This window comes from Gymnoscopelus microlampas (genome assembly GCF_963454915.1).
Source record: "Gymnoscopelus microlampas genome assembly, chromosome: 11".
NCBI lineage: Eukaryota > Metazoa > Chordata > Actinopteri > Myctophiformes > Myctophidae > Gymnoscopelus > Gymnoscopelus microlampas.
The window spans coordinates 12,695,961-12,840,139 of record NC_139948.1 but is presented as its reverse complement, the minus strand read 5'-3'; the positions used below and the strand labels follow the sequence as shown (position 1 = coordinate 12,840,139).

Below are 144,179 nucleotides of genomic sequence, written 5' to 3'. Positions count from 1 at the left end.
CAGTCTATCAAGGCTAAAGTGCAGTGTAGGCTTAATTGTGAAACACTATAACACTGTAGCGGTGGACAAAGCAGGGTACACAACCCCAAATAGCTAGGCCTCGTCAATTATTACTCCACCTGCTCAGTCATGTAAAAAAATAAACTTGAATTAAAGGAGTAGTTGTCTCCAAAACACTTTTATATTTCAAATTGATGCATGAGTGTTAGTTATTTCCAGCCTCCATTTACAGTATGTTTTCAGTCATCATTTCAGCATAAAAACAGCACAATTCTACCCAATCAACTTCATTTAAATGAATTAAGTGCCAATCAGAACTGAGTGAAAACAGCTTTGTATTAAAGGAGGCATAAAAGACTGGGTCTCGCTGTATTGCTCAGGCTGCCCTGCAGTGTCTATTCACAGGCGCGAACCCACTGAGCAGCACGGGGGATTTGACCTGCTCCGTTTCCGACCTGGGCCGGTTCACCCCTCCTTAGGCGACCTGGTGGTCCCGGACTCCCCCAGAAGCTCCATATCGATACCGAACTTAGTGCGGACACCCGATCGACATAGTCCACTGCAGCTCAGAACTCCCGAGCTCAAACGATCCGCCAGCCTCAGCCTCCCAGTAGCTTGGATTACAGGCGCACGCCACTGCACCCGGCGAGAAACACAGACACTTCTAGGGCTTTTAACTTTGAGAGAAATGATGTCATTGGTAATACTCATTTCTTCACCACCATCTAGCGGTGAAAAACAGAATTGCCAGTATTGAATAGGAATGGTTTCTGACAGATGCGAGAAAATGTACATTTCTCATTGGAATGGAAAATCAGTCGACATGTTACTCTTGACAATTCCAGTTTAAAGTGCAGTGTAACTTGGATCAAGACGGTGGTCAGTCTATCAAGGCTAAAGTGCAGTGTAGGCTTAATTGTGAAACACTATAACACTGTAGCGGTGGACAAAGCAGGGTACACAACCCCAAATAGCTAGGCCTCGTCAACTATTACTCCACCTAGTGAGTTGCTCAGTCATGTAAAAAAAATAAACTTGAATTAAAGGAGTAGTTGTCTCCAAAACACTTTTATATTTCAAATTGATGCATGAGTGTTAGTTGTTTCCAGCCTCCATTTACAGTATGTTTTCAGTCATCATTTCAGCAGAAAAACAGCACAATTCTACCCAATCAACTTAATTTAAATTAAATTAATTAAGTGCCAATCAGAACTGAGTGAAAACAGCTTTGTATTAAAGGAGGCATAAAAGACTGGGTCTCGCTGTATTGCTCAGGCTGCCCTGCAGTGTCTATTCACAGGCGCGAACCCACTACTGAGCAGCACGGGGGCTTTGACCTGCTCCGTTTCCGACCTGGGCCCCCAGGAGCTCCATATCGATACCGAACTTAGTGCGGACACCCGATCGACATAGTCCACTGCAGCTCAGAACTCCTGAGCTCAAACGATCCGCCAGCCTCAGCCTCCCAGTAGCTTGGATTACAGGCGCATGCCACTGCACCCGGCGAGAAACACAGGCACTTCTAGGGCTTTTAACTTTGAGAGAAATTATGTCATTGGTAATACTAATCTCTTCACCACCATCTAGCGGTGAAAAACAGAATTGACAGTATTGAATAGGAATGGTTTCTGACAGATGCGAGAAAATGTACATTTCTCATTGGAATGGAAAATCAGTCGACATGTTACTCTTGACAATTCCAGTTTAAAGTGCAGTGTAACTTGGATCAAGACGGTGGTCAGTCTATCAAGGCTAAAGTGCAGTGTAGGCTTAATTGTGAAACACTATAACACTGTAGCGGTGGACAAAGCAGGGTACACAACCCCAAATAGCTAGGCCTCGTCAACTATTACTCCACCTAGTGAGTTGCTCAGTCATGTAAAAAAAATAAACTTGAATTAAAGGAGTAGTTGTCTCCAAAACACTTTTATATTTCAAATTGATGCATGAGTGTTAGTTGTTTCCAGCCTCCATTTACAGTATGTTTTCAGTCATCATTTCAGCAGAAAAACAGCACAATTCTACCCAATCAACTTAATTTAAATTCAATTAATTAAGTGCCAATCAGAACTGAGTGAAAACAGCTTTGTATTAAAGGAGGCATAAAAGACTGGGTCTCGCTGTATTGCTCAGGCTGCCCTGCAGTGTCTATTCACAGGCGCGAACCCACTACTGAGCAGCACGGGGGCTTTGACCTGCTCCGTTTCCGACCTGGGCCGGTTCACCCCTCCTTAGGCGACCTGGTGGTCCCGGGCTCCCCCAGGAGCTCCATATCGATACCGAACTTAGTGCGGACACCCGATCGACATAGTCCACTGCAGCTCAGAACTCCTGAGCTCAAACGATCCGCGAGCCTCAGCCTCCCAGTAGCTTGGATTACAGGCGCATACCACTGCACCCGGCGAGAAACACAGGCACTTCTAGGGCTTTTAACTTTGAGAGAAATGATGTCATTGGTAATACTAATCTCTTCACCACCATCTAGCGGTGAAAAACAGAATTGACAGTATTGAATAGGAATGGTTTCTGACAGATGCGAGAAAATGTACATTTCTCATTGGAATGGAAAATCAGTCGACATGTTACTCTTGACAATTCCAGTTTAAAGTGCAGTGTAACTTGGATCAAGACGGTGGTCAGTCTATCAAGGCTAAAGTGCAGTGTAGGCTTAATTGTGAAACACTATAACACTGTAGCGGTGGACAAAGCAGGGTACACAACCCCAAATAGCTAGTTCTCGTCAATTATTACACCACCTGCTCAGTCATGTAAAAAAATAAACTTGAATTAAAGGATTAGTTGTCTCCAAAACACTTTTATATTTCAAATTGATGCATGAGTGTTAGTTGTTTCCAGCCTCCATTTACAGTATGTTTTCAGTGATCATTTCAGCATAAAAACAGCACAATTCTACCCAATCAACTTAATTTAAATGAATTAAGTGCCAATCAGAACTGAGTGAAAACAGCTTTGTATTAAAGGAGGCATAAAAGACTGGGTCTCGCTGTATTGCTCAGGCTGCACTGCAGTGTCTATTCACAGGCACGAACCCACTACTGAGCGGCACGGGGGCTTTGACCTGCTCCGTTTCCGACCTGGGCCGGTTCACCCCTCCTTAGGCGACCTGGTGGTCCCGGGCTCCCCCAGGAGCTCCATATCGATACCAAACTTAGTGCGGACACCCGATCGACATAGTCCACTGACGCTCAGAACTCCTGAGCTCAAACGATCCGCCAGCCTCAGCCTCCCAGTAGCTTGGATTACAGGCGCATGCCACTGCACCCGGTGAGAAACACAGGCACTTCTAGGGCTTTTAACTTTGAGAGAAATGATGTCATTGGTAATACTCATCTCTTCACCACCATCTAGCGGTGAAAAACAGAATTGACAGTATTGAATAGGAATGGTTTCTGACAGATGCGAGAAAATGTACATTTCTCATTGGAATGGAAAATCAGTCGACATGTTCCTCTTGACAATTCCAGTTTAAAGTGCAGTGTAACTTGGATCAAGACGGTGGTCAGTCTATCAAGGCTAAAGTGTAGTGTAGGCTTAATTGTGAAACACTATAACACTGTAGCGGTGGACAAAGCAGGGTACACAACCCCAAATAGCTAGGCATCGTCAACTATTACTCCACCTAGTGAGTTGCTCAGTCATGTAAAAAAATAAACTTGAATTAAAGGAGTAGTTGTCTCCAAAACACTTTTATATTTCAAATTGATGCATGAGTGTTAGTTGTTTCCAGCCTCCATTTACAGTATGTTTTCAGTCATCATTTCAGCAGAAAAACAGCACAATTCTACCCAATCAACTTAATTTCAATTAAATGAATTAAGTGCCAATCAGAACTGAGTGAAAACAGCTTTGTATTAAAGGAGGCATAAAAGACTGGGTCTCGCTGTATTGCTCAGGCTGCCCTGCAGTGTCTATTCACAGGCGCGAACCCACTACTGAGCAGCACGGGGGCTTTGACCTGCTCCGTTTCCGACCTGGGCCGGTTCACCCCTCCTTAGGCGACCTGGTGGTCCCGGGCTCCCCCAGGAGCTCCATATCGATACCGAACTTAGTGCGGACACCCGATCGACATAGTCCACTGCAGCTCAGAACTCCTGAGCTCAAACGATCCGCCAGCCTCAGCCTCCCAGTAGCTTGGATTACAGGCGCATGCCACTGCACCCGGCGAGAAACACAGGCACTTCTAGGGCTTTTAACTTTGAGAGAAATTATGTCATTGGTAATACTCATCTCTTCACCACCATCTAGCGGTGAAAAACAGAATTGACAGTATTGAATAGGAATGGTTTCTAACAGATGCGAGAAAATGTACATTTCTCATTGGAATGGAAAATCAGTCGACATGTTCCTCTTGACAATTTCAGTTTAAAGTGCAGTGTAACTTGGATCAAGACGGTGGTCAGTCTATCAAGGCTAAAGTGTAGTGTAGGCTTAATTGTGAAACACTATAACACTGTAGCGGTGGACAAAGCAGGGTACACAACCCCAAATAGCTAGGCATCGTCAACTATTACTCCACCCAGTGAGTTGCTCAGTCATGTAAAAAAATAAACTTGAATTAAAGGAGTAGTTGTCTCCAAAACACTTTTATATTTCAAATTGATGCATGAGTGTTAGTTGTTTCCAGCCTCCATTTACAGTATGTTTTCAGTCATCATTTCAGCAGAAAAACAGCACAATTCTACCCAATCAACTTAATTTCAATTAAATGAATTAAGTGCCAATCAGAACTGAGTGAAAACAGCTTTGTATTAAAGGAGGCATAAAAGACTGGGTCTCGCTGTATTGCTCAGGCTGCCCTGCAGTGTCTATTCACAGGCGCGAACCCACTACTGAGCAGCACGGGGGCTTTGACCTGCTCCGTTTCCGACCTGGGCCGGTTCACCCCTCCTTAGGCGACCTGGTGGTCCCGGGCTCCCCCAGGAGCTCCATATCGATACCGAACTTAGTGCGGACACCCGATCGACATAGTCCACTGCAGCTCAGAACTCCTGAGCTCAAACGATCCGCCAGCCTCAGCCTCCCAGTAGCTTGGATTACAGGCGCACGCCACTGCACCCGGCGAGAAACACAGGCACTTCTAGGGCTTTTAACTTTGAGAGAAATGATGTCATTGGTAATACTCATCTCTTCACCACCATCTAGCGGTGAAAAACAGATTTGCCAGTATTGAATAGGAATGGTTTTCTAACAGATGCGAGAAAATGTACATTTCTCATTGGAATGGAAAATCAGTCGACATGTTACTCTTGACAATTCCAGTTTAAAGTGCAGTGTAACTTGGATCAAGACGGTGGTCAGTCTATCAAGGCTAAAGTGCAGTGTAGGCTTAATTGTGAAACACTATAACACTGTAGCGGTGGACAAAGCAGGGTACACAACCCCAAATAGCTAGGCCTCGTCAACTATTACTCCACCTAGTGAGTTGCTCAGTCATGTAAAAAAATAAACTTGAATTAAAGGAGTAGTTGTCTCCAAAACACTTTTATATTTCAAATTGATGCATGAGTGTTAGTTGTTTCCAGCCTCCATTTACAGTATGTTTTCAGTCATCATTTCAGCAGAAAAACAGCACAATTCTACCCAATCAACTTAATTTCAATTAAATGAATTAAGTGCCAATCAGAACTGAGTGAAAACAGCTTTGTATTAAAGGAGGCATAAAAGACTGGGTCTCGCTGTATTGCTCAGGCTGCCCTGCAGTGTCTATTCACAGGCGCGAACCCACTACTGAGCAGCACGGGGGCTTTGACCTGCTCCGTTTCCGACCTGGGCCGGTTCACCCCTGCTTAGGCGACCTGGTGGTCCCGGGCTCCCCCAGGAGCTCCATATCGATACCGAACTTAGTGCGGACACCCGATCGACATAGTCCACTGCAGCTCAGAACTCCTGAGCTCAAACGATCCGCCAGCCTCAGCCTCCCAGTAGCTTGGATTACAGGCGCACGCCACTGCACCCGGCGAGAAACACAGGCACTTCTAGGGCTTTTAACTTTGAGAGAAATTATGTCATTGGTAATACTAATCTCTTCACCACCATCTAGCGGTGAAAAACAGAATTGACAGTATTGAATAGAGATGCGAGAAAATGTACATTTCACATTGAAATGGAAAATCAGTCGACATGTTCCTCTTGACAATTCCAGTTTAAAGTGCAGCGTAACTTGGATCAAGACGGTGGTCAGTCTATCAAGGCTAAAGTGCAGTGTAGGCTTAATTGTGAAACACTATAACACTGTAGCGGTGGACAAAGCAGGGTACACAACCCCAAATAGCTAGGCCTCGTCAATTATTACTCCACCTGCTCAGTCATGTAAAAAAAATAAACTTGAATTAAAGGAGTAGTTGTCTCCAAAACACTTTTATATTTCAAATGGATGCATGAGTGTTAGTTGTTTCCAGCCTCCATTTACAGTATGTTTTCAGTGATCATTTCAGCATAAAAACAGCACAATTCTACCCAATCAACTTCTTTTAAATGAATTAAGTGCCAATCAGAACTGAGTGAAAACAGCTTTGTATTAAAGGAGGCATAAAAGACTAGGTCTCGCTGTATTGCTCAGGCTGCCCTGCAGTGTCTATTCACAGGCGCGAACCCACTACTGAGCAGCACGGGGGCTTTGACCTGCTCCGTTTCCGACCTGGGCCGGTTCACCCCTCCTTAGGCGACCTGGTGGTCCCGGGCTCCCCCAGAAGCTCCATATCGATACCGAACTTAGTGCGGACACCCGATCGACATAGTCCACTGCAGCTCAGAACTCCTGAGCTCAAACGATCCGCCAGCCTCAGCCTCCCAGTAGCTTGGATTACAGGCGCACGCCACTGCTCCGGCGAGAAACACAGGCACTTCTAGGGCTTTTAACTTTGAGAGAAATGATGTCATTGGTAATACTCATCTCTTCACCACCATCTAGCGGTGAAAAACAGAATTGCCAGTATTGAATAGGAATGGTTTCTAACAGATGCGAGAAAATTTACATTTCTCATTGGAATGGAAAATCAGTCGACATGTTCCTCTTGACAATTCCAGTTTAAAGTGCAGTGTAACTTGGATCAAGACGGTGGTCAGTCTATCAAGGCTAAAGTGCAGTGTAGGCTTAATTGTGAAACACTATAACACTGTAGCGGTGGACAAAGCAGGGTACACAACCCCAAATAGCTAGGCCTCGTCAATTATTACTCCACCTGCTCAGTCATGTAAAAAAATAAACTTGAATTAAAGGAGTAGTTGTCTCCAAAACACTTTTATATTTCAAATTGATGCATGAGTGTTAGTTGTTTCCAGCCTCCATTTACAGTATGTTTTCAGTGATCATTTCAGCATAAAAACAGCACAATTCTACCCAATCAACTTAATTTCAATTAAATGAATTAAGTGCCAATCAGAACTGAGTGAAAACAGCTTTGTATTAAAGGAGGCATAAAAGACTGGGTCTCGCTGTATTGCTCAGGCTGCCCTGCAGTGTCTATTCACAGGCGCGAACCCACTACTGAGCAGCACGGGGGCTTTGACCTGCTCCGTTTCCGACCTGGGCCGGTTCACCCCTCCTTAGGCGACCTGGTGGTCCCGGGCTCCCCCAGAAGCTCCATATCGATACCGAACTTAGTGCGGACACCCGATCGACATAGTCCACTGCAGCTCAGAACTCCTGAGCTCAAACGATCCGCCAGCCTCAGCCTCCCAGTAGCTTGGATTACAGGCGCACGCCACTGCACCCGGCGAGAAACACAGGCACTTCTAGGGCTTTTAACTTTGAGAGAAATGATGTCATTGGTAATACTCATCTCTTCACCACCATCTAGCGGTGAAAAACAGAATTGCCAGTATTGAATAGGAATGGTTTCTAACAGATGCGAGAAAATGTACATTTCTCATTGGAATGGAAAATCAGTCGACATGTTCCTCTTGACAATTCCAGTTTAAAGTGCAGTGTAACTTGGATCAAGACGGTGGTCAGTCTATCAAGGCTAAAGTGCAGTGTAGGCTTAATTGTGAAACACTATAACACTGTAGCGGTGGACAAAGCAGGGTACACAACCCCAAATAGCTAGGCCTCGTCAACTATTACTCCACCTAGTGAGTTGCTCAGTCATGTAAAAAAATAAACTTGAATTAAAGGAGTAGTTGTCTCCAAAACACCTTTATATTTCAAATTGATGCATGAGTGTTAGTTGTTTCCAGCCTCCATTTACAGTATGTTTTCAGTGATCATTTCAGCATAAAAACAGCACAATTCTACCCAATCAACTTAATTTCAATTAAATGAATTAAGTGCCAATCAGAACTGAGTGAAAACAGCTTTGTATTAAAGGAGGCATAAAAGACTGGGTCTCGCTGTATTGCTCAGGCTGCCCTGCAGTGTCTATTCACAGGCGCGAACCCACTACTGAGCAGCACGGGGGCTTTGACCTGCTCCGTTTCCGACCTGGGCCGGTTCACCCCTCCTTAGGCGACCTGGTGGTCCCGGGCTCCCCCAGGAGCTCCATATCGATACCGAACTTAGTGCGGACACCCGATCGACATAGTCCACTGCAGCTCAGAACTCCTGAGCTCAAACGATCTGCCAGCCGCAGCCTCCCAGTAGCTTGGATTACAGGCGCATGCCACTGCACCCGGCGAGAAACACAGGCACTTCTAGGGCTTTTAACTTTGAGAGAAATTATGTCATTGGTAATACTCATCTCTTCACCACCATCTAGCGGTGAAAAACAGAATTGACAGTATTGAATAGGAATGGTTTCTAACAGATGCGAGAAAATGTACATTTCTCATTGGAATGGAAAATCAGTCGACATGTTCCTCTTGACAATTTCAGTTTAAAGTGCAGTGTAACTTGGATCAAGACGGTGGTCAGTCTATCAAGGCTAAAGTGTAGTGTAGGCTTAATTGTGAAACACTATAACACTGTAGCGGTGGACAAAGCAGGGTACACAACCCCAAATAGCTAGGCATCGTCAACTATTACTCCACCCAGTGAGTTGCTCAGTCATGTAAAAAAATAAACTTGAATTAAAGGAGTAGTTGTCTCCAAAACACTTTTATATTTCAAATTGATGCATGAGTGTTAGTTGTTTCCAGCCTCCATTTACAGTATGTTTTCAGTCATCATTTCAGCAGAAAAACAGCACAATTCTACCCAATCAACTTAATTTCAATTAAATGAATTAAGTGCCAATCAGAACTGAGTGAAAACAGCTTTGTATTAAAGGAGGCATAAAAGACTGGGTCTCGCTGTATTGCTCAGGCTGCCCTGCAGTGTCTATTCACAGGCGCGAACCCACTACTGAGCAGCACGGGGGCTTTGACCTGCTCCGTTTCCGACCTGGGCCGGTTCACCCCTCCTTAGGCGACCTGGTGGTCCCGGGCTCCCCCAGGAGCTCCATATCGATACCGAACTTAGTGCGGACACCCGATCGACATAGTCCACTGCAGCTCAGAACTCCTGAGCTCAAACGATCCGCCAGCCTCAGCCTCCCAGTAGCTTGGATTACAGGCGCACGCCACTGCACCCGGCAAGAAACACAGGCACTTCTAGGGCTTTTAACTTTGAGAGAAATGATGTCATTGGTAATACTCATCTCTTCACCACCATCTAGCGGTGAAAAACAGAATTGCCAGTATTGAATAGGAATGGTTTTCTAACAGATGCGAGAAAATGTACATTTCTCATTGGAATGGAAAATCAGTCGACATGTTACTCTTGACAATTCCAGTTTAAAGTGCAGTGTAACTTGGATCAAGACGGTGGTCAGTCTATCAAGGCTAAAGTGCAGTGTAGGCTTAATTGTGAAACACTATAACACTGTAGCGGTGGACAAAGCAGGGTACACAACCCCAAATAGCTAGGCCTCGTCAACTATTACTCCACCTAGTGAGTTGCTCAGTCATGTAAAAAAATAAACTTGAATTAAAGGAGTAGTTGTCTCCAAAACACTTTTATATTTCAAATTGATGCATGAGTGTTAGTTGTTTCCAGCCTCCATTTACAGTATGTTTTCAGTCATCATTTCAGCAGAAAAACAGCACAATTCTACCCAATCAACTTAATTTCAATTAAATGAATTAAGTGCCAATCAGAACTGAGTGAAAACAGCTTTGTATTAAAGGAGGCATAAAAGACTGGGTCTCGCTGTATTGCTCAGGCTGCCCTGCAGTGTCTATTCACAGGCGCGAACCCACTACTGAGCAGCACGGGGGCTTTGACCTGCTCCGTTTCCGACCTGGGCCGGTTCACCCCTCCTTAGGCGACCTGGTGGTCCCGGGCTCCCCCAGGAGCTCCATATCGATACCGAACTTAGTGCGGACACCCGATCGACATAGTCCACTGCAGCTCAGAACTCCTGAGCTCAAACGATCCGCCAGCCTCAGCCTCCCAGTAGCTTGGATTACAGGCGCACGCCACTGCACCCGGCGAGAAACACAGGCACTTCTAGGGCTTTTAACTTTGAGAGAAATTATGTCATTGGTAATACTAATCTCTTCACGCTACAGAAATTGGGCTGCAACAACAAAATTCAAACCAAAACTACAAACATCTGCATTATTTCAAGTGGCGTGCTCATTACCGACAAGCAAGCGGTTGCGAACTGTTTTAACAGCTTTTTTACCACCATTGCAACCCAGTTGGTAAGCAAACTTCCTCAGCATTCAGGTTTGTACGGCTCTGACCACATCCATGCTTACTATGACAAACTAGAGGCTAAAAAAGACTCTTTCTCATTCAAACCAGTAAATGCTGATGATGTGCAGAGAAAACTTTTAGCCCTCCAGCCGAACAAGGCCACCGGCCTTGACAATATCCCCACCAGATTCCTCAGAGACGCAGCTACTGCTATTGCCCCCATAGTAGCCCAAATCACAAACCTATCCATCAGCCAGTGTCACGTCCCACAGGATTTCAAATTGGCAAGAGTAATCCCTCTACATAAAAAAGGAAGCAAATTAGAACCTGGCAACTATAGGCCTGTTTCCATCCTTTGTTCCATCTCAAACGTTGTAGAGCGATTAATTCAAGAACAAATCAACAGCTACCTCAGCGAGCATAAACTGTTGTTTGAATTCCAATCGGGCTTCAGAACCTCCCATTCCACTGACACATGCCTGATGTATTTGACCGACTACATCAAACGTGAGGTAGACGCGGGCAAATACTGCGGCATGGTCATGTTGGACCTCCAAAAAGCGTTCGACACTGTAAACCATTCAATTTTACTTGATAAGCTGAGGGCGATTGGTTTTGACTGCACATCATTAAACTGGATGAGATCCTACTTGGAGGGTAGAGAGCAAGTGGTTGACATCAACGGAACCATGTCCTCTTCCCTCCCGGTGAGCTGTGGGGTTCCTCAGGGCAGCATTCTTGGGCCGTTACTGTTCCTTTTATACATTAACGACATGAATGCTGCCTGTAACTGCAAATTGTTCCTGTTCGCTGATGACTCGGCACTCCTGATCTCGGGAGAGGACAAGTTGCAAGTTGAGGAGGCGCTCAGCTCTGAACTCTCAAAAATCCGTACTTGGCTTACCGATAACAAACTGTCACTACACCTTGGGAAAACTGAATCCATTCTCTTTGGGACCAAACATTCCCTCAGACAGATGGAGGTAAATGATTTCAAGGTCAAAGTCGATGACACAATTATCGCTAGCAAAGAAGAGATTACCTATTTGGGTTGTATTCTCGACAAATACCTGTCGGGTGAAAGCATGGGGACAAAGGTGGTCAAAATAGTAAACCAGAGAACCAAATTTATGGGCAGAGTTTCCTCTTTTGTCAACCCACAGGCCCTCAGGACCCTCTCAGGGGCCCTGATTCAACCACATTTTGACTATGCTAGCACCTCCTGGTACTCCAACACCTCAGTGTCACTGAAGACTAAGCTTCAAACCTCCCAAAACAAACTGATTCGGCTACTCCTCGGATTGGGGCCCATGACCCACCTTTCTCCCGCCCATTTTGCCAGCCTAGGCTGGCTCAGGGTGGAAGACAGGGTTAAACAACTAAAAATGGGACTGGCCTTCAAAATTGTAAACGAAAATTTGCCCGATATGCCCCCTATTCCCGCATATCTGAGTAAATACCTCCAAAAGGTTAGTGACACCCACAGTCACAATACCAGAGGGAGCGTTAACAACAATTTGGTACCACCCACCCATAAAACAAACATGGGCAAATTCTCCTTCTACAGCACTGCCACCCAGGATTGGAATGGGCTAACCCCATCCCTCAAAAAATGCAGTTCGCTGGGCTCATTTAAAAGAGCCTTAAAAAATCACCTTTCAGGAGGCCAAAAGAGGAGGTAGTACCATTTTCCTATTAGATAGCCGACCCCCCCCCCCTGTTCTTGTACATATCTCCCCCCCCCCTTTTTTATTTTTTTATTTTCTTTTGTTGTACATAGTATTATATGTATGTATATATGTATGTATATATATATATATATATATATATGTGTATAGATATATATATAGATATATAGATATATATATATTCTTGCTGTTTTTTTTTATTTTCTTTGTGTAATGATATTCGAACTGTGATGCCACTATATATGTCTATGAATTGAATACCAAGGCCCTCATTGGAAACAAGTCCGCAAGGACTTTTATGAACGGACCTGTTAGACAAAGTATTTTAAATGTAAATTTGTTGTTTTACATTTTTTGCCTAATAAAATATTCAATCAATCAATCAATCACCACCATCTAGCGGTGAAAAACAGAATTGACAGTATTGAATAGAGATGCGAGAAAATGTACATTTCTCATTGAAATGGAAAATCAGTCGACATGTTCCTCTTGACAATTCCAGTTTAAAGTGCAGCGTAACTTGGATCAAGACGGTGGTCAGTCTATCAAGGCTAAAGTGCAGTGTAGGCTTAATTGTGAAACACTATAACACTGTAGCGGTGGACAAAGCAGGGTACACAACCCCAAATAGCTAGGCCTCGTCAATTATTACTCCACCTGCTCAGTCATGTAAAAAAAATAAACTTGAATTAAAGGAGTAGTTGTCTCCAAAACACTTTTATATTTCAAATGGATGCATGAGTGTTAGTTGTTTCCAGCCTCCATTTACAGTATGTTTTCAGTGATCATTTCAGCATAAAAACAGCACAATTCTACCCAATCAACTTCTTTTAAATGAATTAAGTGCCAATCAGAACTGAGTGAAAACAGCTTTGTATTAAAGGAGGCATAAAAGACTAGGGCTCGCTGTATTGCTCAGGCTGCCCTGCAGTGTCTATTCACAGGCGCGAACCCACTACTGAGCAGCACGGGGGCTTTGACCTGCTCCGTTTCCGACCTGGGCCGGTTCACCCCTCCTTAGGCGACCTGGTGGTCCCGGGCTCCCCCAGAAGCTCCATATCGATACCGAACTTAGTGCGGACACCCGATCGACATAGTCCACTGCAGCTCAGAACTCCTGAGCTCAAACGATCCGCCAGCCTCAGCCTCCCAGTAGCTTGGATTACAGGCGCACGCCACTGCTCCGGCGAGAAACACAGGCACTTCTAGGGCTTTTAACTTTGAGAGAAATGATGTCATTGGTAATACTCATCTCTTCACCACCATCTAGCGGTGAAAAACAGAATTGCCAGTATTGAATAGGAATGGTTTCTAACAGATGCGAGAAAATTTACATTTCTCATTGGAATGGAAAATCAGTCGACATGTTCCTCTTGACAATTCCAGTTTAAAGTGCAGTGTAACTTGGATCAAGACGGTGGTCAGTCTATCAAGGCTAAAGTGCAGTGTAGGCTTAATTGTGAAACACTATAACACTGTAGCGGTGGACAAAGCAGGGTACACAACCCCAAATAGCTAGGCCTCGTCAATTATTACTCCACCTGCTCAGTCATGTAAAAAAATAAACTTGAATTAAAGGAGTACTTGTCTCCAAAACACTTTTATATTTCAAATTGATGCATGAGTGTTAGTTGTTTCCAGCCTCCATTTACAGTATGTTTTCAGTCATCATTTCAGCAGAAAAACAGCACAATTCTACCCAATCAACTTAATTTAAATTAAATGAATTAAGTGCCAATCAGAACTGAGTGAAAACAGCTTTGTATTAAAGGAGGCATAAAAGACTGGGTCTCGCTGTATTGCTCAGGCTGCCCTGCAGTGTCTATTCACAGGCGCGAACCCACTACTGAGCAGCACGGGGGCTTTGACCTGCTCCGTTTCCGACCTGGGCCGGTTCACCCCTCCTTAGGCGACCTGGTGGTCCCGGGCTCCATATCGATACCGAACTTAGTGCGGACACCCGATCGACATAGTCCACTGCAGCTCAGAACTCCTGAGCTCAAACGATCCGCCAGCCTCAGCCTCCCAGTAGCTTGGATTACAGGCGCATGCCACTGCAAACGGCGAGAAACACAGGCACTTCTAGGGCTTTTAACTTTGAGAGAAATGATGTCATTGGTAATACTAATCTCTTCACCACCATCTAGCGGTGAAAAACAGAATTGACAGTATTGAATAGGAATGGTTTCTGACAGATGCGAGAAAATGTACATTTCTCATTGGAATGGAAAATCAGTCGACATGTTACTCTTGACAATTCCAGTTTAAAGTGCAGTGTAACTTGGATCAAGACGGTGGTCAGTCTATCAAGGCTAAAGTGCAGTCTAGGCTTAATTGTGAAACACTATAACACTGTAGCGGTGGACAAAGCAGGGTACACAACCCCAAATAGCTAGGCCTCGTCAACTATTACTCCACCTGCTCAGTCATGTAAAAAAATAAACTTGAATTAAAGGAGTAGTTGTCTCCAAAACACTTTTATATTTCAAATTGATGCATGAGTGTTAGTTGTTTCCAGCCTCCATTTACAGTATGTTTTCAGTCATCATTTCAGCATAAAAACAGCACAATTCTACCCAATCAACTTCATTTAAATGAATTAAGTGCCAATCAGAACTGAGTGAAAACAGCTTTGTATTAAAGGAGGCATAAAAGACTGGGTCTCGCTGTATTGCTCAGGCTGCCCTGCAGTGTCTATTCACAGGCGCGAACCCACTACTGAGCAGCACGGGGGCTTTGACCTGCTCCGTTTCCGACCTGGGCCGGTTCACCCCTCCTTAGGCGACCTGGTGGTCCCGGGCTCCATATCGATACCGAACTTAGTGCGGACACCCGATCGACATAGTCCACTGCAGCTCAGAACTCCTGAGCTCAAACGATCCGCCAGCCTCAGCCTCCCATTAGCTTGGATTACAGGCGCACGCCACTGCACCCGACGAGAAACACAGGCACTTCTAGGGCTTTTAACTTTGAGAGAAATGATGTCATTGGTAATACTCATCTCTTCACCACCATCTAGCGGTGAAAAACAGAATTGCCAGTATTGAATAGGAATGGTTTCTGACAGATGCGAGAAAATGTACATTTCTCATTGGAATGGAAAATCAGTCGACATGTTACTCTTGACAATTCCAGTTTAAAGTGCAGTGTAACTTGGATCAAGACGGTGGTCAGTCTATCAAGGCTAAAGTGCAGTGTAGGCTTAATTGTGAAACACTATTACACTGTAGCGGTGGACAAAGCAGGGTACACAACCCCAAATAGCTAGGCCTCGTCAATTATTACTCCACCTGCTCAGTCATGTAAAAAAAATAAACTTGAATTAAAGGAGTAGTTGTCTCCAAAACACTTTTATATTTCAAATTGATGCATGAGTGTTAGTTGTTTCCAGCCTCCATTTACAGTATGTTTTCAGTGATCATTTCAGCATAAAAACAGCACAATTCTACCCAATCAACTTCATTTAAATGAATTAAGTGCCAATCAGAACTGAGTGAAAACAGCTTTGTATTAAAGGAGGCATAAAAGACTGGGTCTCGCTGTATTGCTCAGGCTGCCCTGCAGTGTCTATTGACATGCGCGAACCCACTACTGAGCAGCACGGGGGCTTTGACCTGCTCCGTTTCCGACCTGGGCCGGTTCACCCCTCCTTAGGCGACCTGGTGGTCCCGGGCTCCCCCAGGAGCTCCATATCGATACCGAACTTAGTGCGGACACCCGATCGACATAGTCCACTGCAGCTCAGAACTCCTGAGCTCAAACGATCCGCCAGCCTCAGCCTCCCAGTAGCTTGGATTACAGGCGCATGCCACTGCACCCGGCGAGAAACACAGGCACTTCTAGGGCTTTTAACTTTGAGAGAAATGATGTCATTGGTAATACTAATCTCTTCACCACCATCTAGCGGTGAAAAACAGAATTGACAGTATTGAATAGGAATGGTTTCTGACAGATGCGAGAAAATGTACATTTCTCATTGGAATGGAAAATCAGTCGACATGTTACTCTTGACAATTCCAGTTTAAAGTGCAGTGTAACTTGGATCAAGACGGTGGTCAGTCTATCAAGGCTAAAGTGCAGTGTAGGCTTAATTGTGAAACACTATAACACTGTAGCGGTGGACAAAGCAGGGTACACAACCCCAAATAGCTAGGCCTCGTCAATTATTACTCCACCTGCTCAGTCATGTAAAAAAATAAACTTGAATTAAAGGAGTAGTTGTCTCCAAAACACTTTTATATTTCAAATTGATGCATGAGTGTTAGTTGTTTCCAGCCTCCATTTACAGTATGTTTTCAGTGATCATTTCAGCATAAAAACAGCACAATTCTACCCAATCAACTTCATTTAAATGAATTAAGTGCCAATCAGAACTGAGTGAAAACAGCTTTGTATTAAAGGAGGCATAAAAGACTGGGTCTCGCTGTATTGCTAAGGCTGCCCTGCAGTGTCTATTCACAGGCGCGAACCCACTACTGAGCAGCACGGGGGCTTTGACCTGCTCCGTTTCCGACCTGGGCCGGTTCACCCCTCCTTAGGCGACCTGGTGGTCCCGGGCTCCATATCGATACCGAACTTAGTGCTGACACCCGATCGACATAGTCCACTACAGCTCAGAACTCCTGAGCTCAAACGATCCGCCAGCCTCAGCCTCCCATTAGCTTGGATTACAGGCGCACGCCACTGCACCCGGCGAGAAACACAGGCACTTCTAGGGCTTTTAACTTTGAGAGAAATGATGTCATTGGTAATACTCATCTCTTCACCACCATCTAGCGGTGAAAAACAGAATTGCCAGTATTGAATAGGAATGGTTTCTGACAGATGCGAGAAAATGTACATTTCTCATTGGAATGGAAAATCAGTCGACATGTTACTCTTGACAATTCCAGTTTAAAGTGCAGTGTAACTTGGATCAAGACGGTGGTCAGTCTATCAAGGCTAAAGTGCAGTGTAGGCTTAATTGTGAAACACTATTACACTGTAGCGGTGGACAAAGCAGGGTACACAACCCCAAATAGCTAGGCCTCGTCAATTATTACTCCACCTGCTCAGTCATGTAAAAAAATAAACTTGAATTAAAGGAGTAGTTGTCTCCAAAACACTTTTATATTTCAAATTGATGCATGAGTGTTAGTTGTTTCCAGCCTCCATTTACAGTATGTTTTCAGTCATCATTTCAGCAGAAAAACAGCACAATTCTACCCAATCAACTTCATTTAAATTAAATTAATTAAGTGCCAATCAGAACTGAGTGAAAACAGCTTTGTATTAAAAGGAGATATAAAAGACTGGGTCTCGCTGTATTGCTCAGGCTGCCCTGCAGTGTCTATTCACAGGCGCGAACCCACTACTGAGCAGCACGGGGGCTTTGACCTGCTCCGTTTCCGACCTGGGCCGGTTCACCCCTCCTTAGGCGACCTGGTGGTCCCGGGCTCCCCCAGAAGCTCCATATCGATACCGAACTTAGTGCGGACACCCGATCGACATAGTCCACTGCAGCTCAGAACTCCTGAGCTCAAACGATCCGCCAGCCTCAGCCTCCCAGTAGCTTGGATTACAGGCGCATGCCACTGCACCCGGCGAGAAACACAGGCACTTCTAGGGCTTTTAACTTTGAGAGAAATGATGTCATTGGTAATACTAATCTCTTCACCACCATCTAGCGGTGAAAAACAGAATTGACAGTATTGAATAGGAATGGTTTCTGACAGATGCGAGAAAATGTACATTTCTCATTGGAATGGAAAATCAGTCGACATGTTACTCTTGACAATTCCAGTTTAAAGTGCAGTGTAACTTGGATCAAGACGGTGGTCAGTCTATCAAGGCTAAAGTGCAGTGTAGGCTTAATTGTGAAACACTATAACACTGTAGCGGTGGACAAAGCAGGGTACACAACCCCAAATAGCTAGGCCTCGTCAATTATTACTCCACCTGCTCAGTCATGTAAAAAAAAAAACTTGAATTAAAGGAGTAGTTGTCTCCAAAACACTTTTATATTTCAAATTGATGCATGAGTGTTAGTTGTTTCCAGCCTCCATTTACAGTATGTTTTCAGTCATCATTTCAGCAGAAAAACAGCACAATTCTACCCAATCAACTTAATTTAAATTAAATTAATTAAGTGCCAATCAGAACTGAGTGAAAACAGCTTTGTATTAAAGGAGGCATAAAAGACTGGGTCTTGCTGTATTGCTCAGGCTGCCCTGCAGTGTCTATTCACAGGCGCGAACCCACTACTGAGCAGCACGGGGGCTTTGACCTGCTCCGTTTCCGACCTGGGCCGGTTCACCCCTCCTTAGGCGACCTGGTGGTCCCGGGCTCCCCCAGGTGCTCCATATCGATACCGAACTTAGTACGGACACCCGATCGACATAGTCCACTGCAGCTCAGAACTCCTGAGCTCAAACGATCCGCCAACCTCAGCCTCCCAGTAGCTTGGATTACAGGCGCATGCCACTGCACCCGGCGAGAAACACAGGCACTTCTAGGGCTTTTAACTTTGAGAGAAATGATGTCATTGGTAATACTAATCTCTTCACCACCATCTAGCGGTGAAAAACAGAATTGACAGTATTGAATAGGAATGGTTTCTGACAGATGTGAGAAAATGTACATTTCTCATTGGAATGGAAAATCAGTCGACATGTTCCTCTTGACAATTCCAGTTTAAAGTGCAGTGTAACTTGGATCAAGACGGTGGTCAGTCTATCAAGGCTAAAGTGCAGTGTAGGCTTAATTGTGAAACACTATAACACTGTAGCGGTGGACAAAGCAGTGTACACAACCCCAAATAGCTAGGCCTCGTCAATTATTACTCCACCTGCTCAGTCATGTAAAAAAATAAACTTGAATTAAAGGAGTAGTTGTCTCCAAAACACTTTTATATTTCAAATTGATGCATGACTGTTAGTTGTTTCCAGCCTCCATTTACAGTATGTTTTCAGTGATCATTTCAGCATAAAAACAGCTCAATTCTACCCAATCAACTTCATTTAAATGAATTAAGTGCCAATCAGAACTGAGTGAAAACAGCTTTGTATTAAAGGAGGCATAAAAGACTGGGTCTCGCTGTATTGCTCAGGCTGCCCTGCAGTGTCTATTCACAGGCGCGAACCCACTACTGAGCAGCACGGGGGCTTTGACCTGCTCCGTTTCCGACCTGGGCCGGTTCACCCCTCCTTAGGCGACCTGGTGGTCCCGGGCTCCCCCAGGAGCTCCATATCGATACCGAACTTAGTGCGGACACCCGATCGACATAGTCCACTGCAGCTCAGAACTCCTGAGCTCAAACGATCCGCCAGCTTCAGCCTCCCAGTAGCTTGGATTACAGGCACACGCCACTGCACCCGGCGAGAAACACAGGCACTTCTAGGGGTTTTAACTTTGAGAGAAATTATGTCATTGGTAATACTAATCTCTTCACCACCATCTAGCGGTAAAAAGCAGAATTGCCAGTATTGAATAGGAATGGTTTCTGACAGATGCGAGAAAATGTACATTTCTCATTGGAATGGAAAATCAGTCTACATGTTCCTCTTGACAATTCCAGTTTAAAGTGCAGTGAAACTTCGATCAAGACGGTGGTCAGTCTATCAAGGCTAAAGTGCAGTGTAAGCTTAATTGTGAAATGGTGGACAAAGCAGGGTACACAACCCCAAATAGCTAAGCCTCGTCAACTATTACTCCACCTAGTGAGTTGCTCAGTCAAGTAAAAAAAATAAACTTGAATTAAAGGAGTAGCTGTCTCCAAAACACTTTTATATTTCAAATTGATGCATGAGTGTTAGTTGTTTCCAGCCTCCATTTACAGTATGTTTTCAGTGATAATTTCAGCAGAAAAACAGCACAATTCTACCCAATCAACTTAATTTAAATGAATTAAGTGCCAATCAGAACTGAGTGAAAACAGCTTTGTATTAAAGGAGGCATAAAAGACTGGGTCTCACTGTATTGCTCAGGCTGCACTCCAGTGTCTATTCACAGGCGCGAACCCACTACTGAGCGGCACGGGGGCTTTGACCTGCTCCGTTTCCGACCTGGGCCGGTTCACCCCTCCTTAGGCGACCTGGTGGTCCCGGGCTCCCCCAGGAGCTCCATATCGATACCGAACTTAGTGCGGACACCCGATCGACATAGTCCACTGCAGCTCAGAACTCCTGAGCTCAAACGATCCGCCAGCCTCAGCCTCCCAGTAGCTTGGATTACAGGCGCACGCCACTGCACCCGGCGAGAAACACAGGCACTTCTAGGGCTTTTAACTTTGAGAGAAATTATGTCATTGGTAATACTAATCTCTTCACCACCATCTAGCGGTGAAAAGCAGAATTGCCAGTATTGAATAGGAATGGTTTCTGACAGATAGGGGAAAATGTACATTTCTCATTGGAATGGAAAATCAGTCGACATGTTACTCTTGACAATTCCAGTTTAAAGTGCAGTGTAACTTGGATCAAGACGGTGGTCAGTCTATCAAGGCTAAAGTGCAGTGTAGGCTTAATTGTGAAACACTATAACACTGTAGCGGTGGACAAAGCAGGGTACACAACCCCAAATAGCTAGGCCTCGTCAACTATTACTCCACCTAGTGAGTTGCTCAGTCATGTAAAAAAAATAAACTTGAATTAAAGGAGTAGTTGTCTCCAAAACACTTTTATATTTCAAATTGATGCATAAGTGTTAGTTGTTTCCAGCCTCCATTTACAGTATGTTTTCAGTCATCATTTCAGCAGAAAAACAGCACAATTCTACCCAATCAACTTAATTTAAATTAAATTAATTAAGTGCCAATCAGAACTGAGTGAAAAAAAGCTTTGTATTAAAGGAGGCATAAAAGACTGGGTCTCGCTGTATTGCTCAGGCTGCACTGCAGTGTCTATTCACAGGCGCGAACCCACTACTGAGCGGCACGGGGGATTTGACCTGCTTCGTTTCCGACCTGGGCCGGTTCACCCCTCCTTAGGCGACCTGGTGGTCCCGGGCTCCCCCAGGAGCTCCATATCGATACCGAACTTAGTGCGGACACCCGATCGACATAGTCCACTGCAGCTCAGAACTCCTGAGCTCAAACGATCCGCCAGCCTCAGCCTCCCAGTAGCTTGGATTACAGGCGCACGCCACTGCACCCGGCGAGAAACACAGGCACTGCTAGGGCTTTTAACTTTGAGAGAAATTATGTCATTGGTAATACTAATCTCTTCACCACCATCTAGCGGTGAAAAACAGAATTGCCAGTATTGAATAGGAATGGTTTCTGACAGATGCGAGAAAATGTACATTTCTCATTGGAATGGAAAATCAGTCTACATGTTCCTCTTGACAATTCCAGTTTAAAGTGCAGTGAAACTTCGATCAAGACGGTGGTCAGTCTATCACGGCTAAAGTGCAGTGTAAGCTTAATTGTGAAATGGTGGACAAAGCAGGGTACACAACCCCAAATAGCTAGGCCTCGTCAACTATTACTCCACCTAGTGAGTTGCTCAGTCATGTAAAAAAAATAAACTTGAATTAAAGGAGTAGTTGTCTCCAAAACACTTTTATATTTCAAATTGATGCAGGAGTGTTAGTTGTTTCCAGCCTCCATTTACAGTATGTTTTCAGTGATAATTTCAGCAGAAAAACAGCACAATTCTACCCAATCAACTTCATTTAAATGAATTAAGTGCCAATCAGAACTGAGTGAAAACAGCTTTGTATTAAAGGAGGCATAAAAGACTGGGTCTCGCTGTATTGCTCAGGCTGCCCTGCAGTGTCTATTCACAGGCGCGAACCCACTACTGAGCAGCACGGGGGCTTTGACCTGCTCCGTTTCCGACCTGGGCCGGTTCACCCCTCCTTAGGCGACCTGGTGGTCCCGGGCTCCCCCAGAAGCTCCATATCGATACCGAACTTAGTGCGGACACCCGATCGACATAGTCCACTGCAGTTCAGAACTCCTGAGCTCAAACGATCCGCCAGCCTCAGCCTCCCAGTAGCTTGGATTACAGGCGCACGCCACTGCACCCGGCGAGAAACACAGACACTTCTAGGGCTTTTAACTTTGAGAGAAATGATGTCATTGGTAATACTCATCTCTTCACCACCATCTAGCGGTGAAAAACAGAATTGCCAGTATTGAATAGGAATTGTTTCTAACAGATGCGAGAAAATGTACATTTCTCATTGAAATGGAAAATCAGTCGACATGTTACTCACGACAATTCCAGTTTAAAGTGCAGTGTAACTTGGATCAAGACGGTGGTCAGTCTATCAAGGCTAAAGTGTAGTGTAGGCTTAATTGTGAAACACTATAACACTGTAGCGGTGGACAAAGCAGGGTACACAACCCCAAATAGCTCGCTGTATTGCTCAGGCTGCCCTGCAGTGTCTATTCACAGGCGCGAACCCACTACTGAGCAGCACGGGGGCTTTGACCTGCTCCGTTTCCGACCTGGGCCGGTTCACCCCTCCTTAGGCGACCTGGTGGTCCCGGGCTCCCCCAGAAGCTCCATATCGATACCGAACTTAGTGCGGACACCCGATCGACATAGTCCACTGCAGCTCAGAACTCCTGAGCTCAAACGATCCGCCAGCCTCAGCCTCCCAGTAGCTTGGATTACAGGCGCACGCCACTGCACCCGGCAAGAAACACAGGCACTTCTAGGGCTTTTAACTTTGAGAGAAATGACGTCATTGGTAATACTCATCTCTTCACCACCATCTAGCGGTGAAAAACAGAATTGCCAGTATTGAATAGGAATGGTTTCTAACAGATGTGAGAAAATGTACATTTCTCATTGGAATGGAAAATCAGTCGACATGTTCCTCTTGACAATTCCAGTTTAAAGTGCAGTGTAACTTGGATCAAGACGGTGGTCAGTCTATCAAGGCTAAAGTGTAGTGTAGGCTTAATTGTGAAACACTATAACACTGTAGCGGTGGACAAAGCAGGGTACACAACCCCAAATAGCTAGGCCTCGTCAATTATTACTCCACCTGCTCAGTCATGTAAAAAAATAAACTTGAATTAAAGGAGTAGTTGTCTCCAAAACACTTTTATATTTCAAATTGATGCATGAGTGTTAGTTGTTTCCAGCCTCCATTTACAGTATGTTTTCAGTGATCATTTCAGCATAAAAACAGCACAATTCTACCCAATCAACTTCATTTAAATTAAATTAATTAAGTGCCAATCAGAACTGAGTGAAAACAGCTTTGTATTAAAGGAGGCATAAAAGACTGGGTCTCGCTGTATTGCTCAGGCTGCCCTGCAGTGTCTATTCACAGGCGCGAACCCACTACTGAGCAGCACGGGGGCTTTGACCTGCTCCGTTTCCGACCTGGGCCGGTTCACCCCTCCTTAGGCGACCTGGTGGTCCCGGGCTCCCCCAGAAGCTCCATATCGATACCGAACTTAGTGCGGACACCCGATCGACATAGTCCACTGCAGTTCAGAACTCCTGAGCTCAAACGATCCGCCAGCCTCAGCCTCCCAGTAGCTTGGATTACAGGCGCACGCCACTGCACCCGGCGAGAAACACAGACACTTCTAGGGCTTTTAACTTTGAGAGAAATGATGTCATTGGTAATACTAATCTCTTCACCACCATCTAGCGGTGAAAAACAGAATTGCCAGTATTGAATAGGAATGGTTTCTAACAGATGCGAGAAAATGTACATTTCTCATTGGAATAGAAAATCAGTCGACATGTTACTCACGACAATTCCAGTTTAAAGTGCAGTGTAACTTGGATCAAGACGGTGGTCAGTCTATCAAGGCTAAAGTGTAGTGTAGGCTTAATTGTGAAACACTATAACACTGTAGCGGTGGACAAAGCAGGGTACACAACCCCAAATAGCTAGGCCTCGTCAACTATTACTCCACCTAGTGAGTTGCTCAGTCATGTAAAAAAAGAAACTTGAATTAAAGGAGTAGTTGTCTCCAAAACACTTTTATATTTCAAATTGATGCAAAGCAGGGTACACAACCCCAAATAGCTAGGCCTCGTCAATTATTACTCCACCTGCTCAGTCATGTAAAAAAATAAACTTGAATTAAAGGAGTAGTTGTCTCCAAAACACTTTTATATTTCAAATTGATGCATGAGTGTTAGTTGTTTCCAGCCTCCATTTACAGTATGTTTTCAGTGATCATTTCAGCATAAAAACAGCACAATTCTACCCAATCAACTTCATTTAAATGAATTAAGTGCCAATCAGAACTGAGTGAAAACATCTTTGTATTAAAGGAGGCATAAAAGACTGGGTCTCGCTGTATTGCTCAGGCTGCCCTGCAGTGTCTATTCACAGGCGCGAACCCACTACTGAGCAGCACGGGGGCTTTGACCTGCTCCGTTTCCGACCTGGGCCGGTTCACCCCTCCTTAGGCGACCTGGTGGTCCCGGGCTCCCCCAGAAGCTCCATATCGATACCGAACTTAGTGCGGACACCCGATCGACATAGTCCACTGCAGCTCAGAACTCCTGAGCTCAAACGATCCGCCAGCCTCAGCCTCCCAGTAGCTTGGATTACAGGCGCACGCCACTGCACCCGGCAAGAAACACAGGCACTTCTAGGGCTTTTAACTTTGAGAGAAATGATGTCATTGGTAATACTCATCTCTTCACCACCATCTAGCGGTGAAAAACAGAATTGCCAGTATTGAATAGGAATGGTTTCTAACAGATGTGAGAAAATGTACATTTCTCATTGGAATGGAAAATCAGTCGACATGTTCCTCTTGACAATTCCAGTTTAAAGTGCAGTGTAACTTGGATCAAGACGGTGGTCAGTCTATCAAGGCTAAAGTGTAGTGTAGGCTTAATTGTGAAACACTATAACACTGTAGCGGTGGACAAAGCAGGGTACACAACCCCAAATAGCTAGGCCTCGTCAACTATTACTCCACCTAGTGAGTTGGTCAGTCATGTAAAAAAATAAACTTGAATTAAAGGAGTAGTTGTCTCCAAAACACTTTTATATTTCAAATTGATGCATGAGTGTTAGTTGTTTCCAGCCTCCATTTACAGTAAGTTTTCAGTCATCATTTCAGCAGAAAAACAGCACAATTCTACCCAATCAACTTAATTTAAATTAAATGAATTAAGTGCCAATCAGAACTGAGTGAAAACAGCTTTGTATTAAAGGAGACATAAAAGACTGGGTCTCGCTGTATTGCTCAGGCTGCCCTGCAGTGTCTATTCACAGGCGCGAACCCACTACTGAGCAGCACGGGGGCTTTGACCTGCTCCGTTTCCGACCTGGGCCGGTTCACCCCTCCTTAGGCGACCTGGTGGTCCCGGGCTCCCCCAGAAGCTCCATATCGATACCGAACTTAGTGCGGACACCCGATCGACATAGTCCACTGCAGCTCAGAACTCCTGAGCTCAAACGATCCGCCAGCCTCAGCCTCCCAGTAGCTTGGATTACAGGCGCATGCCACTGCACCCGGCGAGAAACACAGGCACTTCTAGGGCTTTTAACTTTGAGAGAAATGATGTCATTGGTAATACTCATCTCTTCACCACCATCTAGCGGTGAAAAACAGAATTGACAGTATTGAATAGGAATGGTTTCTGACAGATGCGAGAAAATGTACATTTCTCATTGGAATGGAAAATCAGTCGACATGTTACTCTTGACAATTCCAGTTTAAAGTGCAGTGTAACTTGGATCAAGACGGTGGTCAGTCTATCAAGGCTAAAGTGCAGTGTAGGCTTAATTGTGAAACACTATAACACTGTAGCGGTGGACAAAGCAGGGTACACAACCCCAAATAGCTAGGCCTCGTCAATTATTACTCCACCTGCTCAGTCATGTAAAAAAATAAACTTGAATTAAAGGAGTAGTTGTCTCCAAAACACTTTTATATTTCAAATTGATGCATGAGTGTTAGTTGTTTCCAGCCTCCATTTACAGTATGTTTTCAGTGATCATTTCAGCATAAAAACAGCACAATTCTACCCAATCAACTTCATTTAAATGAATTAAGTGCCAATCAGAACTGAGTGAAAACAGCTTTGTATTAAAGGAGGCATAAAAGACTGGGTCTCGCTGTATTGCTCAGGCTGCCCTGCAGTGTCTATTCACAGGCGCGAACCCACTACTGAGCAGCACGGGGGCTTTGACCTGCTCCGTTTCCGACCTGGGCCGGTTCACCCCTCCTTAGGCGACCTGGTGGTCCCGGGCTCCCCCAGAAGCTCCATATCGATACCGAACTTAGTGCGGACACCCGATCGACATAGTCCACTGCAGCTCAGAACTCCTGAGCTCAAACGATCCGCCAGCCTCAGCCTCCCAGTAGCTTGGATTACAGGCGCACGCCACTGCACCCGGCGAGAAACACAGGCACTTCTAGGGCTTTTAACTTTGAGAGAAATGATGTCATTGGTAATACTCATCTCTTCACCACCATCTAGCGGTGAAAAACAGAATTGCCAGTATTGAATAGGAATGGTTTCTAACAGATGTGAGAAAATGTACATTTCTCATTGGAATGGAAAATCAGTCGACATGTTCCTCTTGACAATTCCAGTTTAAAGTGCAGTGTAACTTGGATCAAGACGGTGATCAGTCTATCAAGGCTAAAGTGTAGTGTAGGCTTAATTGTGAAACACTATAACACTGTAGCGGTGGACAAAGCAGGGTACACAACCCCAAATAGCTAGGCCTCGTCAACTATTACTCCACCTAGTGAGTTGCTCAGTCATGTAAAAAAATAAACTTGAATTAAAGGAGTAGTTGTCTCCAAAACACTTTTATATTTCAAATTGATGCATGAGTGTTAGTTGTTTCCTAGCCTCGGAAACCCAGCCATTTTTTTTGTTACAAAAGAAAAAAGTCTGGGGGAACGATGCAGGAACGATGGTTTTTGAAGCTTGTTATCTCCTAACCATTCAGAGTGCAGAGGGGCGTCGCTCTAAATTTGGTGACGTCAGCCTGCTCCGTGCACAGACCGGGGGGGGGGGGGGGAGGGGGGAGGGGGGAGGGGGGGGGAGGCGGGGACATAGATTGGTGAAGCAATCGGAGGACGCGCCTGCTCCGGGCGCCCTGGTTTGGATCCGCCCTTCGAGACCATGGATTGCTCTCGTTCTCTCAGTCTAGTTGTTTCCAGCCTCCATTTACAGTAAGTTTTCAGTCATCATTTCAGCAGAAAAACAGCACAATTCTACCCAATCAACTTAATTTAAATTAAATGAATTAAGTGCCAATCAGAACTGAGTGAAAACAGCTTTGTATTAAAGGAGGCATAAAAGACTGGGTCTCGCTGTATTGCTCAGGCTGCCCTGCAGTGTCTATTCACAGGCGCGAACCCACTACTGAGCAGCACGGGGGCTTTGACCTGCTCCGTTTCCGACCTGGGCCGGTTCACCCCTCCTTAGGCGACCTGGTGGTCCCGGGCTCCCCCAGGAGCTCCATATCGATACCGAACTTAGTGCGGACACCCGATCGACATAGTCCACTGCAGCTCAGAACTCCTGAGCTCAAACGATCCGCCAGCCTCAGCCTCCCAGTAGCTTGGATTACAGGCGCATGCCACTGCACCCGGCGAGAAACACAGGCACTTCTAGGGCTTTTAACTTTGAGAGAAATGATGTCATTGGTAATACTCATCTCTTCACCACCATCTAGCGGTGAAAAACAGAATTGACAGTATTGAATAGGAATGGTTTCTGACAGATGCGAGAAAATGTACATTTCTCATTGGAATGGAAAATCAGTCGACATGTTACTCTTGACAATTCCAGTTTAAAGTGCAGTGTAACTTGGATCAAGACGGTGGTCAGTCTATCAAGGCTAAAGTGCAGTGTAGGCTTAATTGTGAAACACTATAACACTGTAGCGGTGGACAAAGCAGGGTACACAACCCCAAATAGCTAGGCCTCGTCAATTATTACTCCACCTGCTCAGTCATGTAAAAAAATAAACTTGAATTAAAGGAGTAGTTGTCTCCAAAACACTTTTATATTTCAAATTGATGCATGAGTGTTAGTTGTTTCCAGCCTCCATTTACAGTATGTTTTCAGTCATCATTTCAGCAGAAAAACAGCACAATTCTACCCAATCAACTTAATTTAAATTAAATTAATTAAGTGCCAATCAGAACTGCGTGAAAACAGCTTTGTATTAAAGGAGGCATAAAAGACTGGGTCTCGCTGTATTGCTCAGGCTGCCCTGCAGTGTCTATTCACAGGCGCGAACCCACTACTGAGCGGCACGGGGGCTTTGACCTGCTCCGTTTCCGACCTGGGCCGGTTCACCCCTCCTTAGGCGACCTGGTGGTCCCGGGCTCCCCCAGAAGCTCCATATCGATACCGAACTTAGTGCTGACACCCGATCGACATAGTCCACTGCAGCTCAGAACTCCTGAGCTCAAACGATCCGCCAGCCTCAGCCTCCCAGTAGCTTGGATTACAGGCGCACGCCACTGCACCCGGCGAGAAACACAGGCACTTCTAGGGCTTTTAACTTTGAGAGAAATGATGTCATTGGTAATACTCATCTCTTCACCACCATCTAGCGGTGAAAAACAGAATTGCCAGTATTGAATAGGAATGGTTTCTAACAGATGTGAGAAAATGTACATTTCTCATTGGAATGGAAAATCAGTCGACATGTTCCTCTTGACAATTCCAGTTTAAAGTGCAGTGTAACTTGGATCAAGACGGTGATCAGTCTATCAAGGCTAAAGTGTAGTGTAGGCTTAATTGTGAAACACTATAACACTGTAGCGGTGGACAAAGCAGGGTACACAACCCCAAATAGCCAGGCCTCGTCAACTATTACTCCACCTAGTGAGTTGCTCAGTCATGTAAAAAAATAAACTTGAATTAAAGGAGTAGTTGTCTCCAAAACACTTTTATATTTCAAATTGATGCATGAGTGTTAGTTGTTTCCAGCCTCCATTTACAGTATGTTTTCAGTCATCATTTCAGCAGAAAAACAGCACAATTCTACCCAATCAACTTAATTTAAATTAAATTAATTAAGTGCCAAACAGAACTGAGTGAAAACAGCTTTGTATTAAAGGAGGCATAAAAGACTGGGTCTCGCTGTATTGCTCAGGCTGCCCTGCAGTGTCTATTCACAGGCGCGAACCCACTACTGAGCGGCACGGGGGCTTTGACCTGCTCCGTTTCCGACCTGGGCCGGTTCACCCCTCCTTAGGCGACCTGGTGGTCCCGGGCTCCCCCAGAAGCTCCATATCGATACCGAACTTAGTGCGGACACCCGATCGACATAGTCCACTGCAGCTCAGAACTCCTGAGCTCAAACGATCCGCCAGCCTCAGCCTCCCAGTAGCTTGGATTACAGGCGCACGCCACTGCACCCGGTGAGAAACACAGGCACTTCTAGGGCTTTTAACTTTGAGAGAAATTATGTCATTGGTAATACTCATCTCTTCACCACCATCTAGCGGTGAAAAACAGAATTGCCAGTATTGAATAGGAATGGTTTCTAACAGATGCGAGAAAATGTACATTTCTCATTGGAATGGAAAATCAGTCGACATGTTCCTCTTGACAATTCCAGTTTAAAGTGCAGTGTAACTTGGATCAAGACGGTGGTCAGTCTATCAAGGCTAAAGTGCAGTGTAGGCTTCATTGTGAAACACTATAACACTGTAGCGGTGGACAAAGCAGGGTACACAACCCCAAATAGCTAGGCCTCGTCAATTATTACTCCACCTGCTCAGTCATGTAAAAAAATAAACTTGAATTAAAGGAGTAGTTGTCTCCAAAACACTTTTATATTTCAAATTGATGCATGAGTGTTAGTTGTTTCCAGCCTCCATTTACAGTATGTTTTCAGTCATCATTTCAGCAGAAAAACAGCACAATTCTACCCAATCAACTTAATTTAAATTAAATTAATTAAGTGCCAATCAGAACTGAGTGAAAACAGCTTTGTATTAAAGGAGGCATAAAAGACTGGGTCTCGCTGTATTGCTCAGGCTGCCCTGCAGTGTCTATTCACAGGCGCGAACCCACTACTGAGCAGCATGGGGGCTTTGACCTGCTCCGTTTCCGACCTGGGCCGGTTCACCCCTCCTTAGGCGACCTGGTGGTCCCGGGCTCCCCCAGGAGCTCCATATCGATACCGAACTTAGTGCGGACACCTGATCGACATAGTCCACTGCAGGTCAGAACTCCTGAGCTCAAACGATCCGCCAGCCTCAGCCTCCCAGTAGCTTGGATTACAGGCGCACGCCACTGCACCCGGCGAGAAACACAGGCACTTCTAGGGCTTTTAACTTTGAGAGAAATGATGTCATTGGTAATACTAATCTCTTCACCACCATCTAGCGGTGAAAAACAGAATTGCCAGTATTGAATAGGAATGGTTTCTGACAGATGCGAGAAAATGTACATTTCTCATTGGAATGGAAAATCAGTCGACATGTTACTCTTGACAATTCCAGTTTAAAGTGCAGTGTAACTTGGATCAAGACGGTGGTCAGTCTATCAAGGCTAAAGTGCAGTGTAGGCTTAATTGTGAAACACTATAACACTGTAGCGGTGGACAAAGCAGGGTACACAACCCCAAATAGCTAGGCCTCGTCAACTATTACTCCACCTAGTGAGTTGCTCAGTCATGTAAAAAAATAAACTTGAATTGAAGGAGTAGTTGTCTCCAAAACACTTTTATATTTCAAATTGATGCATGAGTGTTAGTTGTTTCCAGCCTCCATTTACAGTATGTTTTCAGTGATCATTTCAGCATAAAAACAGCACAATTCTACCCAATCAACTTCATTTAAATTAATTAAGTGCCAATCAGAACTGAGTGAAAACAGCTTTGTATTAAAGGAGGCATAAAAGACTGGGTCTCGCTGTATTGCTCAGGCTGCCCTGCAGTGTCTATTCACAGGCGCGAACCCACTACTGAGCAGCACGGGGGCTTTGACCTGCTCCGTTTCCGACCTGGGCCGGTTCACCCCCCCTTAGGCGACCTGGTGGTCCCGGGCTCCCCCAGGAGCTCCATATCGATACCGAACTTAGCGCGGACACCCGATCGACATAGTCCACTGCAGCTCAGAACTCCTGAGCTCAAACGATCCGCCAGCCTCAGTCTCCCAGTAGCTTGGATTACAGGCGCACGCCACTGCACCCGGCGAGAAACACAGGCACTTCTAGGGCTTTTAACTTTGAGAGAAATTATGTCATTGGTAATACTAATCTCTTCACCACCATCTAGCGGTGAAAAACAGAATTGCCAGTATTGCATAGGAATGGTTTCTGACAGATGCGAGAAAATGTACATTTCTCATTGGAATGGAAAATCAGTCGACATGTTCCTCTTGACAATTCCAGTTTAAAGTGCAGTGAAACTTCGATCAAGACGTGGTCAGTCTATCAAGGCTAAAGTGCAGTGTAGGCTTAATTGTGAAACACTATAACACTGTAGCGGTGGACAAAGCAGGGTACACAACCCCAAATAGCTAGGCCTCGTCAATTATTACTCCACCTGCTCAGTCATGTAAAAAAATAAACTTGAATTAAAGGAGTAGTTGTCTCCAAAACACTTTTATATTTCAAATTGATGCATGAGTGTTAGTTGTTTCCAGCCTCCATTTACAGTATGTTTTCAGTGATCATTTCAGCATAAAAACAGCACAATTCTACCCAATCAACTTCCTTTAAATGAATTAAGTGCCAATCAGAACTGAGTGAAAACAGCTTTGTATTAAAGGAGGCATAAAAGACTGGGTCTCGCTGTATTGCTCAGGCTGCCCTGCAGTGTCTATTCACAGGCGCGAACCCACTACTGAGCGGCACGGGGGCTTTGACCTGCTCCGTTTCCGACCTGGGCCGGTTCACCCCTCCTTAGGCGACCTGGTGGTCCTGGGCTCCCCCAGGAGTTCCATATCGATACCGAACTTAGTGCGGACACCCGATCGACATAGTCCACTGCAGCTCAGAACTCCTGAGCTCAAACGATCCGCCAGCCTCAGCCTCCCAGTAGCTTGGATTACAGGCACACGCCACTGCACCCGGCGAGAAACACAGGCAGTTCTAGGGCTTTTAACTTTGAGAGAAATTATGTCATTGGTAATACTAATCTCTTCACCACCATCTAGCGGTGAAAAACAGAATTGCCAGTATTGCATAGGAATGGTTTCTGACAGATGCGAGAAAATGTACATTTCTCATTGGAATGGAAATTCAGTCGACATGTTCCTCTTGACAATTCCAGTTTAAAGTGCAGTGAAACTTCGATCAAGACGTGGTCAGTCTATCAAGGCTAAAGTGCAGTGTAGGCTTAATTGTGAAACACTATAACACTGTAGCGGTGGACAAAGCAGGGTACACAACCCCAAATAGCTAGGCCTCGTCAACTATTACTCCACCTAGTGAGTTGCTCAGTCATGTAAAAAAATAAACTTGAATTAAAGGAGTAGTTGTCTCCAAAACACTTTTATATTTCAAATTGATGCATGAGTGTTAGTTGTTTCCAGCCTCCATTTACAGTATGTTTTCAGTGATCATTTCAGCATAAAAACAGAACAATTCTACCCAATCAACTTCATTTAAATGAATTAAGTGCCAATCAGAACTGAGTGAAAACAGCTTTGTATTAAAGGAGGCATAAAAGACTGGGTCTCACTATATTGCTCAGCTCGCACTGCAGTGTCTATTCACAGGCGCGAACCCACTAATGAGCGGCACGGGGGCTTTGACCTGCTCCGTTTCCGACCTGGGCCGGTTCACCCCTCCTTAGGCGACCTGGTGGTCCCGGGCTCCCCCAGGAGCTCCATATCGATACCGAACTTAGTACGGACATGGGACACCCGATCGACATAGTCCACTGCAGCTCAGAACTCCTGAGCTCAAACGATCCGCCAGCCTCAGCCTCCCAGTAGCTTGGATTACAGGCGCACGCCACTGCACCCGGCGAGAAACACAGGCACTTCTAGGGCTTTTAACTTTGAGAGAAATGATGTCATTGGTAATACTAATCTCTTCACCACCATCTAGCGGGGAAAAACAGAATTGCCAGTATTGAATAGGAATGGTTTCTGACAGATGCGAGAAAATGTACATTTCTCATCGTAATGGAAAATCAGTCTACATGTTCCTCTTGACAATTCCAGTTTAAAGTGCAGTGAAACTTCGATCAAGACGGTGGTCAGTCTATCAAGGCTAAAGTGCAGTGTAAGCTTAATTGTGAAATGGTGGACAAAGCAGGGTACAAAACCCCAAATAGCTAGGCCTCGTCAACTATTACTCCACCTAGTGAGTTGCTCAGTCATGTAAAAAAATAAACTTGAATTAAAGGAGTAGTTGTCTCCAAAACACTTTTATATTTCAAATTGATGCATGAGTGTTAGTTGTTTCCAGCCTCCATTTACAGTATGTTTTCAGTCATCATTTCAGCATAAAAACAGCACAATTCTACCCAATCAAATTCATTTAAATGAATTAAGTGCCAATCAGAACTGAGTGAAAACAGCTTTGTATTAAAGGAGGCATAAAAGACTGGGTCTCGCTGTATTGCTCAGGCCGCACTGCAGTGTCTATTCACAGGCGCGAACCCACTACTGAGCGGCACGGGGGCTTTGACCTGCTCCGTTTCCGACCTGGGCCGGTTCACCCCTCCTTAGGCGACCTGGTGGTCCCGGGCTCCCCCAGGAGCTCCATATCGATACCGAACTTAGTGCGGACACCCGATCGACATAGTCCACTGCAGCTCAGAACTCCTGAGCTCAAACGATCCGCCAGCCTCAGCCTCCCAGTAGCTTGGATTACAGGCGCACGCCACTGCACCCGGCGAGAAACACAGGCACTTCTAGGACTTTTAACTTTGAGAGAAATTATGTCATTGGTAATACTAATCTCTTCACCACCATCTAGCGGTGAAAACAGAATTCCCAGTATTGAATAGGAATGGTTTCTGACAGATGCGAGAACATGTACATTTCTCATTGGAATGGAAAATCAGTCGACATGTTACTCTTGAAAATTCCAGTTTAAAGTGCAGTGTAACTTGGATCAAGACGGTGGTCAGTCTATCAAGGCTAAAGTGCAGTGTAGGCTTAATTGTGAAACACTATAACACTGTAGCGGTGGACAAAGCAGGGTACACAACCCCAAATAGCTAGGCCTCGTCAACTATTACTCCACCTAGTGAGTTGCTCAGTCATGTAAAAAAATAAACTTGAATTAAAGGAGTAGTTGTCTCCAAAACACTTTTATATTCAAATTGATGCATAATTGTTAGTTGTTTCCAGCCTCCATTTACAGTATGTTTTCAGTCATCATTTCAGCAGAAAAACAGCACAATTCTACCCAATCAACTTAATTTAAATTAAATTAATTAAGTGCCAATCAGAACTGAGTGAAAACAGCTTTGTATTAAAGGAGGCATAAAAGACTGGGTCTCGCTGTATTGCTCAGGCTGCCCTGCAGTGTCTATTCACAGGCGCGAACCCACTACTGAGCAGCACGGGGGCTTTGACCTGCTCCGTTTCCGACCTGGGCCGGTTCACCCCTCCTTAGGCGACCTGGTGGTCCCGGGCTCCCCCAGGAGCTCCATATCGATACCGAACTTAGTGCGGACACCTGATCGACATAGTCCACTGCAGGTCAGAACTCCTGAGCTCAAACGATCCGCCAGCCTCAGCCTCCCAGTAGCTTGGATTACAGGCGCACGCCACTGCACCCGGCGAGAAACACAGGCACTTCTAGGGCTTTTAACTTTGAGAGAAATGATGTCATTGGTAATACTAATCTCTTCACCACCATCTAGCGGTGAAAAACAGAATTGCCAGTATTGAATAGGAATGGTTTCTGACAGATGCGAGAAAATGTACATTTCTCATTGGAATGGAAAATCAGTCGACATGTTACTCTTGACAATTCCAGTTTAAAGTGCAGTGTAACTTGGATCAAGACGGTGGTCAGTCTATCAAGGCTAAAGTGCAGTGTAGGCTTAATTGTGAAACACTATAACACTGTAGCGGTGGACAAAGCAGGGTACACAACCCCAAATAGCTAGGCCTCGTCAACTATTACTCCACCTAGTGAGTTGCTCAGTCATGTAAAAAAATAAACTTGAATTGAAGGAGTAGTTGTCTCCAAAACACTTTTATATTTCAAATTGATGCATGAGTGTTAGTTGTTTCCAGCCTCCATTTACAGTATGTTTTCAGTGATCATTTCAGCATAAAAACAGCACAATTCTACCCAATCAACTTCATTTAAATTAATTAAGTGCCAATCAGAACTGAGTGAAAACAGCTTTGTATTAAAGGAGGCATAAAAGACTGGGTCTCGCTGTATTGCTCAGGCTGCCCTGCAGTGTCTATTCACAGGCGCGAACCCACTACTGAGCAGCACGGGGGCTTTGACCTGCTCCGTTTCCGACCTGGGCCGGTTCACCCCCCCTTAGGCGACCTGGTGGTCCCGGGCTCCCCCAGGAGCTCCATATCGATACCGAACTTAGTGCGGACACCCGATCGACATAGTCCACTGCAGCTCAGAACTCCTGAGCTCAAACGATCCGCCAGCCTCAGTCTCCCAGTAGCTTGGATTACAGGCGCACGCCACTGCACCCGGCGAGAAACACAGGCACTTCTAGGGCTTTTAACTTTGAGAGAAATTATGTCATTGGTAATACTAATCTCTTCACCACCATCTAGCGGTGAAAAACAGAATTGCCAGTATTGCATAGGAATGGTTTCTGACAGATGCGAGAAAATGTACATTTCTCATTGGAATGGAAAATCAGTCGACATGTTCCTCTTGACAATTCCAGTTTAAAGTGCAGTGAAACTTCGATCAAGACGTGGTCAGTCTATCAAGGCTAAAGTGCAGTGTAGGCTTAATTGTGAAACACTATAACACTGTAGCGGTGGACAAAGCAGGGTACACAACCCCAAATAGCTAGGCCTCGTCAATTATTACTCCACCTGCTCAGTCATGTAAAAAAATAAACTTGAATTAAAGGAGTAGTTGTCTCCAAAACACTTTTATATTTCAAATTGATGCATGAGTGTTAGTTGTTTCCAGCCTCCATTTACAGTATGTTTTCAGTGATCATTTCAGCATAAAAACAGCACAATTCTACCCAATCAACTTCCTTTAAATGAATTAAGTGCCAATCAGAACTGAGTGAAAACAGCTTTGTATTAAAGGAGGCATAAAAGACTGGGTCTCGCTGTATTGCTCAGGCTGCCCTGCAGTGTCTATTCACAGGCGCGAACCCACTACTGAGCGGCACGGGGGCTTTGACCTGCTCCGTTTCCGACCTGGGCCGGTTCACCCCTCCTTAGGCGACCTGGTGGTCCTGGGCTCCCCCAGGAGTTCCATATCGATACCGAACTTAGTGCGGACACCCGATCGACATAGTCCACTGCAGCTCAGAACTCCTGAGCTCAAACGATCCGCCAGCCTCAGCCTCCCAGTAGCTTGGATTACAGGCGCACGCCACTGCACCCGGCGAGAAACACAGGCAGTTCTAGGGCTTTTAACTTTGAGAGAAATTATGTCATTGGTAATACTAATCTCTTCACCACCATCTAGCGGTGAAAAACAGAATTGCCAGTATTGCATAGGAATGGTTTCTGACAGATGCGAGAAAATGTACATTTCTCATTGGAATGGAAATTCAGTCGACATGTTCCTCTTGACAATTCCAGTTTAAAGTGCAGTGAAACTTCGATCAAGACGTGGTCAGTCTATCAAGGCTAAAGTGCAGTGTAGGCTTAATTGTGAAACACTATAACACTGTAGCGGTGGACAAAGCAGGGTACACAACCCCAAATAGCTAGGCCTCGTCAACTATTACTCCACCTAGTGAGTTGCTCAGTCATGTAAAAAAATGAACTTGAATTAAAGGAGTAGTTGTCTCCAAAACACTTTTATATTTCAAATTGATGCATGAGTGTTAGTTGTTTCCAGCCTCCATTTACAGTATGTTTTCAGTGATCATTTCAGCATAAAAACAGCACAATTCTACCCAATCAACTTCATTTAAATGAATTAAGTGCCAATCAGAACTGAGTGAAAACAGCTTTGTATTAAAGGAGGCATAAAAGACTGGGTCTCACTATATTGCTCAGCTCGCACTGCAGTGTCTATTCACAGGCGCGAACCCACTAATGAGCGGCACGGGGGCTTTGACCTGCTCCGTTTCCGACCTGGGCCGGTTCACCCCTCCTTAGGCGACCTGGTGGTCCCGGGCTCCCCCAGGAGCTCCATATCGATACCGAACTTAGTACGGACATGGGACACCCGATCGACATAGTCCACTGCAGCTCAGAACTCCTGAGCTCAAACGATCCGCCAGCCTCAGCCTCCCAGTAGCTTGGATTACAGGCGCACGCCACTGCACCCGGCGAGAAACACAGGCACTTCTAGGGCTTTTAACTTTGAGAGAAATGATGTCATTGGTAATACTAATCTCTTCACCACCATCTAGCGGTGAAAAACAGAATTGCCAGTATTGAATAGGAATGGTTTCTGACAGATGCGAGAAAATGTACATTTCTCATCGTAATGGAAAATCAGTCTACATGTTCCTCTTGACAATTCCAGTTTAAAGTGCAGTGAAACTTCGATCAAGACGTGGTCAGTCTATCAAGGCTAAAGTGCAGTGTAGGCTTAATTGTGAAACACTATAACACTGTAGCGGTGGACAAAGCAGGGTACACAACCCCAAATAGCTAGGCCTCGTCAACTATTACTCCACCTAGTGAGTTGCTCAGTCATGTAAAAAAATGAACTTGAATTAAAGGAGTAGTTGTCTCCAAAACACTTTTATATTTCAAATTGATGCATGAGTGTTAGTTGTTTCCAGCCTCCATTTACAGTATGTTTTCAGTGATCATTTCAGCATAAAAACAGCACAATTCTACCCAATCAACTTCATTTAAATGAATTAAGTGCCAATCAGAACTGAGTGAAAACAGCTTTGTATTAAAGGAGGCATAAAAGACTGGGTCTCACTATATTGCTCAGCTCGCACTGCAGTGTCTATTCACAGGCGCGAACCCACTAATGAGCGGCACGGGGGCTTTGACCTGCTCCGTTTCCGACCTGGGCCGGTTCACCCCTCCTTAGGCGACCTGGTGGTCCCGGGCTCCCCCAGGAGCTCCATATCGATACCGAACTTAGTACGGACATGGGACACCCGATCGACATAGTCCACTGCAGCTCAGAACTCCTGAGCTCAAACGATCCGCCAGCCTCAGCCTCCCAGTAGCTTGGATTACAGGCGCACGCCACTGCACCCGGCGAGAAACACAGGCACTTCTAGGGCTTTTAACTTTGAGAGAAATGATGTCATTGGTAATACTAATCTCTTCACCACCATCTAGCGGGGAAAAACAGAATTGCCAGTATTGAATAGGAATGGTTTCTGACAGATGCGAGAAAATGTACATTTCTCATCGTAATGGAAAATCAGTCTACATGTTCCTCTTGACAATTCCAGTTTAAAGTGCAGTGAAACTTCGATCAAGACGGTGGTCAGTCTATCAAGGCTAAAGTGCAGTGTAAGCTTAATTGTGAAATGGTGGACAAAGCAGGGTACAAAACCCCAAATAGCTAGGCCTCGTCAACTATTACTCCACCTAGTGAGTTGCTCAGTCATGTAAAAAAATAAACTTGAATTAAAGGAGTAGTTGTCTCCAAAACACTTTTATATTTCAAATTGATGCATGAGTGTTAGTTGTTTCCAGCCTCCATTTACAGTATGTTTTCAGTCATCATTTCAGCATAAAAACAGCACAATTCTACCCAATCAAATTCATTTAAATGAATTAAGTGCCAATCAGAACTGAGTGAAAACAGCTTTGTATTAAAGGAGGCATAAAAGACTGGGTCTCGCTGTATTGCTCAGGCCGCACTGCAGTGTCTATTCACAGGCGCGAACCCACTACTGAGCGGCACGGGGGCTTTGACCTGCTCCGTTTCCGACCTGGGCCGGTTCACCCCTCCTTAGGCGACCTGGTGGTCCCGGGCTCCCCCAGGAGCTCCATATCGATACCGAACTTAGTGCGGACACCCGATCGACATAGTCCACTGCAGCTCAGAACTCCTGAGCTCAAACGATCCGCCAGCCTCAGCCTCCCAGTAGCTTGGATTACAGGCGCACGCCACTGCACCCGGCGAGAAACACAGGCACTTCTAGGACTTTTAACTTTGAGAGAAATTATGTCATTGGTAATACTAATCTCTTCACCACCATCTAGCGGTGAAAACAGAATTCCCAGTATTGAATAGGAATGGTTTCTGACAGATGCGAGAACATGTACATTTCTCATTGGAATGGAAAATCAGTCGACATGTTACTCTTGAAAATTCCAGTTTAAAGTGCAGTGTAACTTGGATCAAGACGGTGGTCAGTCTATCAAGGCTAAAGTGCAGTGTAGGCTTAATTGTGAAACACTATAACACTGTAGCGGTGGACAAAGCAGGGTACACAACCCCAAATAGCTAGGCCTCGTCAACTATTACTCCACCTAGTGAGTTGCTCAGTCATGTAAAAAAATAAACTTGAATTAAAGGAGTAGTTGTCTCCAAAACACTTTTATATTCAAATTGATGCATAATTGTTAGTTGTTTCCAGCCTCCATTTACAGTATGTTTTCAGTCATCATTTCAGCAGAAAAACAGCACAATTCTACCCAATCAACTTAATTTAAATGAAATGAATTAAGTGCCAATCAGAACTGAGTGAAAACAGCTTTGTATTAAAGGAGGCATAAAAGACTGGGTCTCGCTGTATTGCTCAGGCTGCCCTGCAGTGTCTATTCACAGGCGCGAACCCACTACTGAGCAGCACGGGGGCTTTGACCTGCTCCGTTTCCGACATGGGCCGGTTCACCCCTCCTTAGGCGACCTGGTGGTCCCGGGCTCCCCCAGGAGCTCCATATCGATACCGAACTTAGTGCGGACACCCGATCGACATAGTCCACTGCAGCTCAGAACACCTGTGCTCAAATGATCCGCCAGTCTCAGCCTCCCAGTAGCTTGGATTACAGGCGCACGCCACTGCACCCGGCGAGAAACACAGGCACTTCTAGGGGTTTTAACTTTTAGAGAAATGATGTCATTGGTAATATTAATCTCTTCACCACCATCTAGCGGTGAAAAACAGAATTGCCAGTATTGAATAGGAATGGTTTCTGACAGATGCGAGAAAATGTACATTTCTCATTGAAATGGAAAATCAGTCGACATGTTCCTCTTGACAATTCCAGTTTAAAGTGCAGTGTAACTTGGATCAAGACGGTGGTCAGTCTATCAAGGCTAAAGTGCAGTGTAGGCTTAATTGTGAAACACTATAACACTGTAGTGGTGGACAAAGCAGGGTACACAACCCCAAATAGCTAGGCCTCGTCAATTATTACTCCACCTGCTCAGTCATGTAAAAAAATAAACTTGAAATTAAGGAGTAGTTGTCTCCAAAACACTTTTATATTTCAAATTGATGCATGAGTGTTAGTTGTTTCCAGCCTCCATTTACAGTATGTTTTCAGTGATCATTTCAGCATGAAAACAGCACAATTCTACCCAATCAACTTAATTTAAATGAATTAAGTGCCAATCAGAACTGAGTGAAAACAGCTTTGTATTAAAGGAGGCATAAAAGACTGGGTCTCTCTGTATTGCTCAGGCTGCACTGCAGTGTCTATTCACAGGCGCGAACCCACTACTGAGCAGCACGGGGGATTTGACCTGCTCCGGTTCCGACCTGGGCCGGTTCACCCCTCCTTAGGCGACCTGGTGGTCCCGGGCTCCCCCAGGAGCTCCATATCGATACCGAACTTAGTGCGGACACCCGATCGACATAGTCCACTGCAGCTCAGAACTGCTGAGCTCAAACGATCCGCCAGCCTCAGCCTCCCAGTAGCTTGGATTACAGGCGCACGCCACTGCACCCGGCGAGAAACACAGGCACTTCTAGGGGTTTTAACTTTGAGAGAAATTATGTCATTGGTAATACTAATCTCTTCACCACCATCTAGCGGTGAAAAACAGAATTGCCAGTATTGAATAGGAATGGTTTCTGACAGATGCGAGAAAATGTACATTTCTCAATGGAATGGAAAATCAGTCTACATGTTCCTCTTGACAATTCCAGTTTAAAGTGCAGTGAAACTTCGATCAAGACGGTGGTCAGTCTATCAAGGCTAAAGTGCAGTGTAAGCTTAATTGTGAAATGGTGGACAAAGCAGGGTACACAACCCCAAATAGCTAGGCCTCGTCAACTATTACTCCACCTAGTGAGTTGCTCAGTCATGTAAAAAAATAAACTTGAATTAAAGGAGTAGTTGTCTCCAAAACACTTTTATATTTCAAATTGATGCATGAGTGTTAGTTGTTTCCAGCCTCCATTTACAGTATGTTTTCAGTCATCATTTCAGCATAAAAACTGCACAATTCTACCCAATCAACTTAATTTAAATGAATTAAGTGCCAATCAGAACTGAGTGAAAACAGCTTTGTATTAAAGGAGGCATAAAAGACTGGGTCTCGCTGTATTGCTCAGGCTGCACTCCAGTGTCTATTCACAGGCGCTAACCCACTACTGAGCGGCACGGGGGCTTTGACCTGCTCCGTTTCCGACCTGGGCCGGTTCACCCCTCCTTAGGCGACCTGGAGGTCCCGGGCTCCCCCAGGAGCTCCATATCGATACCGAACTTAGTGCGGACACCCGATCGGCATAGTCCACTGCAGCTCAGAACTCCTGAGCTCAAACGATCCGCCAGCGTCAGCCTCCCAGTAGCTTGGATTACAGGCGCACGCCACTGCACCCGGCGAGAAACACAGGCACTTCTAGGGCTTTTAACTTTGAGAGAAATTATGTCATTGGTAATACTAATCTCTTCACCACCATCTAGCGGTGAAAAACAGAATTGCCAGTATTGAATGGGAATGGTTTCTGACAGATGCGAGAACATATGTATACATTTCTCATTGGAATGGAAAATCAGTCGACATTTTCCTCTTATACATTCCAGTTTAAAGTGCAGTGTTGGCCTAATTTTGAAACACTATAACAATACAGTAGTGGACAAAGCTGACTATACAAACCAAAAAAAATATTCATTACTCCACTAGACCTACCAGCTCAGTCAAAGTTTTTTTTTTCTTGAGGTAAGTAGAACACTCGCTTAAAATAAAACAAAAACAAAGAACATATGGGGGAAGACATCTAATCTCCGAACTTAAAATAAGAACGGTGTCTAAAATAGGCTTACTAATCACTTCTTACAATAATATGTGATCTTTATTCACGGGTGATATGTTCTTACTCAGTCCTCTCATGCTTTATTTACTGATCATATTACCAGTTGTAAACTTGTGAATGAAATTGGCCTCAGATCAATGCAGTCATGGGTGATGTCAGTTTGTGGAGCAATCACGTTAGAATGATGTGGATTAAACATTAAACATAGCCTTCATTGTGATGAATAAATCATTTATAATGGAAAATCAGTCGACATGTTCCTCTTGACAATTCCAGTTTAAAGTGCAGTGTAACTTGGATCAAGACGGTGGTCAGTCTATCAAGGCTAAAGTGCAGTGTAGGCTTAATTGTGAAACACTATAACACTGTAGTGGTTGACAAAGCAGGGTACACAACCCCAAATAGCTAGGCCTCGTCAACTATTACTCCACCTAGTGGAGTAAAGTTAATAATCATGATAAATAAATCACGATTATTAACTTTTTTGAATTAGATAATATACTGAATTATGGGGAAACAAACAGAAAACACTTTAATATACAGTATACAGGGCCCACTTCCCAAAAGTCCCCACGGTCAAGTTCTATTAATGTTATTATAAATGTAATCATAATATTTAGCAGCTTTTTAACACAAACACATTACTAATTACTAAACTTACATATTAGGCAATTGTTGTAATTTTTTTATCTCCACTACATTCATTTGACTTGTTGCACCATGATACATGAGCTTGCAGATTTTGACTATATTGTAGTATAAAATTGGCTTTAGGCCGGTAAGTAGTTAATGATCAATAATTATAGCCCAATAACATGATATATATCATTTTGAAATGCCAATTCTGCTTCTTTTTCTTTTACTTTTTACAGGGGCCAGTTCATAAGTACTTTGTTTTGCTACTTTACTTGATGTTAGTCAAGTAAAGTAGACTTAAGAAAGATTTTGAGTACATGGGACCAGGGACTTTGTAACAGAATATTTCTACATTGCGGCATTGCTATACTTTTACAGTACTTCTTCTACCACTGTTTGTCCACCAGATGGAGTCATTGAGCTAATAGATTACTGGACAGCTACCATTGCTGTGAATGAGGGCAGTCAGTGCAGTCAACTGCATATTCATTCAAACCCATCATGCCTCATGTCAACACTCCCTTCTTAAACAGATTTAAATGAACACTCCAGATGTTACAGTGTGGCTGAGCCACCAAGGCATGACTCTGACAACACAACACAGTCGTAGAATGGGGGCAATCTTTCTTCTTTTTTATACTAAAATGTATTTATTTTGAAATGAATTTGCTGTCTTCAATCACAATAGTATAGTATTGGACCTTACATTTGGAAAGTGCAAACAATAATATGTTCCTTTGCATTTACAGGTGTAATCACATTAAATATCTAATTTTATATATTACTATGTCATCACTGCCAGTGACACCTTGAACAAATCAAGCCATTAGATCATTGTGGATTGTGGAATAAAAAATATATTTACTTATAAACATGCAAATTATGTAAAGTATATACACAAACAAAAGAGTAAAACAATGTAATAAAATCTCACCTTTTGAGCATGAACAGATAGGTACAGTTAAACTAGGCTACATAACAGTAGCAATAAGTAGTAATAAGATTATTACAGATTGTGTTATTATTAGAAAAAGAAAGAACATGCACTGGGGTTAGAGCAAAGAGTTTTAAAAGCTTTTGCATGTGAGATAATTATAATAATGTGATACACTGCATCAGCAACTACAAATCAACCCTTGTTTTAATGATAAATAACACTGTTAGAATATAGGCTAACTGATAACTTGGTTAGAGTTGACCGATCCAGTTTACATTTATTTCTTATTTTGTACAGTGTTAAAGAGGTAAGTGTCTGTCTGTCTGTCTGTCTGTCTGTCTGTCTGTCTGTCTGTCTGTCTGTCTGTCTGTCTGTCTGTCTGTCTGTCTCGTGTGTCCGGAGCTAACCTTGCAAAATTCTAGGCCAATCAATGCCACATTTCTTTCTACGCCGCCACTAGGCTGGCGTAGAATTATTGATTTATTTTATTTTATTTGTATTTACTTATCAATATCTGAAAAGCATGAAATTGTCTGGGCACAGAGTAAGCCAAGCCATCTGTCGAATCAGGCTGAAACCTTGCCCAAGTATGGAGTCATATCATACGTCATAGATATGTCATAGACGACTGGCATCATAGACTGGTTTCTTTTTCATGAGGATTTAACAAAAAAAGTGTTTTCATTTACCTCAGACCACTACCCCTGTACCTGTTCAAAACTGAGAACATACTTCATTGACAAAGAAGTAGATATGGTAGATATGGTGTAGAGCAGCGGTCTGCTCTACACCATATCTCTTCACTGACAATAGCCCATCTACAAGCTCACAGCGCACCCTGTTGTGAGCTTGTAGATATACCATATTCACCGAATGTTCACCTGTTATGACATACCCAGAATACGGACACTAGGGTTCATGTGGTGAGCACTTGGAAGGTGGTTTGGGTTATTCGTCAATAAGGCTGTTTTGTTGTGGTGCCAGTAAGAGTTGAATAAGCTGTTTCTGTGCCAGTAAGTCCAGTTGCGCCTAATGGGAGAAATAGCAGTGTAACTTGTTGAAGGTTAGACCAGTGGTCCCTATCCTGGGGTCCGTGCTCCAAAGATCACAGAGGCCATGTAGTGAACAGTGAGGAGAGGTGAAGTATTATTCATCTTTATTGTCTGGTATGGAAGCGCTCCAGCAGCGCTCGCAGGATGTTTCCGGGAATCTGTTGATGCTGGTCAATGAGGGCCTGAACGGCCTGCTTAACTTTCTCTGCCAGCTCATCAGCATTTACGTCCGGGTCGTACGGGATGGGGTCACCCAGGTAAGTGCACAACTTTACAGGAAAGCCCCCATACATTGGAACTATCGGAAGCCGGAATCTGTCGTACACCCAACGGAAACATCTCAGTGTTCCCAGTGATCGGAAGCTTTCCCGTACGTTCTGAGTAAACATCGGAATTATCTGCACTTTTGCGGCGATTGCGACCTCTGCAAAGCCCTTGCGTTTGCCCCAGAGCAGTTGGTAGTTCTTATCACTGAACAATGCCTCCCGGACTCCGCCCGGAGCGATGGCCAAGAGATGACCACTCTGCAGGGCCCGCACGCACTCCTCCTGGGGTCCATGAAACACACTAAACACCTCTAACAGCAGCTTGAAGCCTGGGACCTTGAAGAGGAAGTGGTCGGCTACAGAGTGACAGGTGCGCCCTTTCTGGATCAGAACATTGGCCAGGAAGTAGTAGTAGTCGATGGGGATAGCTCCATGGTAGAACACGATCAACGCTGCACCGTCATTTGGGATCTTCTCCATCCCACGGACTTCATAGCCATGCCATATGGCTCCGTGTCCCTCCCACAGTATCGCCAGTGTCTTCCTGGCCCCGTCCCAGAGGTTGTCGGAAAGTAGAGCCTCTCTCAGCTTGTTCTTTCTCTTGTGGACATGGAGGAAGAGTATAGACAGATAGATCAGTATGATGATGAGGATAGGCAGTATGAAGACGATGGCCAGAGGGGTGAAGACCCACCTCAAGTACCCCCGAAAGAAACCAAAGACTGACCACTCAGCCCACCATGCATGGAGCAGCGTCGGGAAGGAGACAGAGTCCTCTGCTACCAACAGGCACGATTGATTGCCACCGTCTGACATCCTGCAAATGACAATTAGGTCAGTCAGTCAACTAACCAGCCAGCATTGGGAGGAGAGATCCACACATCTGTTTAGTCGCACATCTTCTTCGATCTGTTACTTGATTCTCCTTTTGGGGGTGAGCTGGACGCTAGACCTGATCTAGAGACATCCTTGAAGAGCCCAACGACTCGTGTCAAAACAAGACGGTCTAACAAGCCCCGCTCACAGGATTGGGTAGTAAGTGAACTGCTTGTAATCGGGATTACATTGACCTCTCTAGTTAGATTATATAACATGATGAAAGGAAATCATGACATGCATAACGGACCAGAGATCTGAATTGTGATCTGGGTGAAACTGACTGACAAGACAGATGGAAAGGTATAAGCAGTGAGCCAACCAACATCACACTGACATCACTGTCAGCCAATCAAGCAGGATATAAAGTTGAACTTGTGTGTCTGTGTGTTTGGAGACAGATTATGCCCATGTATGGAAATGCCTGACATCACAACACATTTATAGGTTATAGGCCTCAAAATACTTTGTGCCTATTCCACCTGCAAAATAATGCCCGGTCCCATATATAGTATAAATAAACACACAGTGCTGATGTCGCAGTCTTTGACATAATTACCCATCAATCCCAGTTTAGGGTGCATTCGGATATAAGGCACTGAACGCACTGTTACAATATACGAACCAATACGTGAGTGGGTTCCAGGGGGTCCTCAGCCAAATTAATAGTTAGAAACCAAATTGACCCTTATGTGTCTGTAACTCTGAGAGTGTACACAATGGAACCAAATGGACCTGTTAGGGTCCATTTGGTTCCATTTGTACACTCTCAGAGTTAAATGAACACTAATGATGATGATTACAGTGTATATTAAGACCCCCAAGAAATCAAAATGGTTGAGTCCCTGGCATATCTTTTCAAATGGGAGTCCGTGGGCTAATACGTGTCAATGTGGGGGTCCTCGTGAGAAAAAAGTTGAAAACCACTGCTCTAGGTCACAGAACTGACATCATAGACTGATATATATATATTTCTTTAATGGTGCAATTACAAAGAAAACTGACAACAGTTATAAAAGGTATCCCAATGGGCATTGTACCCAACAGGCATTACCCTAAGTTGTTTTAAATGTATTTTAAGATTTTTAAATGTTTTTAGCCACATTAAGTACTGGGAAAACAAGAGAACATCACCAAAAAAATCCTCACGTGCTCTTGGAGGACATGGTGGAGAAGCTTTTTACAAAGTCACCTCTCCTATGAGACTTGTCTACTTGATCTCAGTCTATACCTGACTCTATAACATACTGCTCACATGAGTCTAACATAATGCACATACCGTACATTACTGTACATACAGTTTAACATACGAACATACATGAGTCTAACATACTACATGAGTCTAACATACTAACATACATGAGTCTATCATACTAACATAATGGCCAGCTTGTTTAAAATGGACAGCCACAGCCACGGGGCATGCTTTTCAGATAACCGTATGTTATCTCATGGCATGTTCATCCCTGGTCTTATGCTACTCCTGTGTTCACTTAAACCTTGTTCATAGTGCTGTTTTTCCCACAGAAGTCAAGCCACACAGACAACAGATAAGATAGCCTACAACATGCGTGGTGCTGCATATAATGGCACCACGTATGGATTCTGGATGGCCGAATCTCTTGCACTTGTGCGTGTAAGTGCACTGGGTGCAGTTAACAACTATAATTACCGTCTGGCACAATAGGGAAGGTTCATGTGCAATGAGGGCACATATCCGATTCAGCCAAACAATTCCGTAGATTGGTGGGGCATTTAAAAACCTTATTGTTCTAAGAAAGGGCAACAAGATCACCTCCTCATAGGGGAGATGATCTTTACCTCCAACTTATTAGATGTACACCCAATAACGCTCCCGGGCCGGAAGGAATCCCAGGCCGGGTCCTGAAAAACAGTGCCCAGGAACTACAGTAACACCCATCCTTCACTCTCTCTTCCTCAGATCTTTATGCACCAATCCCAGTTATGGAAGACATCAATTGTCATTCCTGTTCCTAAACAAAAATGTGCCCATCAGAAATAGCCACGTGAATACAACCCTAGCACCCTTCTGGGCATATCATAATAGGCAAGCATGTGGCAAAAATAGCTGATCTACAAGCTCACAATGCAGATGGGCTATTTTCGGTGCAGAGTGTCGAGGTAAGTGGAGCCAAGAACAGACCCCTGAGGAACCCCGGTGAACAAGGTTTAGGGTTTAATTGGTTAAACTATGACAGCCTGTAACTCTAACCTCTATCTAATGAAATGCTTGGAGAAACTGGTCCAAAACACATGTCTTATCACTCGTGGATCACCTTCAATTTGGATGAAAAAAAGGAGATACAGGCGAAGCAGTGGCTCTCCTGCATCCTGGACACACATGGAAACTATGGCATTATTTCTTTAACAAAAAAGCTCAGCCTTTAAGTGGTTCTCAAACGTTTCTATTTCCCCCAGTTTGGTATGCATTAGGCCACGGACCCCCAACACTGTTGAGTTACAGATCTGTAAGGGTTCATTTGGTTCCTAACTATCAACCCGCTGGAACCCCCCCCCCACCCCTCAAGGACCCCTGGGGTCCCTGGACCACACTTTGAGAGCCACTGCTTTATAACACAATCCAGACCAGCACTATCCAGTCAATAAAGAACCTACAGCACCTCCGAGTCCCATCACGGCACTGATCCACTGGAACCATACTGTAATTTCCTCTCCAACATGCAGACCATGAGCAGTAAAGGTTGACAATTCACTGTCACCCACCATTATTCTCAATGCTGACGCTCCCCAGGGTCTATGTACTCAGTCCATTTATCTACACCAGTGGTTCTCAACCAGTGGTCTGGGGACCACCAGTGGTCCTCGAGGGGGTTCCAGGTGGTCCCCAGCTAAATGATTGAGAGTTGGTAACCAAATGGACCCTTATATAGATATTTAACCCTTGAGAGTGTAAAATGAAACCAAATGGAGGTTAAAAGCAAAGGGCTAGATTGGACAATAGTGTAAAATTATGTTAAAACTGCATGGATTTGGTAGACTTTACAGATTACTTAGGCTATTTGGCCTGCCTGAAGCCCTAACACTAGAATATTGTGCTACCATGTCCGCCCCCCCAACAGTTTTCTCTTCTTTTCTTTTTTAGCTGCATGTACCCTATAAACCACTTCAATGCAGTATTCAATGCAGTCACTAATGAAAGACATTGTATTATGTTATAAATGTGGACTCAAGGCAGACTGTTTCACCGTATTCATTATAAACATTTAATATCAAATGATTTATACATACCTGCGTCAATGATCAGAATCAGAATAATCTTCATTCTCATGGCATTAAACTGGACAATAACCTCAGCTTCAATCAGCATACTGTGGACCTTTAAAATATTGTCAGCAGAGACTTTCAGCTATATCTGTAAACTAAAACACCCCTGTCCAACCACATTTTCTTCTGTATCAAAGCATGATTGAGCCTGTTCATATGTATGTATTTGCCAGACCCAGAGGGTCGGCCTACATGAGGCTTTGTCGGTCGGTCTGTCCCTATTTTCCTCGGTCTGTCCCTCTTTTCCTCTGCACTCACGTCATGCGAAGTCCGGCCATTCAGACAGTCCACAATAAGTATCATTTCATCATATCGTATGATTTTCATGCTATTTAGCCAGAAAAACTCATTGGTATTTCCACCCACAATTTATACAATTGTGTCACCTCATCTCTGACCCGCAAGGCACTCAGAACCATACTCTACCTGCACTTTGCCTCCCTTCCTGTACAGTAAGTATAGACTGGGTGCATTTCTCCTTTCCGACATGTCGCCTTTCCGACGTTGACGAACCCTATACCTAACCCTAACCCTAACCCTAACCGCACGCGGAAGCCACTAGTCGGAGTGGTGAGATGTCGGAATGGAGAGTGAACACCGTATAGACTATAGGTATAGTTTGTGCAGAAAGGCCTGTTTAACAAGAGCTTTGTTCCCATAGCCATATGAGCTTTAAATTAAAAAAACTCCTAAGTTACAAGAAATCCAGACCGTGGTTGTGTAAAGCACGTCTTTGTCTTATGTGACCCCTGTAATTAAGTGTTCCTGAAGGCTACGTCATCCTGTATTTTGGTATATAATTCTGTACAATTATGTATATATGTCTTACTCGTTTGTGTTATGTATGCACCCTACCGTGGAAAATAATTTCTCTTATGATGACAAATGCTTATTTGTCATCAACAATAACAAACATTAAACTTCCAGCCTATTTGTGTATCTATCTATCTATCTATCTATCTATCTATCTATCTATCTATCTATCTATCTATCTATCTATCTATCTATCTATCTATCTATCTATCTATCTATCTATCTACCTATCTACCTATCTATCTATCTATCTATCTATCTATCTATCTATCTATATATCTATCCATATATCTATCCATATATCTACTTATCTTTATGCTGTTGCATTTTATTGAGTCTGCATTTTTTTTTGCAATATATCATAACCTTTTGTAAACTTTGTTAGACAAGTCTATTCAAACCAAATGTAGTATCACATTTCTGTACTGACGGCAGCACACATGTAACGTATGGCCTACTTCAATTGTCCTCTCTGGCACGGATAACACGTCTTTTGTGGTTCACCGCGTAATCGTGGCATCTGGTTTACCTTTCTTTTTCTATTTGCGTCACGAGGCCACACCTCTCCCAGTGGATTCCACATCCTTCACACGTTCACAATTCATTTGAATAGAAAAAATTGTGGGCTTTTAATTTCAAGGACCCTTCCCCATAACTCGGACAGTCAACAAATGGAACCAAATAGGTCCATTTGGTTCTGGGAACCCCCTAGAACCCCCTCAAGGACCCCACTTTGAGAACCACATATATTGTGAATGTTTCCACTTAGCATGAACTCCATTTGTTTGGGCCCTGCGATAGCGGAGGGACTGAACGACAGAGGATGCTGTTCGCCTGGACGTGCCCTTGCATCAGCGATTCCCCCGAGGGTTGGTCTTGTGAGTGGAAGGGAATGTTTTCACTCCGGCCTCCAGGAAGCAGAGCAGTGGTGGAAAAAGTACTCAAATGTTTTACTTAAGTAAAAGTACTCTGTTACAAGTTAAAGTCCGGAATTCGAATTTGACTTGAGTAAAAGTACAAAAGTATTTGCATCAAAATGTACTTAAAGTACCAAAAGTAAAATTAATAAAATGTTTGAAAATAGCAGATCTACAAGCTCACAACGCGCCGCGACGCGTTGTGAGCTTGTAGATCGGCTATTTTCAAACAGCCTAGTTATAAAATAAGGCTAAAGTGGTTAATGTATGTTTTATAATGTAAAAATGTATATCTGCAAAGTAGCCTAACTACTAAAGTTTTCAAATCATTGTAGTGGAGTAAAAGTACAATGTTTGCCTCCGAGATGTAATGGAGTAGAAGTAAAAGTACTGAAAATTGGAAATACTCCATTAAAGTAAAAACACCTCAAAATTGTACTTAAGTACAGTACTCGAGTAAATGTACTTAGTTACTTCACACCACTGTTGACTGGAGCAGAGCACACATAGCGTAAACCTATCTGAGTGGTTGAGTCAGGAGAGTGGGTGCGGCCGCCCTTGAAGCTGTCTGGAATGCACTTGATATGTGCAACCATTACCCTGATGCGATTAGACAAAATGTCCAATAGCTTTATGAGGAGACCTGTTAGGGGTATTTAATATTCCTGGTCCCGTAAGCATCCATATGGTTTTGTTCACAGTAAATGGCTTTGGTGTAGCACTGAGCAAGTCGCGTTTGTGCATCATAAAAGTTATAGGAAATAGGTCTCAGATCTGAGTTGTTATTGGGGTATTAGTCACTAGAACTCTGCATATAAAACATCTGCAACCCATCGAAACTATTAGGAGCAGTGGACGCTATTAATACAGCTCTTTTTGTTCTTTTTGGCATAGGCCTACAACCCAATTAAGATAAGCTAAGATAAGATGTTTGTTGTCACTGTATGGAACATACAACAACATTTTGTTTAGTGCTATCCAACAAATAGCAGCATCAACAAAGAAGAAAATTATCTTTCAGTGTGTTTTTGTATTCTTCATGCCGTCTTACAGTGTGTGATTCATTGTGTGACAAATTGCTCTTTCTTTCATGCATGTCTCCTTAATGAGAATTCATCGGAACAAGTGGAGCAGGCAAAGATTCTATTATGTAATATCAATGCACGCTAGCCTGAGATGATCAGAATACATCTAACACATGTCATCGTAATGACATGACCTGTATTTTTGAAACAATGACACAGGAATGTTAGATATCAAAACTGTCTGTATACCTGCATTAAAAAAAATCTAGAAATGCTTCAAACTCAGACTGCTGGTAAATTTCACATTATGGAGTGAAATATCCTCCTCTCGTCTAGTCAAGTAACAGTATGTTCTCTTTGTCGTACATGTCAGAGCCCCTCTTTCGTCATATGCCTCATGATTCTGAGTATGTGTTTCTTGCACAAGTAAATAACTATCAGCAATGCATTCCATGGGACACCTGTGGCCTTCATGGTATGGCCTTGTGCGGCAGCCTCCGGGCCTGCATTATCACAACACTTTGGTGGTTCTCAAACATTTTCATGTCAAGGACCCCAACATCTATGTAATGTATTTGCCCGCTGTATTTGCCCGCTCATAGCTTTGAGCTTGTATATGTGCTATTTTTGAATAGCCAAAAGTGTAAAATAATGCATTTTAGCTCAAATTAAAAAATGGCGCTCCCGGTCTGAAAGGGTTAAAGGATTTCTAGATAGTATACGAGTCACGACTGCCTTTCTGCAGAGATCTGTGGCAAGTGTTTATTGTTAGCCATGGGTGATTATGTGTTGTTATTTTGAAGAAGGCCTGTATAGGCCGAAATGTCAGTCATTAAAGTCACTGCATATAGAGCCAGCGCGTGCAACACTTCTTGTCCTCTTTTAAGTTAATTCCCAGTGATCGGCACTTCGCCACAACATTTGGTGTGCGTTACCTTTCCTGCTATACTAGTGTGGGTCATTGACATAAATAAACATTCATCCTATAGTCAGTGTTAGGAAAAAAATGCACACAAAAATGAATCAACTTCCCAATACCCAATACCATGCGTGAAACCAAATGCCTATTATGTGAGCTGGAGTTTTGGTGAGCACCAGTCAGACTGTCTTGTGTGTGAGTCACAAAGGCCGGATGAGAGGCAGCCGCCGACGCTCCTCCTTCTTGTTGGCGTTAATCATGGCGTGCATCAGAAGTGGACGGAGTAGTCCTCAGTCAGCATTCCAGCAGCTGCACAACGTAGACATGGTGCAAACAAGTGGCTTGGGGACACTGTTGCTGATAGCAGCGGCTTGAGAGTCTTAAGACTAGGTTGCGCGTGGATGTCACGCACCAGTGCGTGACATATAAATCAGGCATTACGCAATGTGGAGAGCTTTGGCGACACACGTACAAGGAATGTGGGTGTGTTCAAAACACCTTGTTACAAGTGTAAATAGTGTACAGGTGGGTAATATGTAAATTACAATGGAGAAATATGTAACTGTGAATGAAACTAGAAAAAGTGGTCTCCGTCAGGTAGGTATAGGTTATTGTGGGCCAGCAGTGTTCGGAATTCAGTCATGACTAATAGACGTGTACCGATCTGCGTGATATTTGGACAAATGTGTACCGTAATATATATTTTTTTTAATCAGCGGTGGTGGTACTATAATAGGCTAATGTGAAAAGGGTGTCTTCTTCCTCTGCCTTTCACAGCAATCGGAAGCTGCGTTCATGAATTGAGGTATTTTCTTCAAAACAAGCCACTCCTGCAAACTTTGGAAGGCAATCTCAGCCAATCAGGATGGAATATGAAAAATTCGACAGATCCGTATTGATCACATGACTATAGAGATACTGTGTACTGATTTGTGTGATGTTTGGACAAAATCTGTTTAATCCGGCCGGCTGGTGGCGCTATAACAGGCCGATGTGAAAAAATGTGGGCAACTGGTTCTGCTCTGGCATCCAGGGAGTGTTTCACGCCAATCGGTCCAACAGCGCCGGAGATTAGCTGTTAACAGACGGACGGGCGGGCAGACGGAGGGACGGACGGAGGGACGGAAAGAGGCGGAGAAAATCATATTAAGCGGGCGAAAAACCATGTATACTGAGCGGCCCGAACTCAGGTCTGAGGAGGAGGCACCAATTCTATAGACCTCAACTTGACTTATTGGCAGGGCTTCCTAATAGGCCAATCAGAACCTCAGCTTGACTGATCGGCAGGGCTTCCTGATAGGCCAATCAGAACCTCCGCTTGACTGATTGGCAGGGCTTCGCATTGGCGTTTATGCCGGGCTTCGCATAACGTTTGTGCAGAGCAACTCCGGCCTAGTTAATTAAGAGAACCAAGGTTCTTATTATTATTGAAATGTTTTTTTTATTGGAAGATTCCAAGGTTCTTATTGATACATTTGATACATTTGAATCAACCTTCTCAAACACACACACTGGATTTGACCCTCTTTTATTACATACACACTATATTAAACAGATCTTTATGGCCTCCGGCTAATTTACTGTATGACGCAGTCTCTGTCAACAATAAAACACATTGAAGGGGAAGCACCACGCCTCTGGGCGTCAGTGCGTTCAAAGCACTGGCGATACAAAAGGGAAAAGGATAATTTACACAGCCATACTGTAGCTGTTGTTCTCTCACATTGTGATGCATTATGGGTCACTGGGGTCACAGGGGTTGCCTTCACAGAGGGACTGTAGCCTATAGCTGGTGTAGGATAAGAATAAGGTTTACATTATACAAAGTAAAATCTTTGGTGTTAAAGGTGCTGTAAGTGCTATGTTTTGTTAAAACAAAGTTTATTGTTAAAAAGTTAAAGAACAATATTACAATAGTAATCATTGCTATAGAGTATTTGCTCAGTAACAGGGTCTCCCAATCTCTCAAGCTCTTTAGTAAAGAGAAAATACATCAGGTGGGTTACAAATGTCATCCAATCAGGAAAGAGAATCCCACAAAGATAATTTATCCCCCTTTTTTTTTTACTCCTCATTTATTTGTTTCATCACTTCCAATTTCAATTCTTTAACCTGTGTGTCTTGTATGAGATCTATCTCGGATTGGATGAAATTGGCATCCTGACCAGAACATGTATTTTCTGTTTACTTAAGAGCTGGAGAGACAGGGAGACCCCAGTTACTTAACACTTTACAGCAATGATATGGGAATATACAGCTATTTAACGCTTATTTTAACAGAAATATATCACTTATTTAACACTGAGGATTTGTCTGTGTATTTTTATTAGTTTTATGGATTCACTATAAAGACAAGTGTTGTGACAGCTCTGAGAGAAAAATAGTTCATAATTATGTAGCCGTTCCTCTGCGTATATCTAGCGTAAATCTAGCGTCATGTTGAGCTGCTTGTATACAAGTCTGTGTGACTAAAGAGCGTGTGGCTGTATATTCATGATGTTGTGACGATGACGCATATCACAGACTCTATTGTTTGCTCTTTGTAAAGACGGTGACATGCAGGTCAGCTCATCAAGATGTTGACGGGAACAAGTGGGATCTGGAAAGGCACGTACATAGTCATACAGTCAGTCAGACAGTCAGACAGACAGACAGACAGACAGACAGACAGACAGACAGACAGACAGACAGACAGACAGACAGTCAGTCAGACAGACAGACAGACAGACAGACAGACAGACAGACAGACAGACAGACAGACAGACAGACAGACAGACAGGCACGCACACACGAGTGAATCACATTTAAACACTCTGAGAGTATAATTAACAATAATAATGTATTGTTTTAATATAATGGATTCAAAGGCAAAGAGGGCTATCACTTGAATACACAATTTGAAAATATGTGTGCTGACCTGTACATATACTACTGATGACCAGGGGTCCTTGAGGGGGTTCCAGGTTGATAGTCAGGAACCAAATGTGCCCTCGCTCTGTAACTCTGACGTAACTGAAGACAGAAAGCCAGAAATACACAGGACAAGTAGATATACTGTAGCCAGGTCAGGATATGTATGAGTGATCCTGCTTTATGTTAATGTATTTTTACTATTTTTATTTACACATAAGTAAAACAGGAGAAAGAAACAAAATAAGTCAACATGACCATGTCATGTGTACTCATGCTGGGCTTATATACAAAAACATAGCCTACTCATGAGATAACCCAGGGTGAGTGGGGGTATGTATGGTATGTTTTACCCTTCTTTTGCTGAGCTGTGTGTGTGTTTGTCCAGGTGTACACAGGACTTCAGTAGGCGTCAACATCATGCATCCTGGTTTGGGTGGTTTGAATGAGCTTGGTTTAGGTCAAATAGCACAGTGTTATAACAAATAATACTGATTGATTTGTCCAGCCATCCGTTCAGTTGATCAATGACAGAATGAGAGGACATGCCAAAGGATCAAACATCATTAAAACTCTACTCAAGTAGTCTAACAGGGATTCCCAAAACTTTCCATGTCAAGAACCCCTAAATACTAAATAGTCATAGCCTCTGGATGCAGCCCCCCTAGTGAAGGGGGAAAAGCGGAACATAGCCAATTTACAAGCTCACGACATGTTGCATTGCACAATGCAAGGTATAGAAATAGGCACAATAGAAAGTGGCACAATAAAATGGCACAATAATCTGAAAAAACAAACAAACATAAAAAAATATAATCTCTCTCTCTCTGTCTCTGTCTCTGTCTCTGTCTCTGTCTTTCTCTCTCTCTTTCTCTCTCTCTCTCTCTCTCTCTCTCTCTCTCTCTCTCTCTCTCTCTCTCTCTCTCTCTCTCTCTCTCTCTCTCTCTCTCTCTCTCTCTCTCTCTCTCTGTTTATATATATATATATATATTCATTTATTTTCCTTTCCAATTGGTCCCCCTGACGCCCGCTGGTGGCTGCCACATAACATTGAAAACCTGTGGTCTAACTCAACTATCATGATCATATGACCATGTCCCCTGCAGTGAACCATAACCCATGATGATGATAACTTGACTAACTGGAGATTCTTATCTTTGCCCTCAAGTGAAGCGCCAGACAGAGATTACACAAGCATCGTGCAGCCTTGCGGACTATACAGTCTAGCCCAGTGGTTCTCAACCTTTTCAGGCCGTGACCCCCCCCCCCCCCCAAAAAAAATAAAATATCATATTTGAACTGGGGACCCCTGCACCCTAATAGGCACTTGGAATTGTAGGAGTTGAGGCACTACATTTTGTTTGACTCGGTTCTACAGATCATTGTGAAAATAGCCGATCTACAAGCTCACAACGCCTCGCAATGCGAGGCGTTGTGAGCTTGTAGATCGGTTATTTTCACAATTTGTGTCTTTTTTATATTATTTGACAATTTGGCCAATGTTTGACTAGTTTTTATAGTATAGTTTGTTGATTACTTTTGATACAGCAATGGTCTTTTTATTTTCTTTGTTTCTTTTTTTTTAAAAAGCCCTTAAATTGTCACTTCACTGTCATCCATGGGGACCCCCCTCAAAATCATGTGGGGACCCCTCTGGGGGTCCCGACCCATAGGTTGAGAACCACTGGTCTAGGCTATTCTACAGCAAATCAAAAGCACAAATTACTCTCATACAGTTTTAAATGTATGAAACATGTCTCATGCAGGAGATAGACAAAATAAATAGAGACATTCTAATCCTCACTTGTTGTGCAGGGACATGTGATTATGAGCTTCAGGCAGTTACTTGTCAACCACTAGGTGTCCTCTCTCTCTCTAGTCTACACCACGCAGGGTCTAAATGTCTCAATGGAAGAGTATACATGGAGACCACCTCCAACCACTGAAGTTGTGCTATATTGTATTAATATACTTAGAGTAAGTTACAGATGGGTTAAAATAACGTTTTATTCATTAAAACAAGGATTGTGCACCTTTCATAAAGCAGAGGATGTTCATTGTGAAGCAGCCACGCCTCCTGTGTTTGGTCTCCACCTAGCCCTGAAACATGACATGTCATGGATGGACTTCAACCTGGTGTTTGCACTTTCTCTATTTACAGCCCATACATCTACATAAACGTTAAAATTTCAAATATAAAGTACTCACCACATGTTAGTAAATGTTAAAATTATGTACGATTCTTCAAAAGTATCCGTATTTTCCGTATTGTTCAATAAAATTCATTTTAATACGATTGGTGGCCATTTTCTTGACATGCTTTACACGTCGTGACCCTATCGGTTTGGAGGTGTATTACACAATGATAGATGATAACTCTCTGAGAAATAGCCACCAGTCGGATCAAAATGCTTTTTATTGAACAATACGGAAGATACGGGTACTTTTAAGGACCCGTACATCATTTTAACATCCGTGGCCATAGTATAAGCACTTTATATTTGACATATGAACGTTCATGTAGATGTACGGGCTACAAAGAGAAAAAAATGCAAACACCAGGTTGAAGTTCATCCATGACGGTCGTGATAGACGACCGTCGTGTGATCCATGGCTAGGTCTCCGCCCACAGTATAAATTGCAGTGAGTTTCAGGTGAGGCTGCTGTCAGTATCATTAGTCAGTCAGTCAGACAGGCAGTCAGACGTGTCTGTGTGGGAACATCTGAAGACGCTTTGATTCACCTTTAATCCACCCATTATTACTATACGGGACGGGACAGGACAACCTGAAGCAATATGTTCATTTCTGTACGGACTTGAAAAGTGTAACACAGGGAATATGTTTTTATACATGTAAAGCATGTAGTTCAAAGGAAGATATTTTATTATTATTTTATATTATATCAACATGCATCCCTAAAGTGCACCTCGTGAAGTGGATTCTTTATTTTCATATAAACCCGACGAGCTATGGGAAAATGGGAGTTAACAATGGTAAGTCAAACTGTTTACAGAAATGTGGATTTTAAATTGATACATTTTGAATTATCTAGTGTGGCCACTTATAGGCTAGTTTTTCTTTTTTAAGTCAAAGGCTGGGTATTTTATACAACTGTTTTGTGATCACATCTTTAGGCAGGTTTTTCAATCAACCAAAACAGCTATAATATTGTGATTTTTCTCCCTGATCTCATCTTATATGTGTTAGCCTGCTATATTATGATTTACCTGTGTTGTAGCCTACTCTAATTTGTCATAAATTCTCTGTAATAAGCAAACTGGCTAGACTTCTAGGTCCACTCAGTCTTATGCTATAGAAAGAATATATGCTCCTCCTTACAGCTGTTGATGGTCAATCATATGTATGTAGGTCATGCTGGCAGCTGAACATTATACCATACTGTAGCTATAGTGTGGATCCACCTTTCTGTAAGCTACAGCCTACATGTGTGGCTTTGTGACTGTGACTTAGACCTGTGATTCTCAACCCTTTTCTTTTCAATAACCCTCATATTAATATACTGTAGGCCATTTTATACCTTCTTTTTTAATCTCTGGGACCCTGGGATCTCCACAATAAAATCCTTAGTGATCATTTAACTCTGCGAGTATACAGTCTTGTAAAGGGTCAATTTGGTTCCTATTGACTATCTTGTTTAACATTAAGAATCAGTGGCCTACATTGCTCCTACTGTATATGTGGTGTTGTGACTGTGATTTTAGGTTACTTTAGTGTGCCTATACTTTAATGATCTGCCATTGAATTATTGTTCCATCATGATTCATGATGATCCAGTGGGCTGTGAGGACATGATATCATGAGTTAACTATGAGAGTGTACAAATGAATGAAATGAACGCTGAGGATTTTGCAGCGTGGGTTCTTGTACAACAGCCCTCATGTGTGTAATGCAACTGGTCTGGTGACATGGTTATTGTATATAAGGAGCTGTCTCTTTGTCTTAAGAATTGAATTCACTTTGTTTTAGTTGATATCATCCTCGAAGTCCCTGTTGTAATGTTACCACACAGCAAAATCCTGTGCGTGTTTTGTTTAACCCTGAGCTGAGGGTGTAAAAATTAACCTCTGGGACCCTCAAAGTTAAACAGGATTCTGCTCTGTTGACAATATGTAAAACACTGGAGGCAGTGCTCAAATGTGTCATTAAAGATTGGGCAAACAGATAAGGGACAACTTCAGATATTTACGTACAGTAGTCCATACCTAGAAATTTGCATTTTTATATAATTAAATGGAAATGACTTAAAATGAGAACTTCTGAAAGGTGACAACAGGTAGCAGAATGGTATTGCACAGTGATGACATTATGAGTGGAGGAGGTTGCTAGTTGTTGTACATACTGTATTGTTAGTGCTTGGGACAATATTGGCCTATAATTTATCTATGTCTCACAAGCCTTCTATTGTCAATAGTGAAATTAAACATATTATGTTGATACTATACAGTTCTAATGGACAATGGTGTGTCTGCATGTTTGTGTAATGTCACCAAAACTCCTCAGTGTTAATTCACCCACTTGTAACTCTGAGACAGTACCAATGTAACCAAATGGACCCTGCAGGTTACATTTGTACAAACGCAGAGTTGCCAATGTGCTCTGTCAAGTGTAACCAACTGGCAACCCCCCTCATTAACTGTGATAATTTAAGAGATGAGTAATGTTGTCATGTCCTTGGCGTAATGATGAGCTTGGAATAGAAGACATTATATTGTAAGCTGCCCACAAAACCTCCCCACACACGAGACACAAATCTGGAATCTGCATCTGCACCAGTTTGATAAAGGTGGTCCGTGACATGATAACCTGCTGTCCCCTGTGGCCTCCAGCCCAAGATAACACTATGTTCTAGCTAGTTTTGAACGTAGAAAGAAACCTTGGAAATCTGTAGGATTTAGAGCTGTCTGAATGTTGAGCTTTTTGCTCTATGAATATGTGGCAGTGAAATGAAAGAAAATAAGGAAAAGTGCAGTAGTAGTTGCAGTTGTAGCCCTGCTAATAGGATTCAGAGTAGTCTGAAATGTGAGCTTTTTCCTCTATGTTATGACTGATGAAAATATAGACACTTGGCTAGACACTTGACCCTTGCGTCTCTATTTTGGGCATGTCATTATAGTTTGTTTGTTTTTTCTTTAAAAAAATTGTAGGTCGTTTTTATTTTATTAGAAAATAACAGACTTATCATGCACAGACGGTAAAAATCAGTGGTGTTAATTTAACTACAACTATCAGAGTTAAAAAAGGAAAACTCTGTACTGTGTCACTGTAGTTGCCACAGTCCAGAGGAGAGCAATTGTTTATTTATCTCGGCGTTTCCAGTGGTTTCTTTGTCTGCGTTTTTTGATTTATGCGACGCGGCCTGTCTCATTATACGACGGACAATCCCGCTTTCATTCAACACACAGCGGAACTTTTCAAAACGGCTGCATTCATAAACCCTTGTTCCTTTACATAATAATTGCGTCGAGTGCTCTTGTAGCATTCTGAAGGAGGCGTTCTTGTGAATGCACTGAGGGCTCTCACTGAAACCAAACGAGGTCTCCATGGCTGATATTATCATAATGGAAAACTACTGTGTGTTTTATCTAAATCAATTTGCGTAAAGTGAGAGTGTACAAATGGGACCAAATGGACCCTTACCAAATGGACCCTTACGGGTCCATTTGGTTCCATTTGTACACTCTCACAGTTAAATAAAACTGAAAACATTCCGGTGTGGGTTGGGGTCTGAGAGACAAAATATTGTATCAAATGGGGGCCGGTGGCCTGCAGTCTTTAGTTGAGAATTGTAGACCCTGGTGTGTCGGGTAGGACCCCTACAGTGTAGCAGTGCCTGAAACTCGCCTCTGGCCGAGTGCGGGAGACCCGGGTTTGAATCCCGGGTAGGACGTCAAAGTTATGGACTGCAGCTTGAAAGCATTTTAAGTAACGGGTCCATTTGGTTCCATATTTGTGCACTCTCCTTACAGTGAACCTTTCATCGCTCTTCCATGTCAGTGAGTGACAGCACTGAAATGGAGACCTTGCTGACATTTACACAATGTTTAGTATTTTTATTCAGAACATTTTGCCTACGATGCACTAACCTTTGCTAATCCTGTATTTGTCCATAAACATTTTTTTTATGTAGAAGCCCGATAGGCCTGGTATTTTGAAGGTGCTAACGGCTTAGTAAGCAAAAAAAACTTCAAAACAAACATTAAACGCTGGCTAATGTCGGCATGTGCATTTTAGGACACACCGTAATTATTGGCTGTTGGGTGTGTTTTGACTGGATGGCTAGTCATTACATGCTACACAGTGTAAGGGCAGCCCGTCACACACGCACTTCAAACGCGTCATAGCCAACGCAAGCCGAGGCTTCACACGCGTCCCGCGTTGTTTTGCGTATTATGGGCAGTGCCAGCCCAAAATATACCCAGAGTTAAAGTGGGCTATAGCCTGTTCTATACCCCGGGGTATATTCCAGGCTAGTCCAGTTTACACTTGTATAGTTTGACCAGGGGTATATTTTGGGCTTTTACACAGGCATGAGTGCCAGTTTTCTGGTGTGTAGTTTGTTTGCTGGAGTGTTGGCTCACTGAAAGAAAACTACAAGCAAAATGGCTGCCAAGTGGGGTCAACGGCGGCACGTCTTTCCTATTGGTTGATACCCGGTCAAAGTTCACCAATGTTGAACTCCGCCCGCCACATGCGTCAGAATTTACACGATTCAACCGCTCTCCCAAGGGAGAATCTTCTCACTGGCTAGTGGGGAGATATTGCTCATATGAGCTTCAGGCAGTACTACTTGGTCAACCAGTAGGTGTTCTACCCGACACCACGGTCTAAGTTTCTCAATGAAAACACAAGGAGACCACCTCCAACCATGCACTGCAGATTAAAATAAGTGTATTGCAGCTTTCATTTGTAACTCTGAGAGGGTACAACATCTACAAATGTAATCGAATGGACCCTTTGAGTTGTTAAAGTATAAGTACAAGTACTCAGGATTTATTGCATGTGTTTGCGTAGCCACCACGAGACTGACATGGTGGTTTTGACTGGGAGGCTTACTGTGTTTTGTTGCTTTAAAGTGTGTGTGTGTGTGTGTGTGTGTGTGTGTGTGTGTGTGTGTGTGTGTGTGTGTGTGTGTGTGCGCATGTGTGTGCGTGTGCGCGCGCGTGTGTGTCTCTCTCTCTCTCTCTCTGCTGGCTAGGTCGTGCAAGCTGTTTTGTTGCTATTTTTACCACCCCAAGGTCCAGCCTCTGACCCTCCAGTGTTGTGACCAGTCACACAACTAAATATATTTTGTGTTGACCCATAACCGTACTGTGTATTTCAAGGAGAAAGGGCTATTTTAGACCACTGGAGGATATCCAAGTCGCAGTCTTTCTCAGTGTGCGTGACTGCCTCTACATGCTGGTGTAATTTTCAGTGTTGCACTCATTATACAGAATGGTCAATTTCACAATCATTGTATTGGATTGTAAATGAGTACTTAAAGGGATAGTTCACCCAAAATCAACTACACACCCCATGAAGCCTTGAATTCATGGATATTGTTTCGTTTTTGTCGCATCCCTAAGCCAATAATGTGATGACTGGTGGAGACTCAAATGTAGGTCAATCGAGTCTCCTACTGACCAGCCACTCGGTCATTGAATTATTGGCTGTGTGACAAAATAAAACAAATCTCCATGAATTCAAGGCTTCATAGGGTTTGTAATTGATAGAAAATAAGGACTTTTTTTTGGGTGAACCACTCCTTTAAGGTTGCAGTTGGTAAAGATGGGGCTGATTTAAATTACTTTGTGTTGCTGGGTAGCTTAACCTATAATGATTCCACCTCATGTACGTTTTGTATTAATAATCAAAGTAAGTAAAGTAAAAGTACCTCAGAATTGTACTTAAGTACAGTACATAAGTAATATGTAATTAATGACTTTCCACCACTGGAAACCAAGTGCTATAAAACAACAACATCATCATCAACGTGTGTTTTTTTTCAGAACCCAGTTCAGGAGTGGTGTGATGAGTCTGAGGATGGGGTGGTGTACGGGGTCACTCTCCGCCGTACGCCCCTGTCCCCCGGCCCCGGCGGCAACGACGCCTGTCCCGGCTCGGGTTTCGTCAAGTACCGCACCTGCAAGGTGCGGCGCCTGAAGGCGGCCACCCTGGAGCGGCTGGTGAGCCACCTCCTGGAGCCCGGCTGTCAGGACTACAGCCGGATCTTCTTGTCCACGTACAGAACCTTCACCAGCACCACCGCGCTGATCCAAATGCTCTTCCAGAGGTAAGACAACGGGGGAGGAGGAGTTGCGCCTGATTTCAACTTTGTCGTGCGGCGGTGTTGCGCGCCGAAAATATCAATAATCGCAATTGCATAATTTGCATAATCGTCATAATCATTTCAATGTTAAGAATGTTCATATATTTTCAAAAAATGACAAAAATAGTGGAAATAGCAGGTCTACAAGCTCAAAACGCGTCGCGATGCGACGCGTTTTGAGCTTGTTGATCGGCTATTTCCACTATTAATGTTCAATTGATAGTGTAATTAATAAAACGTGTTATTTGTCAATCTGCCCTGTGCAACTTTTGTTTACGAAGGCTATAAAAGCCAAACAGAAATTTAATTTTTCATTCATAATGCTCCAATAATGTCCAACAACGACAGAAACACAATTCAATCGTTAATCGCGATTATTTGTATGACAATTAATCGTCAAGTAAAATGGCATAATCGTGACAGCCCTATATCCATGTTTTAAGAAAACTTGTAGTTCCATGCGTTGTCTATAATAGCCGGATGCGTCCTCGCTGCGGCAGGTGGCAGAGACGGCACAAAAAGTTTAGATAACGCGACAACCAATCAGAAGCGTGCGTTGCGGTGGTCTGAACTAGGCATGGACTAGGCATACACACGAAGGTGATGTGGATGTTTCATACGTTTCGTAAACACTCATTTACCGGACACAAAACCTTAGAGGAAAATTACCATCACTTCTATCATCCATTGGAGCTCCTTGACTGCCTTCTATACATCCTTATCCATCAACCTAGTTTCTGTCTCTCTAGTTAATGTTTAGTTGAACAACTAACCTGATTACTTTACAGCTCTTGACTTTTATTCAAAGTGACACGGATGATGATACACATACACATACATATACACATACACATACACATACACATACACATACACATACACATACACATACACATACACATACACATACACATACACATACACATACACAAATGAACTATTAAAGTTTGGCTTTCAGGTTGGAACCATTAATATTTTATTCAAAAGGATAGGGGGCATGAAAAAATCTGGCCAACAAAATCAATGCATGCCGTGTCCCGGCATGCATTTAACTCGACAAATACAATATTTGGTGTGAATGCCCTCAGACCTTCGAAGACGCAGATGAAAGGCCGTCCTTGAAGTTGCTGTATAAGCTAAATCACCATGTTGCATAAGGGCTGTATTACACATACAGGCCTACAGTAGCCGCCCTGACTAAGCAGCAGTCTCCTAGCATCTTTGATGTCCTGATAATGAACACCTCGCAGGTGTGCATTACCTTAGGTCTGTGTACAACAAACATCCAGAGTGGCCTTAGTGTGCAGTTAGCAGGAGAGCAGGTTTGTGCTTGCAGAAAGACAGGGGAATATACAGTACAGTATAAGAGAATACACTGCAGGCTTATTATAGCTAACTAAAAGTAAGACTAAAACTAAATAATTGTGTTAACTATAGCTAAAATAAACACAAATGTTTAAAAAAAAAGTGAACGATGCAAAACGAACTAAAATGAACTAAAACTATATAGCATTGCATGTAATCTTTGTTTTAGTTTTTCCACCATCATCCTATCCTATCATTTTCAGCTTCTAGAAATCAAAGCTTTCCTCATAATCCCTGAAAAACTAAATTACAACTAAACTAACACCAGTCAATTCTTAAAACGAAAACTGCATGCAGTAAAACTAGCTAAAACTAAACTGAAATCAAGTGAAAAAGAATAAATACTCGAAAACTAAAATAACTTGATACACAGTAGTCAAGTCAGTGTTAATTTGTCCGTTTGTAACTCTGTGAGTGTACAAATATGAGGTAACATCTGTACACTCACAGAGCTAAATGAACCCTGAGGGTTTTGCTGTGTAGTGTAGATGGCCTGTGGAGAGGAGTTTGGCCAAACCCACAGTATAGTCCATTCACAGTGCCTGTGTGAATGTGTCCCTGTTTGTGTCTTGCAGGGACAATGCCGCCTCAGACATGGACAACAGTGAATGCTACAGGAGGTGGGTGGATGACTTTTCCCATGACAGCCCTCTTTCAACTCATATGCTGCGTATGAAAGCGTGTGTTATTCTAAAATGAGAGGTCCGCCATCTGACAAAGTGCTACAACATATTTGATAACAGTAAAACATTTTTATGAATAACAAAGCCCTTTAATGTGTTTCAAAACAACACAGTTGTTTTCCTTTATATTCAATTGATTGAATTGAGTGATGAACTTAAAGCATCAATATTGCTTTGCAATTACCTATGATTAATCCATTTTGTGGCTGGTTCCCCCTCTCTCTCTCTAATTTATCTGAAACGATGAGTCTTCATTGCAGCATCTGACCTGTACAATTAATTGAAATTGTATTCACTTAAGAATCCAGTATTTCCAAATGGCAATAATGGCCTGGAACCCCCAGCATAATTCTTATGCTTGATTTATATTCGAAAATGCATTGCAATGTGTTGTGAGCTTTTAGATCTGCTTTTTTACGGCTAGATCTGCTCTTTTCTGATTCATACGAAGTATACAAAGTGTAAATCAGGCTTTAAACAGACTCTGAATGCACCGTCTCCCCAGTCCGGTTCTGACCCTGGTCCAGACATGGTTGGACGAGTACAGCGAGGACTTCAGGAGTCCTCCCAGTCACCCGCCACTCAGGCTGCTGATGGATCACCTGCAGATCAGTGCGGCCGTATCCACCAACATGCGCTGCCAGCCCAACTTCTGTTCCTTAGCCGGGCAGGCAGAGGAATTGCTGAAGAGGTTCCAGAAGGAAGGTAACTACACCTCCGCGCATGTCATTGTGAATTTTCTTCTGATGTCCAATTTGTTTTCAGTTACATACGCTACTGTAAGGCGGGGGTCATCAACGTTTTTCAGGCCATGGACCCCTAGCTGAGAGAGAGATGAAGCGGGGACCCCCTCTATATTGTATAAAATTGTGTTTCAGATTAAACTTTTTTTTCTTTACTTTGTCTGCTCTTTTGTCGCTCTACACCTATTACTCTTTGCCAAAAATAGCCGATCTACAAGCTCACAACGCCTCGCGCTGCGAGGCGTTGTGAGCTTGTAGATTTGCTATTTTTGGCTAAGGTTGTCCTCAGAAAAGGGATGCTAGGGTTCAAGTGGTTAATGTAAAAAACAAAAAAATCATATCACACAAAGATTTGGCGGACCCCTTGTTGAAGACTCCTGCTGTAAGGTTTCATGTTTTTCTAATGAGAGAAAACATTCATTTCTAATGAGAGAAAGATTTCCTGCCCTCTTTTTGAATTCCATAACACATCCCGGATCATATGTTGGGATTTAAAGTACAGAAGTAATATGCAGAAATGCTGTTAGCCTTTTTTGGCGATCTCATGGATGTTAATGGACAATTTGATTAACATTACTGTGCTGTGTTGACCAGTCTACTTGTGGGCTACATGTAGACAGACGGACAGACAGACTTTTTTGAGAAACTCATTTGTCATACAGTAGCTGCACTGCAGTAGGAAACGGGACAGATACAAATTACAGCAGAGTGATATGTCTAGGCTTCAAGAGCAAAATAAACAAATAAAGGAGTAAGCAGATATTTTTTCCCATCCTTTAGTTTATGTACTCCAACTTCCTTGAAACTGCAAATGCTGGAAGCTTGTATGAAAACTAATTTATCTCAATCTTCAGCTGTAATCGTGTGATGTAACATTAAAGTTGAGTTTGAGGTAGTAACATACAGGAAGTAGAAATAAGATAATGTATACAAAAACGTATAGATATAAGGCCTGGTCTGGCTGCATTTATTCAAGAAATGAGAAAGAAAGTAGAAAGAATTGAAAGTGAATACCACAAGGTGGCATTTATTTAATTACATTTCTTTGCTCATGTACTATGTCACATAACTGGATGCTTGGTATGCAAACCCATATGTTTCACATATTTTTAGCCTTAGCCTTGGTTTTTGATTTGTCAACGATGTTCCAGAAATGGAGACCACGAGGCATTCTGCCCAGGCAGATGTGGAACAGGAAGAAGGCTCTTCCGGCACGGAAGGTTTGGATTGTGAGCCCTGTCAGGAAGCAAGTGACATCATGGATTTCTCCGTGCACGCCATCGCAGAGCAGCTCACCCGCCTCGACTCGGTAAGTGAGAGGGAATTCACTCTGAAAGGGCTTTGTCTTCTCCGGGCTTTTGTCACCTCGCGTTTTGACTTGACCTCAATCAGGAGGGGTTGTCAGTGTAACCACTTTGAACCTGGTGCACACATTTACACTTACACTTACACACACATTTACACTTTAGTTGAGTAAAATTACAAAAATATTGGCATCAAATGTACTTAAAGTACCAAAAGTAAAAGTTTTAAAATGTATAAAATATTTTGAAAATAGCAGATCTACAAGCTCACAATGCGTCGCATCGCGACGCATTGTGAGCTTGTAGATCGGCTATTTTCAAATGGCCGAAATGTATATAGGGCTGAAGTGGTTAATGTATATTTTGTAATAATAATAAAAGTAAAATAAAAGAAAATAAAAATAAAAGAAAACTAAAGTTTTCAAATAATTGTAGTGGAGTAAAAGTGCAATATTTGCCTCTGAGATGTAGTGGAGTAGAAGTAAAAGTATTGGAAATTGGAAATACTCAAGTAAAGTACAAATACCTCAAAATGTACTTAAGTGCAGTACTTGAGTGAATGTACTTAGTTACTTTACACCACTGCATTTACACACACATTTACACTCAAATGGCCACAGAGGAAATGAACTTGAGCTTTTTTGTGTCTTATCCTTTTGAAAAACATGTACAAATCTGTGTTCATACGCATTTTTGTCTATAAAAACGTCAAAAAGAAAACTGGCTAAATCCTTGTCCCTTCTCACTGTGTCCCAGGCTCTGTTTGTTAAACTGGTGCCCTACCAGTGCCTGGGCTGTGTGTGGTCCCAGAGGGACAAGAAGCCCAACATGTCCCCCACCACCCGGGCCACCATCGCCCAGTTCAACGCCGTCACCAACCGGGTCATCACCTCCTTGCTGTGCCGGCCCACCCTCGGCAGCTCCAGCCCTCCCTCCTCCCGCAGGACTCCCACCAGCCCGGCACAGAGGGCCCGCATCATAGAGAAGTGGATCAGAGTGGCACAGGTTGGTGACAAAGAGTGGCTCAAAGCCAAGGGTGGCGAGATTCAAAGAGCAAGCTTAGCTTGAACACACCTCCTTCACCTATTCCAAAAATGCATGCCAGTGAGTCACAGAGACACACACACACACACACACACACACACACACGGTATTGTACACCCCTGGTTACATCAGGGGATCAGACCATATGTGACGCAATATTGTTAGTACTGTGTCTGAGTGACACAATTCAATATTAAGTACATTTTAAGTCGATGTAAATACGCGACATCGAGCAATATTTTACGTCTATGCCCAGAATCAATTGCTGCTATTATCAAGTGGCCCTATACCTTATTTTCTTACTTGAATAAGAGGTTTTAGTGTTAAGGTGTATTCCTGTTCAGCCTTAGACTTACATGGTGTGACTATGCTTACTGTATATCCAGATTAGCAAGCTTGCCAGATGAGCGAGTGTTGTAACAGTGTTTTGATCATGTCAATTGTGACTCCTGATGGCTGGACTCCCTGAACCATTTGTTGGGAGTCGGATCAGAAGCCAATTCAAAACAAGAGATCATCCGGACTCTCCTGTTGTGAAAGAAAGAAAGAAAGAAAGTCTTAAAAATACAACGCTGAAAAACGCATCATTGTTTAATACTCGTCGTACAAGTCATACGTTCATTCACGGTCCCCTAGAGAATGTACTGAATTCCAACAATGCTGTTCACTTGTTGCTCCTGCAGGAATGTCGGCAGCTAAGGAACTTATCCTCGCTCAGGGCCATCCTTTCTGCCCTTCAGTCCAATGCTGTTCACAGGCTGAGGAAGACTTGGGCTGCTGTCAACAGGTAAGGGACACATGTCTGGGTATACACACACAATCTCGGGTTCATATGTGCCAACCTTTAGTTAGTTATTAGTAAACAGCCAGTCTACAAGCTTACAATGCGTTGAACTGTGCAGATTTTTGAAGACAGGCTATTTTCGGTGCGTGACACTGGCACCCATCTAAATCGGGCTTAATTGGAAGATCTCACTCATTCATTTGGAATGTATGGCCCATTCTTGGCCAGGGGACCACCGGTGGTGTAATACAAGCGGGCACGGACACGATGACAACTGAGTCAGACATTTAAAACCTTTGGTTTTGATCCAAGCTCTATGGCTGTATCACCTTGTATCACATGTTTTTCTTCGTCATCATTCTTTTAATGAGGGTGATGAACTTGTTATATAAGACTATAAGAGTTATGTAAGACTAAAGTGACCTGAAGCCGCAAGTCGACACTTTTAATGTGACCCATATTTTATATGCCACTTCGGGACCTGAGACACTTTAACATGCCAATAAAAGTTGACAATGTGATGGATAATTGAACCATAAAATTCTATATTCATTTTCTCTGTTGTAAACATGTCGTCTTGGCCCAAATAGGTGAACGTATAATGAGCTGCATGGTCCTTGACCAACTTTTTATATGTAATTGTCCAGTCCGTCGACCAGTTATGCAAAGACAGACTTGAGTTAAGTGTGCCTTAATGTTTATGACACAGTGAGACCTAATTAAATGGCTCTAGGAATTTAAGACTGTTGTTAGGTTCCGATCAGCTGGCCTGGCCACTGTAAATAAATGTCTGTGTGTTTTTTTTTTTTTGTTCTTTCAGGGAGAGCATGGCGACCTTTGACAACCTATGGGAGACCTTCCCTGATGAGAACTGTGTTCTCTCCAACAGAGAGATGCTGGTGGAGGTAAGAAGACCAGCCAAAATCAGCATCACAAAGAAGCACATATTAGCTTGTTACAAACAATGTTAGGTCTTAATTCCCAGTTGATTTAGTGGATACTGTTCTTTAAGGCCCAGTTAATTAAATGCATTTTTTGTTTTAAAATGATGTTACGGATATTCATCTTTGAGTTTGTCTTGCATCTAGAAAACATGTTTTCATAACATTTCTAAATGTAACTAAAAATTCAGGTCTCTGAATTAACTACTGAAACCCGGCTACTGTACATGGTTGACCTGACACCACCAGGGCAATATACTACTAGGCTCCCTCCTGTTTTGCTCTGCACTAAATATCTTTGCCAAAAGTTGCCAAGACTACAAGCTCACAATGCATCAGAATGCAACGTGTTGTGAGCTTATAAATCTGCTATTTTCACCGAATGTTCAATTCAGAATAGGGACGCCGGGGTACATGTGGTTCATTGCTTATAGGCATTTATGTAGACACTTATTTGCATTTACAGCCTTGAGTCACATGATTCATGTTCAGCTGTTTTGTGTTGGCAAAGATGAGCTGATCAATTTGATAACGAAATCCATTAAAACCAAATCATAAACGCAACCAGTTGGCAATACCAGTTAGCAGAGTGATGTTGTTCTACAGAAGGCTCTATACTGTATTTAACAGGTCAGACTGTTACATCTATCAATATTTAACTGTGACGTTAACCACTGTGGGACATAATGGTTCGTTTAAAATGAACTGAACAAAGAGCAGTCCAGGAGCAGTCACTTGTTCTCAAGAGAATACCAGTCTTCAGCTATAACCCAAACAAAAAAACAAAATAATAGGTCAGAACATCATCAGTGGTCTAGGACTCTCCAAAATCAGGATCAGCATCGGACCCAAAAGTCTAGCATTGGTCGGGCCCTATTTTCAACCCGTATGGATTGGCTACTTACTTATTAAAAATATCCTTTTTTACTTCAGTTAATGTTTATATAAATGGCTTAACAGGGTGTTCAGTAGTAAGCTAGAGTCTGACGTCCGTAAGCACACAGCGAGGGTTAATTTCCCAGGTTCCTTCAGCCATTCTCTTCAGAGGTGTTGCAGTGGAAAGACTGCTAAGTCAATATGGACTTGGATCCTGTGTTTTTTGTTCATGAAAGCCCAACTAACTAATGTGTTAACTGCTTCACAAAGGTTTGGAAAGGCTTTGAAGTGTCTCACAGCTTTGTTTAATCCATTTACAATTGAAGTCCTTTTCAGACACTCCCTATTTTATAAAGGAAGCTTTTATCTGGGTAAACTGTATCCCGCACGCACACTCAAACAAACGAACAAACGCATGCACTCACACCAGAATGCTTCAGTCTTGTCCTGGCGTTGCTTTGGACAAATGAGGCACTGTGCATAGGCAAACACACTGTACAATACACAGCTATGTAAGCAGTAACTAAAGTTTCAAATAGCCTATATATAAAATAGGACTAAAGTGGCTAATGTATGTTTTATAATGTTATCATGTATACCTGCAAAGTAACTAGTAACTAAAGTTTTCAAATAATTGTAGTGGAGTAAAAGTACAATATTTGCCTCTGAGATGTTGTGGAGTAGAAGTACAAGTATAGACAATTGGAAATACTCTGGTAAAGTAAAAGCACCTCAAAATTGTACTTAAGTGCAGTACTTCAGTAAATATACTTAGTTACTTTACACCACTGGGTATATTGTATTATTTGGTCCATCTAGTCACTCATCCAATTACAATTTAAGCATTTAGCGGATGTTCTTATCCAGAGGCAGAGCAACCTTCAAAGTGCAAGATCAGAGTAAATGGCATGAGCTCTAGTCAAACAATAACAGAGTAAGTGGTTGGGGAACTGTAGTGCTAAGAAAACAAATGCAGTATGTGCTACAGAGTAACTACAGGGTAACGAGTAGACGTCAAACCTGGCATCGACGCATCTACAGTAAACAACATAACTAGCATCTATCTGAATCAAAATAATAGTCCACAAGCAGGAAGTGCATGATAATACGTAAGTACTAGGGGATGAGGTGAGTTTACACTACAGACCGTGGCAGTAGATGAGGAGTGACTCAGTACTCCCTTGGTGCAGGCCTGGAATTTCATCGTTTTAGGGGCAAGGCCACTTGGATTTTGGTGTAGTAAATGTTTTGAGGACACAAAGGCCAAATGCCAGGGCAGGAAGGCCGTCAAAAAACAATGAGTTTAATGAATTGAATTTGATGGTTAAGAATGATTTAATTGTACACGTAAATGCACAGTATAACTACCAGCTAAATAAATAAATACAGCTTTTCATTATCTCAGAATTCAGAATCTCAACCGGACACCGGTGTCTAAAAAACATATTGACAGTAAAGAAGCCAAGGAGAATACTGTGAAATCAGTTGGCACACTGGGGCAGTGCGGACAGGGCATCAAGGCCATTGTGGCCTTTGGGTGTATCAGTTTTTGAATATCAGAAGGCCAAAACGAGGGGCGACGGCAGCCATGGCCTTCATGGCCTCCATGAACTGCCTGCTCTCACAGTAGACCTGCAGTTTGAATTCTTTATTTAAAAATGTATTTGAGTTTTACATTTGCAAAGCAAATAACAGAAAGAAAACATACATGTGAACATATACATAATACAAGTAAGTATTCAAAGAGAATCAAAGTAAGAAAATGATAAATGTAAGAAATATAATAATAATAATAGTAATTATTATTATTATATAAAAGTACGAAAAATGTAAGAAAAATTAAAAAGATAAGACCGGTTTGAATTCTTGCTTCTCCCAAGTATCAGAGAGATGTTACATGGTTTATGGTTACCCAAATTATTTGGGTAAGCTTTTTGTGTATGACTATGTGACTTTGTGTGATTATGTGCTGCAATTCAATAGATGTTTTTTTTGTTACTCACACTGTTTTTAACCACATGAACCCTAGCGTCCCTATTCTGGGCATGTCATAATAGGCAAACATTCGTCAAAAATAGGTGAACCTTCAGTAAAAATAGCCGATCTTTATACTCACACACAATGCAACACATTGTGTTTCCAAGTACAACAAAGTATATAGGGTTTAACTCTCTTTAACTCACTCTTTTTAACATAGAAGTCATTTTAGCTTCAACCACTTACTGTAAGCCCTATACTTCAATGACTAGCTAAAATATCTATTATTATTATTATGATTATTATTGTAATTGTAATTAAAGTGTTCTCTCTCTCTCTCTCTCTCTCTCTCTCTCTCTCTCTCTCTCTCTCTCTCTCTCTCTCTCTCTCTCTCTCTCTCTCTCTCTCTCTCTCTCTCTCTCTCTCTCTCTCTCTCTCTCTCTCTCTCTCTCTCTCTCTCTCTCTCTCTCTCTCTCTCTCTCTCTCTCTCTCTCTCTCTCTCACACACACACAATTGTACGCACATAATGCACATCATTCTTAATATCTGCTGCAATTTCAACTGCTTCATTCCAATACTATTTTTAACCATGCGTCATATTGACCGTATTTGACCCGTTTTTCTGTTTATTTCTTCCTCTATCTTTCCCCCCTTTCTTTAAACTGCAAATGATTATTTATTTTTTTTACATTTCTTTTACGTCATGTGGCAATAAAGTTGAGTTGAGTTGCTTGTCTTGACTTGAGAAAGGCAGCCTTGTATTCATTTATTTCGATGATGGCACCCTGTGGTCACTTGTAACATTGAACTAAATATAGCCCCAAACCCCCCATGTGATCTTTCCTCACAGGATAGGACCCAGCCTGCCATGGATAACGTTTCTCCCAAGTGGTGTCCTATCTCCAAACAGATGGTAAGCCATACCTCAGTGGAGGGAAAGGGAACTTTACATCTGCATCCATAAACTGGCTGAGGTCTAGGTCAAGCTCAATGTTAAGCCTTCAATAGCTTCGAACGTTGGTGAATAAATGGTGCACTAGGATGCATCAGGCCAGTGGTTTTAAAACTGTTTGTGCCCAAAACACACCAATGGGCAAGTCGAAATCTCAAAGTCTCACACCAAAAGAAGGAAAATTTGTTTTAATCATCCTTTGCCGGGAAAGAAGGGATTCCGGTGTTGTCCTCTTAGTATATTCTCACAAGGCTAGTGTAACGCTGGCTTCTCATAAGTCACATGTGAAATCAAAATGTTCTCATGTTACACAACTCTGTCAACCCAGACCGCAAGTGACTCTGTTGGCTCGGCCAGGGTTGTTAATGAGTCTGACGTGGCAGGGAGTCGAAACCTATCTTTAGCCCCCCTCAGGGCTGCTGGCAAGTTTGAAATGGCCTCGGATTACCGGGATTTAAAAAAGCCAGTAATAATTAGAGCAGACGGGTCTTTTTTTTTGTATGAGTCATACGTACATCCTCCGTGGCTGTAACACGAACCTACTGTGTTCTACTGCAGATGTGACTTTCTTCATATAAAACCCCTCTTAAGTCGATGACATTCTATACCATTTCGGCCGCCTTAGTGGCCGTCCCATATCGATGTTTTGCTGTCTTGCGTCATTCAGTGTAATGGGGTCATATACCTTATGTGACAGAAAACGACATGTTACAAATAAAGGGACGGTCATTGTTTGTGTTGACAGAAGTTCTACCTATACCAGAAACAAAACAGTTTTCATGTGTTAAACTGCATATGGCATCAATCTGTGTGCATGTTTGTGAAAAATGCCATGTATTAACAGACACAGCAAAACATTGCCTGGCATACGTCTGCTGTTTTAGACTCCTTGTTCAAAATGATCACACAGTGGGATCCGTAGACACGATTCGACTTGCATCACGTACATCATGTCTGATTGCTGTTATTTTGTTTTCTTGTTTTATTTCCAGCAGAGCACCTCGAGTGCCGTGGTCCCCTACCTGGGCACCTACCTCACGGTCCTCACCATGTTGGACACTGCCCTGCCAGACAACCTGGAGGTAAATACTGTCAGCTGTAGAGCTGCAAGGCTAGCCATTATTTTCGTAGCCATTATTCTATCGATTTCTTTTTTCATTAACGCATTAAGACCGGGAACGCATCTGTGGCATTTTCAGATTTCTTTGGCTATTCAAAAATAGCAGATCTACAAGCTCATAGCGCGGCACTGAGTGCCACGCTACGAGCTTGTGGATCTGCTATTTTTGAAAAATCGTGAAAGTTTGACTAAAGCGAACATTTGTAACTCAAATACTTTGTTGTACAACAGTGTCACACAAAAACTGCAAGCTCACAATGCGACTCGTTGGGGGTCTGTTCGGGGTCAAGTGTCTTGCTCATGGACACACTCTGATACATAGCAAGCTGAGGGTTGAACTAGCAACATTCCAATTCCCAGGCGGCCTCTCTACCTACCTACTCAGCTACCTAGATATTCACATGAGGAAGTGATTGCCAATAAACAGAGGCCCCACATTTAGCAAACAGAAATATATACTGTACGTCTCATGTAATTTCCCCCCGCACATTAGTTTTATGGTGTCTACTTGTCAAACGCCCTTATTTATATTCCTTTTTATCACATGCTGTTGAGTTCTTCTCAGTCTCTGTTCTCATTAATCTCTGATAAAGTGTTAATCACGTGAAGCGCTATATTTTTACTATTGTTTTTTGACGGATGTTTACTATTGTTTTGACAGGGGGAGCTCATAAACTTTGAGAAGAGGAGAAGGGTAAGCAAAAAAAAACATTTTTTAAGAGTCATTACAAATGCAAAGGTATACAAAAAGGTGTTCAACACATATGTCACTGGTGTTATCGCCTCGGTGCATTCTTGTCTCTGGGCAGGTGTGCGCGGGGATGTTTGACTAGGTAAATAAAGCTGATAGTGCATTATTTTACGGTGCAGAATGGGAGAGACTGGCACACCATTTAGTTTCGCTGTCCATTCGCCCATTCTCTCTCCTCGAGAGAATTTACGACTTTGTTCAAAGTGTCACCCGTCTCGTGTCCCGCTGAGCGCGGTTATGTAACCGTGCAGGTCACGAGAGTAGTGACCGTTTGTCCTCTATGTGTGTCTGTGGCACTCTTAATTTTTCATTACGTTTCGATTTATCTCCTTCGCAGGAGTTTGAGATTCTCTCCCAGATCCACCTGCTCCAGGCCTCCTGTGCCCAGTACAACCTGCCTCAACACCCCAGGATCGATGCTTGGCTGCGGGAACACAAGATGCTCACTGACCTGGGGAGGTGAGGTGGAAAGCTCTCTTAGCCTGAGTCATACTTCACCCATTCAAACCGGTTGACGCATCTGTGTAACCACTTTATCCATTATTTATACTTTGGATTTTAAGAAATAGCAGATATACAAGGTCATGTGCGCTATGAACTTGTACCTGCTATTTTAGAAAAATCGTCAAAATGTTTGCAAATCTTTGAATATATATATTTTTAAAGCAACATTTATTTACTCAAATCTTTGCCTCTCTTCTCTGCTTTGAGATGGGGGTCCGTGGTCCGTTTTTGAATAGCCAAAGAAAAATCTAAAATGACACAGATGGGTTCCCTGGTTTGAATGGGTTAAGTTGCATGCAGGTTTCATGCACAGAAAATAGCCGATCCACAAGCTCATACTGTAACGAGTTGTTGAGCTTGTTTGGGTATTTTCGGTGCACGACTCTGGCACGCAACCCAAGTAAAATCACACCTTACTCAGAGATCCTCGCTCTCTCTCTCTCCCTCTCTCTCTACTCGACAGAACACTGCCCGGTCTGTCTCAATAAAGATTGCTCACTACTCTTTACTGAAGAGAATATAATGTATTCCCATCATTAAAGATTTTAATCAGTATTTAAAGCTGCCATACCATAACTTATTTTAATGAATACAACTTTATTTAGTTAATATATTTGGTAGAGTACGTACTCCAACCACTGCAGATGTACAGTACTAGTTACGTATATGATATACGTAACTAGTATCTGCAGTGGTTGGAGGTGGTCTCCGTACTTTTCCATTGAGAAATTTAGACCCTGGTGTCGGGTAGAACATATATTGGTTGACAAGTCGTACCGGCTTAAGCTGATAAGCTTAATATCTCCCCTGGCTAAATTGGGATTTTCTCTTGCCTGAGCGGTAGATATTTGATATCTGACGCGGGAGACCAGGCTTTACATAAAACACATGACATAAGCAGGACAGGACGTAAAAGTTACGGATTGTAGCTTTAATACTTTAATACTACTACCACCAATCATAAAGACATGCCTAGAAAGTTTCCTCTTTCAAGTGGACACTGGTATCGTTGATTCAGCACCTTAGTTCTTGTCCTTCAGTTGATTTATTTTATATAAAGAAAAGAGAAGGAAGATGATCCGTTTGGCCCATATAACTGTAGTATCATATTCCAGTGTGCGTTATTTTGAAATCAAAGTAGTTGGCAGTTGTATAATCTGAGTTGTGCAATTGGAAGGTTCATCTATCAATGTAAAACACACTTGTAGGTTCACACAAGGTGTGGCCGTTTCTAATAACCTACAGTATTTATACTGTAATGTAGGTTATGTGAACTAGGTTAGCTGGTTACTCAAAGTGTGACTGCTGTAGGGAATGAATTGATATCTTAACGGCATTGTTTCTTTTTTGACAGTTATGAATTGTCGATACGTCTGGAGCCTCCTGTGGACCTGTGTTCGCCGGGCCCCTGGAGCCATCGCACTCTCACAAAGAAACTCACTTCGTAAGTAAAGTACCTGTCTACACTTCTAATCTACAGCACACACGGTTGACACAAAGACGCTCGTAAATCATACTCCCACAGACGTGAACACTAGCAGTCTTCGTATAGACGTTTGAAGCACTTTTGTACTTATACTGTAGGTGAATTATTTATGAAGAATTATTTCTATCTGGCCAAAGGAGACCGTCACCATATAGTCAACGTGCCTGGTGTGGTTTCACCACTGAACACTGCATTGTGATTTGTTTATGTTTAAGTGTATTAAAGGATCCCCATTAGAGACACATGAATGACCCTCTAGTCTTCCTGGGGTCCTGAACAAAGCAAATACAATACAGATACAGAAAATACAAATGAAAGTAAAACAAAACAATAAAATAAAAATGAATACAAAAAGACAAATTAACATGATAAAATCAAATCCAACAGTCCAGTCAAATTAGACCAAATACACAAATAACAGTTACATACTTGACAGGATATGGCAAGATATCCCTTGACATATATTTTTAAAGTCATTTTGTTATGGATTGTAGATAAGAGGGTTTTGGGCAGAGCATTCCAGAGTACTATTGACCTATATAGGTTGCGGCTTTGTTCACAAACTGCACACCTTTTAACTTGGAATTATGGATAGTTAGAGATTGGACAGGGAGGCCACAATGTTATTAAACTCTGCCTTGTTCCTCATCCTTTCAAAGTACCTTGCTTATGAGGACCCTGTATAGCTTATATAGGCTGGTACTGATTTAGAGGCATTGAGATACAGGAGTCATTTGAAGTGCGTTTTGCAATCAATATGGCACATTTACCACCAACACTATTGGTTGGCTGTGGCTGTGGTGCCGCTCGGAAAAGCCTATTTGAACCCACTCACTCCCTGTTTGTCTTCTTAATTTATACTACGTCATATGTCGCTGCCAGGCACCAAGAATAGCAGATCTACAAGCTCACAGCACGTCACATCCCTTTTACTCCACTACAATTATTTCAAAACTTTAGTTACTAGTTACTTTGCAGATACATTATTACATTATAAAACATGCATTAACCACTTTAGCCCTATGTTATACCTAGGCTATTTGAAAATAGCAGATCTACAAGCTCACAGCGCGTCGCATCGCGGCTCTTGTAACAGAGTACTTCTACATTGCAGTATTGATACTTTTACTTAAGTAAAACATTTGAGTACTTTTTCCACCACTGCATTTAAGCCAGTTGTTCAGAAACCCGGTTTGTTTGTGCCCAGCCTCTTGACAGTGAATGACAGCTCTAAGAAGGTGCTAGCGGACCAGATCAGTGTGTCGTCTTCTGGATCCAGTGGATCTGAGATGGAAGACCTCTCGTCCAATGGAGGCTGCTCCATTAGACTGCAGGTGTGTGTGTGCGTTCAGTGAATTAAAAACGGCCAAGGATGGAAAGGTCTCCACATCTTATTATTGTATTATCATTTTGTTATTTATTGTTTAAGGTTGCAATCCGAAACTAATTGTAAAATGCTATTTCAATGCATCTGTATGGTAGAGTACATTGTTATTATATAATTACTACATCTGCAGTGGTTGGAGGTGGTCTCCCTAATCTTCTATTGAGACATTTAGACCCTGTAGGACATCTACTGGTCGTCAAATAGTACTGCTTGAAGCTCATCCAGTCCAATATCTCCCTTGGACATGTGGGGATTCCATCTCAGAGGAGTGGTAGACTTTTGGATTCCCACACGGAATGAAAGTGTTTCCATTCTTGTGTGTCACAATAATTCCTTTACTCGAGCTCAGCTTTTCCACATTAAGCGAGTGTCGAAAACCTTTTTTTGCAATATTGAGACGTTTTCTAAGTGATGCATCATAATTTCCATAAAAAAGAACAATGGATGGAAACATTGCTAATGTGTCTCCTCATGTTGTTCTCTTCATATGTGTAATCAAGCGTGTCTTTTTTCAGAGACGCGTTGTCCCATACATTAACCAAATGGCTCTTACAGTTAATAATCACAATCACAGTTAATAATTGTCAACCCCCCGAAACAATTCTGAACAGCTGGGAAATATATTGAACGCAGCTCGAAAGCTGGTTTATCACAGCACAATAGATACTCATTGACGTGCTGTTGAAACTGGCAAGGGTACTTGAGTGAGAGTGGAATGTCCATTGAGGCAGGTGCTTAAACTGTTGGTTTAATGGGGCGTGGAGCTCGCTGAACACAGTAAATCCTTAGTGTTAAGTTATCCGTTTGTAACCCTGAGAGTGTACGAATGTAATGACCCTTACAGCTCCATTTTGGTTCCATAAATATATGCGGTTGCATAAACGCGTACTCTCAGAGTTTAATTAACATCGCTGATGGGCGCAGTGCTCGATAAGAGGCTCTATTCACAGCAGCCATATTTTCACTTCCTTAACAGGTGTTACCAATGATACTAATGAAGGCTCTGTTCCATTTAGTGTAGCACAGTGGTAACTCTGTGCTACAATGTACAAATGTAACCAATGTACAATGTACAAATGTAACCAAATGGACCCTTACGGGTCCATTTGGTTACATTTGTACACTCTCAGAGTTACACAACCGTAAGGGGCCATTTGGAACCATGAGGGTCCCTGAACCCACATTTTAGTCCTACTGGTGTAGCAGTGTTTCCAGTGAGTCGACATGCATAATATCAGCACCCTGACTCTGTTTGACCAGAATGGAACAGAGGCTTCATTAGTATCATTGGTAACACCTGTGAATGTCTTCACAATATGGTTGCTGTGCATAGAGCCTAGTGCTATGACTGCCAGTGTTTCCAAAGGAACTCTCTGAAATGAATTTCTTTCACTCTCTTTCTGTCCATCTCACAATTTCCCTTCTCTTCATCTCCTACTCTCTCTCTCTGTCTCTCTCTCCCCACAGCCACTTTCCCTGTCGTGCAACAATGTCTCCGAGACCTTTTCGTCCTCGTCCTCCTCCTCCTCGTCCTGTTCCACGTCTTCTCCCTGCTCCTCCGCGGACTCCTCCATGGAGGCTCCTACCTCCTCCTCCTCCTGCTCCTCGTCCAGCTCACAGCCGGACCTCTGCGCTCAGGCCGCGGTCCACCATCTCATCCTGCCCGAGTGCTCCTCCCCCAAGCGCTCCGTGTCCATGACCATGCTGCCGGTCTACAACCGGCAGGTGGCAGACTCCTGCATCGTCCGGGTCAGCGTGGACCTGGGCACAAACAACGGAAACATGTACAAGAGCATCCTGGTGAGTTGTGATGAACACAGACCAGTGGTGGAAAAAGTACTCAAATGTTTTACTTAAGTAAAAGTATCAATGCTGCAATATAGAAATACTCTGTTACAAGTAAAAGTCCGGAATTCAAAATGTACTTGAGAGAAAGTACAAAAGTATTGGCATCAAAATATACTTAAAGGGTAAGACCACTTTGGTAGAGGTTTGGGTTGTGTAGTTACCTTGCCATGACGTAACTCCAAAGGTGGACAAGAAATCAAAAATAATTGGTCCATTGATTAGAAATTGATAATTCAAAATATGCTCCTCATTGACTTACATTGTACGGTAAAACAGCTCTCAGTCTCTCTTTTAGCACACAAATGAACCCAAACATAGCTGATTCAGACAATATAGAGCATCACCAAACCCAGTACTGTTTGTTTTTTTAATAAAAATGTCAACTTCCTGTTGATTTTACTATTTGAAGATCTGGATCCGGATCCACTGATCCAATCCAGGTTTTCTACTTATTAAAAATGGCAAAATCAACAGGAAGTTGACATTTTTATAAAAAAAAAAAACAGTACTGGGTTTGGTGATGTTCTATATTGTCTGAATCAACTTTGTTTGCGTTCGTTTATGTGCTAAAAGAGTGACTTTGAGAGCTGTTTTACCGTACAATGTAAGTCAATGAGGAGCATATTTTGAATTATCAATTTCTAATCAATGGAGCAATTATTTTTTATTTCATACCCACCTTTGGAGTTACATCATGGCAAGGTAACTACACAACCCAAACCTCTACCAAAGTGGTCTTGCCCTTTAAAGTAACACTAGTAAAAGTACTAAAATGTTTGAAAATAGCAGATCTACAAGCTCACAACGCATTGCGACGCGTTGCGAGCTTGTAGATCTGCTATTTTCAAATAGCCTATGTATAAAATAGGACTAAAGTGGTTAATGTATGTTTTATAATGTAATAATTTATACCTGCAAAGTAACTAGTAACTAAAGTTTTCAAATAATTGTAGTGGAGTAAAAGTACAATATTTGCCTCTGAGATGTAGTGGAGTAGAAGTAAAAGTATTGGAAATACTCAAGTAAAGTAAAAGTACCTCAAAATTGTACTTAAGTACAGTACTTACTGTAAGTAAATGTACTTAGTTACTTTCCACCACTGGGTGCTCCAGCAAACACAATAGACCTTTTTCACAGCAGTCCTATTGACATAAATAGTTGTGTAATGTTATACTGTTGTGAGGTGTTACCAATGATACTAATTTACCACTGTATATACTTTGTCATACGACAAATAGCCAAAATAGCTCATATACAAGCTTACAACGCATCGCAAAAAAGGTCTGTTGGCAGTGTTTGTGTTTGGGAAGCCAGCAAAGGAATGTGTTCTTTGTATTAGCAACTTCTGTTAGTCGACCAATGACTAAAAGTGGGGGTGGGTTCTTACAGTTGTAAAAGAAAAGAAAAACAATGTGATTGGAATTTATTTTAATGTGCTGACATATCCAACAATGGGAACATAGATATATAATTTATTGGTGGGCTGAGTTTTGTAAACATTGAATTGACATGCTGGTAAAGTCAGTGGTCAGAGGGGGGTCATTCACTTTGACGCTGCTAAGGAGAGATGCTTTGAACCTTCATCAGTATTAGGTTTATTTGTACTGCAGAGTATAAATGAGGCTTTTGGGTTACCTGCTGGTAACGTCAGTGTTCCCTGTTAATAGGCCATGCTTGGCAACCAGTGTAAGCTCTGTTATAACTGTCTCAATAATAATGAGGAGTGCCTGCTTTCTAGATTAGTTTTCACATGCTGTGCAAAAGAGGTCCCCAGGGCTAGCTATTAAGTCTCGTATTTCTCCAGATTTTCTTTAGTTTATGTGTAACGAGTACTTTGGTTCTTTGCGTGTCCTTCACAGTTGACCAGCCAGGACAAAACTGCCCAGGTGATTCAAAGGGCCTTGGAGAAACATCACCTGGAGCACATGAGCAGACAGGAGTTCACTCTCACACAGCTCATCTCTCCAGGAAGAGGTAGAAAAATCATGTCTAACCCAATGTATTTGTATATATTCTTTTTGCATTTTTAATTAAACTCAGCCTTTTAACTTGAGTGAAACATTTGTGTCTGCAAAGTGAGTGAGTGAAACATCATTGAATCACGTCAGCGTCCATCATAGAAGGCTTTCAGTAAAAGGACTTTTGTCTCTTACTTTTCAGAGCTACTCATACCAGACAAAGCCAATGTCTTTTATGCCATGTCCACCGCAGCCAACTTTGACTTTGTTCTACGTAAGTTCTCGAAGGGCCAGAAGACACCGCTGAGGGCAACCTGTAGTTTGGGTCGCTACACCAAATAGCGCCTCCTTTGTGGAATGGAGGCCGAAGAACAGACAGACGCACTGAACTCTGAGTGGAAATGAAGTCATGGAGTAGTTGTTTTTGTCTACTCTTTTTTTTTTTTTGGATTCCGAAAGAATCCAAATGTGAAGTAATGAACGGTAGCTGATAATGCAGTGTCACTTTATGGATTAAAATGAAGACTTCAGGAACCTGGGGACATAGTTTATAAAAATACTAAACGGAAAACACTTGGACCAGAACAGCTTTTAACTATAACTGTTGGAATTAATCTTATTTGAATCACTACTGATGAACTGTGACAATGGAACACATTCCTTGCCCATTTCCCCTGGACAATGAGCTCCTTACGAACATCATCCCACAATGGAAGCACATGAGGGTGACACGTGCAAAGAGCAGTGACCCATTTACTGTACATGTGAACACTGAGAAATGCCTGGCAGTTTACCGGGGCGGCTGAGCCAAAACCAAGGGTTAAATGGCAGGTGACGCAAAGACAAGTACTTAATGAACAACAGAATGCCACAGGTAGTTTTGTTTTTTATTTTAATTTTAGACACTAGAGAATTTTAGACAAAAGAGATTAGGAATCCTGGACTGTGTTGCTTTGCGGAGCCAGAAGAGGGAATGTTTCCCCAGGACCCAAGCTAGTTAAAATAGCAAATCTACAAGCTCACAAGGCGTTAACGATGCGCTGTGAGCTTGTAGATCGGCTATTTTCATTTCATACTTCTTAAACATGTGTTATCTAATTTATAAGAATTTCTTTGATTTTAATTTTATTTATTCATGAAATTCTTTTGAAAAATTGTTGAATTTCTTTTTAAATCATGACAAAATGTTTTTTTTATTTTTATGTTTTGAAATAATAATAATTAAAAACAAAATGTAGGAAAGAAAAAATGAAGGGATATTTACTGTGACCCATAAAAAATTTGTCTGCGACCCACACATGGGTCCCAACCCAGTGTTTGGGAAACACTGATGATCTAGATGGCTATCTCTCCGTCCTGGGTCCGTGCCAGCATCACTGCGTGAAACGCCTGATGACATACAGTATGAGTGGGATAGAGGAACTGTGGCCACCCCGACTGGCTCGATGGCATTCCTGTCATGGCCAGTAAGCCACCGTACCGGAGGAGACGTTGATGGACAGTTCTAGTTCAGTTTTAGTGAAGGCGTTCAGTTTTAGTGAAGACTTTTCAGGGCAGAAGATCCAGCCTTAGTTGTGTTAATGAGCTTGAGCTCTATTTTATACTTGGTTATACAGCGACGTTGTGCGAAAATAGCAGATCTACTGTGCAAGTAGATGTAGATCATTGTGAGCTTGCTGATCTACAAGCGTTTTGATCTTGTAGATCAGTTATTTGTCCTTTTTCTTTCCCCCCCCTTTTTTTTTTTTTTTTACATTTTTGCCTAAAAAGAAAACAAATGACAAAATGTGTGTGAGTGAGTGATGGAGAGAGAGAGAGAGTATATGTGTGTGTGTGTGTGTGTGTGTGTGTGTGTGTGTGTGTGTGTGTGTGTGTGTGTGTGTGTGTGTGTGTGTGTGTGTGTGTGTGTGTGTGTGTGTGTGTGTGTGTGTGTGTGTGTGTGTGTGTGTGTGTGTGTGTTGTGCATGCTGTTGTGCGTGCTGAGTAGATTTCCTGTGTTGCTGCTCTAAATTAACATGTTCATAATTGTCAGGTGTTTTTGCATTACTTTCTATTTTAATGTCTTCTCTATCATTGTCTTTTTTTCATTAGTGATGAATTGTGCATCCGCTGATTTATGCGTTCTTTTGTTTGTTTTCAAACACTATGATCTACATAGCTTAAACAATAATGTATTTAGGAATCATAGTTGAGCTACTCTGATGAATATTTGCAATGTTGGTAACAATGAACCAAATTTCTGTCATGGTCTGAGAAAAAAAAAGAATGCATATTAAAAAACAAGACAAGTCTAATTATGGTGTGGCCTCTCTGTCAATATTACGCCATCTGTAGCAAGTTAAAGTGGATGTGCAGTTTGTGAATGAAAGTCATTGCATTGCAGCGTCGGCTGTAATTGGTCTATTTTTGTAGGGACATAGCCTAAGTACAGACAAACCATGTTCTAAAATCCTCTCTTCCAAACCAATAAGCATTGAGTGTACCAATGGTGCTAAATTTGAATTCTTACAGTAACTGAGTGTACAAATGTAACCAAATGCAATCTAACCACTGCAGATTGTAATAATTCAATTCAATTCCAACTTTATTCCAGACACACAGGGGGTCCATAGAGTATACAAATCATAGACATCACATAACAAATTAAACTTTTTCTCTTTTTTTAAAACAAAATAGAGGCTGACTCTCCAGTATTTACACAGCCTGAACAAGTATCGGAGACAGCTCTTCCCAGGATTGACTATATCCTCAATAATACTGTTCCGGGACTCATCCAGGTGAGACATGAATCCATACATAAAGTGCCTTAAGAGAGCCTCTCATGTGTGGATTCCACATGTTACAAAAGGTGACTGGCACTATGCCATATAGTACCTTAAAGGGGCTACACCATGAATTTCATTTTTTTTTAGGTTTTTAGTATTTTTTGGGCTCCCCAGTGTCTCTTGTACCCAAAAAAATATTTTTTTTTAACTTTCAGTCATTCATGCTCATTTCATGGATTTCCTGAATGGGCGTGTCTGAACAGGCCATTTCAGAATGGCTGTGCAAGTGATGTCACTTGCACAGATTTTGCATTGACGATGGCCAGACACAATTGCTCAGTAGCTCCCCCCTGCCCAATAGGACGTTTTGGTATTGCAGCTGAAAAAGCTTGGAATGACAGACAGTCAGATTGTGAGAAAAAATATCTGGATGTTTTTTAGGCTTACAACCTGTTTAAAACGTATTAGGGGGCAATATTTATATATGATATATATTTTTTTAATTCATGGTGTAGCCCCTTTAAGTAGAATCCTCAGGCCATCATTGTAGGCCAGTTTAAGCCTCTGCATGCTGGTGTATGTGCACCACAAGTAAGCTGTATACATGGGAGTGCAAAATGCTTTAAAAAGTGCACACTTGACAGGACCTGAACAACACATACTGAACCTGCAAAGCAGCATATTGCCCTGGGCATAAAGTTTGCGGCACTGTCTAGAGATATCTCTATCATCATGGAGATTATCGGTAAAAATGTGGCCACGGTACTTGATATCCTGGCATACAGAAAGACGAGGAAGGTCTTTCTGTATGCTGGGAAGGCCAATTTCTTGTCCTCATGGTTTCTCACTATCATGACTACTTTTTTTTTGCATTATAAATTATGTCATGATCATTGCCATCATTTGAGCACACTTTCAATAGCTGCTGTAGCCCTCCTCTGTGTGGACTCAGAACGACCAGGTCATCAGCGTACATAAGGTGATTGATAGTTACCTATAAGACCATATTGCACTTATTTAATTCACTAGATAGATCATCCATATAAACGTTGAATAAAATAGGAGCCAAAATGTTTTCCAATACTTTGGAGAGGATGCTGGCCATAACGATGATAGTTATCAATGCTGTTTAGTTTACCTGCCTTGTCTTTAAGGACAGGTACTAATTGTACAGAGGTGATTGACTCTATTGTATTACTATATAGATTCGTTAAAATATATGTACAACGAGTTAAAAACACACCAAATGGATGAGGCTTGGTTCCATTGTGGTCCATTAAACATTCAACACTCAAATAACTAGACAAAACAACAGTGCAACAAAGACAATGACAGTACACAACAATATAGAAAATCGAAATATACAGATTAAAATCATGATAGAGAAATTCATGATCCTATATAAAGTGACCGGAGTCCCCTCTATATTGTATAAAATTGTATTCAAGATGAAGATTTTTTTTTTACTCTGTCTGCTCTTTTTTCCCTCTACACCTATACCTCTTTGCCAAAGATAGACGATCTACAAGCTCACAACGCCTCGCAGTGCAAGGCGTGGAGAGCTTGTAGATCGGCTATTTTTGGCTAAAGTTCTCCTCAGAAAAGGGATGCTTTGGTTCAAGTGGTTAAAAATTCCTATCACACAAAGATTTGGCGGCCACCCTGTAGTAACTCTGAGGACCCCCTAGGGGTCCCGGACCCCCTGTTGAAGACCCCTACACTAGACCCCTGGGAGATGGATTACTGAGGTGGAGCTCCACACCTCAGCTCCCAGTTAGCAGTTACTTGGCGCACGACTTGCCACACCCAAGCCGTGCTACTCACTAGGCTCTATACACAGGCACAATACTACGCCCCCTCCTTTTTTCCATCAACACCAAATGTCTTTGTTGAAAATAGCCAATCTACAGGCTCATAACGCACAGCGTTGAGATGCATAGTGAGCTTGCAGATGTGCTATTTTCACAAAATGTTTGAATGCGGACGCTAGGGTTCATGTGGTTAAAATAAGATTGCAGCTTTAACATGTTCATACAGAAATCACACAAAGGATTGGTTGCAAACAGCAGAACATTGCATTAATACTCACACCTGGAGCTGCCTGATACAACCTTAGTCCAAAACAAAACTGGTCACTGGCCAGTCAACCTGGGCTAAATGCCTGGCTCAAGGGTACTTTCACTGAGCAGAGGGTCGTGTTTTCTGTGTTTTTCTGACACTTGGACTAGTAAGCATTATGGACCCAGCGTTGGACATTTAAGACGTTTTGACGTTCCTTCTGCCTCTCTGCACCTGGCCACCAACCTGCTTCTCACGAGGTTTAGAATGACTCACTTTAAAAAAGGATTTTTTTTAAAGTCCATACTGCTATTCATAGGGCTGCACATGTGTCATGTGTTTCGCTAGCCAATCACAGTCCTGAATTTGCAAAGTCAGCCAATCACATTACAGTTAGTGGTGATGACACTAGCTGTAATGTGATTGGCTGACTTTGCAAAAGTATCGATTTGCATTAACAATGGAAGGGTTAGGGGGTATACAAATCTTTTGGTCGGTGTCCAAAACTCACTTATAGGGGGCGGCTACACCGCCCCAAAAATATTTGTCAAATTAAAAATCTATATGTAATTATTATAGGCAATTGTTTTTGATTCGTTGCAAGGATAATGGCATGACGTCTTTTCATGCTATCTGATCACGTTAGGCAGCATTTTTAAGATGAGATAAGATAAACCTTTATTGATAGCCTGGTGAGGTTCAGGAGGCAGCACTGGCTCAGGAGGTATTTTGGCTGCTTGGGAATCCTAAAGTTTCCTGTTCAATCCCCGGCTCCCCCTAGTGTTGAAGTGTCCTTGAGCAAGACACAGAAGAGAACCCCTAACTGCACCCGATGAACAGGTTGGTGCCTTGCATGGTTTTCTCTAGCATCGGTGTGTGAATGTAATGCACTTTATAAAGCGCTTTGGATAAAGGCGCTGTATCAATGCACCATTCATCATTACATGGCAACAGCAGAAAGTGTGAAACAGGAGAGGTAGAGGAGGGTTAGGAACCAAACCAAGTCAAGATAGATAGGCCTACAGACTGAATCCTCTGAGTTAATGAATCTCTGAGAGGCAAATTGAACTAGTTCCATCTGTACTACATTCCCAGAGTTAAATTAAACTCAGGATTTTCCTGTGTAAGAACACAAATAAAAAAGTTGGAAATGCATTTGGTCTGAATGGATTAAACACTACATTCTATTCCAAGTATAAATGTCCAATCTATCACTAGTGAATAATATGCATGAATACAAATGCCTATAAATATATTAATGTGAGAACAGACACAACAGTAGCCTACAGTGTAGTGTCAACCAGTATAAGCATTTTTCTTCCATACAGAACATGTCATGGTCCTTGATCATGCTTTATGTTATGAACTGCCCTTTTAAATTCACACTGTCGGGTTTAGGTCTAGACTCTAGCGACTGTGATGGCTGTTGCAGAAACTATATTTTGAGTTCACTGGAAAGTTCCAGTTTTTAGTTTTTGACCTGTATTTGAGGTATTGCTGAAATGTCATTATAGGAGAACATTAAAAAAAAGTAATAATACAAACGTAAATAAATAAATAATAGTAATAACAATAATAATTTACATTAAAATGACATTTTCAAAACATTACAATTTTACTAGCTTTTAGATCAGCTATTTTCAAACATCTTTGCAGTACAGAATAACACAGGGCTTGATGAGTTAATATAGTCTATGGTCGGTCACCTCCGGAGTTATAGGCAACCTTGATACTCAACATAATTATAGATGACAGGGTGATTACATGTATCTCTTCTCAGTTTTATAACCCAGTGAAATATAAAGTGCTATGAGACCAGACTACAATCAATCAAAATGAACTCCACACTGTTGTAGTGTGGAGTAGCCTACAAGGCTGGTCTCTTGGAATCTCGTAGATTGGCATGACATGACTGACCTCTATAGACAGAGTGTTCACACTGCATGCATCTCTGGCTGCTTAACTGACATGAACTGATGTTTTGAAATATTATATCTTTGAAGACAAAAAACATGTGATTGTCACTATATTTGTATATATATATTATATATTACAATAAAGTTATATATTGATTATTAATATTACAGTATTACTGTGTGCCATGTTTGTGTGTGGATTTGTGAAAACAAGAGGGGGGCACACAACTCACTTTTAAATGCTCCAATGTTATTCACAGCACCAACAGTAGGCTACAACATTTTGACATAGCGTCATTGACCCCCTCTTCTTTCAGTGAGGCAAATCAGGAAAACATCTATTCTTTTTATCGACCTCTCTGTCCCAGCAACGCACTCTAAGATCTAGCACCAGTAACCATTTCACACCTAGTGGCGAAGCGTGGGGTGGCGTATCTTCCTCCTAAAACAATTGAGCATATTTAGGCCATGTCATGACCCAAGAAAAAAAAATGCCCAACTACCTTTTCGATGCATTTTTGCATAGACAATACCCTTGTGGACTTTGGGTTAAAAGTTCTCCGCCCAATAGCCTGCAGTTGTTTTTGTCAGAAGCCGAAAAAGCCATGCAAATGTGAATTACAAAAAAAAGGCTTATAAAAAGAAAGAATTCTTATCCTGCTGGGTTTGCTTGTAAATGTATTTATATTCACTGTGGCAACACAAATTATCTCTGAAACTGACATTTATACATATACCTAACATCTGAGACAAGTATTGGTGCATTAGTAGTTCTCCCATGTCTGATTTCCACAATCTCCTCATCCCATGCAACCATTAGGTTTCTTTATGAACAGGAGCATAGTGGTGGACAAAGTATGGACAAAGTATCTAGGCTACTCAATACTCAAGTATTCAAAAGTCCTTCATGTGCATCTTCAAGTATGGAGTAGACACACACTCAACACAGTGATTCTGGGCAGGATTCACTGCCCCCCTATGCTCTCTCTCTCTCTCTCTCTCTCTCTCTCTCTCTCTCTCTCTCTCTCTCTCTCTCTCTCTCTCTCTCTCTCTCTCTGTGTGTCTCTCTCTCTGTGTGTGTGTGTGTGTGTGTGTGTGTGTGTGTGTGTGTGTGTGTGTGTGTGTGTGTGTGTGTGTGTGTGTGTGTGTGTGTGTGTGTGTGTGTGTGTGTGTGTGTGTGTGTGTGTGTGTGTGTGTGTGTGTCTCTCTGTCTGTCTGTCTGTCTGTCTGTCTGTCTGTCTGTCTGTCTGTCTGTCTGTCTGTCTGTCTGTCTGTCTGCCTGCCTGCCTGCCTGCCTGCCTGCGTGCGTGCGTGCGTGCGTGCTAGTTTTCTAATGGATTAAAGATGGTTTACTTTTGTGATAACTACATTGCTGCATAAAAATGGTCAGACAAGCCTAATATTTGATTATTTGTGATGCTATGTATGCAGTTCAAAGATATTGCCACATTTTCTTTCAATCTAGTTTGGTGGTGGTGGATGTGTGTTTGACACAGACATACAGCACTTTGATTTGTTCAAATGTAAAGTGTCTTATGTTTAATATGTATTATTCTTATTCTTAACATTCTTATAATTGTTATTCTTGGTAAACTTTTAGGCTGCCTGCTCCAAAGCCAAACACCATGAAAAACACTCTGCTTGTATGGTAAATTCTGACAGGCAAAACCAGCTAACCAGCTGACAAAACCAGCTAACTCCATTTAAGTAATTTAATATTTGGCAATCAATCTATGAATTTAATCATTGCATACATTTTTATGAAATGTATGTTTATGTATTTTCAAAATACAAAATACGTACAGTATTTGTATCTCAAATACATTTCTCAGAACTGTATTTATAGCTTGTATCAAAGAAAATACACACCCATCTGTGTGTGTGGGTGTGTGTGTGTGTGTGTGTGTGTGTGTGTGTGTGTGTGTGTGTGTGTGTGTGTGTGTACGCACGCACGCGTGATTCGACATCTCAGGAAACCACTGCTGCTGTGGTTTCCTGAGATGTCGAATCACGCGTGCGTGCGTGCGTGCGTACACCATCACCCTTGGCCTTTTCGCTTGTTTCAGAAATGTGAAATTTGGTTAGCTGCTGTAGCCTATACGGCAACATGAAAGAAAGTCAGAAAGGACCTCACGTTTGCATGTGTTACCACTTCACCTTTTTGCATCATTATCGGGAGGTAGTTCACAATCAAGAGAGACAAGATATCCACTAATAATCTAGCTGAGGAAAATGAGCAGCTTTGATGATTTTGACAAGCATTGTTTGGAGAGGAAACAATGTGATATTGTCAAAGTGGATAGTGTTGAATTTAACACGCACAAGATCATCCTAGGTGGATGCAGTCCATATTTCAGGTGAGCTGATTTTTTTTTTCTTCAGAATGTTGTGGCCTAGTGGTTCACTTGCTGGCTATTTAAACATACAATACACATGAAACTGTGATTTTATAAATGCTGCTGTTTATATCTGCTTAATGTAGCTTAATGTAGTAATTGACAGAGTTAGACAAAGGCTCCAATAATGACTCATTACTAGCAATGGGTCTAACCTCTTACCCTCCTAGATGCATGGTTAAAAAACTACTAAATGAAAGAGTACCAACTATGTTTGCTCACACTTGTGAGTTTGTAGATCTGCTATTTTGTTTTTTTTCTTATGGTCCTTGGTACTCACCCTGTATGTGAAAATAAACTATTTGAATGAGATGTCAATTTACATCAAACTGCCAGTGATCAATTTAATCAGGGTGGCACCCACTGAGCATATCTACTGTATAATGTAAGCTATATGGCTTTTAAGTTAAGGACATGAGGGAGGGGAAACTTTAACATGGCATATTGTACTTCATTCAAGTTAAAACTGAGTTAGAAACCCACTCTAAATCTGTGTGTTGCTAGGCTATACATATGCTGTGGTTGTCTTTCACTTGTTCATCCATAGTGATGTTGATCACTGTTGCTGAACATACCATAATGGGCATTGAGAAAATAAATTATTTATTTTGGCGAGATATTGTAATTACACTGTGACTGTGTGTATTTTGTTCTGCATCGTGGAGGTTATTGTATTGGGTTTATACTGTCATATACTATTGTTCATTTACTGATGGTGTTTTTGTGATGTTATTACTCCTCTGACTCCTACTGTTTTGTATTGATAACCCTGGTCTATCTTACGGTAGGCCAACTTATTTTAATCTGTATCTGTAACTTTAACTGCTCTGCTACCTTTGATTTTCAACACACAAGGAATAGTTGTCTGTCTGTCTGTCTGTCTGTCTGTCTGGTCTTTTGTTGTGCAACCATTTTTATTTTGTTATTGTGTAATATGTTGTTACAGGCTGCTCATTTTGTTTATATGTTTTCTTTATATTTATTATTCATATTCTATAGCGCTCTCTTTACAAGATGGAGCTCAGAAGGGAAGTGCCACTACATCATCCCAGGCATATCTCCAGCTATGATGGAACTCATCATCCAATATGCCAGTGGTAGTACACTGACTGACTCCGTGAAGGTGACATCAGAAAAAGTGGAAGAGCTCTTGGAAGCTGCAGACCAGTTCAATGTCACGGGCGTTGTAAAAGCCTGCTGCAACTACCTGGAGGAACAGTTGAGTTTGGAGAACTGCATAGGTATCTGGAGGCTGATGAACATCTACTACTGGCCTGACCTGAGACACAAGGCCTACCTGTTCATCCTGCAGCATTTTGAGGAGATGGTCAGTGTCTCTGAAGATTTCCAGGAGCTTTCGCTGCATGAGCTGGTTGACATCGTGCAGAGTGACCAACTGAACGTGAAGCAGGAGGCTGTGGTGTTTGAGACCATTGTGCGTTGGATCTCCTATTCAATCACTGAACGCATAGCCCACATGTCTGTTCTGCTGCCCAAGGTAACGTGACTAAAAGTCTAATGTCGCTATTCATTTTAAGTGTACAACATACAGTAGATCTGTGCTAATAGCTAATCCAGACTGCAGCTGAGGTGGCCTTGAGTAAGGCAGTTAACTTCCAATTAGTCCAGCAGAGCTGTAGTAGATATTTGATGTTCATTTCATCAGACACGCCCCCTTCCTATACAAACCCATTATAACTTCAAACTCCGTTTTTAACATGTTAGTTTCATCAAAAACACCCGTCCTTGGTTCTGGTGAGTGGTGACTCACCCTGCCCTCCTAAAACACGAGGAGGCCGTGTTTTTTTCATTGATTTTATTGTATTTATTTTTTTCATAAAAAAAAAAAAAAATGATATCCCATTAAGGATTACCTTGTGTAACGCCCGGGATTTGAACTCTGAAAGCCAACATCTTATCCAATAGTCTAAAGAGAAATTCCCCCTTGGCCTGGGGGAGATATTAGGCTTTAGGTCCTCAGGCAGAGGCTCTGACCCACTACTGCTGCACCTGCAGCTCACTGTTATGAATCGGTAGAATGTTTTCCAGAATAAAATAAAAGTGATACATTCTTACATTATGTTCTAAACAGGTGTGCTTATTCCTGTTTAATCTGCTTCTCTACCTGTGCTGTACTGTAGGTGCGCTTAGGAACGATGAACCTGATGAAAGTCACCATCTGCACCTGGAGGTCAGTATCTGACCTGAGCATCCTCATCAGCGCCCTGAAGGCAACTCTCATCATCAACTCACTGACCCGCCCCCTTCCCCTTCCCCGCCTCCCTCACGCCATCCTGTTAGCCATCGGAGGCTGGAGTGGCGGCAGACCAACGAATGGCGTTGAGGCATACAACCCCCGAGCTCACTGCTGGGTCAATGTGACCACCAACATGACCACCAACATGACTCCCAGGGCCTACCATGGTGCCATCTTCCTCAAGGGCTCTGTCTACTGCGCTGGAGGTTATGACGGCTCAGAGTATTTGAACAGTGCACAGAAGTTCAACCTGGCCACCGGAACATGGCACCAGGTGAAACCCATGCATTCATGCCGCTGTTACGTCAGCGTGGCCATGCTGGACGGCTGCTTGTACGCCATGGGAGGGTCTGATAGTGCGATGCTACTCAACACAGCCGAACGCTACGACCCTGAGAGCGATCAGTGGACCCAGATTGCATCCATGCACGAGCACAGGAGTGATGCCAGTGCTACCACACTACATGGAGAGGTAAGATCAATGATTTATTGCAATCATACAGCTTTCTTAATTAAACTGAAAATGTACAGTTATATATGTATGCAGTATACACTAAATGTAGTCTAGAATTCAAATAAATGTTCCAATCTGTGGGCCTTTAAAAGCCTATTTTATCTGTAAAAGATTATTTATTTTCTGGTTTATTTAAAAAAAAATATCTAATGGCTACAGTGTGTACATGCAGTAACCATTTCTAATGTCCTTCTGTTCATATCCCCTTAGGTGTACATTTGCGGTGGCATCAATAGGAACGGGCATCTGTCGACAGCAGAACGATACAACCCCATAACCAACCAATGGAGCCGGATTGCTCCCATGAGAAGGAAACGCAGTGGACTAGCTGTCTGTGCATATGAAGAACTTGTCTATGCAGTAAGGAGCCCACATAAATACCTTTCATATGAAAAATATAAAGAAGCAAAATGCTTTTTTCCCCCTTCTTGTAGGAGATTCAGCTAGGACTTTCAAAACTGATTCTTCCTTTTCTCCCATAGGTGGGTGGCTTCGATGGCACCACCCGTCTACGCAGTGCTGAGGCCTACGATCCTCGGACCGACACCTGGCACTCGGTGCCCTCCATGTCCACCCCACGCAGCCATTTTGGAATGGAGGTGCTCGAAGACCAGCTGTTTGCGGTGGGAGGCTTCAACCGTACCTTCCTTCCTTCTGTGGAGTCCTACAATAGGGAGACTGGTCAATGGTACAATGTCAGTGACATGAAGATCTCCCGCAGTGACCTGAGCTGCTGTGTGGTACGTGGACTGTCCAACATGTCCCAGTATGCCGCCCCACGTTAAGCTAATTAAATAGCTTAAATAGATGATATGGACATTTTTATTGTTATTGTGGAATGCAAATAAATTGCAATTAAATAACAAGTGTGTTTGGTAATACACACCAAGAATAAGATAGGCTGCAGCGTATTATCTGGACGGCAAGTGTGACCATTGAAGGTGACAAGATGTCAGATGAACAGCTGTACAAAGACCTTATTCTAAATAACGCTGAGTGCATCCTCAATGATCTTACTCACCCTCTACACTTGAGGTCACAGGAACAATTCTGCTAAGGAAAATAAGAGCAGCCAGGTTTTGAAAGTCTTTTGTTCCTTCGGCAATAGGCTCTGTGTAGTTCTGTAGTCTATATCCCCGGCCAGATTATACCCAGGGTTAAAGTGGGCTAACCAGAATAGTGCTTTTACAGTAGTGCTTTTACAGTGTTAAAGGAGATGGACAGCACTAAATACAGTATCTGATGCTACTGTATTGTACTACTGTACAGTATCTGATGCCACTGTTAAGCTGTATGAAATACCGGTATCATGCAATAATGTCCACTGCCACTGAAGTGACCTGTTCATATGTTAGCATGTGTGTGGGTGTTTGCAAGACCAGTACTTCCCAACCACATGGCCATTCACACATCAGTATATAATAGTGGATCAATTCCCTCAATAAATTAATATATGATCAAAAAGAGAACGTTAAGAAGAGAAAGAGAAAATTAAATAACCAGTATTTATTATTTTCATCAACAATACTTTTGACAGTAAATGTCTCCATTTGATTTGAGAGCCCACAGAAGGGCACATTTCCCATTGGTTCTTTGTCTTAGCACCAACGTTCCAGTCGTGAGCAGAGTTTCATTTAATTTCAGTGGGAGAAAAGGTCTGATCTGATGAACCCTGTTGCTACAGAGGAGCAACAGGGTTTCCCACCGCAAACCACCACAATGCCACATGCTCTGCAACTCGCGTCTTCAGACTCCCACCTGTGACTTTCCTTTTATCACTTATTTTCTTTCAGATGTTCAGATAGATATGAATGTACATATAGATATAGTCACATCTCCATTCTTTAGTCATGTTTTCTTTTAATTTACATTTACATGCTGGCTCCATTTATTTTATGTGTATTGTGTATATTTGAATAATGTTTGAACAGGGTTAGAAATGGTTTCATGACATGAAGCTGCATTTATATATGTTAATTTACTGTTTGTGTTTGGTAAAGTCCTAGTGATGCTAAATAGTACCTCTATAAAAGAAAATGTACTTAAAGGGGTATTTCACTTTAAAAAAGAATCGGGGTCATTTTATCGTTTATTCAGGCTTTTGTGAGCCCCCCAGTTTTTAAGTTGCTTGATTCAGTATTGATATATTTGATATTCATTTTTTTCAGACACGCTCCCTTCCTATACAAACCCATTACATTTTTAACATGTTAGATTAATCCAAAACACCCGTCCTTGGTTCTGGTGACTCATACTGAACTCCTAATGTGTTTTGAAAGTGAAATATCCCTTTAAGATGCAAGCTAATAACCAAAAGGAAATTGGGAGTTGAATGCAGATAAGAGTGACACAGATGTGACATGTTTCTTTTTAAAGTGTTCTAGACCAGGATGACAGAGAATGTGTATTGAGTTTTGTTTTATGTTAATTTGAAGGTTCTATGAACAATGAATGTCAACATGTCTAGAACTCTAGATAGACAGGAAACATGCAGTGTTATTTAAATGATGGGTAAATGTATATACAGATTCTCAACAATGAATATAAAGACTGAATATGTGTAGTGTCAATAAGTAGCCTTCAGTAGTGCGGCATCTTGGGTAATTTTTCCATACAGAACCTTTCAAGGTCTTTGACATACTTTATGAACTGCCCTTTTCAATTCAGACCATCAGGTTTAGGTCCAGACTTGCTGATTCTGCTGAACCTATATTTTGAGCTCACTGGAAGGTTTCACTGTTGTTTTTTTGAACCATGTTTGAGGTCTTGCTGAAAGGTCCACTGGTAGCCAAGATTGTCTGGGCCTGATACTGGACTGGACTACTGACAGCCAAACAAGCCTACAATATTGAAACCACCAGCATATTTGATTGGACATAAGGGTCTTCATTTGAACCTGGCATTGCCATTTCGGGCAGGTCATTATAGGCAAACATAAAATTAAATAAATACATAAATATATTTTCAAAACAAAACTTCACTTGTAGCTTGTAGATCAAATGTTTTAACAATAAAAAAAAAAAGATTGCAAGTACAGTATAATGTAATTGTTGGTACCCTTGATGCTTGACTTAATGGGTAAGGTGAATGCATGCATCATCTCATTTTTATTATACCCAGTGAAATATGAAGTGCAATGAGACCACACTCAATCAAAATGAACTTTGTTTCATCTTATTGGCATAAGAACAAATATAAGACATTCAGGGAACCTCTAGGCCAATCATCTTTTTACACGTTTTTGATAAGATTTTAATTTGGCAAATAAGCTTGACAATCTGTTCTTTTCAGCAAGCAAAGTTGGAAGCTCATAGATCAGCATGACATGACTGACACCTATTGACAGAAAGTTCACACTGCAGCAGGCTTCAGGCAAGCACTGGTTTCCCACCCCAAACATACATGGGCAAGACAGCTGTCAGTTTGACACAGCTCATTATTAAGAGTGAAATAACTTTTAATGACATTCCATCACAACATGATGGAAGTTGAGTACAGTTTGTATTGTCAGTGAAAATAGCTCAAATCTGTTTGAAAGATAATTTAATTATCATCGTCATCAAAATCGTCATGACAAACAAACTGCATTCTTGTTTTCTTTTCTAAACTATTTGGATTCTCTCCAGGTGAGTTAGCTGCTGCCTACAGTTAGATGTTTTAGCATTAACATTTACATGCATTAGACACATTTTGTTGTTTTAATTTGAGAAATATGGGCTTTAGCAAAAACTAGTCGGGAATAAAGCACTTTTAAAGCACGTTTTTACTGAACATGTAGCTGTTTTTTAACTGTGTTCGATTTGCGCGCGTAAAGTGTGCGTGTGTGTGTGTGTGTACGAGAAATGTTTAGGTAGGTAGGCTATAGGCCTGTGTTGTTAAAAAAGGCTAGCCCAGATATGTAGGCCTAGCTACTCTATATTATTTTGAAATTGAAATGAACACTAGGCAAGGTGCTTGAAGGTGCCGCCACAGAAATGAAGAATTTGGAAAATGGGCATTAGTAAAGTAGCCTATACATGACTTGAACATGCACATCACATCATTATCAGAATTAAATGTACCCTTCAACTTCTTGTTTATGCCCAAAATGACTGGATGAACAGGTTTTGTAGCAATTTGATTGTTTGTAGCTTGACACATTTTTACCTGTATTCATTTGATTTATAAATAACACAGATTTCAGGGGTTCAAACATTGTTTATTGGAACCGAGTTGAAATGTTTGTTTGTCACCTATTATAGCTGTCTCTCCTCTGCAGTAGGCCTACTGGCACCCTCTGAATTAGCCCTGAAACATGACTGTCATACCATAATGGTCATGGAACCACTTGTTCCTGGTTTGCGAATGTTTTACATTTACAACTGCCACATCTACATAAACGTTCACATTTCAAATATAAAGTGCTTACCCCCAAGCCATGGATGTAATAAGTTGAAGCGCACCGGTCTAAGTACCCGTATCTTCCGTATTGTTTAATAAAAAAACATTTCAATCCGATCGGCGGCCATTTTCCATTTTTTAATAATGTATCAGAGTGCAATACATATCCCAACCGATAGGGTCGCGTGGTTGAGAACATCGGAGAAAATGTCCGACGATCGGATTAAAATGCTTTTTATTGAACAATACGGAAGATACGGGTACTTAGACCGGTGCACTTTAAAGTGTTACATCCGTTGCTTGGGGGTCAGCACTTTATATTTGAAATCTGAAAGTTTATGTAGTGTAGCGGTTGTAAATGTAAACAAAAGCGCAAACCAGGAACAAGTGGTTCCATGACGCTTGTGACAGACGAGCGTCATGTGAACCATTGTTACTCGAATGAGACCTGGCTGGAACTGCTGCTGCCGAAGCAGAACAGGTCCAGTCCATTTGGTTAAGAAGGGGGGTTCCCTGGGGAACGTGCCAAGTGCTGTAGAGGGGTGTGTGTATCGTGTCTTTAACAGTGTTCTTGTTGTTAAAGTATTTTTATTGGCACCTAGAAATGTCATTCGTGTTGTACAACATTTATTTAAAAGTTTAGATTATTCCTGTGGTATGGGGAATCGGGAATGTATGTAAAAGCTAATTGATAGCAAATTGCTGTCTCTACTTGTGGTAGGATCCACTCCCTATTTAATGAAGACTGCAAGAGTTTGACATTCATTCAGTCATATCTCTGCAGGCAAAGCGTGAACAGCCTGACAGCCTTATTTATGGGGACAGCCATAGAGTTCAAAATGAAGACAGCCTTTTTGAGCAGTGAACTGTTGGGTTTGATGTTGTTCTTCTTTAGTTTTGCTTTATCTTTCTATTTTTTCCAAGTCTTATCTTTAATTTTATTTAAAATACTTTCACTGTTATTTGCTGCATGGGACTGTTCCTGGAGGTTTTGGGGAAAATAAAACACCAACAGCTGCAATTCTGAACCATTTTGTCAACCTTTACAAAGACCATTTTCCAAATATTTTATTATGTAACATGAAGAAATATAACCAATTTAACATTGAGGTGCCCACTCTTCCTGTTACCTAGGACAGTATAGATCAACCATAGAGTTATGAGATCGACAGACCAATCTCTCATTAACCACTTTAGACCAGTGGTTCCCAAACATTTTTTTTTCTTTTTTTGAAAGGTTTTTGAAATACTTAAAGTAGGAAAAAAGGACATATTTACTAATGTACTAAAATGTATCCACAACCCACAAATGGGTCCTGTCCTGACCCAGTGTTTGGGATGCACTGACTTAGACCCAGTTGACCTGGGTCCCCCAGGGGCCAGGGCTCTGTACTTGGTCCTCTCCTTTACATCAGAGGAGGGGAACAAAGAACTTAGCTTCTTTCTTTCCTTCTGTGAATCACTGGTTTCTTTAAAAAATGACCTGAAAATCCATCTATCAGGAGACCACAAGAGGCGGTAAATGCAAATTCCCATAGGAAAATGAGGTCTCATTCACTGCCAACCTTTTTCCCCTTTCTCCTTTGTACATACAGTAGTGTTTTGTATTTGTTGATGACATGTATTATTGTATAATTTATTATGCTATGTTGATGAATTGAATACTTTAGGACCACTAATAAAGTATTCAATTTATCTATCTGCTTACAGCCCAGGAGGCGCCCATGGCTTCCAAAGTCTGACTGTGGTCATCACCTACTACACAACTGAATGAGTCAGAAGGAAGACGGCTCAAGGTAGGAGCCTTGTTTTATATTTATTTGCTGTTGCTGCTTGTGTTGTATGCTGTGCAATGTGATTCAGGCTGTTGCTCTAATCTTATTGGGACCCATTGACTGGGTGGCATTGTAACATTTTCAGGTACTGTTTCTAGCTCTGGAAATGAAGGCTGATTTTGCTATTTACTTTAAAAGTTGGTTGGTATTGTAGATTTCAATTCAACATGTTAATTTGGAATTGAAGACTGATGTGTGTGTATGTGTGTGTGTTGTGTGGCTGATGTTGAAGGTTGTCAGTTGTGACAGTTGTCAGTTATGATTCGTTGTATGTAGCCCTGTATATACAGTACTGTACCTCATGCTCTTTCTTTCTTTCTTTCTCTATCTCTCTATCTCTCTATCGCTCTATCGTTCTATCGCTCTATCTCTCTTTCTCTCTTTTTTTCTTTCTTTCTTGAGGACTTTTTATATTTCTTTGCTGCTTGTGCTGTGTACTAATTAATGTGATTCAGAGGCTGTTGCTCTATTGCTGTCATATTTGGACCCAATTACTGAGTGGCATTTTCAGTGACTGTTGATATGATGTGACTGTGCAGTGTGTTTGTTGTGTTGTGACTGTTGTTGAAGGCAGTGAGTTGTGACAGGGAATAGTATATGTGTAATCTTGGTCATTTCAGTTAGCCTGTGTGTGTGAGTGCTATTTCCATTGAAGTTCAAGCTATATAATAAAACAGTAAATGAGCAAACGCTACCACCCGACATGAGACCGCAGCAGGTGCACTGCAAACTGTAAAGTTTGTCAAATCTGAGACAATTAAATAATTCTTTCCAACGGGACAGATGCAAGAGTGTCAAACTTGGATTTTACAAATAGAGAATGCAGGCACACAAAATCAATATTCATTGAACATCGAATCACTGAACAGTAAAGCTTTATTAACCCCAAGGGACCAATTTGGTTTTGGTTGACACATGCTTAATTACAATCCAACCAAAATCGCACCAACATTTGTATTTAATATGATAAATGAGTAAATGGTTTTAGTAGTATGCATATTTATTATACGTTTTCACTGTTCAACACAGACCAGTCCTGTAGAAGCATTAAATATATGATTGTAGAATAGCATAGGCTACAAACTGTCTTTTTTGTTTGTACGGCATGACTTTTTAAAGTTTTTTTAAGCAACCGGAAGTCGCAATCACTCCAATATGGCGGAGGCAGAGCTCTGCTACTGGGCGCTGGTTGTTGTGACGGGATGACTAATTGAGTGCCGTCTCTTGTTCTGGAATCTCTCTGGTGGCCTTGCGGTTAGAGTGTCCGTCATGAGATTGGGAGGTCAGGGTTCAATTCCTCGGCTGGGTCACACCAAAGACTATAAAAACGGGACCCGATGCCTCCCTGCTTGCACCCAGCATCAGAGGTTGGATTGGAGGGTAAGTCCCTGTGACCTACTATAGCAGCATGTCCAGGGGGCGTACTTGTACATCATGGCTGGGGGATGTATAGTGCATCATGTCGCCTCATGCTACAGAAACCGTAGAACTGGCTCCTGCCCTATGGGTCACATGGCTCAGTTACCATTGGTCGTAGGCTACTGACATTCAATACGCTACAGCACGTACAATTAACACCTTTGAACTTTGTGATGTCATTATTGTGATGTCAGTGATGCTACTTGTACAGTCACCTTTTCAGAACTTTTCACTTATTTCCATAACAACAAAAAAGCAACTGATAATGTCTATATTCTGCAGTTTGTAAATATCTGAAGTTGACCCTTATCTGTTGACATACCTTTCCTGTATAATATGATTCTGTAGTGTCTCACTTTAGGGTCACTTCATAGTTTGTTTGATGTGCATTTTATGACAGACATGGGTGTGGGGAGTCAGGGAGATTGTTTATCAGGCTACATATAGTTTGTCGAGCTACATATTGTTTATCAGGCTACATGTTGCACAATGAAGAGAAGCTAACAAGTAGGTTGCAAATATAATTTAATTCAGTTGAAAAGAAAAGCTTGAAATAACGAACGCTCAACTGGTGAGAGCACATTTTCAGACTTGAGTGGCTTAATCCCTAGAAGCCGTAAGAGTGTGTGTCAGTGTGTGTGTGTGTATGTGTGTGAGCTGGACAGGTCAGAATTTCTGAAAGAGAAACAAGTTGCAGGATACGGCCTTATATGTCTGTTTTTGGCAATACAATTTGCATATACAAACAGGTTGTGTTTCTAACACATAGTAGACTGTAAAGCTTGGGGTGTTGCTACATATTTGACACTGAAGGACGGTGTGCAATTATGCACCATATTGGCCAATATTCTGTTCAGTCAGCTGTCGTTCAGTTATATTCTAAATCAGATTAGGGATGTAAAGCCATCAAACAAATTAGCTAACTATGTAGGTGTAATCAATGTATTTTGCCAACAAGGAAGTGCACAAATAAGCCAACTGGAACATCCAGTAAGTTTGAATAATATCATCGTCGTTTTATACATTATCTTATCACAACCTTGGTATGAAAACAACATAAAACAATTTCTTGAATGAAGTATTATTGATTGCCAGGCTGATGGCCTGAAGCCCAATTTATACTTTATGCTGACACAGGGCAGTGTCGTTTGCCGACATTACTGTAAGTAACCAATCTTAATTCCTTTCATAAGCAATAATTTTGTCTTTCAATTTCTCCATTTGAGAGCCCACAGAAGGGCAGATTTCCTGTTGATTCCTAACCATCACCATTACAGTGAGCTCATTTCAGTGAGAGAAAAGGTCTGTTGTAGGCTATATCAGACTGTTATGATATGAACCCGGTTGCTGCAGAGGATACGGCTGACTTGCTGTTGATGCAACTGATGATCCAACGTAAAGAGTATATATCATTGTGAAGACAGGGCCTGCCTTCCACACTTTCCACTTTTTTCCAATTTTCATCGGCCTAAACATTATGTTAATTTATATTTCTGATTATCAGATACATTCTGATCATGGTACATATTTAACATTACTTTCTGTTGCAGCATATCCATCATTTCCTTCAGTTATTGTGCAACATATTCACCATGACCTTTCATTACATCCCTGTAGTCAGCTTCAAACAACCGGTTTGCTTAAAATGCTAGCTGTGTATGTATTCAGAGTTTGTTTGTGTTCACATCCTGATCCACTTTACATTCTCCAGGTTCATTCCGTATTTCAAACGACACAGATGCAATAGTTTGTTGGAACTTATACCTTTATTCATCATTAGACAGAGGCCTCAAAGCACACACAATACATTTGTTAAAATGCTACTTTAAAAATATGAATGAAGACATCCATTTTGGTTGGCTATTACATAATGCACCATATCACATTGTCATCAACCACTGCTTTATGTAATAATATTATGCAACCTATGATGTTATACATAATGCATTGTTACAGGTTTTTTATGCTGCTTGCACACATTCTATATGTACAGTACTGTATGTGTATGTATGCATGCATACGTGCGTACACACACACACACACAGACAGACAGACAGACAGACAGACAGACAGACAGACAGACAGACAGACAGACAGACAGACAGACAGACAGACAGACCACACACTCATACTGTCACAGTCAGATATGTAGTGGTGGGCTAAACATGAACTCAGTTACGTCTCATGGCCAGGTGTGTCCGCCAGTGTACGCAAAGTGTGAAACCAAATTTCATGCTTACAACAGCATTGTCTATTAGTGAGAGTAACTTCTACCACTAGATGGCGTAAGACAGCTTTAACTATCACCATCAGCGCTCCAGTTGGTTACAAAGATGCGCTATGCAGTACAGTACATTAACACTCCATGTGGCTGCAGTAATATCCCACTGCACAGACTGTCATGTCGTAGTCAAAGCTGATAAACTTGATTTTTAAAGCTGCAATGAGGAACCTAATGAAGTAAACTTTAATTTAACCCATTTGTATGTAGAGCATGTTAATACAATATAACTTGCACATCTGCAGTAGTTTGAGGTGATTTCCTTCCATTGAGAAATGTAGACCCTGGTGTTGTTGGGAAAGGACACATACTGATTGAAAAGTAGTACAGTCTGAAACTCATGAGCATAATAACTCATGAGCATAATATGTCCCCTGGACAAGGGGATGAATGGTAGGTATTTCATGTGGGAGACCAGGGTTTGAATCACAGGTAGAGGACATTAAAGTTACGGACTGCAGCTTTAATATTGAGTTATCAGTGAGACTGTAAGTGTATGCATTGAATGCGTTTTTAATCCACAGAATGCAATAGAATGACACCATGAGAAGGTCAAGGTGCGGCTTCATTCTATTCACTGCTCTTCTAGCATTAGGTTTGTTTATGAACAGGAGCATAGTGGTGGACGAAGTATAATACTCAAGTAAATACTCAAGTATTCAAAAGTCCTTCACGTGAATCTTCAAGTAGTAGAGTAGACACATTCTCAACACAGTGATTCTGGGCACGATTCATTAAAGAAGTTTCACCATGCCATACTGTAGCCCCCTACTCTGTGTGTGTGTGTGTGTGTGTGTGTGTGTGTGTGTGTGCGCGTGCGTGCGTGCGTGTACATGGGCTGTGAGTATTGATAGATCTGTGTGTGTGCGTGTGCTCGTGTATGTAGACGCGTGTACGTGCATGTGTGCACACATACCGTACATGTACTGCATGTGTGTATGATACGTGTGCACGTGAACGCGTGTGTGTGTGTGTGTGTGAGATGCACAGGTCAGCACTTTTGAAGGAGAAAGAGGATGCAGCTGTGCTCTCATGCATTATGCATTACATGTGATGTCCAGCCGTGGGCTGCACTGCATAATGTGACCTGCATGTTGCTGCCCTTATACTATCAGTGCATGCCCTCATACTGTACATTCAAAGTACCTGAATGCTCTTATCTTTACACACCTATGAACAGGACTTGAATTGATAGGGGGCAAGGGTGGGGGGGGGCTCTGCTTTCGATATGGGGATACGTATGTTTTATCCCTGCCTCTGAATTACAATCTGGGAAATGTATTTAATGTAAAAAAATGTTTGTGGACCACATTAACCACATTGAAGGGAGTGTTGGGCGGGAGGAGTAGGACAGAGACTCTACTACGTCCTCCCGGTGGGGGCTCCGTTCCTCACTTGCAGTTTAGCAGGAAACAGCAGTGACAACAACACACACACACACACGTGTGTGTGCGGAGGAGTTAATTGGCAGAGCGACTAAATTGTGGAGAAAAAGCGGATCTACAAGCTCACATCGCAGCGAGTCGTGGCCTTATAGATCTGCTATTTTTGCTAGTTGTTGATGTGCAAAGCATACAGAGCTTGTATATTCTATCTCCTTTAAAACAAATCAAACCCTGCTAAAGAATGGCTGCTGCGCAGGTGAGATCGTGATGTGGATTTACACAGGAGACGGGGTTTAGCGGTTTGCTAACGAGGATCGATGAGACGCGGGGCTTAGACGTCAATGGAAATGGATGGCGTCTCTCACCTCTCCCGACCTCTGGAGGATTTCGCCCGCTGTCGGGTGGAAACCTCGTATGTCCCTGTTTTAAAATGATCGTGACCGTATCATTTTTTAAATAGCGAAAGTAGCCCATCCACAAGGTCGTCGTGAGCTCGCGGATCGACTATTTGCACTACTTTTGTGCAACACTCTTGTATGACGAAGTAGGGCATTCATTTTTGAAAAAAGAAAAAGACAACGTCTCTGTCGGATGGAAACCTCATATGTTCAAAACTGTTACTTTTCAGGATTCAAATTCAAAAGTATCAAAAGTAGCAGATCTACAAGCTCGAAACGCGACGCTTCGCGCCGCGTTTCGAGCTTGTAGATCTGCTACTTTTGATACTTTTGTGTTACACTGTAGAGTGATCAAGTAGGGCGTTCATTTGCGACGAAACGCAAAAAGTTGAAATATGGAGATAAGAGGTTTCTGCCTGACACCAGCGAATTGAGGGTGTCTCCTGTTGGTTGTGCTCATGTGGTGCTGGCAGGGATTCTTCAACACACCCTGAATATTAAGTAGTTTGCTTGCAGTGAGCCTGCATGGAGGTTCTTCACTAATGTTTCTACACAGCGTTGAGCTCATGTGATTAATATCAATGAAATGATACTAGGAAGGTGAACGCAGTGTTGAACATCTTAGAGTTGCTATAAGGGCCTAATTTCATATCCAAGATGAATGGTACAAATGACTGTAATAGTGGTGCAACAGTTGAATCGATTTAATCGGTTTTAAATTGGTATGTAGAAAAACGATATTTAATAAAATAATTGATGATAATGTATCATGTCAGTGTCCTGGGCAGTGTCATGTCAGACTAATTGTCAGTGTCATGGTCAGTGTGGGGTCATCCCTATGTTCCCCGGGTTCTATGTTCCCCCACTAAGGTTAGGGTTAGGTTTAGGTTAGGTCCTATGTTCCCCGCTCTCCCTAGGACAGCGGGGAACATAGAACCCGGGGAACATAGGTACGGTCCCGTCAGTGTCATGGTCAGTGTCATGGTCAGTATCATGTCAGTATCATGGTCAGTGTCATGGTCAGTATCGTTGTCAGTATTGTGGTCAGTATCGTGGTATTCTGATGAAGAATATATCTCTGATTTGGGAACCCATGATAGATGTTCCCCATGGCTTCAAATGACGGTAACTTTATTCTCAGAACCCCATTCACAAAACAAAAGTGAACAAAACAAAGGGATTTTTTTATAGATGAGCCGCAGAGCTCAGCCCCTCTGAAAGAGCCACGAGCTCACCTTGAAAGCCTCATTTGAGAAATTGAGAATATCTACTTATTTGTCTGGCTATAGGTTAATAATAACTTGTCAACATGCATGTTTATTTTGTCCCACCCTGGCCCGTAGGGTCGTGACAAAATGTGGGGGGCGCGGTAAATAGCGCAAAAATAGTGATAGCTTTATTTACAATGTAACAAAAGTAAATGTATAGAGTATAAAGTGTGTAAATGATATTATCATTATTATTATTTTCAAGATTTGCACACGATTTTTGAATAGCCAAAATCTAAAGTGGTACAAACTATTGTGACGCCATCACTTGGAGAACCACGTGTGTAAAGTCAACCCGAACCAACTGAAAAGGAACTTAAAGGAAGTGCTGTCATCTGGGGGAGAGAGAGGGTTTGAATGGCCGGCGATCGCTCTTTTATATCACCCTGGGAGCACTGGCCAGGTGCTCCCAATGCACCTACTGTAATTGGAACCCTTAACCCAGCCCACAGCCATATAAGGATAGTTGCGTCACCTCCGTTCACTTCATCGGGCCAGGTCTTCTACATAGCCTTCTATTGGCGAATAGTGACAAAGCCCTGAACCGGAGGTTTAGGGAATTCACTGGAGTCTATGAGCGTTTGTCACTATTTCGAGTTTACATGAACCACGTGACCGGCACTGTTTCTGCCCCCTCATTGACGTAACTCTCCAATAGAAGGCTCTGGCCCAGCCCAAATGACCTGTGGGAAGAAGAACACAGACAGGGGCAGTACACAATACACCGACACACAACACAGGCTCTATAGGCCAGGCCAAATGGCTGTGACAATTTGCACAGAGCCAGTTCTGATAATTTGTGTCTAATAAACACACTGTTGAGGCCCTCCATGTGTGCACACTCACTCAACGCATGTTACGCAACCTTCAAATTGAACGTCTTCTGGTGTTTGAGGCTGTTGGCATGTTCATGACTGTCATGGGATGCAGCTGAGGCTCTCATCTGTTTACAGTAACACAGTAATGCAGACCATAGAGGCCGTCTACTGTGCGCTGGCATTTTTATTGTTTCTCGGCGGAGAGCGATTAAAAATAACTCGAATCATGTGGAACTAGGGATCCACAACATGGGAATGGCATGGTTCCAAGGATCTCGGACGTCACGTGGCCAGCCTTTGACGTCAGTCGTGTATGACATCACTCATCTACATATCTAAGACATATGACTCCAAGGTTTCAGCCCGACCATGCAGAGCCCCATTGACTTCCATTACAAAATTAAAGTTACATTTTTCAGAATGTATAAAACGATGTGGGGGGAAAATAATTCAAACTAGAAAATGTGCTCCTCGGAGCACAGGTCTCCCTCCACCAGTACTGTTCTTGATTAATCCTGTCTTACCTATTTATATTACATATTGTCACGTGTCACTTGACCAATGTTAGCTTCTCGCTAGCCAATCAAAGCACACCCTTTCAACATATTGTCACGTGTCACGTGAAGCTTGACCAATGTTAGCTTGGCGGACACACGGAAGGACGGAGACGAAAACATACTCTCCACCTCTGGCGGAGACAAAAATAGTGGAGGTCTGTGGCCTACTGGCATGTGTGCATGAAAGATATGTCAGTAATCGGTTCAGAGCTTTGCACGATTAGCTTTGGACACACAGACACTCACACAGACCGACCCTTTTATAGCCGGTTAGAGTTCTGCAGAGTAGTCCAGTCAATATGTGGTTTAACCCAAAGAAAATCCAATAGTAATCATTCAGGTTTTAGGGGTTCCTTAGGGTCATCCAAATAACATATTAAAAGTTTTCTATGATATACTTAGTGGATAAAGGTAAATTCAGGGGTTGAAATTTGGGGCCTCATGCCTTCAGCGTCACACAAATTAGAGCATATCTCTGCTTCTGAACATGCTAATTTAATATAATTTATGTCTATACCTAAGTTTTCTTCTATGGTGTTTTTTGGCGCGCAGTCATCAGATATGACCTTTTCTGTAATTGTGCACTTTGGGGGTACCATTACTATTACGTGTTAATATATCAATACATATCACTTAACCCCCCAAATTGATGGATGTGTTCTGGTAGTATTGGGAATGCTAAATAACATACAAAAACGTCAAGGAAATGTCTTTTTCAAGATGGCATCCAAGATGGCTGCCAGGATATAGACCCCTTAACAGACGACGTCATACTGGCTGCGTGCAGCCAGTATGCGCGCAACGAAACCCATTATATCAGGTCTCGTTAGGACGCGTCTCACTAGCCAACACACACAAGAGGGGGTTGGGGTGTGCTGAAACCAGTGCACCCCGAAACAGGTTGGGAATTGATTGCGTGAAACAATCACCTGTGCGTCCAGGCTCAATGTTAGTAAACAAATAATTGGTCTATTTAGATTGCTATATCTCAATTGAAAAAATGTATACAAAATATTTTTCAATTTATTGTGGCATGCTTAAGAACAGACTAAAAACCTAGGAAAATATACCTCCCGGAAAAACGTAATTTTCAAGATGGTGTCCATGATGGCTGTCGGGAGCAGCCAGTGAAAATCACCATCAGTTGCTAAATCCAAGATGGTGTCCGTCCCAAGGTGATGTCCCATTGTACTAATTTAAAATATATATATTGAACTTAAATAACTTAAATAACCACAAAGTAGTAAAGCGATCCAGTAAAACAGGTTCACCAGACCATTATAGGCACGTGTCTTATACAGTCACTATTCATTGCCATCCTCAGACTCTGGAAGAAACATGGATTATCACATTCCTCAAGTTGACACAGCCCATAGACATTATTACATGGTAATCCATATAGGCTATTCAACAAGAACAGCAGAGTGTCTTGCAGGCAGTGGAGCAGTTATGTAATGACTGTCTGGAGCAACATTCATGCAGGTTCCATGGCATCCATACCCTCTTATTTCCCCATCCAGGCCAAGCTGTAAGACAGTGAAGTTTGGTAGCAGATTCAGTTGAGGCAGACGTTCAGGTGACAAGTGACAAAGCTGAAGGTGTTACAGGGAAATCTGTGCACTTTCCACTGAAGAGGACAGCCATCACTTGGTTTCCAAGGTCCTCAATCACCTCTTTGGTCTGGTTAGAGGCAGTGAATGCATTGGCACAGGGGGAAGGGATAATTCTGTGGGGGAAATTCAGTGTTCAGCTTTCTCCTTTCTCATTCACACCTCAACACATAACAGGGGCCATATACCCATTCAGCTATTGCCCCCCCCCACAAATCCAAAGGACAGGGTCTCCTTTTACAAGCTTGTGGAAAGCAGACTTTTTGCCAACGCCAAAGATCATGCTCCCCTCTACCCACCCAGGTAGACCCTAGCACTGCTACATTCTCCCACTCGCCCCGGGGACCATACAGAGGTACCAGGCCCTCAATGTGACATTGACTCCTGAGACAATTGACAATGTGGAGCAGCATCTCATAGTATTTGAGAAGTCGAAATGACACTAATAAAGTCAGTTCAACAGTGGAAACCAAAGTTATTGGGCAGTTAGCAAACATTAAAAACTATGTTTTTGTGAATGCCACTGCGCTAAATATACCTTGGAAAATGCATTTCTGAATCACATTTACACTCCCTGGTAACATAAAATACAAATCAAAATAATAACACTAAACTATCACTTTAAATCTAGGAAGGTAAGACAAACCGATTTTGTTGTAAAGATACAGTCAACCATATAATAACGGAGCTGTCAGTTGTCAATACAATAACAGCTGTCATGGGTTCCCCTAGGGCAGTTGAATATATTTGAAATGTGTTACTGGACACCTTTAGAAACACATTGGTCAATACATTTCTATTTCTAGCTATTTATTCCAAGATGTATGCAATATCCCTACTACTTGGCTGTCATCTGTCCAACGATTGAGCCTGTTACAGTTTCAGATGTTGCAGTTTCACAACCTGACCTCTGTGGAGGGAACACTTTTATAATTTTTTACGTCTTATATATTTTAACCATGTCTATAAGGAACAATTTATACCAGGTTGAACCCTGCGGGACACCTTTACCAATTGACAAAGAACTGGATTTAAAACCATCAGCAACACCAGCTTGAGTTCTACCCGTCAGATAGTTGGAAAACCATCTGACCGAGAGATCATCCAAGCCAATGGAGGCTAGCTTCTGTAATAAAATATAATGGTCCACAGTATCAAACGCTTTAGAAAGATCAATAAAAATAGCTGCACAGTGATGGTGATTATCTAGACCAGTTAGTATGTTATTTGTGACAAGTGTTGTAGCTGTCACAGTACTATGTCCTGGTCTGAACCCTGACAGTTGAGGTTGGAGTATGTTGTTCATTTGTTCCACTTAATCCATGAAGGAAAACTTTTAATACATGATGTAGGAGGGTATTAGGACCACTACAAACTATATAACATTACTATTGCAATTTCTTTTGGGTTGGGCCTTTTTTTTGTCTTCGATTAACTGGCCTTGAGTCATGCCGTAAGAAACATTTACCCCCAGTTATGATATGCATTAGACACTGTAGTGTGCCACTACAGCGTCTATAGATATAGACGTTGTGCAACAGTGACCTACATACTAGCTTATGCAATAAACAGCATTTTGTAGCAGTTATGTAATGACCTTCAAGAGACTGTCTGGAGCAACATTCATGCAGGTTCCATGGCATCCATATCCTCTTATTTCCCCATCCAGACCAAGCTGTAAGACAGTGACGTTTGGTAGCAGATTCAGTTGAGGCAGAGGTTCAGGTGTTACAAGTGGCAAAGCTGAAGGTGTTACAGTACACTGTTACTGGGAAATCTGTGCACTTTACACTGAAGAGGACAGCCATCACTTGGTTTCCAAGGTCCTCAATCACCTCTTTGGTCTGGTTAGGGGCAGTGAATGCATTGGCACAGGGGGAAAGGGCTAATTCAGTGTTCAGCTTTTTCCTTTCTCATTCAGACCTCAACACATACTGTAACAGGGGCCATATACCCATTCAGCTATTGCCCCCCCACAAATCCAAAGGACATGGTCACCTTTTTTCAAGCTTGTGGAAAGCAGACTTTTTGCCAACGATCATATAGAAAGATCATGCTCCCCTCTACCCACCCAGTACCCCAGCACTGCTACATTCTCCCACTTGCCCCGGGGACCATACAGAGGTACCAGGCCCTCAATGTGACATTGACTCCTGAGACAATTGACAATGTGGAGCAGCATCTCATAGTATTTGAGAAGTCAAAATGACACTAATAAAGTCAGTTCAACAGTGGAAACCAAAGCTATTGGGCAGTTAGCAAACATTAAAAACGATGTTTGTGTGAATGCCACTGGGCTAAATATACCTTGAAAAGGGAATTTTGTTTGAATCACATTTACACTCCCTGGTAACATAAAATACAAATCAAAATAATAACACTAAACTATCCCTTTAAATCTAGGAAGGTAAGACAAACCTATTTTGTTGTAAAGATAGACAGTCAATTTTCTCCAAGTCAATACAATAACAGCTGTAATGGGTTCCCCACACAGTTGAATATATTTCAAATGTGTTACTGGACACCTTTAGAAACACATTGGTCAATACATTTCTATTTCTAGCTATTTAATCCAAGATGTATGCAATATCCCTACTACTTGGCTGTCATCTGTCCAACTATTGAGCCTGTTACAGTTTCAGATGTTGCAGTTTCACAACCTGACCTCTGTGGGGGGAACACTTTTATAATTTTTTACGTCTTATATATTTTAACCATGTCTATAAGGAACAATTTATACCAGGTTTGGATTATTGTGTTCCACTAAATCCATGAAGGAAAACTTTTAATACATGATGTAGGAGGCTATTAGGACCAATGCAAACTATATCACATTACTATTGCATTTTCTTTTGGGTTGGGCCTTTTTTTTGGCTTTGATTAACTGGCCTTGAACCATGCCGTAAGAAACATTTACGACCCCCGGTTATGATATGCATTAGACACTGTAGTGTGACACTACAGCGTCTATAGATATAGACGTTGTGCAACAGTGACCTACATACTAGCTTATGCCATAAACAGCATGGTAGCATGATGCAACCATTAAAAAAAGCAGATCTACAAGCTCATAGTGCTATGAGCTTGTAGATCTGTTTTTTTTTAATAGCTAAAGTATAAAATATTGTTAAAGTGAATAAAATGATTGTGATGCAATATTAACAAATTTGGCTGGGGGACCCCCCACCCCCCCTCCAAGGCCCCTGGGGGTCCCCGGACTCTTTATTTATTTATATTTATTTATTTTCTTTACTTGCTGACCCGTAAGGGTCCATTTGGAGCCCGTGGTGGTCCTCGGACCTGACGTTGTGAACCGGTGACCTACATACGAGCTTATGTCATAATAAACAGCATGGTAGCATGATGCAACCATCCTTGTTTCACCACTTTGATGTGACTGTGTCTGTCACCAATCACCATTATGACATTTCACGTAACGATTAATTGTCAACAACAAGTAGTTGCGATTAACGATTTGATTGTTTTTTGTCGTTGAGCACTGGAGCATATATGAATGAAAATGACATTTCTGTTTGGCTTTTAGGCTTTGAAGTTACAGACATTGCAGTTGCAGACATGACAAATAACCTAAATATAGCATGAAATGACATTTATACTTTAAAAAAAAATGTGAGCTTGTAGATCTGCTATTTTCAGCTCATTTGCCTTCTCTCATCCCATCGAATCTCCCGGTAACACTTGTTCATAAGGTAGCCGTAATTAACGCTTAATTTATGATTACTTAATACATTATTTAAGTGTGAATTAAGTGTTAATTAAGCATTAATCTACCATGAATTCCTTGTAATTCATGTATTAAGTAACTTTGCTTAACTAATGATTAACTAATGATGTTAATTAATGATGAATTACAAGGAATTCATGATGAATCAATGCTTAATTAATGCTTAATTAACGCTTAAATAATGTGTTAAAGGTAGGTTAAGTGATATTTTTTAAGTTAAGTGCAATATTGTGATAGTAATCATTGCTACAGAGCGTTTGTTCGGTCACAGCTAGGAGTCTCTCCAGCTTTTTAGTAAATAGAATATAAATACATTTTCAGTTAGGTGACAACATTTAAGCCAATCAGGAGAGAGCACTGAAAATGCATTTTCTGTTTAATAAAGAGCTGGATAGACATGGAGACTCCTTTTACTGAACAAACACTCTATAGCAATGAGTACTATCAGAATATAGAGCTATTTAACACTTATCTTAACCAAAGTAAATCACTTACCCTACCTTTAAGTAATCATAAATTAAGCGTTAGCCCCATTTATCCATTTGTTGCTTAATTACAGTGGAAAAAGCTCACAACACATTGCATCGTGATGTGTTGTGAACTTGTAGCTATTTACATAAAATGTTTGAAACTATATGAACGTTTTTTGGTTATGCAAATAATTACGATTAGCTCCAATAATTGCGATTAGACGATTATGTAATAAGGCCTAACTGTGTCTCAACCACATTGAGCCACACACACACACACACACACACACACACACACACACACACACACACACACACACACACACACACACACACACACACACACACACACACACACACACACACACACACACACACACACACTGACAGGCCGGCCCACAAGGCACCTAGGCTAGCCACAGAGCTGTCCTCCTCACATCGATGACACACTAACTGTCCTCCTGTTCACCCTGTTATGTTGCACACAATGACATTCCATTTGTTTGCACTGCTTACACTGTCAAATCCTCAGTGTTGTTCGGTGTACAAATACAGCTGAACCAAATGGACCCTCGTGGGTCTGTAACTCTGAGAGTGTACAAACGGAAACAAATGGTTCCGTCGCCAAAAGAACACTCATGTTTTTTTTGGTGTTGGGCAGGAGGAATGTATGCAGGCATGTGTCGACAAACAGCCAGGGATTATGTGTGTGTGTGTGTGTGTGTGTGTGTGCCCGTGTGCGTGAGAGTGTGTGTGCGTGTGTGTGTGGTTCCCCATTCTTGGAAGAGGAAGCTGTGCTGGGAACAGCCTATGTAGTCTTATGTAAAATACAAACACACAAACACTTAGCAGGAAGCTGAGGTTTTCACAGAATCTCACAGCGCTGTGATATCTACGAATAGGTTTCCTTTGCAGGGCTATTATAATTCTAGCCTCATGCACAGTACAGCATACCCCTGCCTTAACGCCATCTTGCACACAGAATCAAACTTTTTGTGGTTTCACAATAAAAATCAAACAACGACATTTAAAATGAAAAGGCGCTTCTTTGTGACCTTTTTGCACATGCACCTACTCCAAAACTGCTGTCCGGCAAGAGGCTGCAATGCTGCATTATTTTTTTCAACCAAACCCAGTTTGATTCATATTTTTTTTCCCCCAGATCTTCTACCCGTGGTTCTCAAAGTGGGTACTTGAGGGAGTTCCAGGGGGTGTGCAGCTAAATGATTGGTATAACTCGGAGAGTGTACAAATGTGTAAATGTGTACACATTTCATTGCCCATCTCTATGATCACACAATGGCGTCGCTCGCCCACAACAACTGACCTACTGTACAAGCTAACGACACGTCGTTATCTTGTAGGTCAGTTCTTGTCGGCGAGCCTCACCGTCATCCTCCAGAATGACTAATTATTAACCTTAATTATACTAATGTAATTAGGCCTAGACTTAATTACCTGCGTCACTTTAAAAGCACGTATAGGCATTTCGGCCTCATCTCGGCGTCAGCAAGCTGATCGTCACAAGCTGATGAAAAAAAAAAAAGTGTTCTATATCGCCCACCGTTGGTGGCTCCTTCCTGCGGCCTTGTCACGTTCTGTAGGAGCAGCTCAGCTCGTCACGTGTTCCTTTTTATTGCTCTATTTATAAAACAAGCCCATACTTGGAGCTGCTCCTCGCGTGCTGCTATTGTTAGATTTTTCTTCGTGACATTATTTACAGAACGGTGACAACATTAATTGTCACTGACTCTTTTCCTCTCGGAGAATGTTAGTTAACTGAACAACGAACTAGGTCATGTTCTCATCCAATTGGTCAACTTTGACCCCGTGTCCTAATGACCTCTCGTACTGAAATCTACACCGCAACCTTTTTTTCCCCCTTCCTTCTTGCAAATAATGTCAGTGAGAGAACGCATGTCAGACAGTGTACTTAGCTAATTACTAACAACTGCTGTATGGTCAGCAACACATTGGCCTCCATGCAGTTTTGGAAATCTTTTTTTCTTGAAATTATAAGTGCTGGTTTATATGTTGGGCTAGAGTCGAGGCTGATCTAACCCTGTTAAGAAAGCTAGAAAATCCCCAGAGAGGCCATTCTCTTGTGATTCATGATGAAACGTACATTTTGAAGAACCACGTTCGTGACACCACTAATACACTGATAAGTTAAGCATTATATCCTCTAAAAAAGAATTGTATATACATACACTGTGTTTTGCATCCGTTCACAATACCGAACTGTAAAATCCCGAGTGGTAATTTAACTTTGTACAAATAAGACACAGGGGGAATGAACACCAATAATTTTACTGTGTCCATTATAATCCCATGATGCACTGGGGTTTTCACTCTGAACTTCAGCCTAGTGGCCTGGAGTGTGTGGTCTGGTGACTACATTTACTCAAGTACTGTACTTAAGTACAATATTGAGACACCGATACACAGTTTCCTTATGAACTGCGAGGCAAACAGACTCACCTACTGGAAAGCTGTTCCTGCTATTATTTCATCATTTGGCTTTGACAGAGAGGTTAATGTCTTTTCCATACGTTCCTGACCCAACCCATATGTTTTAGGCGTATGCACTTTGTGTTGTATGTTTGTTCGTGTGTGTGTGTGTGTGTGTGTGTGTGCACGCATTTGTCTGTGCTTGAGCATGTGAATTTGTATACTGTATCTGCATGCGTGTGTGTGCGTATATGTGCGCGCCTGTGTGTGAGCATGCATGTGTAACTTAAGTAAGTTTGTTTGAAGACGTACAGTATATGTGTATGTATGTGGGTTAGTGTGCTGTGTGTGTGTGTGTGTGTGTGTGTGTGTGTGTGTGTGTGAGTGAGAACTGTGAATGGATATGTACTGTGTGTGTGCTGGGAGCGAGAGCCTTCTGTGTTATGAGTCATCCAGTGACGTTTGCGGCTCCAAGTCCCCCACACACACGCTTGGCCCCCATACGACACACTCCCAGGATTCACGTGCCTGCCCGCCGCCACCACCCTCACAACGTGTCGCGATGCGACACGTTGTGAGCTTGTAGATAGGCTATTTTCAAATAGCCTAGGTATAAAATAGGGCTAAAGTGGTTAATGTATGTCTTATAATATAATGACTTATATCTGCAATGTAACTAGTAACTAAAGTTTTCAAATAATTGTAGTGGAGTAAAAGTACAATATTCGCCTCTGAGATGTAGTGGAGTAGAAGTAAAAGTATTGAGAATTGGAAATACGCCAGTAAAGTAAAAAATATCTCAAAATGATACTTAAGTACAGTAATGAGTAAATGTACTTAGTTACTTTACACCTCTGATGTTTTGGACATACAAGGTTTCCAATTGACGGCAACCAAATATGCTCTGTCGTACAAAGAAGTATAAATCGGGCTTTACCAGTTTTTTTTTTCTTTTTTCTTTCTTTTCATTTGAACAAGAACCCATGCGTTGCTCTGCCTGTTGCTTTCTTGGACAACAATGGCAACCTTTTATGATTGTCTCACTGTGTGTGTAGACTTTATGTAGATAACCTTGTTATGCTTGAGAAGCAACATGTAAAGCAAATAATAAGGAGACGGGCAGGCTTTATTTTTAGTAGCACGCCTTGCTCCGCTGTGTTTTCTTTTGCTTTCATGCAGGTTTTTCTTTTTTTTTGGCAATTGTTGTAGAGATTTTCTTTTTTTCCATCCCTGGGTCTGTTGCTGGGCAGTTTTCCTTGAGAATTCTCGACACTGCCTAGTCTGCTTTGTGCTTTGGTGTATAAACATGTCCAGACTACTCGCGTCTGAGTTACTGAAATGCTGTCTGTGCAGAAGTTACATGAGGGAGAGGGGAAAAAGACAGACCATAACTGCCTCTGTTCCCTGTACTTGTAGGTCTTTTGGAAAAAAAACGGGAATACGTCTAGTAAAGTGCCGATGAATGAGGCCAAATATACGGTACATGTTTAGAATGCTATCCAGTTGCTTGTTCATGTTGCTGATGCAAATTAAAAACGTTTATTTATTGTACAACACTGTCACTAGGCTACATAGAATTGCACACATTTTTGTTCACATAATGTTAACAACTTATGTGTTGCTATACTTAATGAAATATTTAACCCATTCAATCCGGGAAAACATCTGTGTCATTTTAGATTTGAGATATAACCATTATTTTATTTGGTTATTCAAAAATAACACCGAGTGCCACGCTACGAGCTTGTAGATCTGCTGTTTAAAAATAAAAAAACTTTGAATATCGTTGCTGTCCGGCAGAAACCAGCTAACTCCATTTTTACGCTTTTGCTTTTTTTTCTCCAGAAATCAGGGCCATTGAACATCCCTTACGTCTGTGTGTTGGTAAAAAAAATATTGAACCAATGAAAAGCATTAAAAAGCGCTTCTGACAAAACCAGCTAACTCCATTGGATCCTCAAACTTTCTGCTAAACCAGCTGACTCCACCGGAGTTAGCTGGTTTAGCTTGGAGGTCCATTCAGCTGTTCTTATCAATGTTGAACAAAACCTCCTAATTCCCCTTATTTCATTTCCCGAAAAATGAACATTTTGGAGTTAGCTGTTTCCCACCGGACAGCAGAGATATACTTTTTGAAACGACGGTCAAATCGGGCTGAAACCTTGCCCAAATATGGAATCATAAATCAGTCTTTTTTTTATTTTCACTTTTTTTCAACTGCAACTTTTATTGTCACATCAAACTTTTACAGTACACCACATGTATAAGGTATGGGTGAAATTGTTTCGTGCAAGCTTACCACACATTGCAGTTAACGTTCAAATAGCGCATACAAAAGCACACAAAGTATAATATTGCATTATGTACAGTTCAGGGCTCAAGAAAGGTACTGTGATATTTATGTGATCAAATGTACATTGTTCTGCAGGCTATGGTGCTGAATATCAAATATCAAAAACAAATATCAAATATACGCTGCATGTTCCCAGGCTGTGTCAAGGACGCTCAAGTTGAGCTCTTCTACACTGTAAAATCCTGAGTGCTATATTGCACTCTCTCAGCGTTACATTTTATGTATATTTATTTGCTCATGGACGACCACAAAGGGTAGCGGTCTGTGTTTGGTAGAGCGGTGGTTCTCAACCTTTTCAGGCCGTGACGCCCCAAAATAATCATATTTGAACTGAGGACCCCCCAAAATAATCATATTTGAACTGAGGACCCCCCAAAATAATCATATTTGAACCATATTTGAACTTTCTTTCTTTTCTTTCTCTTTTTGTCTTAAAAGTCCTTAAATTGTCACTTCACTGTCATCTAGGGACCCCCCCCCCCCCCGCAAAAGAAAATAATAATAATAATCATGTCGGTCCCGACCCATAGGTTGAGAACCGCTGCGGTAGAGCTGTGGCGTCGCTGCTCCGATCATTAGGGGTCGGCCTTATCGGAGAATGTGGAAAAACCTGCCCGGTTACTGGTTCAGTGACCCTCGTTTCAGTTGCCTTCCTTCCTGAGTCAAATCCCAGCTTAACCTGTGTCTCTGACTGCTGAATGCCTGGCAGAAAACGTAGTCTGCCGTGTGTTCATCTCTGTCTCTGGTGTCTTTGAATGGTGCTCTATTACTGCTGTATGTATGTACGCTCTAACCCAGATGTTCTCCTTTCTGGATCAGCGCCCGCACACACTTGAGAATCTCGAAAGCCGCTAAGTGGTCAGATGGGTGGGCCTACTGTATGCATGTTTATTTTAATGATCAATCAGTCGTTTGTGTTCTAGCATTTTTCAAGGTTTTAAAGAAAAAAAACATGATTTCCCGATTAGATTTTTTTTTACATAATTAAATTATTTTGTGGCCCATGCACTTGTAATATCCTCACGGACCACCAGTGGGCCTCGGGCCACAGGTTGGGAATCGCCGCTCTAACCTTACCCATGACACAATGCACGGTAACACAACACAACACACCCCTAAACCAGAACCTTGACCTAATTAGTCTCTCAAACGTAACCTTGTAACAGAGTGGGGTAAAGCTGGCCTGGCCGTAAACCGGGTGTTGTTTTAACGCTGAGAGTTTAGAAATGGAACCAAATGGACCTGTCAGTTTGACCTTAAGGGGTCCATTTGGTTCCTTTTGTACCCTCGGGGGTTAAATGAACACGGCATCTTTTCTGTCGGCAAACCAGCCTCCCTTTGTTTCTTATTTAGGACACTTGTTTAAAAGTGCAGGTTTAGTCACCTCCTGCCTTTTAGATAAACATGTAGAAAGTTAAGCACTGCACGCACGGCGTTATTATGTTGGCAGGGCCTGAAACTGGAGCAGCGACCGGCCGTGGCACACTTTCACACCGCCCGCCGCCGCCGGCAGAGAGACGCCAAAACGCACACACGACACAAACAACAGCTGATACTCTCTCTCTCTCCTGCATGCGCTCGTTCTCATTCCTTCCAGCTCGCCCCGGTAAATGCGGCCCTTGGCCAAATACGTGTACGTTTGTGTGTGTGTGTGTGTGTGTTTGTTTTGCCTTGAGGTTCATGCTTTACGTAACCGACCCGTCTTGGTCCAAGTCAAACCCTTTGACTTGGACCAAGACGGGTGGGTTACGTAAAAGCGAGGCCCTAACCTTTGACTCAAAGGTGTAAGTGTAACGCGTTTGTTGCTGGCCCGCCATGTGAGAGAGCGCTCACATGGGGCCCTGCTGCTCCGCTGGCCTCCCTCCCCCCCCCCCCCCCTCCAGGTGTTTGGATTAGAGGAGGAAGGACTGAGCGGAGGAGAGGCCCCTTCTGTAAACTCTACACTCTCCCCTCCAGTCACTGTGTACATTTATAGTACCCCTGACCCCCCCCCCACCCCTCCCCTCCCCGTGGACCTTGCCTCAACAACACTTCTCTCTCTCTCTCGCTCTCTCTCTCTGTTTAACCACTTAATCCATATTCTATACTTAGTCGTGCGCCGTGTCGCGCGAAAATAACAGCTGACACGCCGTACATAATGCCGTGCCCGAAATAGGGACGCAGAATGTTGAAAGTGTTTTAAGTTCACTCGGATTTTATGGTTCTGCTTTTCTTAACTTTACAACTTCTTTTTTTTCTTTTCCCCTTTGTTTTCCCCGTCCCTTCTCTGGAGGAGAGGAGATGTTTGTGCTCATGCGTTTGACCTCGTTTTGCCCGTCTATAACACGGCCTTGTGAGAGCGCATGCGGCGCGCTGTAAAAATGCATCGTTGCATAAAACTTCAATGGCGGTTTCTAAACACGGCTAACAATCTCCTCCATAGATGCGTTCCAACAGCCATAAAAACTCCTTACAGGCTTCACGTTTTGTCAGCAAGTTATGCAACTCCTAGCCCGAGTCGATGTGTTTTTCTCTTCTTGTCAGTGGTGGAAAAAGTACTGCAATTTTTTTACTTAAGTAAAAGTATCAATAACCACAATGTAAACAAGTAAAAGGCCTGTGTTCAAAAGTTACTTGAGTAAAAGTATGAAAGTATTGGCATCAAAATATACTTAAAGTACCAAAAGTGAAAGTACTAAAATATTTGAAAATAGCAGATCTACAAGCTCACAACGCGTCGCGATGCGACGCGTTGTGAGCTTGTAGATCTGCTATTTTCAAATAGCCTATGTATAAAATAGGGCTAAAGTGGTTGTTTATAATATAATAATTTATATATGAAAAGTAGCTAGTAAGTAGTAACTAAAGTAAAAGTACAATTTTTGCCTCTGAGATTCAGTGGAGTAAAAGTATTGGAAATTGGAAATACTCAAGTAAAGTACAAATACCTCAAAATGTCACTTAAGTACCGTACTTAAGTAAATACTTAGTTACTTTCCACCACTGCTTCTTGTACGGTAGAGACTAGATGACATGTTGGTAAATGATGGCTGTATGTGTAGCTATAGCGCTGTGGCCGATGCAAATGCAACCTTGGAGTCAAAGGGATGCTATTTTCAGCTGCCGGCACTGCTGGTCGATTACAGGGCCACGTTGCTTCGCAACAAATGATGCAAGGATGCAAGCAGAGCCCTCAAGTGCAAGTTTAGTATAATTCTTCCGTTGTCACAGCAAAAGAAAACAACAGCAAAGAGCAATCTACTTCTTTCTTTCTCTTTTTTTGTTGACCACATGAACTCCAGCGTCCCTATACATTCTAGAGGCGAACATTTGCCAAAAATAGATGACCTACAAGCTTTACAAGGCTTGTAGATCCGGCTAATGCGACTATTATCGGCAAAGATGTTTTGTGTTGAGGGGGGGGGAAAGGAGGGGGCCCTAGTACAGAGCCCTGGGGGGACTCCGGTCAACTAAACATAATAGTAAATGGTCTTATCGTGAAAACTGGAAACGAGAAACATTTTCAGGCACAATGATGAAATTCACTGTCAGACTTTTTTTTGGATAATAAATCACTGTTGAGCCAGAGTTAATATGGCACCTGACCACATTCTTCAAATGGTGTAGATTCTTCTGCCCGAGAGGCCCCCGTGTTTTGCAACATTCGCAGAAAAAGGTCAAAGAACAATGTCTTATTGCAGCGTTTCTGAAGAATTAGTCTTCTCTGAACGCATGCTTTTACTCTCATCAGGGTTAATACTATTACAGCTGCTACTGAGCTGTGTATTCGTTGTATGTGTGTGTGTGTGTGTGTGTGTGTGTGTGTGTGTGTGGGGGGGGGGGGGGGGGGGCAGCGATGGTCATCTTGCAGGGTCGTTGTCAGTGTTATTACTGTACAGCAGGAAGCCTGTTGTTGTCTCCTTTGACACCCTATACAAGCAACAGGAAGTGTCCTATTTGTCCCTGGGGCTGCTCACACTCGCTCACTAATGCGGAGTACAGGTGTCAGCGTACCGGGCTCACACACTGGCGTGTGGTACCCTGTACTGTAAGTGTGTGTGTGTGTGTGTGTGTGTGTGTGTGTGTGTCTGTTTTTACATTTTAGGGGTCGGAATCACCAGGCAACTCACGATTCGATTCATCGCGGTTTGATAAAATCACGATTCGCTGATATGTTGCGATTCTGCAATTCATCACTTGTGTAAATTTCACGTGTAAATGTATAATAATATATAATTATTAATCATTCTGATATATATTAATTATGAATAATAATGAAGAAAAGAAGATCGATACGGATCGTGATCAAAAACAATAATGCAATCTTACAGAATCCTGAACCAATTCATCCATTTTGTAACTCTGCAAATGCACAGCATACAAATGTAACCAAATGCAATCCATGTGGTTACATATACACTGTACATTCTCAGAGGGTAAACGTTGGTACTGGGGATTTTCACAGTGCCGGCAATGGAGGGAGAACTCGGGCCCCCGTGGTCCGACCGGCCCGGCCCGCTCCCCTTTCAGTTACTTGAAGCGGACGCGGGGCCCTGGCTTAGACAGATGGATGGCCCCGCTGACACTAATCCACTGTATGAGGTAATGGAGTTAGCCTCTGTTTGTGCACACTAGCCCTGCCCTGCCCCTCCTCACTTACCGACTGGCCTACTTACCAGAGACTTACGTGGCACCGCGGTGAAACAGTACACAACACACACGCACGCACATACACACACAGTCTCACACACACACACACACACACACACACACACACACACACACACACACACACACACACACACACACACACACACACACACACACACACAGGAGTGCAAGCGTGTATTTTTACAAGTGATCCCATTGTGAGTGAGTGCACACGAGTTGTTTAACAAAGATAAGGTTGTGAATTGATCATTAATGAAACTAGGGCTTTTGTGTGTGTGTGAGTGTGTGTAGGTGTGCGCGTGTGTGTGTGTATCTGTGTGTGTGTGCGTGTGTGAGTGAGTGTGCGTGTCCCTGTAACCTACATACTGCGCTCCGTGTTTATGTTTAACCAGGCTGACAGTGAAGACATTCAACGTCTCATGTTCCCATTCGTGTGAATTCAAATCGACGGGCGATTCGCGGAAGTTGACATTTCATCACCTTTTTTCGTAAACAAAAGCGGATCGGCGCGTTATATACGCCATGACCCCGCCATAAACCGCGCCCGCTGCTTTTTTACAAGCGGGTGAGGTAATGCAGTACCATAAAAAACAAGCTACTGAAACACTAATTAGTATGAAAGAGACGTTTCCTTCCCAGAAACGCGTGCGTTGCTGTAAAGTCTAAAGCCGGGGGGGTTTAGCGGCAAACGTGTGTTATGTAGCATTTTGGCGAACGGCACTAAGTAGCTGGCTTAACGTAAAGGTTAGTGGGTTTGCGTGTGTGTGTATGTGTGTGTATGTGTGTGTCTGTATGTGTGGACGGTATATTTGAGTGGCCCAAGCAGGTGGCAACAGTGACACTAAAGCGTGATTTATACCTCGTCGTACGATGGGGTCACGCCCCGAAAATATCCGGACCTACAAGCCCACGATGCGCCGCACGCAGCGTGACAACATTGTGAACTTGTAGATCCGGTATTTTTGGCCGCTATGAGCATAACTCTGGTCTAAGAGGGCCTGTGAGGAACTCTGTGACCCACACGGAGGTAAACATACACAGTGAGGAGGATGTCAATATACCCCCCCGCCACCCCCCCACCTCTCCTGTCCTGTTTACGCTATAGCTCCTCCCTGCTCATCACCAAGGCCGGGGGGGTCTACAGTGACACCGCCGCCGGCCGGGGGGGGGGGGGGGGGGTCTTACAGTAATGCTGCGTCGATACCAGTGGTGGAAAAAAGTACTCAAATTCTTTACTTAAGTAAAAGTACCAATACTGCAATATAGAAAATACTCTGTTACGGGTAAAAGTCCAGAATTCAAAATTTACTTGAGTAGAAGTGCAAAAGTATTGGCATCAAAATGTACTTAAAGTACCAAAAGTAAAAGTACACAAATGTTTGAAAATAGCCGATCTACAAGCTCACAACCGACGCGTTGTGAGCTTGTAGATCGGCTATTTTCAAATAGCCTATGTATGAAATAGGGCTGAATTGGTTAATGTATGTTTTATAGTATCATAATTTACATCTGAAAAGTAACTACAGTAGTAACTAAAGTTTTCAAATAATTGTAGAGGAGTAAAAGTAACAATAAATTTGCCTCTGAGATGTACAGTAGTGGAGTAGAAGTAAAAGTATTGGAAATTGGAAATACCCAAGTACAAATACCTCAAAATTGTACTTAAGTACAATACTTTAGTAAATGTACTTAGTTACTTAACACCACTGATCGATACCCAACCTTTTTTTATCCTTGGAGCCTCTCCCTTCCTTACATGCGCGAGTGTGCGTACACACATGCATGCACGCGCGCGCACGCACATGGGCACGCACGCAAACGTGTTCCTCAGACATGTTTGAATAATAACTGTTATTACCATACTACCTGTGAGGAACTCTCTGACCCATAAGGACGTAAACACAGTGATGTCAATACTCCCCCCCCACCTCTCCTGTCCCGTCCACCAGCTCCTCCCTTCACCATGATGTTATACTGTATGAGGGAATTAGCCATGTTCACCCATTAAGACCGGGAACGCATCTGTGTGTCATTTTTTGATTTCTTTGGCTATCCAATAGTAGATATACAAGCTCGTAGTGCGGCACTCGGTGCCGCGCTACGAGCTTGTAGATCTGCTTTTTTTTTTTTTTATCGGCAAAATCTTGGATTATGTATTTTTTAAAGCAAACGTTTGTAAAACATTTAGTTCCAGGAAGAACCCCCAGAAGCAAAGATTTGAGTTACAAATGTCAAAAAAAAGGAAAAAACAAACAAATATTTGCACATCTTTTCACGATTTTTCAAAAATAGCAGATCTACAAGCTCATAGCGCGGCACCGAGCTGCGCTATGAGCTTGTAGATCTGCTATTTTTGAATAGCCAAAGAAATCTAAAAATGACACACAGATGTATTCCCGGTCTTTTTAAGAGTTAAAGTTACATGATACTGTACGATGAGTTGAACTGATATCACATGGAGAACACGCAGGCAGAGGCAGTGGATGAAAGCGAGGACTTGTTTAGGAAATGGTCAGGAAAATGTGGCTGTTATTCGTGCAACAGAAAAGGCTTCATGGGCAGCGGAACACACCCCTCCTTTCGGTAGACATGGAGTGTCGCTGACGTCGGTCCTCGCACTCAAATGTGTACTTTGTCAGGCAAACTGACTGTATACCACAACAATGGCAAATCGTTTTAACTGACAAAAGCGTTGACGCATTTCTCGTGTAATTGTAGCCTTGAGTCCGGCTGATGTTAAGATTGGACTGTTCTTTCTCTCGGCGTCATGACCCTGAGACCACTTGTCCTTCTCTGCTTCTCCAGCCCCGCGGTGATGATTGCTGTACTCAGAGATAATAATAATAATAATAATAATAAACTTTAATTGCAACGTTTTTCAAAAGCAGTGTTACAAGATGCTTCACACAAGAAATAAAAAAATACATACTACCATGTTAAATACATTCAAATAAGGAGGATTAAGCATTAAAAGTAACTTTGTAAAAGTGTGTTTCAAGAAGGGATTTAAAACAAGGCGGTACCGACTCAGCGAGCCTGATCCTCTCAAGCAGGGCATGCCAAGGTGTAGGGCGTCTAATTGCAAAAAGCCCGCTCTAATTTTGTCTTTAACTTGGACCTCGAGCAGTGCTTTGCTCAGGTTATGCATTTACACATAGCGGGAGATTAAATCAGAAATGTAGGTCGGAGCAAGGCCAGACCTTATCTTTTAAAATTGTTAAATTGATTCTAAAAGAGATTGGCAGCCAGCGTATTTGGCAGCCATGGGTGAAATGTGATTAAAAAAAAATTGAGCCAGTTAAAAGCCGAGATGCAGCGCTCTGATCCAATTGAAGAAGTTGAGAAGAGAGTTTTGAGTCTGTTCGTTTTGAAATAAAAGCATGAATAACTTTCGTCAGATCAGAGATGGACAGAAACACACAGTGATTTTGGCAGTGTTTCTCACACGATGAAAGAAGATTGAATAAACATCTTCACATGTTGTTTATGATTGAGGTACGGATCGAAAGTGAAGCTCACGTTTCTAGCAGGTTTTAGATTTGGAGATAGTGGGCCAAGGTCATTCGGCCAAGGCCAAATTGCCGGGGGCTAAGGGTCGGCTTGTGTGGTTAAAGAGGATTTAAACCACTTGAGGGCAATGCTGGACATGCCCACACATTTCTCCAGTCGGTTAATGAGGTCTGCAGGATTCTATGGTGTCAAAAGCGTCAGGTAAATCTAGAAGGACAAAGACGGAGCAATTACATGAATTGGCGGATAACAGGCGGCCGTTGAACACTCAGGAAGGCAGTGTTGTTCGTGCTGAGAGGCACTTCAAAGCCTGAGTGACAATTTTAAGGTTGTTTTTAAAGGTGGCTGTCACTCGGATGACTTACCAGCTGAGTGAAAACAACTCCATATACAACCTTGGACAATAAAGGGATTTTAGAGATGGGTCTATTTAGCACCCCCTGCTTCATCTCTCTCTCAGCTAGGGGGTCCTTGGCCTGAAAAGGTTGAAGACCCCCTGGTTTAAACACTTTTTTTTTGGCTATTTGAAAATAGCCGATCTACAATCGGCCACAACGGGTGTTGTGAGCTTGTAGATCGGCTATTTTTGTAAAAAAGTTGAAGTTAATGTTGACAGATCTTCTCTTATGGGGGTTTCCTGGTACAACATTGTTTCAAATAAGTCTGAGGTCAAACACATCATCAATTTGGAGGTTTCTTGACATGAAAATGTTTGCGAACCACTGGTCTATAATACTTCACAGAGGAGGAATCTGTAGGTTTGGCTGTTTGTTTTCTAAGATGAGGAGTGACCAGATCAGTTTTAAAGTAGGCAGGAACAAACTGGGAGGTGGGTAAAACCTCCTTCAGAAGGCGAGTGGGACCAGCGTCTGAGGTGCAGCAGGTTTTAATAAGGCCTTCCCAGAGATCTGTTGACTGAATGCTAAACACTACAACTGGGTCAGGAAACCTATTATTCCAATTAATACCCCTTTCAATTTCCTGTATGACATTCACCTCATTCATTTTCCTTCTGATTCGTGTGTGTGTGTGTGTGTGTGTGTGTGTGTGTGTGTGTGTGTGTGTGTGTGTGTGTGTGTGTGTGTGTGTGTGTGTGTGTGTGTGTGTGTGTGTGTGTGTGTGTGTGTGTGTGTGTGTGTGTGTGTGTGTGTGTTCTTTAAAATCCCTTTCTCCTGTGTAATCTCCTGGGGAAGAGGGCTAATGGAGAGACCACAATTATGACTGGTTAGGCCTATGTAGGTCAGAGAGAGAGAGAGAGAGAGAGAGAGAGGAGATGGAGAGAGAGAGAGAGAGAGAGAGAGAGAGAGGGGCGATAGAGCAACAAGTGATAGAAAGCAACACAAATGCGGACGGAGATAACCCAGTAAAATCCTGAGCAATAATTGAACTCTGAGAGAATGTTCCATTGGTGCACTCTATGGATTTACAGACCCTTACACGGGTCCAGGTTCCATTTACAAACGCTCAAGGATTTCACAGTGGTACAAGGCCGGTCTTCTTTGTATGTGACCTGGTTCACATGTGTAGGGGGTCCGTTACAGTGTCCCCCACCACACCACACCACACCACACCACCCCTCAGAACCCTGACCCCGTTGGGCTCCTCCGCAGTGTTTAGTGGCGGTGACACCCGACCCCTGGGTAACACACTTCCATCCACTGTGCATGCTGCTCTGGAATGTCCTGGGTTTTGGCTCACCCTCGTCTCAGGTCTCACGCTCACCTGAGGCCCTCCACCTCCTCCACCTCCTCCTCCTCCTCCGCTGCCTCCTCCACCTCCACCTCTGTTGTTGTTAATGCTGCTGTTCCTGCCGGTGGTGTTGTTGTTTTTGTTGCCGCTGCTTACTTTGTGTCAAAAAAACTGGATCCAACTGGATGGAAAACTGGGTTCATCCGCTTTGTGTGTGCCGGGCGGGGAGAGTCGGTTTTTCAACATGACACCGTCCCTTTCTGCGTGTGTGTGTGTGTGTGTGTGTGTGTGTGTGTGTGAGAGAGGCGGGGGGGGGGGGGGCAGGGTGGTGAGAAATACTGTGAAAGGAAAGGATGCAATGGATGCATGTCACGGGATGTTTATTGTTTGTGCGCACGTGCATCTTTGAGCGGGAGTACATCAGGTGCGCGCGTGTATGTGTGTGTGTATATGTGTGTGTTCACGTCCATCATTGTGTTTGTGAGGGAGAGAGGTGTGTGTGTGTGTGTGTGTGTGTGTGTGCGTGTGAATATGTAGCACTTTGATCAAGGGCAAAGTTGCATCTATTCATCAAAAATGCCATATGGAACATGTAAACATTCCATCACAACACAGAAACAATACATTGAAATATGCTGCTTGTAGCCGAGCGGAGAGTATAGAGATCAACCACATGAGCACACTGCAAATCGTGAGGGTCCATTTGGTTACATTTGATCCCTCTCTGAGTTATCGACCCGTAAGGGTCCATTTTGTTCCATTGGTACATTTCTCTGTGTGGTCCAAATTCAACTGGACTTGACTTCCTGTCTCTCGACACGTTTCCTGTCTAAATATAACAAAACCTAGACTAAACATTAAACAAAGACCCTTTCAATAACGCTGTAGATTAGCGGATTACTAGGACGAACCTATTAGCAGTCACCACTCTGGGCTCGTATATTTGTGACCCACCAATACCCCTCTTTATGGCAAAAGACAATCCCGGATTAGACGAATATTGTTCTGTGCTGTCACTGTGACACAAAGGGTCCTTTTTTTCCCTAAACAGTTGCATAACAGGACACCAAATTCTGCACGACGTCTCCAGTTTCATATCCCACGATATCTGACTTATCTCCCTGGGAGAAGACCCTTCTCCTATAGGCTTTATCCACGCTTTCCTCCCACAATATCCACTTTCGTGTGTGAAACCACCGTGATGGCAGTGTGTGCACGAGGCCTTTGTCCCGATATGTGTTTAAAGGAGAATTTCTCCCCACGTTATTCTTACCTCATAACGTCATAATAAAGGTAAGAATAATGCGGGGCGAAATTCTCCTTAAACAGGTGTTATAGTCAGTGCTGGAAGAAGTAAGATTTGTACACCGTCTATAAGAGGGTCTGTCTTGTCTGTGTTGTCTGTCTGTGGGTCCGGAGAAAACGGCTGGACTGATCAGCCCAAACTTTCTTGGAAACATCGTCGGTAGGCCGCTGAATGTTTCACGTTATGTTTTATCCTTCCATTTTATAATGGAAGTCAATGGGATGGAGTTATACGTCATCAATATGTCACACATGTAGATCAATTGTTATGGGTCACGAATGAATGCCCACCTTCGTTTTCTTATCTTCTTTTTTCATTTCCTATATATATTTTTTCCTTATGTCAAAAGATGACAGGCTGGTCACATGATGTCATAGATCCACCTTGGAGTCACGCTGTTCCCACGTGCATCCCCAGATCCACGTGATATTTATTCCATTTTTACTAAAAGTAACAGTGGCAATACGATAACGTACTGTAGAAATACAAGTCAAGTTACAAGGAACAGTCCTGTCTTCAAATTTGCACTTGAGTAAAAGTACAAAAGTGTTGTCATAAAAAAATGTACTTACAGTACCAAATGTAAAAGTACTCATCATGCAGAATGGTCCATTTCACAATCATATTATTGGAATGTAATTGTGTAAATGTGATGTGTTCATAACTGTAATGATAAAGATGGCGACTATTTCAATTACTTTATGTGCTGCTGGGTAGCTTATAGGCCTACATCATGTATCAGTTAATGTATTTTTTTTCGTTAATAATCAAAATCTGTAAAGTAGCTGTTAACTAAAGTTTTCAAATAATTGTAGTGGGGTAAAAAGTACAAAAGGGTAGTAGTATAAGGTGTAAAGATTTTTTTTTGATACTCAAGTAAAGTAAAAGTACCTCAAATTGAGTAAATGTACTTAGCTACTCTCCATTATAACGCAGAGGATTCACGTTTCAGGTCGAAATGGGAGGCAGTGTTTTTTGTTTTATTCTGCTGGGATGGTTGGGAGGTAGCTCTATAGCTGCTGGTTTGGCCCGGTTTCAGCAGGTATATACGTGCGTAGCAACAACAGAAAAAAGGCCCTCGCACGCAGGAGTCGTAAATCTAGGTGTAAACGGAGGCTTCCTCTGGGTAAATGGACCGTTTTAGTCTTTGAGACGGCGGGAGGGACGCAGGATGCTGGATCGTTATCTAACCGCCATGAGATGGCCGGAGTGTTCATTCAACTCCGAGAGTGTAAGAATGGAACCAAATGGACCCGTACGGGTCCATTTGGTTCCATTCGTACACTCTCGGAGTGACAAAGACCCTTGTGGAGCATGTTGAGTCCTTGAGCTCTGGAAAGGTGTTATTATCTCTGCTGTCCGGCAGAAACCAGCTAACTCCAAAATGTTTTTTTCAGGAAATGAAAAAAAGTGGAGTTAGGAGGTTTTGTTCATCATTGATAAGAACAGCTGAATGGACCTCCAACTCATAATGAGGTTGGAGGTCAAAAGGGGGTGGAGCCTGGAGTCAGCAAAACCAGCTAACTCCACCCCCCTTTGCTGGACTTAGCTGGTTTAGCAGAAAGTTTGAGGATCAAATGGAGTCAGCTGGTTTTGTCAAAAGCGCCTTTTAATGCTTTTCATTGGTTCAATATTTTTTCTACCAACACACAGACGTAAAGGGTGTTCAATGGCCCTGATTTATGGAAAAAAAATGCAAAAGCGTCAAAATGGAGTTAGCTGGTTTCTGCCGAACAGCAACGATATACAAATCCAATATCATATTATTATTACACCACTCCCCATGCTCATAAACCTCACAAGCCGTCTAAATTAAAAAAAAACTGCTTGGCTCTTGTCATTGATGCTTGTAGGTTGTTCCGAACGACATTGTACTTCGGAAACGAGGCGTTTATGAAGCGCCACATTGACTTCCCCGATGCTATGATGTAAAATGTGCGTTTAATGCTGCAGTTCTGTGAACTTATTTGAATGAATAATGTGTTATTTGTCGGGGTGACTGCTGCGGTACATTTAGACACAGTTACATGGAATTTGTCCTCTGCAATTACCCATCCTATTCCTGTATTTGGAGCAGCGGCTGCCGAACCAATGTCTGTGGTAAAAGCATTGTCGTTAATACACTTTTAACTATCTGCAGTGGTTGGAGGTGCTCTCTCTTTGTCTATACTATAGGGAAAGTGTCTATAGTCTTCCATTGAGATATTTAGACCTTGACGTCGGGTAGGACACCTCTACTAGGTGACAAGTACTGTCTGAAGCGCATGAGCGCGATATTCCCCCTGGACAAGCAGCCACTTCTGCCCGCTCATCGCGGAGGAGCTGTCACACTGTTGTGTCATGGAGAGACATTATAGTGCTTTCCTCAAGTACGAGACCCACTGGTGTGCATTGTGGACAGCGGACTCGGAGGAGGCCAAAAGGAAAACTCCAGTCACCCGCCCCGTGCCCTCGCATAGTCAGCTGCTGCCAGGGGAGCGGGGAGCGCCGGGGGGGGGGGGGGGGGGGGGCAAAGACCCTCAAAGACCCCGCACTGCTCACATTCTTTGTCTGAGTAAAAAATAAAACCCACCCGACCCCATCAGCCCCTCGGTCTCTCCCACCCTCTTGCGCACATCCCACCCTTATGTTGGAGAAAATCAAGACCCCCCCCCCCTCCCTTTGTTTTTTGTCTCCTTAAAAGGTGGCCTTGTTTCTTAAATTCTCTCTCTCTTTCTCTCTCTCTCCCTCTCAGACTCACTCTCACACACTCTCTCTCTCTCTGACATTCCACCACAAACAAACGCTCATGGCAGAGAAAAAAAACTAACTGGAATCCGTTGAAAGATAATGGCTGCTTTTTAAAAGAGGGGTCACCGTGGCGATGCATCAGAGAGAGAGACAGACAGACAGACAACATGTGACTACAGTTTAGTCTATCCGGCTGCCATTCCACATGTTGCTCTATATGGTCAGGATTCCTGGAGCGCAGCGCGCGTTTCATCAGAAGTCGGGGGGGGGGGGGGGGATTTGCCAGAGGCAGTTGAGAGAGAGAGAGAGAGAGAGAGAGAGAGAGAGAGAGAGGAGGATCGAGGCAGAATCTTTGGCATGCCCTACTTTGCTGCAACCCCCCCCCCACCCTCCTCCCCTGTCCCACCCAACCCCTCAGCTCCAACCCCACCCTCTCTCTCCCTCTCCCTCTCTCTCTTACCCCACGGACAGACCCAGTGCTCCGCAGTCGCACGCGGGGTTCACCCAAGGTTTTCCGCTGGATGGTTTTCCTGGAAGGAGAGGAGGAATGGGGGGGGGGGGGGGGGGGGGACGAGAAGATGGGAGGTGAGGCAGGGCGGGGTCCTGAAGAGGGCGGCGCTGACCTAGATTCTCCGGGCTGCTGTTTGGCAGGCGGGCGGGCCGGGCCGTGTAGCCGAGGAGGACCAGACCACAAAGGGCTGATTGACCACCCCGCGCCCCCCCCCCCCCCGCCCCCGACTATTTTTGGGTTTTAAATAACGGATGTCAGGCAGATATCATGAGATGTCAGCTTCTGGTCCCCCCCGAACACAGATGATGAGCATGTGAAAACAAACAGTGCACCATACATACATCTCTCTGCCTCCAAACCCCCCCCCCCCCCCCCCCCCCCCTTCCTCCCCTTAACACACACACACAAACTCACAAAACCACCTGCAACGTGACTGCCTGCGTCAGGGCGATCATGTTATGGGAAAAAAGACAGACAGAGAGAGAAAGGGAGAGGGAGAGACAGAGAGATACTATGAGAGAGAGAGAGAGAGATACTTCACTTTGTTCACGTTTCATCCGGTTATGACAATGAGATGGTTAGTCATGCTAAGATTGAAGATTACAGAGTAAAACAAAAAAAGAACAGTCAGAATTTATATTGGTTCCAGACACATTTTTGCAGTAATAATTAATGGTAACAAAGAAATAAAGGTACAGATAGAAAAAGATTATAAAAGAACCTTACACTGGCTTCCCTATTTTGGGCATGTGTCATTGTAGGCAAAACATTTCAAAGATTTTAAACATTTTAAAATTTCGTAATTTTCCAACATGACTGTTTTTTTAAATTTTTTATATAGCTTCAGTATAAAATGGGCCTTAAGCGGTTAGGTTAGGATATGTGATATGAAGGCTGCATTCGTAGAATTGTACTGCGGAGGAAGTTGGCACCGTGAGCCGATCGTTTGAGATTGTCCCGTTGCCGTAACAGCGGTTGTCGTTTCCCTGTTCCCTGCAGCCACTCCCTGGGTCTGTAAACATTCTTATCGCGGGCTCGTAAGCAGCTATCACACCTGCTGGGGACTGACTCTTGTGCAGAGGTCGCGGAAGCTGGAGCCTCTCCAAGGTCAACAGTTATCACAACAGAAAAGCCAACGGCCGTTAGGTGTCGGCTGACACAACAGCGGATCAGTCCAGCTTATTGCATCAGGGCTGTGATGTGACCTCAAATAATCCACAAACAACGGAAGGGAAGGGGGCGCGCTATGGCTTTGCTCACTGCAGGGTCACCTGTGAAGCAACATGGAAATGGTGCTTAAAGATTAATGTCCCTCTCTTTGTCTCTCTCTGCCTGTCTGTCTGTCTGCCTGTCTGTCTGTCTGTCTGTCTGTCTCTCTCTCTCTCCCTCTGCCTGCTTCTCGTTTTGAAACACATCACATGTGACTGCTGACCTAATTTCTAGCCACGGATGAGGAATTGAAAACAAACACTGGGGCAAGGCGGGGTAATTTGCCATGAGTGAGCCCTCCCCTTCACACGTACACGAACAAACGCACGCACCCGCGCACACATAGACGTATGGAATATATAGATGCACACACAGACATGGGACAACACACGATGGGTCTTGTCTTCGGTGTGTGTGTGTGTGTGTGTGTGTGTGTGTGTGTGTGTGTGTGTGTGTGTGTGTGGGGTCTGTGCAGCCCTGGGGCCCCCCGACAGACCTCTCAAAGGAAAACAAACATTCCACACGCCCAGCCAAGCTGCCAGAGTAATACAGGCAGCCGAGTGTTACTCAACTACAACTTAAGGCAGCAGGTTGCCTGCTATTGTGTAACACGGCTGTTTCTCCACCAGAAACACTCCTGTTTGGCCATACATACGCTCTGCTCAGGAATGCGGTTCAAATGTTTTCAGCTTCCCCCCACTTCTCGTTCAGACTGCACAAGGAACCGAAGAAACGCTAGCAGATGTTTGCTATTCGTGTTTACTGCAAGCATCTGTGATGCATTTTGTAAACACTTTTGAAAAGGTGTCACTGACACCGAGGAACCTTGTGACTTGCTCCAGCCTGATACTGTAGGCCTGAAGGACCACAGAGGAAAGAAAATGCAAATTAGCAGCTGCGAATATAAGCATGATAAGCAGCAACATCACAAGCGTTGTTCTGAGGTGAACGTTCGGTTATTTTGGTTTATTGTAGAGGGAAAACAGGAGGGGGCCTGGTATATACCCCCTGGGGGACTCCGGTCAATAAGTATAATAGGGTTTAGTTTAAGTAATAAGTAATAGTATTTTGTCTGTACAAAGGTCATCACACATTGGAAGCGTTTTTGTGTGATTAATTCGCCCAAAATTATATTTTTTCTTTGTGTCATGTGTACATTCACACAGAATGTGAATATTACATGACGACAAAGCGACATAATCGATTTGTTTAATTTCTAAACGAGGATGATTTTCACCACCAATAAAAGCATCAACCTAGCTGAAGGAGACATCAACTACGCATTATGAATGCGTAGTTGAAGTTGAAGTTTGATACAAAAATATTCACGATGCATTCCCAAATCATGGCCTCAATAAACTCTTGGAAAGCATTTCATCACGTGTGTAGAGAGACCTTAAGGAACTCTTGGAAAGCATTTCCTGGTATACCTACTGCTGGCATTGACTGAGAGTCTGAGACACAGTGGCACATAATAACCTGTTTCTTATCGTATTGTTTGTGTATTTTCATCTGCTCCTGCGGTTTGGCTCAACTCTGCACATCTCTGGTGTCACCCCAGGCTCGTAGTGTGTTAAACGCTGTACCTGAGCCTGTCAATAACAATACTATAAGGCGGTAACGTTTTGATGTCAAGGACCCTCAAATGTTTGGCCGCGGAACCCCCATCTGAAAAGAATCAAAAGATGTTGTGCCAGGTACCCCCATACTAGATTTGTGTTGTTAAAATGTTTATAAGATAAGATATCCCAAATTGTGCAAATTTTTCCAAGATTCTTTGAAAACAGTAGATCTATAAACTTACAACCCGTTGGCTATTTTCAAATAGTATAGGGTTAAAGTGGTTAAACTGATTTTCATGCTATATTAACACATTTTGCTTGGGACCCCCTGGAACCCACCCCAAGGACCCCTGGGGGTAGCTGTATCCACACTAAGGCTATGGTCAGACTGGCAGCCTAAATCCGATTTTTGGCCGATCCAGATTGGAATCACATTGTTTTTTTTTATCAAGCCTGAACACCTGAACAGGAGACTGATTTTTGTAAATCAGATTTGAACCACATTCCTTGGTGGTTTGAAATGCACTGAACTTCTCATTTGGATATTACTGAAAAGGCCTGAAATGAGCATGGTACATTAAACTAGCTTTTGTTTGTACTGATTGAGGGACGGGGGACGGGGGGGACACACTCAATTATAACTATGCAGAGAAGAGGAAAAAAACGTTTTCTTTTTTAAAATATATCAATTCAAATTCATTTCATAAGATTATTGTGTGAGTTTCTTGTTTGACTTTCAACCTGGCATCCCTATTTTGGGCACATTGTCAAAATCTTCAAACCTTTTTCAGTTCACCAGCTTTAAACAATATATTTTACCACCCTGAAGTTGTTTGTGTTTACATCAATTACATCTATTAATTCATACTTATTACTCTCTTTATGAAATCATATAGTGCTGTACTTTTTAAGAATGTTAAATGAAACATAAAAATAACAAAACCCACCAACAATCGTAAGAGGATGCACGAATGTAGGCCAGACAGTTCATTACAATGGTATTCATATGAAATGCATCATAAAACCGTTGATAATCATAAGGACAAGGTCAATATTTGAAGGAGATTATGACTGTTGTATGTATGACTGTAATACAGCAATAATGCATTGGTGTATGATTTTTAAGATTATACCTCTATAGTGGCACCGTTCTACTGCCCCACATTACACTGTTTTTGTTCTCAGAATGTTGCAATTATTGCATTATGGCTTATCAGTATTTCCGTAAAACGTATCCCCAGTGACTGACATCATAACCCAATAAGCCAACACCTTTGAAATAAAACAATGAATGACAAAAACACACTGCCACCTGGGTGTTTTGTGTCCTTAAAAAGCTTCGCCCTAGAGATATAATTAGCGCAGGAGGAAGGTTTATAAATGTGCACATAATCTGTTACGTACACCACTGCCAGCTTGTTGATATCAGATAAGCGGTGAAACATGTCACGATCCAAACTTTCCTCTACGCCATCATCTCAGGAGGATGGAGGAGCATCTGGCGTCTAACCACTTAAGCCCTACATCGTCATATGACCAGTGGTGGAAAAAGTACTCAAATGTTTTACTTAAGTAAAAGTATCAATACTGCCATATATAAATACTCTGTTACAGGTAAAAGTTCGGAATTATACATTTACTTAATAAAAAATATACTCAAAATATACTTAAAGTACCAAAAGTAAAAGTTGCGATGCAACGCGTTGTGAGCTTGTAGATCGGCTATTTTCAAAAAGCCTATGTATGAAATAGGGCTAAAGATGTTAATGTTATGTCTTATAATATAATAATTTATATTTGCAAAGTAACTAGTAACTACAGTTTTCAAATAATTGTAGTGGAGTAAAAGTACAATATTTGCCTCTGAGATGGAGTAGAAGAAAAAGTTCCGAAAATTGGAAATACTCCAGTAAAGTAAAAATACCTCACAACTGTACTTAAGTACAGTACTTGAGTAAATTTATACCACTGCATACGACCGATAGCAAAAATATTAGCGCTTGTATACTACATACTGTATATATATATATATATATATATATATAGTGTCATATACTGTAGGCATTCTGTATTAACAACATGAACCCTTTAATCCCTATACTGGGGCAAGCGTTAGGCAAAAATAGAAGATCAGCAAGCTCACAACACGTCGCGTTGTAATGTGTTGTGAGCTTGTTAATTGGCTATTTTAGGCGTAGAGATTTGGTGTGGATGGAAAAAGGAGGGGGCCTAGTATATACCCCTTGAGGACCCTCCACGAAGTATATAGGGTTTAAGTGGTTAATAATATTGTTGGTAAACGGATTTAGAAGCCAGTTAATCTTACTTGTTCATCATTCTTCTTTTTTTTCCCTTACCATTAATCATTGGATAAATATTAAATAACTGAATTTAATCTTTTTTTATGTGAGAAGACATCTATTAATATTATTCTTAAAATAGAACTACTGTCACTCCTCTGTCTACTCCCACTTTCAATAGCATGCTGGTTGATAATTGAGATAATTGAAAAAGATTCCACATTCCATCTTCATAAATGAAAGACCCATTCATCTGGCTCTCTGCTCCTTAGAGCTTAGAGAATTCAAGAGACAGCCAAGAGCTGAATTGCCTGGCAGTCTTTGGCAGAACACCATTTCTTTATGTTTCATTCTTCTCCAATTCATTTGATTGAAAATGCACATATAACACATGGATCCTATCGTCCCTATTCTGGGGGCGAACATTTGACCAAAATTGCAGATCTACAAGCTCACGTGCCGCGTAGATCGGCTATTTTCAGCGAATAGATATATTTGGAGTAGAGGGGAAAAAGGAGGCCTATAGTAAGTAGATAGACCTAGTATAGTAAGTAATAGACCCAACCCTGAGCGTAAAGTCTGAGGACTGAGGTTGTATGTGGACCCAACGAGAATGGATTCCGTTTTTCCCAGGTGTAATGAAAGCTTGTTATCAGAGAACCAAGTGCGAATATTGTTGAACTCAAAGCTGAGGGCTTTTTCTTATCAGGGTGATAAGATATCCCACCTTGCAACAGCACATAATTCCAACACAGGACCTTCCCCTTGGGCTCAACCTTCTTCCAGGAGGCCTCTGGATTGAGTTGCCGTCAAATATGCACCGCTCTCTCCATTGTAGGGCAAAGGTTGAATAACACAGCGCTCGTCTTAAGCTCTCATATCGCGACAGTAGGTTTAGCCTGATGGCCAAAGGCACAAAGGACTGTCCAAGTCGCTGTTTGGCGTGCCAAGGGGGAACACCCAAACATCACCCCACATGTTTTGGCTTTGTTTGCTTGGACATTTATTGGACTGAAAACAACATTTCAACAAGAAGCTGTGCTTTCTGAAACAAACACTATCAAAGCTCAACAGCTCAGCAGGAGCTTTGTATGAGGCCATTTTCATTCAGAGCTCTGACGGCATCGGAAAACTGAACAAAATCAATATCATATCCCTCATGCTCCTTGTAAGTCTAGACCAGTGTCAAACTCGTTTCGGGTTGAGGGCCACATTGCATGAGAGGTGACTTGTTGAGGGCCACAACCAGTTGCGTGGACACGCATGTGCGCGTTCACTTACACAGCTGTTGTCTCAGTCACTGCTTTAAATATACAATATATCACTTTCCAAATTTTGTTTATTTAGAGGTAGTATCGTTTTATTTTTCTGATAATCATGTTGGGGGCCGCAGTGGACCCCTTTCAGGGCTGCATGCCGCCCCGAAAACGCAAGTTTGACACCCCTGAATCTAGACTATGGTAAAAAAGAAAAAAAAACACTGTCTGGGATGCTGGCTTTACAAAGGGAGCATGGTCGACGTTGCAGAAGGTGTTTTCGTGGTCCTGCGGGTGCTTTGGGTGGAGCTGCGTTACTGGAGTAACGCAGCCATGAGTTGAACAGCAGAATTCATTGCAATTTGTTGTGCCAGGCCTGCGCCCACCCACTCATTGCATCACTGAGTGAGTCACGCGTGTGCGTGCCGTGTGCGTGTGCGCGTGTGTGTGCGTGTGCGTGTGCGTGTGCGTGTGCGCGTGCGCGTGCGCGTGTGTGCATGCGTGTGTGTGTGTGTTTGTTGCTGGTACGGTTCTGTGGCCTCAAACAGAGGAAGGCCGTCGGTGGTGAATGACACACAGGTCAGTCTTTGTTTTCTCGTCGCCAGCGCCGCTCCCCCCAACAGCCCACCCCACCCCATCTCCTTCTCAATTTAACTCTTCCCCCCCCTGACTCTCGCTTCCTCCCACGCTCATCTTTCATCTCTTTTCTCCCCCACTCTCCTTCTCTTTCGCTCTGGCCCTTTTATTTTTTCCTCCCTTCTCTGACCTACTTTCTATTAAAAGCTGTGGTTATGTAACAGCGAGACCCTGGCATTGGCGAGCAATTACCCGAGCTCAGGTTGGCTCCGGTGCCAGCCACCCAGCCAGCCAGCCAGCCAGCCAGCCAGCAGGTTGACTGCTGCTTTGTGTTCCACCTGGCCAGCAGGAAGGCTTTGGTACCAAGGAGACAGATGACTGAGGTCTTTTGTGCTCAACGTCATGACTCGGGAATGCGGTGGCCCAAAAAAAAGAGCAAAGCTTTTCAAATCAACGCGATGATAGCTGGATAAGAGGTGGGGCGGGGTGGGGGGGATTAACATATCATCGTTGGACAACGTGGATACTCGTTCAGTGGGTAAACTTTGTGGACAAGAGATGGGGTTCGTTCTATGCGGGGAGAGAAATAACATTTCCTTGAGGTTTCTTCCTTTTTTCTCTGTCAAAGGTTTTTTTTGCTGGGAGTTTTTAGTTGGGTGTCGTTGTTTCCTTTGCTAAATGTGAGCCTGTGAAGCCCTTTGAGATTGTAACAGTGATTAAGGGCTACAAAAACACATTTGGAGTTGAGCGGACTTGCCGTTTCTCAGGCTCTCACCCTTTATTAACTGGTATAACAACAGTCCTTGGAAATCCAGTGAATAATTCTCAGTAAAATTAACGGAGCAGTAAAGGCTGTGGGACTGCTGCCGACAAACTATCCCAATAAATTAACCATTGTTGTTATAGGCGAACGTTTTCCACATTTTCAAAATGTCCCCCCAAAAAACTGCTGACCTGCGTTGTGAGCCTGTAGACTGTCTATTTTCGTCTCTCTTTTTTCCACATTTTACTTATTTTTAAAAACAATTTGAGAATAGGGCTTAAGAGGTTAACTCACTGTCCCATTTGAATATTTTCCAGTGTCAGTGAAGTGCAGCGATGCAAAAAATCTGTGGTATTTGTGTCAAGCCTGCACTCATCAACCCCCCTTACATCACTTTGTGTGAATCAACACACCAAGTGGGTCGGGGATTCAGGTGGGGCCGAGGGTTAACAAGGGCTTCTCTCTCTCTCTCTCTCTCTCTCTCTCTCGCTTGCCCGCTCGGGGAAACATACGTTGACGTGAAATAAATGAAAACAAACAGAAATGTGTGTACAATTAAATACATGGTATAGCCCTACTAGAATAAAGAAAATGTGTTTTAAAAAAATGGTATTCAAAAGTACAAAATGGAAAATTGTGCTTTTGCTATTGAACAAAAAAATAAGAGAAAGATACCTATATATATATAAGGGCCTCTCTCTCTCTCTCTCTCTGTGTGTTTGCAGCTGATTGAGGCAGGAAAGGGAGTTGGGGGTGGGGGGGGGGGCTGTTGTCAGAATGGGCCCAGACTGAAACGGGGCCAGGCCACTCCCTTGTCCCAGCGCTACATCGACTCTGACAGCCGCTTCAGACCAGTTTGGCTGCTGGTTGCACAACCACAGTAACAGAGAGAGAGAGAATATGATAGCTGTACGCTCCCCCCCCCCCCCCCCCCCCCCCACTTCTCCTTGTTATTACTGTCTTCATGCACAAAGCTGCACAGCTGAAACCCAAGGACACTTTTAGTATTCCACCAAAGA

General features: G+C 42.5%; 3 protein-coding genes across 4 annotated transcripts; 2 read left to right on the top strand and 1 right to left on the bottom strand.

Moving 5' to 3' along the window:
* Window positions 1-45,239: 45,239 nt before the first annotated feature.
* On the bottom strand, window positions 45,240-46,217 carry LOC311055167 (DGAT1/2-independent enzyme synthesizing storage lipids-like; the record flags this gene model as incomplete). The annotated part of the gene is made up of 1 exon (XM_084071258.1): window positions 45,240-46,217. One exon carries the CDS (start codon window positions 46,215-46,217, stop codon window positions 45,240-45,242), a length of 978 nt encoding a protein of 325 aa, XP_083927384.1.
* Window positions 46,218-58,849: 12,632 nt separating this feature from the next.
* On the top strand, window positions 58,850-86,503 carry LOC311055970 (ral guanine nucleotide dissociation stimulator-like 1). 2 transcript variants are annotated; one of them, XM_084072284.1, is made up of 17 exons: window positions 58,850-59,162; window positions 64,179-64,462; window positions 66,439-66,483; window positions 67,052-67,251; window positions 68,441-68,598; window positions 69,350-69,598; window positions 70,321-70,424; window positions 71,242-71,326; window positions 75,067-75,129; window positions 76,164-76,250; window positions 76,950-76,982; window positions 77,377-77,498; window positions 78,898-78,987; window positions 80,237-80,363; window positions 81,884-82,216; window positions 84,124-84,238; window positions 84,425-86,503. In XM_084072284.1, the coding sequence occupies exons 1-17, from the start codon at window positions 59,139-59,141 to the stop codon at window positions 84,562-84,564; spliced, it is 2,259 nt and encodes a 752-aa protein (XP_083928410.1). In that variant the 5' UTR covers window positions 58,850-59,138; the 3' UTR covers window positions 84,565-86,503. The 2 variants fall into 2 exon arrangements, with proteins under 2 accessions (XP_083928410.1, XP_083928409.1); XM_084072283.1 differs by having other exon boundaries at window positions 76,161-76,250.
* A 7,923-nt stretch (window positions 86,504-94,426) lies between these two features.
* klhl10a (kelch-like family member 10a) lies at window positions 94,427-96,913 on the top strand (the record flags this gene model as incomplete). The annotated part of the gene is made up of 4 exons (XM_084070610.1): window positions 94,427-94,855; window positions 95,499-96,086; window positions 96,339-96,488; window positions 96,611-96,913. 4 exons carry the CDS (start codon window positions 94,427-94,429, stop codon window positions 96,911-96,913), a joined length of 1,470 nt encoding a protein of 489 aa, XP_083926736.1.
* Between the last annotated feature and the right edge of the window lie 47,266 nt (window positions 96,914-144,179).

Bases quoted from the DNA above. Each gene is read 5' to 3' on its own strand.
- LOC311055970 (XM_084072283.1), top strand. From the start codon at position 59,139: ATGGGAAAATGGGAGTTAACAATG. The intron at 75,130-76,160 runs GTAAGCCATACC...TTTTATTTCCAG, and splicing joins GTCCTATCTCCAAACAGATG to CAGAGCACCTCGAGTGCCGT. The intron at 76,983-77,376 runs GTAAGCAAAAAA...TCTCCTTCGCAG, and splicing joins ACTTTGAGAAGAGGAGAAGG to GAGTTTGAGATTCTCTCCCA.